We start from the raw sequence: 103867 nt of genomic DNA, 5'->3' as shown, positions 1-103867 counted from the left end.
AATAACCTGTTATGTTGCCCATGTATGTACATTCAGAATTCAACCATAAATCAAGTAAAAAAAAAAATCAAAATAACAACAAATGCAAATACTTCGGCAATTCTTCCACTAAAACAACTAGTTGTCCAAAATGTTCCACACTCCATACTAACTAAACAAAAATACCATGTCAAAGTTCCATAATAAATAACCTAGTAAATTAGATGCCATTTTCAGTTCCATATCAAAAACTAAAACACATAACAGATTAAGATAATAAAAACCCAAAATGATTACATGGCATATCAAATTATCGTTCATGGCAAAATCCAAGTGCCATATCAAAAAGCCTTCAGACATCACTAAGAGACTGGATTAGAAGAGCTGTCTTCCTTGTGCTCATCGTTATTGATCTCCATGCTCTTTTTATCTTCACTGACCTCTTCCAATTGTGGTTGTACAAGGTCTACATCAAATGAATTGAATGAAACATTAAAAACGTATCTATGCATTATAAATCTGAAATTTAAAATCTGTGGGTAATGAAGCAATGGAAGCAATGAATCAATTAAACAAATAAGTCATTTGCATAGTAGTAAGAAAAAAAATGACTGGTAAATTTTTTGTAGTGTCTACTGTGTACCAAGTCTGCCAACAAAATCCAAAAACGATTCTAAAAAATATGCATGAATATAATTTGTATTACATTGGTATCAACCATACCATCATGCATAATTTTTCTTCAGATTATTCCATTTAAATTCTCAGCCAAGATTGTGCACATTCTATATGTTCTATTTTGATAACTCAAATCCTCCGTCCATATAGCAACTTCAATGCCATTTCAACTTTTCTCTACACCACCTCATCATTAATATTTAAAGTAAACATTTTTGTATTTTATGGGAAATCCAGAACCTTTTGGACATATATATTATTTTTTTTTTTTTAAATCATAAACTTATAAGTCATTCAGCCAACATATAAATTAAAAATGCATTACCTGTAGAAACAAGAATGCTCAATGGCACTTCAAATTTCTTTCGACATAACTCCGAATGGCGCTTCAAATTATACTGAACATATGCTCCGGCAGCAATAAATTTCTTTCCACACTGCTTACATTTGCATGAAGGCTGTTCTTTGCCTTTTGTCGGAAGCATCTCAAAGTCACGCCAAACAGTTGAAGTCCTCCTCTTGTAGACTTTGAGCTCAGTCTTTGCCTTCTTTGGCTCGAGAAGGTCAGCCACTTCATCAATTTGGGCATCTAAGTCATTCTGTTTTCCTTTTTTCGTCATGTCAGTACGAATCATCTTATCACTTTCCATCTAGACCAATTTAAAGAAAAATTATTGATAACAAATTTAGTAATTGTAAGAAAAAGTAAGGACTGACAAATTAATTTAAAATCAACAAAAGGAACAAACAAATCTACTATTACTACTAAACAGTCAACATTAAAGTGAGTATGGATCTGAAATTATTTTATCTTAAGATGTCAGAAACAAGAAAAACTTCAGAGGAAATCAGGAGTTCTAAAAAGTCTTATAAGTGTAAGCCCAAGCTCACTCGAAAATGAGCACTCTAATTAATAAGTAATTTGTTATTTTAGTAACAGTGTTTCTTTTATGATAATTTATTTACAGATTTACAGGTGACAAAAGTTGCATCTAATTAAACTTCCAGCTTTTATCAAAAAAAAAAAACAGAAGTAAAATCAACATCATAGCGATTAACAACACAAACGAACGGACCTACAATTATTGTGTTTGAAGATGACAGATACAAAGAAATTTGAAAAGAAATCATAGAGCAAGACCCAATTATTTTAAAATCAACATAAAAAATAAACGAAAAGGTCTGTTATAAGTACTAAAAAATGGACATGATGATAATGATTAACACAGTAAATGAAATCTACAATTTAATGAATCAATTTCATTACTAACTAAACAAAACAAAAATTATGATGACACAAACGAACGGATCTACAATTATTTTGTTTGAAGATGACAAATACAAAGAAATTTGAAAAGAAATCATAGAGCAAGAGCGAGCTAGGACAAGGGGACCATCCCTCCAATTTTATTTTTTAAATATATATTAGTATATATATATATATACAGCAATCCATATATATATCTCATTCTCCAAATTCTTTTTAAATTTAATAGTTGATAAGAGAATTTAAATCCTAAATGACTCATTTGAAAATACTAGAAGGTATTAATTAATTGGGTTACAAAATTCTTAGCTAAATTTGCCAAATTTTTAAGCAGCAGTTTTTCAACAAATACTTATTCCGTAACTACAAGAGTAATTTAATAAAACCTAATAAAACTAACTTTCTTCAAGTCCAATCACCTTTAAGTTAATTGGCATTTTTTTTATTTATCTTTCTTTCTAATGAAGATATTCCTATTTAATAATCTCTTTTCCATTCAAAATGTATTAAGAACAAAAAATAAATAAATAAATAAAATAACATATGGTCATCAGAGTTTTGGTGTTCTTTTTTTTTTTTTTTTTCCTTTAACAATATAAATTATATAATAATGATGCGTGACATCCAAACAGACAACTTTTTTTTTTTTTAATAATATTTTTTAGGTACAAAAATTTGTATGTGCATTTTTTACCTTAAATTAAATTGTGCAAGCAAATCATATGTGAATATATTGGTGTAATATTTATTTGTTTGATTGTACTCCTTGCTTGTGTTCCATAATAGTCTGTTTTTTATTCTTTTAATCTTTCATCTATGAGTTTTTCTTTTTTATCTTAGTCCTTATATTTTAAGGACTTTTAGTTGTATGTAATATTTGTTTTATTGCATACTATATATAGTTGATATAGCATATAAAGAGAAGTAAGAAACTATTTTGTCATTACAATTTTAATTCCACTTCTAAAGAATATTTTGGCTCCGGCAATGAAATGAAAGAGCAGTGGGAGAGGGATGGGGACCATGACTCTCATACCATTTAAAAAATTCCCCTCTCCCTCCTATATTGTTCCATTCGATATATAATTAATTGCAGCACCCTATATATATATTTTTTTAAAATGTACTACATTTATTTAAATGACTCATGGATATATTTTAAATGACTCATGCAAGACCCAATTATTTTAAAATTAACATACAAAATAAACGAAAAAGTCTGCTATAAGTACTAAAAAATGGACATGATGATAATGATTAACATAGTAAACGAAATCTACAATTTAATGAAGCAATTTCATTACTAACTAAACAAAACAAAAATTATGATGGACACAAACGAACGGATCTACAAATATTTTGTTTGAAGATGACAGATACAAAGAAATTTGAAAAGAAATCATACAGCAAGACCCAATTATTTTAAAATCAACATCACAAATCTATGGACATGATGATAATGAGTAACACAATAAACGAAATCTACACTTTAATGAATCAATTTCATTACTAACTAAACAAAACAAAAATTATGATGGACATTATGTCCAGGACATACCTTGCTGGACTGGATTCGGTGGTTGAAAGTTGAAGAAAAATAACAGAGTGCAGCCACGGTTGTGAGGAGAAGATAAATCAGAGGGGTCGCATACAGATTTGAGGGGAATAGCGAGTTTGAAAGACATATTCAGACTAGGGTTTTGATTTTATAGTGGAGAATGAATCTGTAGTGTACTGTACGTCAAAGAAGGGCGGTTGGAGTTTTGAGGAGAAGAAGAAGAAGAGAGACAGAGAGAGTAAATGGTTGACGACGGAAACGAAGAGGCAGTCTTGAGATTCAGAATTTCAGAGAGGCATGAGGGTTCTGTTCTGGGGGGAAGATGAATCTAGACACAGTTATCCTATAAACGAGTAACAATACTCACTATATATATAGCCGAGTACAACGTAATACTCGCAATATAAAAAACTGAGTTCCATAAATGCTAGACCACTCACATACCAATCGCACACCAATCGTTTTGTACAGAGCAGTTTGGGTGGACTCATGCAGTTTTTGGTTTTAAATTACTACTCGCTTACAAAGAGATCGAGTACTAATTAGTGTGGTGGTTGGGAATTTAAACACATAGTACTCGGTTAACGTATAATTGAGTAATAGTACTCGATACCGTCATAGGCGAGGTTCAATATACTCATAATCTCTAAAACCGAGTTGTATAAAAGCTAACTGATCACACACCAATCGTTTTGTACAGAGCAGTTTGGGTGGACTCATGCAGTTTTTGGTTTTAAATTACTACTCACTTACAAAGAGATCGAGGACTAATTATTGTGGTGCTTGGGAATTTAACCACATAGTACTCGGTTAACGTATAATCGAGTAACAGTACTTGATACCAACATAGGCGAGTTCATTTATACTCGCAATCTCTAAAACCGAGTTGTATAAAAGCTAACCGATCACACACCAATCGTTTTATACAGAGAAGTTTGGGTGGACACTTTTTTGATTTTCCGCCAATCAATACTCGACTACTTTGCTGTCGAGTTATGTAAGTAAACACTGAACCAGTTTTTGGTAGGAGATACCAAATTGGTAGGCTTTACTTGCTACCAAGTTCAATCAGTCCGTTGACATATATAGTAACCAAAGAACACGACATGATAAAGGTGGCAATTTTCGCTTGTATAATGTATTATGTATGTGCAACTAGGGGATATAATTATTACTTTCCAACTCAATGAAGCTTGGTTGTAGGCTTTACCTTCACCCTTGACATTGCCAAGTTCAGTCACTTGCATTCTCACAGCCTGGTGCACATACAATGTGTGACTACCAAATGGAGCCAAGACATGAATTTCCTAAGAATTGACCAACCTTTTAATTAAGGGGAATGTTAGCTTTATACAATGGTAAGCTTTATACCCTTTCAAACCTTATGCCTGGGCTCTACTAGGGGCCCTGCCAAATTTTTTTAAAATTTTTTTTTGGGGTGGAGATGACAAAATTAAACTTCCTAGTTTTATGTAATGGTAAAGCATGACCAGGTAGTATAATGTACAACAAAAAACAGGTTCACAAGAACAAAAACAAAGGGCTAGTTTTCCATTAGCAAGTAGTTAGAGCCTCAGCTAAAGTTGCATTCATCTTGAACAAATCTTTAGCTAAATTTACACTAGAGTCTTTTGCTTATAAAAGAGACCCACATAAAAGGAAAATTTCAACAAATCTAATGTATAAATTAAACTTCTTCAGTCGTGGGATCTCCATCCATCATCACTACATTGCATTCGTCTAAAGCTGCCTTTGTTCAAATATGCAGATACATAGATACAAAAATCTAGAAATGAACTTTTCCATTGCACATGAAAATATCCACCCTTTGCAATTATAATTGGTATAATTGGTACCTAACTCGAAGCTAACTCAAATATTCATATAGGACCTAAGATGCTTAAGTAGCTTCATTAGTTACAAAATATGTTTCAAAAGATTCAACATATCCAAAAAATCAGCTGTTAACATATATGCCCTCCAAAAATCTGCTGTCATATATGCTCTCCAAATTGTCATGTATGCTCTCCAAAAATCTGTCAGTCTTTTATGTCCAAAAAATGTTGTCAAAGTTTTGTCCGCTAGCTGTTACATGAACAATAAGACGTCGTCCAACTACTGTGCAAAAAAAAAAAGAAAACAACCAATATGGTGGTTTCCTAACTATATCAATAGTAGGAATCATTGAAGCCTGCAAAATATGCCACCAAATATGAATCAATAAATGAAAAACAAAAACCAACAACTAAATGAAAATATAAGTTTAAATTATAGAAAAATCCTTAACATTTACGCACACCTGACTCATGCCATATATCCCAACATGATCTTGTCCAAGCAAAAATCCACAATCACAAGATTCCTGCACTATTTCCTTGGGTATGGAGGAAATCACTGTCCATTATAGAATTCTTGGGTATGGGGACATAGCTAATGGCCAATCATGGTATTTTTATTAATAAGTTTTCTTTACTTTATGGGTGCTCATTTGTGTGGGTTTTGGTTCAATTCATTGAGGGTTTAGTGTTTAGGTAGATTGTGGAAGGATTTAGTTTATGTTTCCGCTTACTCATACACCATCCTACATCAAGTCTTTTCCTCTTCCCTAAAGCAAGGAAGTTATTTATGGTCTGACTCAAGAACAATTTTTGTACACAAAATGGTTCACCTGCATGCATCTCATCCTCACTCAACATGCTCGTCCCCTAAAATCATTCAAATGATGTTCCCCTCATGAATCTAAAACCACAGACAATACCATTTCGAATTGACCCAATCAACAAAAAGAAATGCCTTGTCTTTGTACCAAGTATGCTGGTCCAGCGACATATGCATGGTCTGAAATTTAACAAGTTGCTGTCTCTAACAGTTGTGTCTAACATGCTATGTCCAAGTTGAAACATAACAGTTGTGTTGTGTTTGTGTCCAAATATCATAGATCTAATTTGATGTCCAGGGCAGATTTTAATAATAATAATGTGATGTGCAGGGCACCTTTTTTCCATCACTTTCTTGCAAATCAAACAAAGCTTAAATCAAGGAAGGAAATTTATAAACAGAAACATAACTAAGCAAATTCAATTTCCAAGCCATGCTGGACTTATGTATATCTAGACAGAGGAGAAGCATAGTTCAGTTGCTTAAAAGTAACATCTTCCTTTTATAGCCAAGATAAATCCCAACTGTCTAATAATGAGGACATTTATTTTTATTTTTTTTTTTTTTGTAATTATATAAAATGAACCTCAAAAACTAAAATAAATTAAAAAGTCCAGATATTGGGCAAGGTTTTACCTCCATATGATCCACATCATCAACGGCTCAACGATCTTTTCGTTTCCTCACAACTGCCTTCGCCGGTCTCGTCTTACCTGAAATTCAAAGGGATCACACATTACTTGAATGCACACATTCCCTATGCTTAATTTAATTATTAGAAAATGTTTGATCTGAGTATGATCATCACTTAAAGCACACAATATCATATGCAAGTCCTGTGACATTCAATTAAGGTAAATGATAAACAGTTTACATAGCATGGAGGTGTACTGCCTAAATAATAAAATCTAATGCAAACTGAGCATAAGATTGTTAATCTGGACATTCTTATGAACATGTAGTAGTTAGGAAAGATGCCTTCCTAGCTGTGCAAATAATTACTTTATCATTATGAAAATAGAAGACTAGGACATATAATGACATAGTAATAATTCCTTTACGAGTTTTATATGTCTTTTATAATTATGCGCAGTCTGTGGATTTCAAAAATGTTTCCATAAATCATGTTATTTACCGTCACCGGTCCCACAACCAGGGGGATGTATGTCAGTGTGGAGTGATCTTTGCAACCCATGTACCGGCACTATATTCTCACCCTATATCTGTTTGATCTGTGCAGCCTATTCGTCAGGGTTAGGAAGTGAAGGGTCCTGGGTGGGCTCAGCTTGAACTACAGGTGGGGTCGGTCGGCCAGGTGTGGGTACAAATATACAGCCATCGTCGTGGCCAGAGTCGGCAGACAATGGGGGAGACAGCCGAGTGGGTGGTGGGGACCGAGGGCCAGCTTGGGCACAGGATGTGTGTTCTGCACTATTGTCATGGCCAGGGGGGTGGGATGGCTGGGCAGCAGCGTCAGACGTGCATCGCGATGACCCGACACCATCCATGTACATGCCCCAGTCGCCCTCCAACGTCTCATCATCTGCAGAAAAAAAGTTGTATTTATTAAGATCACCACAAGGGATTGAGTCAGAAAATGTCTTACTATTTGCAGCCTAGATATGATTCAATGGCATTTGACCTTTTAAACTTGCTTAATTCGGGGAATGAAACCTCTCATTTACACACTCACATGCACACAATGAATCATACAAATTGAAGCCTCATGGTTGCTTTCTTTTCTGGTCCAGTGTTCTTACTCTTTATTCTGATTGAATGCTTTTCCATTTGCAATGGAAGTATCATATTTTGCCCCAAGCTAGAGAAAATGGGCAAATGCCCCTTTCAGAAAAACAATCTAGCATTTTGCCATATTTCCCAAATTAATTAGGGAAATGCCCCTCTTTTTAAACTCGATTTTCTCTAAAACAAAGTTAAGCCCTATAGTGACGTTTTTAAAGATCCTATAGTGACATTTTAAGGACCTATAGTGGCATTTTATAATCCAATCTCCATGAAGTCAAGTTACATGCAATTTTTTTCTCTTTTTGTTACCTATAACTCGACTTCATGGAAATCGGATTACAAAACGCCACTATAGGTCCTTAAAACGTCACTATAGAATCCTTAAAAACGTCACTATAGGGCTTAACTTGATTTTGAGAAAATCAAGTTTAAAAAGAGGGGCATTTCCTAATTAATTTTGGAAAGACAGCAAAATGCTAGATTGTTTTTTTGAAAGGGGCAAAAGCCAATTTTTTCCCAAGAAAATAATGTCTACTATTTGCTATTTTTTTTTTTCATACAATAATTATTTCAACTTTAACAATAACATTTAAGAAAATTCTTGATGTTTTAGGATGGAGAAAATTTTCTGATTGAGACTGGAGAAATATTACTTCCATTATCAATTATTACAAAATGTTCATAAAAATCTCTTTCACTGTTTTTGTTTTTTTGTTTTTTCTTTATTTCAACACTCTATATTCGTTCAACTGAAAATGGAAGACAACAAAGTCCAAAAACAAAGGTAGAGCAGACTTGAAAACACATAGCAGTTACAAAGCTGATTCAATAACAATAAAATATTGTTTTTAACAGAAGATTCAAAATGTGAAGTGTAACCAAGGGCCAAGTGAATATGGTGTAAACCCTATTGTAAAGTGTAAACCCTACAAGACAAGGGCCAAATGCGTAAGCAATCGCTTGACCCGCACCTAGTGCATGTTGTTCATAGAATCCAATAACTATTGTCAAGTGTAAACCCTTCCCAATAAAACTAATACTTAGGCCACCTAGACTACCCCATATAAACCTTGTTTTGTTGGTAAAATCTAATAAAACATTGTTTTTAATTCGTTATTGGCATATTAAATTAACTATAATAATAAAATTTATAAAACAAAACCTTTGAATTACAAAGTCCAGCTTTGTTTACTTGTTTATACTCTATCATTGTTATTATTACTATTTTTTAAACTCTAATTTTATGAACCTCATAGTGTGATCACAACTTTGAATTTCCTCATATAATGCTAATTTTATGTTCATGGTCGCATAGCAATATTTTTAAAAGGAATTACATTGGCATCCATAGTGGTCTATGCTTTATACGATGAAAAAATGAATAGACTTACTTTTGTTTTCATACATAAGCAAAATATATTAGCATTGATGTGTATATGTTAAAAGTGGATAATAGTATTGTGATTGTAGTTTATAAGGAATGAATGAAACAAGTTTGCATGTCTTACATTTCAATACATATATATTTCGCTTGGAAGAAAAAAGTGCTTATTCCCATTGGTTAATATTTAAAGTGCTTAGTCTTAATATTTAAAGTTTGGCAAAACATTGTAACTAACTGATTATACCATAATTATGAGAAGTGAAAATTAACACTAAAAACTTGTTACCAAACAATATATACTTCACTACTATAATATGTCCTCTAAATAAATTACAACTGAAAGTAGTAGAAGTTAAATCAGTAAGAATTGAAGGTATTAGAGTTGGAAGTTACCCAAGACATTGTCATCCTCGTGACCACCTCCATGACCTCCACTGTATGCACAACCTCCACTGCATCCACGCCCTCTAGACCCACAACCTCCCCCACCACAGCCTGTGGCCTGTGTGCTCGCCTCAATCACCGTGGCACGCGCATTCTCCAATGCTGCTCGGCTCATCTCTCCGACAAGATCCAGCGTCCTCTTCAGGTGGTTGTACACTTCGGAGTTTGGTTCGCATTGCAATAGTAATTCCACATTGGACTCAACCTGCGAAATAAAGGAGTCCCGTTAAAACTTCTTTGCTTAGTTTTGTGTTGTGCAACACTAGGCCTTTAAGTCCACAACACTAAATCTTTTTTTTCTTTTTCTTTTTTTAACAAATAATTTATATATATATATATATATATATTATTCTCCCCCAAATAGCTTTTTTTTTTTAGAGTCACCCCCAAATAGCTTGTTGTTGAAATTATATACTATTAATATTTAATGAGACTAACACGAACCAAATTTGGGGTTATGCATACCCGTGAAAAAAGCATTGCGATCTATAAGATATTGAAAGAGCTAATCCTACTTGCAATTATCATTTTTCCAATAGTCCAAGGTATCGCACACTATTGCAATGTCTTTAAAAACTAAATGAAGAAACACGACAAAAGACAATCTTAAGGAACTAGAGAAGGCTTTACTTGTTTGACGATAGCATTAAGATTTTGTTTGCATATTATTGGCAAAGGTTATGTCAATAATTTAGTAAGATACTATATAAGATGGTCTTTCACCAAGAATTATAGTGTTCGATCAAATGCGAGTTTGGATTTGCTTGAGTCTTGAGAGTTGTGTCATCTTATGCTTGCCCCACTAAAATGAGACTATAAAAGTGAATGAAAAGGTTTATGTTAGTTTATTTCAAAATGCAAATCATGCAATGTTATGCGATTATTAAGTATTCTACCAACTGTTGAGTCATACACTGATTAGTATTTTTTATATAACGAATTTGGCATAACCTAATTATATGATATCAGAATCTATAGAAAAAGAATCCCTGAATTACTTTTCTTCTATTTGATGAGCAATATATGAATTGTATAAAATGGGTACCAGACAAGAGAACCCTTCTAGTCTATGGACCTACTAACATAAGTCTTAAAAAGAATATATAATAGGTTGGAGTAAAAGTAGACATTGCAATGGAACCCAATGTTATAAAATGTGCAACAAAGTTTGCAGTATAAAGTATTTGGCTAGTTCCCCCTTTTTTAAATATTTGTCTAGTCTTTTTAAAGAATCAGAGGTACAAACAATATCATTATTACATTTGTTTTCCTAAATAAATGTAAATTAACTAATAATGGGTTGGGCCCTAACTATGAGGAACAGGGCTGGCCATAATCCCAATCGTGTTGCAATATTATATTGTCTTTGTCTATGGTCCAAACCCAAATTTATGATAATCCATAGATGTGCTAAACCCACCCCACATGTTACCTTCAACTTGTTTTCTTTTTAATTTGAAACCCACCATATTGGTTTTTCAAGTGAAGAAAACAAATGAACCAATAATTGGTTGGCCTCCAATCTTGAATATCATGGTTGACAACAATTGTATCACCTTTGGGGCTGGATCCAGATCCTCTCCATTTCCCTTTGAAATGGAGAGTGTCCAGTTCATGGACAGGATCATTTTAAAAACTATCAAGGGTCAAAAACATGCCACGTCAACTAGGCCTTTAAGGGCAAATCGAGTTCTGATTTTTGACTATATCTCATGTTGAGCTTATTCATATATATATGAACATTGAAATGGTACACCAATACATATTACTTGTGGTAGATGCATATCTAATGGGAAGAAATGAAATGTTCTTTAAAATGAATATCAAAATATTGATCCAATGGCTCCATAAAACTTAAATTCTCATAATGCATGCAGCAACACACATATATTGTCAATCCATAAAAGAAGCATCAAATTGTTGCCTTACCAGGATTTCCCAATACGCCGAGTCGTGTGTAATGTACCGTCTCGTCGTCTTTCGGTACAACTCCATGTAAGCAGCAAGGTACGTCGTGTCCCCATCCAATGCCGGTGCGTCAGCAATATGTTCCTCTCTATGGGCCCATCGGTCAATGTAGACAGCATGCTCTTGCACCCAATCCTTATCTAGTTTACCTTGGAGGGAGATTTTGTGGAGATGAACGGATGTATCCACAATATCTGGTGGCACTTGCTTCATCCTGAACTGACGAAAGACACGTTCGGGATGATGATCCTCTACTATCCAAAAATAGATCAATGGCACAACGACCCTCCATATTTGTCGACCGGCAGTGCAATATGGGGGCAACAACTCTAGGACATCGTTGTAGGGCTCCCAGACAACCTGCAGAAATGGTCAACAAAAAAACAAGTCAAATACATACTTATTTGTGTCAATCCTCAATGTGAGCACACATGTATAAGACCATTGAAGAACCATTTTACTAAAAATCGTAAGACATTCTTGACCTATTTCCCCCTCTTATTCTATTTCCCCCTCTTATTGGATTTGACATGGTAAGATGCACCCGAATATTGCTGGTTGCACTAGCTAAAACTGAGGAAGAAAATTTAAGCATACACAACTAAATATATGTGGAATCAAATTAGTGTAAAATTACTAATGAAGGTACTTTATAGTGACTGCCCACCTTTTTCCGGAATTCGTAACTAATGCCTTGTATATCTATGGTCTAATTGACCAAAGTTACATTATTAACTATACACATGCAGTAGTTGACAACCCTAGAAAGTCAAAACCAAAAAAAATAGAGAATTATATCCTTGTGACATGAAGCAGTAGAATACTTGGTGTGCCCGTATACTCGACAGTGACGCACAATACGCAGCTAGCACATGTGTCGCATGCTCTGTCGTGTTCTTCAGCCCTTTCCATCTAGTAAACATATAATTTCAGACAATGCTCATTAGTTAATATCAAACTACAATGATGCCACGAAAATAAATGCGTACCAAAAATGAAGCCATTAATTAGCTTTCATATTTTCGGTGATATGAACATACTTATTAGCCATAGCCACATTATAATATGACATAGCCAGCTAAGTAATACCATCTCTGTGACTAGATTCTAGAACAATTAATTTCTCTAGTTGTTGACACCTATTCCGGATAATTGGTTACTGGGCATCCTTGAATTTTAGTATATGAATGGGCCTTGGAATCTTCTAAGCTGCATTATGTTGTAGTGGGGCTGCCAAAGTTTGGCTAGAACTACCTATAACATTCCATTTGTTGTTGGCATATTTTTAGTCCTCTCTCATAACTACAACCCCATCCCCTATCTCAAACTCTACAGTCATGTAATAACACTAGTTTTTCCAATGTTATTCTTTTCTTGGCTATGCTCCTTGTTTATTAATTATTTTGTTTGTCTTAAGAGTTATTTTCTTTTCGATTGCTAAATAAGTAGTCACTTGTGGATTGAGTTATTCTTCAGGATATATTGGAGAAGATTGCACCTACATGGATGAATTTTTCTTTGAAAATGAAAGATGACCCAGAGACTGATAAAGCTTTTGGATGGGTTTTAGAAATGTAAGCATTGAAAATAAGTGACTGTTTTTTACTTATCGGATTCAAGAGGATAAAAGTGACTGCCATTTTGCAAGTTGATACTACAACTTTTGATATGAAATTATGAATATTGACTTTTTCTATGCTTTTGTTTCTTTCTTTAAACCTAGGTATGCCTATGTTGTAGCTTCTGCTTTGCACGTTGTGCAGTATATTCTTCGCAAAGACTTTCTGCTGCAGATATGTCTTTTTTTGTGAAGGTCTTTTTATTAACTATTAACAGTAGATTTTCATTTTGAATTTGATTTTCAGTAAATACCTTAAACAACATTGCTATATGCATTTATCGAATCTCTTCTTAGAAGCCTGGTGTTTTTTCGTTTGTTTTTTCCCTAGCCCCCATGGGGTATGGAACTTATAGGTACTATTTCTTCCCCAACTTGTCTAGTTATGACAATATGCAATTCCAAGTATGGCTGTTTGCTATTGAACATCTTCCTTTGTGTGTTTTTTCTTTATTTTAGTTTCTAAAACTGGCCTTTTCATCATCATCTTCTTCTCTTAATTTTGCAAGGCTACTAGGCTTGAGCTTACATTTTTATTTATTAGTAGATACTCACTATCTTTATTACAAAATATTTATCTGAAGTAGCTTGATGTTCAGGGTGAGCTAACATATGGGAAATTTGGGGAGTGGCGATTTGAGAAGAGATCATATGTACGTGGACCTCCACCAAAAAACCTCGCCTTGCCCCCTCCAGGGGTACCCGAAACTGTGGTATGTGTTTGTTAATAGTATTCTTCATCTATTGATCTTCCTAGGTTGAAAATGATCTTAAGCAAGCATCTGTTTTCATATTTCCTTCTCTGCTACACTTATATGCTATTAATTTACCATGTAATATGTGTGTCTCTATTTAGTAATAAAATTATTTTGGGCAAATTACAGGGGAGGTTTTACAAAATGACTCTCCCCCCTTGAGGAATATTCCATGTGCAAAGATATTTTTACCCTTCACTAGAGTTTTTACTTTTTAGATCTTTTACTCATCACTAGTGTTTTTAGTTTCTAACGTCAGCATATTTTAACGACCTCAACCCTTCGTTGAGAACTTATTCTTTGAATTTTCTCACTCCTAGATGTCTATTTTAGGCTTTCCCATGTTGATTCGTTTAGGAATGTTATTTTGCCTCAAACTTAGGTCGTTTAGGATTTATGGGCCATATCAAAAGTGGTACATAACCTAAAAATTTCTGACCTCATGTTAACTAAACTAACAGAATCTCTAAACTAATAACAAAAGTGTTGTAAAATAATTTCCTTTATACATGCATTAAATGGTTGTATTATTGTTATCTACCATGTAGGATTTTTATTGGTTGATATTTTTAAAGAACTTTTGCAAACTATGCATCAACAAGGCTGGGACATCAGGTCTGGTTTGCTGGAACATTATAAATGGGGCGACCCTGTTTGGGTTCAATTACAGAGCCTCAAAGTTGAATTATGTCTGTAATTATCTGTGTTATAAGCTGTTGTCCTAATTGGGGCAGGGTAAATTGCCTCCCACATGCACTTCCATCATATTTGCATACAAAGATAAAATATTTTCTCACCTCATACAATTATTTGAACAGAATCTCCCCCCACCCCAGCTCTCTCTCTCTCTCTCAGATCATCAGCAGCCATAGCCACATTATAATATGACATAGCCAGCTACGTAATACCATCTCTGTGACTAGATTCTAGAACAATGAATTTCTCTAGTTGTTGACACCTATTCTGGATAATTGGTTACCGGGTGTCATTGAATTTTAGTATATGAATGGGCCTTGGAATCTTCTAAGCCGCATTATGTTGCAATGGGGCTGCCAAAGTTTGGCTAGAACTACCTATAACATTCCATTTGTTGTTGGCATATTTTTAGTCCTCTCTCATAACTACAACCCCATCCCCTATCTCAAATTCTACACTTACATCACATACATAGACAACTGATCTTCCCACCCTAATGCTCTCAGTTTCTACCCTTTTTAGTCCCTCAAATTCCTTTCTAAACTCAGTTACCTAGGCCTTTGCACAACCACAGCATTAAATTCTCCAAAATATAGTTTTGTCTTAGAAAACACAAAGCTTGAAATTCAGAGGCCTAAACGTCTCAAAAGTTTTGAAAAACAAATAGGATGAAAAGGGATTCCATAAAATAGTGACAATCATAACATACTATCTCAATTGTGACAGTAAAATTGTTATCTAACAATAAAATTCCAAATTTCTGTGTCTCAGCAACCAAACAGAGCATGAAGATTAATAAATAAAAAAATCAAACAATACAAAAGAAGCAACCTTCACTACCTATGTGGATTTTGCATGAAATCAAAGAATCATTCAGAGAGAGAAAGATGAAAGTTCTGATAATAAAAATTAGATGAAACAGAGAGTTTTTTTTACCTTTCTAAATAGCAGAGAGACCGATCATAGTCAATGTTTTCCCGGAGAGTGTGGATAATAAAACATTGAAATCGTATTTTTTTCCTTGTTGAAAATAATTACCAGTTTACATACACTACCAAATGAAATTATTACAGAGGTTTTCTCATGACTTAGCCAAAATTCAAAAACAAACATCTTCAATATTAATATTATACTTAAATATGATCAGATTATATACTATTTACCAATATTTTGTACAACCTATTTTTAGAAATTGTTTGAAAGTTCAAAAACGTGTATAAAACACCTTTGAACGTTTAGACCCCCAAATAACAACTTAATCAATTCAAGCAATATGTCAAACAACTAGTGTGCGGAAACTTAACATATGCTATCATACGAAATTGATTAAATACTATCTAAGCCATAACAAAATAAAATCCACAGCAGATAATTTAAAGGCAAAGATAGAGGAAGGAAGATGCAAACACAAAGACAACACGCGATGTGTTATCGAAGAGGAAACCGAAGTCCTCGGCGAAAAACCTCTCCGCCGCCCTCGAAGCGGTAATCAATCCACTAGAAAATATAATTGGGATACAAGGACAGCAATAGACCCTCCAAGCCTAATCTACCCAGTGCACCTAAGCCCTCCAAGCTTCTTGCTCCAACGAGGTTGCGCCGAACCTTTTTCTTTTCTAGCTTTCCGGATTCCGCTACTAGACCGTAGCATCAACCAATGAAGATTGGTTCCTTCCTAACTGCTTCCCAGAAATCCAAACAGCAGACTCACAAAGATGATGATGGTGAGAACCTGGTTTGGTATAATGCCTCTCAAGGATTTAACAATGGAGAGGAAGAGAGTTGAGGAATTTGAAGAGATTCTAAGGTAGAGATTGTGGGTGAAACAATCTGGTTTTTTCTTTAGGGTTTCTCTCTCAAAATTCTCTCTGGAAGCTCTCTTTCAATCGTGGGTAATAGGGGTATTTATACTGGAGTGGAGAGGAATGTGAAACGTCAGAATTCTTCAAAACAGGGGTGGCTCGCGGCTTGACTAAGTCGCGAGATCCAGTCGCGAGATAACCGTATGGCCAGTTGTCCTGTTTTGTCCTGTAGTGCTCCAGCTAGCAGACTGTTCACCTTCCAGCATGCTTGGCATGTGAGGTTGCTTCTGGCGGCTTGAAGCCGCGAGTCACCCGCGAGACCCAGCCGCGACACTCTGTTTTCTTGCACACTCTTGAGCAAACTTCACTCTATCTCACTCACTACCCTTACATCAAACCCACCTAAATACAAGGTTACTAAATGCTGAATTACAAGCAAATTTGGCACGGAATAAAGCCAATAAGATGGTTGAATAAATTCAACCTTACAATCTCCCCCTTTGGCTATTCCGTGACAAAACCCTAAAACAGACTCTAGACTTAACATGTGAGTTGGGAAAAGTTGAACAAAACTCACTCACGCCTAACTCTAGAAGCTGTGAAGCACTTGAATCATATGAACATAATACTCCTGAAACACAACAATACACCATGATCATTGTAAGCAGAGAATTATAAAATGCATATGAAACAGGCAATAAGTGATCAAGCAAAGATGGAGTTATGAAACAAACCATGGCTTGATCAACCAAGTGAACACCACAAGGTAGTGATCACAGTGCTCATTCACACTTGGAATGAACACAAGGACATACAAGTTAACAAGCACAAGGCAAGACACTTGTATGCACAACACTCAACCAATGCATATCACACAAGGCATATGCATCTAGGAACAATCCTACAAGGGCACAAGAGTGACAGTACATAAACCAAAATGCATACCATTTAGATTAAAGTACTGATTTCAACATAGCATAAAGGTTGCACTAGGCAAGGTACAAACCATAAAGCCTACAAACATGCAAAAGACATAAACCCTAAAAGCTTACATAAGCACATGGGTACAAAACCAAACATCCTGAATAACATCATCAAAATATATTAAACTTTAAACCAAGAGTATAAGTTAAGAGTTAGAAACAATACACCAAAAAACATAGTGTATCAAACCCATAAACCACTAAAAGTACTTAAAACATGACTCCCCCTCAACACATTACTCCCCCTTAAGGGCTGCTCTTCTGCTTCTCAGTCCATCCTTAACAGAAACATCTCCCCCTTTTTGTCAGGAATGGCCAAATGGTCAGTGTTCAGGCTGAGTGGTGAAGTTGTCAAGTTTTGCAGACAAAACATCAATCTGATCCTGCATAGCTTTCATCCTCTCAGAGTGCTCAGTCTGGACTTCTCTGATCCCATCAAGTCTTTCCAGAATGATTTGGAAAGCATCTGGAGGAGTATCTGAAGAAGTTGATGCTCTGGGTCTTTTGCCACTCCTCCTGGGTGTTGAGGTTGATGGATGCCCGACTGCCTCTGCTTCAGTCTCCATTGGGACACCTTCTCCTTCATCACCTTCATCTTCTTTTCCTGGAAGTCTAACACTTATCCTTTTGCAGGTAAGCCTGTTAATTGCAGAAGGTGTGGACATGGGACTGATGTCTTGTGGGATAGGAACACCCTTCCTTCTAAAAATCCTCATAAGCAAACTGGGAAAGATCAGTTTTGGCCTAGAGGTTGTTCTTGTCTCATCCACAATGATGTCATATATGTGGGAACTTATGTCTATGAAGTTCTTTTCTTTGAGATCCATCAGAAAGATTGCTCTAGCACAATTGATGGTAGTCAACTTCTTAATGGGATAGAGGTTAAACATCATGATGATCGTTAGGCACCTCATGTCCACTGGAAAGGCAGTGGTATTCAAACATTTTCCTTCTCTCTGCCCACCTATCCTTTGTTGAACTGTTTCAATGGATACACTCCTATCCTTGTAGTTGATAAACTCCTCATCATCTAATCCTTCAAGTCCTAGTGCCTCATCTATGACATGAGCATCTACAATGAATTCTTTCCCTCTAACCCAGCAGCTTAACTCATTCTCCTTTATCACAGCATTTGAGTAAAATTCCCTAATCAGGGGTTCACAAACTACAGGGAAATCACTCAGAAGTTTTTCCCATCCTCTACCTTCAAAACAACTGGGGATAAAGGTTTGTCTTAAATCCTCCAAATCAACAAATCTCTCTTGAATAATTCCTGCACTCAAGAAGTTATCCCTGTATCTCTCAAAGTGATGAACTAACCTAAAAAGCTTAGAATCCATTTTCAACCTTTTGTCAGCCTTCTTCGCAGTAGTTTTCTTCTTAGGAGGTGAGGGAGCCATCTGTGATCAATCAGAAGAGGCCACAACAATACAGAGCAATATACGTGTAAAACAAGTTAGTCTCATGTAATTATCAAAGAGATATCATCCATACAACTGAACTTGAAGCATTTAAACACAGGCTATTTAGATCAATTACATGGAAAAACAAGCCTAAGATAGGAAATACACATAACAGCATCAGATATAGAAACTAACTTAAAGGCAGTTATATGTCAATGAGACAAAAACTGAAAATGATATGACACATAAACAGTATTGTGAAGCACACATATGCTCCCAAAAGATTAACACAAAAGAGCAGTCATATTTAGCACATTAAACTCACAACCCCAAAAAAAATTGAAACAACTCAACAGCTCAAAGATCAGTGAAAATCAAAGAATCACATAGCTAAGCACAGAATGAAGAGTAATAGTGAAACAACTAAGAACAAATCACTTCTAGCAGCAGCATTCGCAATCTAAGCGTGAACAAGGAGCAAATTCCGAAACATAAACCCATTTCTAAAACACAAATATATACGAAAGATCAAAGGGAAAAACACAAAATCAAGTAGAAAAGAGTGGCAGAACAGAAACCCCATACTTGTGACTTGAAGATTTTGAGCTACAAGTATACAACAATGGAGATTGGAAATGGGAGCACGGAGTGTTTGGGAGGGAGAAGATGAACAGTCACAAATATTCGAGGGAAAACTGAAACAAGTTTTAAAACTGCCCTTATTTCTGCAAAACACGCGATTTTCGCGACTGGATTAAGTCGCCACACAGTCGCCAGCTCAAGCCGCCAAAACACACAAGACCAAAAATTTTAAAAAAAATTTCTAAGTGTTTTTCGCGACTGGAAGGTCTACCCGCGAGTGAGTCGTGAGCTGAGCCGCGAAAATCTCTGAGTAACCTCGTGACTGGACCTTCCACTTGCGAACAAGTCGCCAAAAATTACCCGCAGAGACGCGACTGAGGCTCGCGACTTGACATACCCGCGACTGAGCCGCCACAACAGGGCAAAACAGGTTTTTTGAAATTTTCAGATTTTTCAAACAAAAATACTTTCCAAAAGCACCTAAAACACTCAAAAATCTTTTTGTGCTTGAAAAAACAAAGATTGAGCATGTGAAAACACATTTCATCAAGTACAATCACACAAATGAATATGGCATTTATTGAACATAAACTTGTGTGTTGTGTGTGGATATCAACAATGAGATAGTCCTTCGTCTAATGTGAAGCTTCAATGATCAATTCAACCAAGCCATACACAATTAGCACTAGATCATGTGACCCATCTCAATTATAGAAATATGTATATATGACTTCCCACAAAACTTGATAACATGATTTGGAGCTTTACATTTGACTCCACTTTCAAACATAACAATTGACCTTTTTGATCTTTTGAGTCAATCACCCCTCATTGTGAGAGTGATATAGGATATTTCACTTTAATGAATAAGCCTTTGGCTTTTTGAATAAACATTCACTTCAATATAAAGTCGCTTACCCTTTTTCCTAGTCAAATACTAGAATGTGCGACAGGCTTTTGCAGCTCAATATCTCTTTTCATTTGGAGATTTACATTTGGTGAGCTCTTTTTAGCAAAACAAAAATAAAGAGTGGGAATATATATAGACACAAGTCTATGCAAGTCTCAAGATCAACAAAACCATTCACTAATCATTCATGACAAGTTTGAAGATCTATTTACAACAATCACAAAGATTTCAAGATTTTTCCCACAGTGATATAAGTGCATAAAGACAAGCAATGCTCGAAAATGCACAAAGCCATTAGCACAAAGGTACAAGGCAAAACAAGTTTTGAGACAAAAACTCAACAAAGTCAATCAAGCTTTTTGATTTTCTATTTTTATGTGTTTTTTGGATTTTTGACACAAGAAACAAAAAGATTGATAAAACAAAATTAAAGAAATGTACAAAAAGACAAACAAACAACCAACAGCAAAAATAGCAAGCAAAACAATCAAACATAGTCACAAAGCATAGGAAGTATTGATGCATGGACATGTTGTAATGCTTATGCATGAGTACCCTTATTCACCCTCACGTCACTTGCGTTTGGGGTGATTTCCTTATAGGATTGGGTACGGGAGTTAGGGCTTTCAAACCTTCGTGAGAAGCTTTCCAAGTAGTTGGTGAATGCACCAATCATCTTCATCACGTTCATCATTCCGGGATCACCATTCTGATCTCTAGATTGATCTCCAGCCCAACTTCTTCTCTCATTTCTAGGTCCTCCTGACCTTTGAGGGGTTGCACTATTCTTTGCTCTCAGCTTTTGGCAATTTGGTCGAGTATGCCCTTGAAGTCCGCAGTAGTGGCACACATAAGTTCCTCTAGGACCTCTTTGTGGTCGAGGACGTGACTTGGCACGAGATTCAGATCTGTCTGCAAACTGATTGCGAGGATTTAACATCCGTTGGTTCACCAAATTCTTCTTCTCCTCCACCTCGAGCTTCTCACCAGTAAGGTTAGCTACAACTGGAGCTTCAGCCTTTACAAACTTCACTCCTTTACTAACATTTCCAGACGAACTACCTCCTCCGGTATATCCCAATCCGGATTTGTCTGAGAAGCTCTTTTGAGATGATATAACATCATCTAGCTTCTTGGTGGTAACCCTCTCTACTTTAGCATTAGCTTGCACAACCTCACTCTCAAGAAACCTTACTTTTGTGTAAGCTTCGGACAACTCTCCATTCAGAGTTTCTATCTCACACTTGGCCTCCCTATATCGGATTAGGAGACTTTTGTAGTCCTCCTCAGCCTTCTTCATTTTTCTCACAGCAGCCTTGGCCACCCTTGTGTATTCCCCGGACTTCTCCAAAACTAAGTTATAATTCTCCTGAAGATTCGCGTTGCTTCCATCTACTTCAGCATCCGATTCTTCAACAATTCCTAGTGATTCATCATCACTATGTTCTCCAAGGTCTTGCACAAGCAGATTCAGTTCATCTGACGACTCAACATGAGCAATAGTCATAAAAGCCGAATAGTTCCCCTCTCCATCACAGCTCTCTTCAGACTCTGAGTCAGACGAATCCGAGTCACTCAAGGTCGTGGCATACACTTTACCTTTCGATTTCAAATAATTCGGACATTCCTTTTTGAAGTGTCCATGCCCGTTACATTCGAAACAAGTGACACCTTGTGTAGGTTGGGATTCTTTTCCATCTTTCCTTTTGAATTCCCTTTTCTCCCTTCCAGAACTTTGGAATTTTCTTTTATCATCAAATTTGCCATTATTTTTGAATTTCAAAAACTTTTTGAAATTCTTGACAAGGTATGCAACATCTTTGTCAACCACATCTTCTCCCGATGAGTCTTGATCTTCTACCTTCTCATTAATGGTCTTTAGAGCAAGAGATTTACTCTTCCGTTGATTGGGCAGCGACATCTCATAAGTCTGCAGAGAACCCACCAGCTCTTGCACTTTGATGTCATCGAGGTCCTTGCTCTCTTCTATTGCTGTCACTTTAGCTCGAAAACTTTCCGGTAATGATCGAAGGATCTTTCTTACAATCTTCGAGTCCTCCGTTTTCTCCCCCAAGTTGAACTTGCTGACAACCACTTCATTTAACTTCCCATAGAAAGAGTCAAAAGACTCATCCTCACTCATTTTGAGCTCCTCAAACCGAGTGGTCAGCATTTGTAACTTGGTGTCTTTCACTTTCTTCGTGCCTTCATAGGTAGTTTCCAAGATCTCCCATGCTTCTTTGGCCACGGTAATATGAGAAATCCTGTGAAATTCATCTGGAGACACACCACAGAAAATAGCATTGAGTGCTTTACTGTTAGCATTAGATGCAGCAAGTGCTGCCTTATCCCATGTGGATTTTGCTGCCTCTGGTTTGGTCCAACCAATCTCAACAGCATCCCAAATGGATTCATCATTAGAACACAGAAAAGCTCTCATTCGAACCTTCCAAAAAGCATAATTACTACCATCAAAATATGGAAGTGCATTTAGGGATTGAGACCTATCCATCTCAAAAGGGAGTCAAGGATCACACAATGGTAATGAAACCAATATCAGTGTACCCGCTCTAATACCAAGTGAAAGTTCAAAAAGGTGTAAAAACACCTTTGAACGTTTAGACCCCCAAATAACAACTTAATCAATTCAAGCAATATGTCAAACAACTAGTGTGCGGAAACTTAACATATGCTATCATACGAAATTGATTAAATACTATCTAAGCCATAACAAAATAAAATCCACAGCAGATAATTTAAAGGCAAAGATAGAGGAAGGAAGATGCAAGCACAAAGACAACACGCGATGTGTTATCGAAGAGGAAACCGAAGTCCTCGGCGAAAAACCTCTCCGCCGCCCTCCAAGCGGTAATCAATCCACTAGAAAATATAGTTGGGATACAAGGACAGCAATAGACCCTCCAAGCCTAATCTACCCAGTGCACCTAAGCCCTCCAAGCTTCTTGCTCCAACGAGGTTGCGCCGAACCTTTTTCTTTTCTAGCTTTCCGGATTCCGCTACTAGACCATAGCATCAACCAATGAAGATTGGTTCCTTCCTAACTGCTTCCCAGAAATCCAAACAGCAGACTCACAAAGATGATGATGGTGAGAACCTGGTTTGGTATAATGCCTCTCAAGGATTTAACAATGGAGAGGAAGAGAGTTGAGGAATTTGAAGAGATTCTAAGGTAGAGATTGTGGGTGAAACAATCTGGTTTTTTCTTTAGGGTTTCTCTCTCAAAATTCTCTCTGGAAGCTCTCTTTCAATCGTGGGTAATAGGGGTATTTATACTGGAGTGGAGAGGAATGTGAAACGTCAGAATTCTTCAAAACAGGGGTGGCTCGCGGCTTGACTAAGTCGCGAGATCCAGTCGCGAGATAACCGTATGGCCAGTTGTCCTGTTTTGTCCTGTAGTGCTCCAGCTAGCAGATTGTTCACCTTCCAGCATGCTTGGCACGTGAGGTTGCTTCTGGCGGCTTGAAGCCGCAAGTCACCCGCGAGACCCAGCCGCGACACTCTGTTTTCTTGCACACTCTTGAGCAAACTTCACTCTATCTCACTCACTACCCTTACATCAAACCCACCTAAATACAGGGTTACTAAATGCTGAATTACAAGCAAATTTGGCACGGAATAAAGCCAATTAGATGGTTGAATAAATTCAACCTTACAGTCGCCGAGTACATATTAAGTACTAAATGACGTGTGTGACTGTGATTCCCATTGCACTAATAGATGCAACTAAGTGTTATGTATTAGCATTATCTATTAAAAAAAAGTATATTGTATTTGTAATTTTCTTCTGCATTCATAATAGTGTATATTGGCATGCTATATCTTGTTAAGTAATCCATTAAATTAATGTCAATTGGACTTTTGGTTTGAAACAGGGTTTACTTCTCGACAGCAGTGTCCTTAGTGAATGTATTACAAGTGGGATAAACTACAGACACATGCACGGTGAATGACAAATGACATGGCAATTGTATCAAACTAATCAAATAACATATCGATTGGCAAAGGGACCTGCCTCCACTGGCGGTAGTGGCGACCTCATAACAGGGCATATTAGTGGGAACCTCGAATACGCCCACAGCTGCACCAACATCATTGCTCCTCCAATCTGCATCGCCTTCGACTCCGATGCCTTGCATAAGTGCCTGTACAGCCAGGCTAATACCCCACTACCCCAACTGTACCTCTTCACGTTGCTGATTGGGTTTAGGAACTGTAGAGGCATCACCGACACCCGGTCTGCCAACTTGTCCATAAACAAAATCGTCCCCAACCGATTGAGTATGTGATAGCACGCATGTTGCTGCACTACCTCATCAGTAGCATCCACAGCTAGGGGACCACTAAATTGTGCATCCAGCCAGGTGAATCTGAGCGTCGCCCCAACAAGGATAGAGGTGTTCTCATGGGGATGCGGTATCGGGTCTGGTGGACGATGACCCAATAACTGAAGACACAATGTAGGCCAATCCATTCACAGCCCCAGTAATTGGCAGCCCATCAACACGAACCCCTAGCATCACCTCAATATCTTGTAAGGGGATGCCCATCTCTCCATGCAGTAGGTGGAATGTGGGCGTCTCTAGACGCCAACGCTCAACTAGTGCTGTGATCAACGCATGATCCACTTCCAAGTTTGGAACCTTGAATAACCCTTCAAAACCTGCCTCAGTTATGTACCGAGCAATCCGTGGGTCAAGCCCATGCTCGGGTAACTTGCAACTTCGGCGTCTGCACTTTAGCACACTTGACACTACCTGCACACGAAAAAGCATTGTCTTAGGATAGTGCATACGAAATAACTATAAGAATGCTACATAATAATAATATGCAAGAAACAGTAGGCTAACTAGTTAGTTCCGAACATTTTGCAATACGTTAGTTACAATGTTAATTGCTTATTCGCTCTACCTCAATAGCAGATAGGATCAATTCAACATCAATGACATTGTTTAAAATTAGCACTAAGGTGATGGGCATCATGTTTTGAAATGAATGAACAAAGTGCCTCACTATGTCAAATGGAGTAGGGAATTAGGAATCAAGGTCATCAGTTGTCTTATGTGTAGCCACACGTAATTGTGTGCGCATGTTTGGAAAAAAGAATAGTAGCGGATTCATTTTTTTATTGATTACTATAGCTTCTAAATGAGATCTACTGACTTTGAACATTTCTGCTCCATACAATGTTCTTGATTATTTATGCTTCATGCCATTTTCTCTTTGGATTAAATACAATTCTGCCTAAACCAAAAGATTCTGCCATGTCCAATGTCTATTTGCAAAGAATCAAAGAACCCTACAGAAATAAAATTAAATGATTTCGACATGTCCAAAGTTCAGTACAACTACACACCTGACCAGCTGGCGTCTCCCAAAGTAGCGTGGATCGATGAACCGGCTGCCGCGTCAACTGTGTACCAACCGTCGGTCCAGGATCCACATTTCCCACTTGCTGCATATCTGACACGCATGCAATCATGTTAGACATGTAACTCTATGTTTAATAGTGAAGAAAAGCTTGGCTTTTGCAAGTAAACACAGGCAAGTAATTGAATGTTCTACAACAAATTCACAGAAACAAATACAGAGAGACAGAGTGAAAGAGAGATTTGACAGAAAATTGAAAACATATAATTGCTAAACTAAATTATACATCATGCATCTATATACACTGATTTTCAATCCATTTAATCATATCAAGGAAGAGTTAAAGTAAAACACTAAAATATAAACAACCTAACGTTCATGGCTGCAAGGCATAAACATAAAAGACACATAGTTGCAAATTGTATAAGCAACCTAACCAACCAACCAAGGTGAGATTCAATGTCTAAATCAAACAAAGTAAACCAACAAGGACAAAGTTTAGCTACAAAATTGGTTGTAACTTTAGGCTACAAACTCACTCAATAAAATAAATATTACTGCATATTTTGAAAATCTAACCGTTGAATTACATGTTCTTTACGCTTTTAATACACATGTCAATTTTTGTGTCAATCGGATATTATTTACTATATAATCTATAATTTTATATTTCATGTATAATTTTAAATTACAAAAACTTGCAATTTAAAAATTTATTGATGACATAGCTATTGATCTTTAATTTTCTTGAAATTTTGCAAACATGAAAGATATAAGAAGAAGATATAATCCAATGGTGGATTTGTCAAAATTCACTTCCAATAAAAAGATATTGAGTGAGTTTGTAACCCAAGACTACAATCAATTTTGTAGCTAAACTTTGTTCAACCAACAAATGAACACAGCATAATGCAAACCAAACAATCAATTAAGCACCACAAAAAACACCATTCTAAAACACTAAAACATAGCTCTAAAATTAAAAGGTACCCAATTACCAATTACCCCTAAACAAGCCCTGCCACCCATCAGTACTAGAATTTCCCTTCTTTAATCAAAGTGTAAAGTTCTTTCCTTTTGCTTTTGCTTGTTCCCGTACTTGACATCACACTCTAAAAGAAATCTTATTTAATAAAGCAAGAACTGAAAAGGGTTCATTGTAACTTAGTGGCTACTGAGGTATGTTTTCAATAAAAAAAGGGGGAGACAAACATGGAAATAGGTAAAGGTTCCATTAGAGACTCTAGTGCAATGGACATCTCACTCACAAGCACAACTTTGGAGGCAACTAATAATAGTCAAATTAATATTGAGCTTTATTAAATGGATTAAACAACTGTGAGACCTATACCTTCAAATGATGGTGTGTGCATAGTTATGTGTCAAATGAACACTGAATTGGTGACCATAACAGTCCAAGACCTTTGCTTTCTTCTCTTTTGGGTTTTTTTCCTTCATTTGTTTTTATGAAGTCGATTATTTTTTCTCTTAGAAGTCAATTATATTTTTATTGGTCAAGTCTTGGTCGTAAATTAGGTTATTAGTAATTCATTTCTTTTCTTCAAATCAAGCAGATTTTTTAAAATCAATAGTTGGCTTTCCTAAGTCAACTAGAAATAGGGTCAAGGTAGTTAAAGGTGAAAGGCAACCTTAAGGTGCCAAGGCCTTATATGACCCGACGCCCTAAGGTGTGAGGTGACAAGGCCTTTGGTGCAGCCAAGGCCAGCCCATTCCAGAAGACCTAGAATTTACCAAATTGTCTTTATTTTGGGAGAACTTAATTAAAAGCAATCCAACAGGGAAAAACAAAAACAAACAATCAAATAAGTGTCAAGTCAATTCAACTTTAGATCGACCAACGAAGGTCCCAAGATAACTCTTCATCATCTGAAATTCCCAAATTTTTTTTTAAAAGTCTTTAAAGAAAACTGCAATCAAATAACAGTACATTCAAGTTTAGACTAAGGAAGGTCCCAATAGAACTCTTCATCATTTGAAACATCCCAATAGACTAAGCCAGTTACATTCCCATCACTGACTCGTAGGTTTTTAATTTTTTATCATTTTTCATCTTTGCTTCTTTATTGCAATTTCCATCTGCATCAAAAGCCTAGTGGCAATTCATATTCCATTCTTTTCCATTAATTAAATTATATATCAAACCCCATTCAAAAGCCTACACTTTATAGAGTCAAAAATTAATTCCGACACACAGAAATCAATATCTCCACCAATACCCTTGGGAAATAAGTATAGTAGGCCAAACCACCAAAAAATTAAATAAATAAACAAAGCCCTAGGTCCGTCAGAAGCACCCTAGAAGCACCACAACCTAAAAACAGTTGGCTTTTCAGAGGATGTACTATTTCCATTCCCAAAAGCCACCACAAATCTCAATGCTCCCTAACCTAACCCAACCTATTATGAAAGGATTGGGTGACCCTAAAAGGCCACTAAGGCCACTAAGTTCCCTTTTCAACCCCAAATGTAATAGATGATAATAATAATAATTCGATGTACTTAGTCAACAAACATAACCCACAGAAGCTGCTAATCTGACACAAGACAGGAGCTTGAACGGGCTTTAATACCAAATTTGATGTAGCCTTTTTAGGAATTTCAACACTAAACTAGATTCTTGATAACATATTGATTGTGTTGATGGCTGTTTGGTATTTAAACAATAAAAAGAACATCAAATAAACAAAGATAAAACATTGGGCAATCACACCTAGGCTTTCCTAAGCACTCACATTTAGGTACAAGATAGCAATTGCGATTGAAAAAAGTTGGAATGTTCATTATATAGGCTACTTCTAAATCCTTTCTTAGAAAGACTAGGAATACTAATAACAAAAAAAAAAACTTTAAGAACTTTTAAGACAATTCTAGTCTCTTAAGACAATCAATTATGCATTTGTACACAAAATGTAAGTGACTTTCAACTGATGTGGTAAGTAAGTTTATATGTTCCCATATGATATTACAAGGATAATGACATGAAAAAAAAAATTACAAACCAAAACTTAGCTGTTGAATAAAAACAATATGGCACAGTTAGAGCCCTAAGCAGAGTAAATGGCAGCAAAGGTTTTAGGATGTCCATGGTCTGTGTGTAGATATATGCGTGCATATCCACTATACACACATTATATCTATTATAATAATAACTAAACAGAGTGGAAGCTTGTAAAAGCCAGTAACTTTGAAGCTTGTAAAACCAATAGCTTCTCAATTCAACATCATTCAGCATTGAATTAAAAAGAAATTTTCCCTAATTCAAAATCATGACATAACTTGTAACATAATTTCTGGAAAAAATAGAGATTGATTTGATACACTTTCAAACTATATGAATTACAAACCAATTTCCCCTAACAATGAACACCGTTGTCATGCTAACTGTATTTTACATGAATTTCTGCCCTAGATGTGCATCAAAAAACACTTCAAAACCAAACCCACTTCAAAACCAAACCCAACAAAGCTAAAACAACAACAATAATTATGAATACAGATAGACAAAAATCTAACAGCGAAAAACTTAAGAAGCCACACTCAAATCAGATTACATACAAAGGGAAAAAATTAAAATTTGAACTCAGCATTTACAAATTACCTTAATACGTTTGTAATCCTTTAACTCCGAAGACATATTGGGTTGAGCTTCGGCTGTGGTGAGATTGAAAAAGTGTGGGTATGGGTATGGGTTTCGATTCAACTTCGGAAAGGGTCTACTGAACGGTTTGGTTTGGGTGTGGGTAGAAATAGGAGAATCTGACAGTGGCTACTGACGGTGGCTACTGAACAGACTAGCGGTGGCTACTGATCGGACTGAGGAAGGGAGAGAGACTGTAGACTGCAGAGGAAGGAAGACAAACAGTTTTAGAGACGTTACATTTGAAAACTGGTTCATATTCCGCATATAACACGTTTTCCCCATTGACGAGTTACAAACAGTAACGCGGGAATATTTTATTCCCCAAAAGCCAAGCTGGAACACCAGCGTGGCAAGAACCTGGCCACAACTCGGTTTCTTCATAATCAAGTTACTTAAGTAACTCGCCTTTACGGTGATCGAGTATTTAAATAGGGGCACGCCCCTATATAGTTTCGAAACAGGGGCATTATGCCAAATATGTTTCCCAGAAAGGGCAAAAGGCCAGAATCCTCTTGTTGAACTTGTATACCCCCATAATAGGAAATTTGAAATTAAAAAAAAAAAAATTCTTTTATTTCAAGATTTTTAAATTATATATTTCAATCATCTAGGGAGGTTAGTGTCAATAATTTGTAATTTATGGGAGGTGAGTGTCTAATTAAAAATTAGAGGAGAGGTGAGTGTAACATATATATATATATATATATATATATATAAAAAAAAATAAAAAAACCCTTAGGGAAGGTCAGTGAAAATTTTCCATAATACATATTAATTAAATCTAATTACTATTTGGTTTTCGGCCCATATGACTATAGTGGACCAGGTGGAAATTAGCATCCACTCTCTTTGCTTTCCCACTTATTTTCTACTCATTTAAACAATAGAAAAACTTTTAATCTTGACGCAGTTTTTATTCGTTCTCTCCCTCTCTTTTCTTTCTTACCAAATAAAGTGTAATACAAAATATATAAAATTTGCTAAAAACGTGTTACTATATATCCTTTTGTTAAATTGAGGGGTGGAAACCCTAGATCCTAAATGTTGCTATTGAGATTGTTGGAGATGTGCCAATTGCCGAATGGTCTTTGATAAGAAAAATTATTCACTTCCAGGGGAGTACTCCCATGATAACAAGGAGTCCTTGTAGAAGCAACGTTCTTTTACATCTAATAGCACTACAAGTGATCCAAACTTTGCACATGATACAAATAAAATTGGAAAATGATTGATTGTAGAAATGAAAGACACAGTCCATCCATTAAATGTTGCATGGATTTAAAAACATAGGAACAAGATCATCTCTATTTAATGGTGTACAATTTTCATACGATAAGACTAAATATACTTTTAGATTTATAATATCTAATTTGAACCATAAATTAAATGATTCAATTTCAAATACCATCCAATTGGAAAGCCCTATGCGTCCTTCACATAAACATGTAAATTTCCGTAGGAAGGCAACCAATAAGATTGGTTGTTTCAAATAAAACCAAACACAGTAGGACAATGAAAAATTGAAGACAATTCAAAGGCATGGGGAGATATTTCCACAAATTAATGAGCAGTTAGATGTGCCTTGAATGATCCAAGTTGGTTCGTGTACAACTTGGTTCACGTAGAGTGCTCGGCCAACAAAAATGTAGAATGTGGATATCACTCAAAATAATATGTAGTACAAGCATCCATCTATATCTCTCACTCTATAAAAGGGTAGCTAAACAATGGTATAAGGCAGAGTTGGCTATCTTAGCTTTCTGTTTCCTATTCCTTCCATATATAGTTTTCTCAATGGCTAAATTTGGTCATGTTGGTAAAAGCCCTTCCATCATCTCCACAATAATGCTGGTGCTTGGGCTGCTAACGGCTACCCTAGGCACAACAGGTCTCTCTCTCTCTCTCTCTCTCTCATTGATACATGGTTTTAAAGTCTTTTACAGCCCAAATCAAATGCTTTTGTGTCTTAATTAACCCAAGGTTGAGGAGCTGTGATATTGTCACACACCCACAGTGTACTGCCTAGCCTCTTGCACCCACATGTACATGTGGGTTCCATGTTGTTGTGACAGGATATACGGAATAGTACACTTACTAAGACACCAAATAGTACTATCCATGGAATTATAGGAGTAGAAAGTAGAAACCACCAATGTTAAAGGGCTCCTACATCAGTTAAAGTTGCCCTCTATGCAATAGATATTCCTATGAGCTAAATTTGATTGAACCAACCTTAGTCCAATCTCCACAAATCTGTCTTGGTCGTCATGCCATTTTTGGAATTGAAGCACGTTCACGTTGCATGCTCACCAAAAGTAGCCTGGAATGTTATAATAGCATTTAATTAAGTGCTACTCTATAGTTGTCTTTAGAGTGGGCACCTAATAAAAGGAAGTCACCGAATTACTTCTCTTAAATGAGCCACAATTAGCCTTCTAAGCATTTAAATTAAGAAATAGCCCATAAGTTGTGTTTAGCTCTGTGTTTGTTGGGGGGAGGGGGGGGGGGGGAACTTCTCATGTTTTTGTTGGTTGGCCTCTCTCTCCATATAATGTAGAAAAGCAGAAAAGGGAAGTGAGCCAATAGAATCAGGTGCAAACTTGACTTTACAATGTAAGGACACTATGGTTTATTGTTATCTGTTGTTTTTAATTTTTAATATAATGTCGCTATCTTAGACCGAGATTTATTTCTTGATTCTAGTGTTTTAGGGTTCATATCAAATATATCATTACGAAAAATAAAGTTTCCTTAGCTTTATAGCGTATAAACAAAAATTCAGGTCAGAATTTCATGAATAAGAATTTTTCAAAAATATTTTTCTCCTTTCTTTCCGTTGAATTCTAGTTATTCCTTGTGGATTCAACTGGGAAATTAGAAGACAAAATAGCCAATTCATGGTTATGGCAAGTGGCAACAATTAGCTGAACAAATGAAAATTTCCATGATTACTTAGTCATATAGTATATCTTGTTCAAAATGCTAAGCTAGTCCATATTTTATTACAATAAGTTTACATATTAATGTGATTGGTGGATTTTAGCAACTTAATGAAAGAATATTTGAATTATTATTTTTTTATAATTGGTAACATGTTAGTTTGTAAGTCTTACATGTAATATCTCTAAACTCACTATTATTATCCGACGAATCTTTCACTTTTAATATATTATTATATTATGCCATCCTACAAACCCAATGAATAATCTTCCACTTTCAATATATTTATAACATTCCTGCCCTGAGTCCCAAACTAAGATAAATTGCATAAGCATATTTATGTATGTAAAACCATTGACTTAATGTCTAATCTAATGCAAGTGCCCAAGTTGGTGTTTGTTATGGAATGCTTGGTAACAACCTACCACCACCAAAAGAAGTTGTAGCTCTCTATAGACAAAACAACATCCAAAGAATGAGGCTCTATGATCCAAACCAAGTTGCTCTCCGAGCCCTTGGAGGCTCCAATATTGAGCTCATGCTAGGCCTTCCAAATGACAAGCTTCGAGAGATTGCTTCAAGCCAAAACAATGCAAATGCTTGGGTCCAAAATAATGTGAAAAACTTTGGAAATGTCAAATTCAAATACATTGCAGTTGGAAACGAAGTAAAGCCTTCAGATTCATTTGCATAGTTCCTTGTCCCCGCCATGCAAAACATTCAAAACACAATTTCTGGGGCTGAACTAGGGAACAAAATCAAAGTTTCCACTACCATTGACACTAGAGTCCTTTCATCAGATTCTTTCCCTTCATCTAAAGGCTCATTCAGAGTCGATTATAGGCCAATTCTTGATCTAGTCATTCGCTTCTTAGTGAACAATAGGTCCCCATTACTTGTTAACTTGTACCCATATTTTAGTTACACTGGTAACACCAAAGACATTTGTCTTGACTATGCTCTTTTCACAGCTCCCTCACCTGTTGTGAATGATCACCCACTAAGTTATCGCAACCTTTTTGATGCCATTCTTGACACTGTTTACTCGGCTATAGAGAAGGCCGGCGGGGGATCGTTGGTGATTGTTATATCAGAGAGTGGTTGGCCTTCAACTGGTGGAATAACAACATCACTTGATAATGAAAGAACTTACATTACTAATTTGGTTCAACATGTGAAGGGAGGGACACCAAAGAAGCCCAGAAGGCCTATTGAAACTTATGTGTTTGCCATGTTTGATGAGAACAACAAGACTCTAGATTTAGAGAAACACTGGGGCCTCTTTTCTCCAAACAAACAGCCTAAGTTCCAAGTCAATTTTAGTTACGAAGAGGGCTTTATTAAGTGCATCAAGGAATAAGAGCAACTTATTATGGTGCATAACAATTATTATAATAAGTAAGAGTTTTTGCTAACTAACAATAAATAAGAAGTAATCACCTCGTAAACAATAAATAAAAGAGTGCAATATCTCTGATGTAATATTATTAAGAATCATTTATCTCTAATGTAATGTTTAGGCATGTTTCATTGATGTATTGAATATCTACAAAATATTATTACAGAGCTCGTTGGCTTGACTAGTGTTTTTTTTTTTTTTTGGTTAGGGCTAGAGTTATAAGTATTTTTCATAACATAAGATGAACTATTTGTGTTATTATCATAGCATATGCAAATTGAAAATCTCAAAATCAAAATGTCAATGATACGTGAATTCCAACAATTAACTCAATTAGTAAAACCGTCTATTATTGTATGAGGGATCTGGAATTCTACCTATGCTAAAAAGAAACTTGTTGGCTTCTTAACTTGATGAGAATGAACAATCACCAGAGAGTAAATGTTTTAAATTTAAAATCCTATCACACAAGAACTAATATTGGAGCTTCTGTTACCCATAATGACCTCGTAGAAAGGCAACCAGTTATGATGAGATAGGTCATTTCAATATGTAAACATTCTCAAATCGCAAGGTAGAGAAGCCTAACATTTTCTAGAGGAAAGACAAAGTCCAAAATAACAACCAGTTAGATGAGCTTTAAGTGATGCACCTGGTTGCCATAGATAATTTTGTGTTACTTAATTTCCATGGAGTGCTTGACGGGTTAAATTGTGGTGGCATATAACTATTAAACAATCCATTTCCATGGAGTGCTTGACTAGCTATAGTCACTCAAAAATCTCAATCCCAAGCACAAGCATCTCTCTCTATAAAAATAGTGTTGGAAGCATAATTGCTTTCAATCCAAGCTCTTAGTCTACGTTTCTCTTCTATGTTTTTGTCAGTGGATAAATCTTATTCAACTGGGAATAGCCCTTTAGTGATGTCCTTAATGCTAATGTTTGTGATGCGGATGGCTAGCCTAGACATAATAGGTCCCTCTTTCTCACTTCTTTTGCACGCTATACATTAGGCTCCCAAATCAAAACTAGTCAAAGTAAATAATTCTTCTAGAAGCACGCCATTTGCCACAACTTGATGTGTGGTCGACTATGAGTGGTAATAAATCCACCAACTTTTCTCCACTACTACAGTCAACCACTCAAGAGTCGTGGCAACAGTTGTCTCTAGACCTTTTTATAAAGTAAAACCTCTATAAGATCACTTTATAAATTTTCATAAACCATACATATTCTATGCATTGCTTGAACAATTTTGATAAGTGGAGATCACAAAAATTTCACAATATCTTAAGTGACAGGTAATGATTAATATACAATAAAGTAATGCCAATTATGTTTCTATATGAAATTATACTATTCATAATCTATCACCTCAAAAGTTGTAAAAAAAAATTGTGAAATTATTTGTGTATGCAGCATTATTGGAACATTTAACATGTATGATATGAGAGATAATCTTAGAAAACCAAAAATTGGTAACATGGACTCTCTATTCTTATGTATTGTATGCCAAATGTTACCTTAGTAAAAAAAAATTTAATATCCAATTCTAGTTATGTTTTTAGTTTGTTTATAAAGCATAATAAAACCATGATTTTGAATATTTTATAAACTTATAGAGAAAATAATTTTTAATCATCTTGATATTTGTTTAGCATGATAATGACAGATACAAGGGTAATATATATTAAATGTCTCTCCAATTATAAATTTGGCATAATTGAGTCTACATTATAAATTTGGTAAAAGTGTCTCATAAAAAGCTATAAGGTAGTCTGATACTTTTACACTATGTTTGAAACAGAGAAAGATGGAGGGAGAGAGGAAAGTGTTGAATATACTAAAATTTATTGTATTCTAGTCATCTTCCATTTTCCTCTCTTCTATTCTCCCCTCATCTCCCACAATCCAAACATAGGGTTAAAGTCTAACTATACATGTAAATTTAACCAGAAGTGTATATATGACTGTTAACTTGTAAAAGGCTTCAAAAAAAAAAAAAAAAAAAAAAAAAAAAAAACTTGTAAAAGTCTATGGGTCATAGGCCGACCTTATTTTACTTATATAGCACACATACTTGTATTGCACATTTTACCTTCTATATAAAGGAACCCATGTATATTTTATTACTTATGAAATATAATACAATTCATTTAGTATTTCTAATATGGTATTAGAGTCATTACTCTGACCTTTTCTTATCAGTCTTGTCTCTCTTTGGTATTACTCCAAACTTACAATTGCTTCCGCCATCACAGTCGCTACCGCAGCCATTCGTTGTTGAATCTTCGACGTCTCTCAGTCATTGTCTCTAGTTCTGGACCTATAATTGGCATCGTTGAGGAGTCTCACACCACAAGGACCATTGCCATTATTGTCGCTACTGTGAATCTTGCTTGATTATGCTTTTGCAGGTACCACTGTGAACATCTTGTCCCGATCTACTTAATTGTGGAAGTCTTGCAGCCCTCGGAGCCTTCACGCTCTCTCACACATCGCCCAAGCAATCTGCATGAAAGCATGCACCTCACTCGCCTTCTTCTACTCCAAGCTGACATCACCCGTGATGTTATCAATGCCATGTCAGCCCTAGCTCATGTTAACATCCAGTCGCCTGCTTATGTCAGCCGCTTATGTCATCTTGCTAATGTCACCTCCATTGACTTCTGTTGACAGGCTCTAGTTGACTTTGACCGTTAACTTTTTACATGGTTGCCCGTTGACTTTAATGTCAGAGTTGACTTTTTGTAGTCAAGGTGCTCCTTATCCAGTTTTTCGCATAGATTTCATTTTTGAAGTCTATTTTTGCATATATTGCTTCTAAATGAAGAACAAGGACATATCTTCTTCTTGTTACAATAATCGTCACCAACAATCCAACAAACTGTTTTGCAATTTTTGCAAACATCTTTGCTATATTATTGAGGCTTGCTATCGTTGTCCACAATCCAACAAAAAATTTGATTTTGAATTAATAATTTGATATGTTATAATAAATAAACTTAAATTTCAACACTATATGAATCAGGTAGTTATTGACTGTAGATTTATTATGTACTTTGTGAGCATATGATGGAAATATGATCAAGACACAAAATTTGACATGTTCTATTTTAATCAGCTGCCAAGATAGGTGTTTGCTATGTAATGCTTGGCAACAACTTACGGTCCCTAAGAGAAGTTATAAATATGTACAAACAATATAACATCGAAAGGATCGACTCTATGACCAAAACTATGGTGCTTTCCAAGCCCTTAGAGGCACCAATATTGAGCTCATGCTTGGTGTCCCTAATGAAGAGCTTCAAAGCACTGCTTCAAGCCAAGACTATGCAAACACATGGATCCAAAACAATGTGCAAAACTATGGAGATGTCAATTTTAGATACATTGTAGTTGGCAACGAAATAGAGCCCAACGGTCCATATGCACAATTTCTTTTCTCAGGCATGGAAAACATTTAAACTGCAATTTATAGTGCTGACCTTGGATATAAGAATATTAAAGTCTCAACTCTCATTTATCAAGCTGCCCTTGCAGAGTCCTACCCTCCATCAGTAGGCTTCTTCATGTCTAAATACCGATCACTTCTTGATCCCATCATAGGCTTCTTAGTGAAGCATAAGTACCCATTACTCGTTAACGTGTATCCATACTTTAGCTACATTGGCAATATTCAAAACATTCGTCTTGAGTATGCTCTTTTTACTACTCCCTCAATTGAAGTGCAAGGTGGCGAACATGGATATTGAAACATTTTTTTATGCCTTTTACTCAGCATTAGAGAAGGCCAAATGGGGGGTTTTTGAAAATCATTGTGTCCGAGATTGGTTGGCCCTCTGAAAGGGGATCGGCGACAAGTTTTGAATATGCAAGTACTTACAATTCAAATTTGATTAGGCATGTCAAGGGAGGGACTCCAAAGAGACCCAATGGGCCTATAGAAACTTACATGTTTTCCATGTTTAATGAGAATCTAAAGACTCCTGATTATGAGAAAAACTTGGGCTCTTTTATCCAAACAAACAGCCTAATTCCAAATTAAGTTTAGTTAAGAATAGCACTAGCTAGTTCACTTTGGAATAAGGACAGCTTTTATGTGTATTATAGCTATAAATAAGACTTACTTGTAGTCCCTCTTCGTGGTAGGGAATCAAGTTTATGTACATATCCAAGATGTGAAAATAGTCTTAATAAAATTTTGTTCTTATCAGAATATGATAATCTCTTTTGTATGTTTGCATATTAATTTGATACAATACCGCATTTATTTTATATATTCAAAATTATACGTGAATTAAAGTTCTATCGCCTTAACGTAAAAAAAAAAAAAAAAAAAAAAAAAAAAAAAAAAAAAAAAAAAAAAAAAATGAAGAAAAAGAAAAAAGAGGATTCTGTAAGATTCATAGTTTTACATATAAAGACCAAGGCCTTTGTTTCTTAATCTGTTTGGAAAATTCTATGGCATCCTGCATAGTCTATCAACTCAAATCCATAATGGAAAACTTGAAAACAGCCACAAAGAAATCAGGGTGCTTCTCTTCCATGGTAGAAAATGTTTTCACATGATTTGTCATAAGAACGTTTAAAAAAAAAAAAAAAAGAATTTGATTGGATTTGTTTATTTGAGTTTGTATTGTGCATATGTGTCAAATCCCACATTAGATGTTTATTAGATGAATTATGGGTTTATAAGTGATTACAAGGAATCCTAATTTCAAATTGACTAGTCTTTTGAAAAATATGACTAGATTAAATTGAATTGAAAGTTTCGATTTTATGTTTTTGGAAGTGATTTTTTAAGAGAAGGAGAAGAGGTTTTGAAGGGATTTAAAGAGGGTGAGATATCTTTCAATTCCAAATCCTTCAAATAAGGGAATTTGGAGGAGAGGAGAGGGTTCCACTTATATATATATATATATATATATATATATATATATATATATATATAAGTGTAACTTTAGTAAGAATCTAAAGCTTTACTAGGGAACCAATGCAGTCTTAGCTTTAGGAGAATTATTTTAGTAGTTTTGGCTACTTGTGCCGACAGTGTTAATTTTCTCCATATATATATAAATATATATAAACCCTTTGAGTACGAATAAAATTCATTTAAGTCCTCTAATTTTATTTTTGTTCAACTGAGTCTTTTAAATTTTAAATTTACCCAACTCAAGCGTTTTATCCAATTTTTTTTTTTTTTAATTTCCATTGAAAATTTATTTCTCTCACATGAAAAAAAATCTATAAAATTAATAAAAGTATTTTATAGATTTTTTATGTGAGATTTTTTTTTTAAAATTTTTTTCATTAATTAATTGCATACTTAATCACAATATTTTTAACAAAAATTTGATTAGAAGCCCGAATTTAATAAATTCAAAATTTAAATGACTTAATTTAACGAAAGTAAAATTAGAAAATAAAATGAATTTCATTCAAACTTTGGGATACAATTTACATTTTAATCAACAAAAATTGAATTGTCAATTTTATCTTTATAAATAAATATTTCTTTAAATTGAACAAAAGAAGAAAAAAGAAGTATGTCGATTGTTTAGATGTCTTATTATTTCATCTCCCACTATTTAAAAAACCACTCAACTCTCCTCTCCTCTCCATCCAAGCTTTCAAACACAATTTCTTCCTCTTCATAAACTCAACCCCACACTCCATCCATCAAGAAAGAATGTGAACAAGTATGTGATTCCACCAACAAATGAGGAGCATAGGTTATTGCAAGAACCCAAAGTCATAAATCTTTTAGTCAATTTTCTAATCTTTTGCCTTTGTTTCTTGAGAAAATTTCTAGATTTTTACCCTATGGGGTTTCCGCAATGATGTTGCTTGAAGTTCCTGCTTGTTTTTCTTGTGTTTTCATAGGTTTGCAATGATTTCTTGATGCATGTGACTTGTTCTTGATGGGTCTTGGTTATATTTCAATAAATTTGCACGGAGCATTTAGGTTGCACTACTTGGTTGAACGCATCTGAAAATCTTGTTAGTCTTGGTTGCATTTCACATGCTTGATAAAATGCCACAACGATAGAAAATCATTATTCTTTGAGAATTTATACATGAATTCTTCTTAAAAGTTTGTTTCTTTTCATGAAATAAAATATTATTTTAAATTCAATGATCATTCTTGGCAATATTGGACTTTTAGGTGACAAAGAACGCTCATTACACTTACACGTGACTTTGATGAAACAAGGTATTCCATGAAGTTTGAAAGAAACCTTAACTTGAGCCATCTTCTTATCTTATGAAATTTTTGATAATGTGACTTAATGAAGACACGTAACCTTTTTCAAATGATAAATCTTGCAATGTAGTTGATGTCATTAAGTGCAATACTTTACAATTGAGATTGAGGCATAACATATGCCTGGTTGCATGAGATATGTGTACAAGTCTTGGCATGATTTGAAATTATTTCAAATTGACTCCATGAGTCATGTATTGGTGTGATGTCATTGATGGAATGACATGCTTGCATCAGTTTGCATGATCATGATGTGCATGTGATAGAGGGTGCACTATATTGGAATCTCATACATAATTCACTGTCTTTGTCGTAGTAAGCCCAGACTTGCAAGAATCAAGGGTCCTTGTGCCATTCCTCTTCATGGTGGTCTAGAGCTTGTTTAGAAGTTGAAGCCAAGATTTGTGCAGCAGGTTTTGGATATTTCCTTGATGCTATCACAATGAAAGAAGATCATCATCATGAGTAAGGATTTGATTAAATTTAGTGCTCTAGGAGAATTATTCTGGGAAACCAATTATACCTTTCACTTTTTAAATGTAGGCAAGGTAACTTTGTACCTAATGACTTCAAACTAATCTTTGGCATCAAGATTGGTGGTCAATCTTGCAAAATTAATAGTCCTAGTTTTTTTGGTTTTAGGGTCGCATTTTGTTTTATTGAGTTATATGAATGTTTTATTAGAGAATTGTCAAAGGAGTTGCTAGGACTTACTTAGTGCTGCAAAATTCCATGTGCCAAAATAGGTGCTAATAAGGGTTGTAATCATTGCAAAATAAGTTAGGTCAATTTTAAAATTAGGAATTGCTAAAGATCTCAAGTTTTAGATGGTTCCCTCGAGCTAGCTCGGGACTCACTTTAAAAAAAACTAGGTAGAGGCTTAGCTCGACCTTTGCTCAAGTGAGATTACCAATTTTGCAAATTGATTTAACCTAAACTTTTACCTATCTATAAATATGTACCCTTTGATGAATGGCTTTCAAAAGAGAGGATGCTGTACAAAGAGCATTCTAAGAAGCCTTCTTGCTCTGAGCCTAAATGGAGAAAATACTTCTCCCATTCTTTTCACATTGTGAACCTAAACTGATTTCCATCCAAAGAACAGAAATTCTTAACCGTTGTCAGTGAGTTCACTATCACTCATGGTGGAGATTCTAATCTGCAGTGGGAGACAAATGGGTCATTTGCCAGGTTACACATCAATTCTAAGTTTGCTAAGTTTTGTAAGTATAGGTTTCTTTTAAGAATCTTTATCTTATAGTGAAACTTCATGTGGGATTGGTTATCCGAAGTGGATTTTCTTTTAAAAGTTCTACAAAAGTGTTCCACTCATCATGTTCTTGTGTCATATTTTTGCTTTATTTTATTGCTTTTGGATTGTGGTGATATTCATGTTGGTGTTTTATCATTGTCATTGTTAAATTGTTAATGATTAATTAGGATACAAGTGGCAAAAAATGCGATAATTAGATTACTGGGGTTAATATTGAATTTTTCAGTATATATATCCATGATCCTTGTAATTCGTTTAGTTAATCTTCATAAAAAATTTTATAAGGAAAACTACATGATTTATGTGTTTACTTTGATTTTTTTTTTTTTTTTTTTTATATAGCTTGGAAGAGGTGCAAATAATAAAAGATAAACATAATAAAAGGAGCCCATTGTGTGATAACTTTTTTTTTTTTTTTTGAAAGACCCATTGTGTGATAACTGAAACTGTAATACTAATTACAGTAATTGTTGTGCACTATATAATATAATTTGATGGTTATAATGGGCATAGAAGGATTTGAACCCTGGATGTCTACATTAAAAATATCAGAAGATGTTAATCAATTAAATTACAAGGCTCTTAACAAACAACTGTTAATTACTTTTTTGAAGAAGGAACACATTAATTTTTGACAAGGAGTAAACTTTCCTTCTATACAAAGAAAACTTCAAAAAAGTAATCAAGTTAACTTCTTTTTCATGCCATGAAAAGTCAAACAGGAACCAAGTCCAAATAGGAATTTGTTATAATGGCTTTAATGTCACTACATTATAAGCACCTTGCCCATAACAACACTACTATTAGCCAATTCTTAAAGTAGGTGGCAAACAATGTATCATGCACTCCAGCCACTATAATCATGTATATATAGTATGCCACCTATTCAGTTTTAGTGTATGTGAGAGTGCCGCATCATTGTTTTCTTGTCTTGTGTCATTAGTAAAATTTAAGGCAAACTGTGGGATTTGGGTTTCTTGAGGTAGTTATTGTGCTACTATTGTAATCTGCTTGAATTTTTTCTTGTCTTGTGTCTTTTGTTAAAGTTTAAGGTAAATCTTGGGGATTTAGATTTCTTGAGAAGAAGAGAAGATTATTAAAAGAAGAATTCTCCTAGGAGAAAATTAATTTTAGAAGAAGAGCAATTTGATCATTCTATGGATTTTTTTGATAATCGATCATTCTATAGAGTTAAAAGAATACCCAGATGAGAGTAAGAGAGATCGTGCGTTGTAATTATTATTGAATATAGTGTATTTGATTTCTCTTTCCGTGGAGATAGGCTACTTGTTAAACCACATAATTTCTTGCGTTTTTGTGTGCTTGGTGCTTTATTTGTCTTTTCTGTTATTTGCTTCAATCTATGAGTGTTATTACACAAGAGATACTAGAGCTTCTACTATTTGCACAAATGATATTTCATATTAGAGTTCTCACTATCACACAACAATATCAGAGCTTCTGTTACTCAATGAGGACCTCGTAGAAAGGCAACATGCTATAATGAGAGATCATTTATATAAATAAACATTCTCACAATGCAATGTAGAGAAGCCTAAATTTTCCAGAGGAATGACAAAGTCGAACAAAATAACAACTAGTTAGACGAGCTCTAAGTGACGCACTTGGTTGCCATAGATAATTTTGTATAACTTAATTTCCATGGAGTGCTTGTGATGGCATGACTACTAAGCAATCGATTTCCATGGAGTGCTTGACTAGCTATAGTAACTCAAAAATTGGTCTCAAGCACAATTTCTATGTTTAGGCATGTTTCATTAATTTCTATGTTCATTAATGTATTGAATATCATTAATGTTTAGGTGGGTTCATTGAATGCTTTTCATTCCAAGCTACTGCTTGTGATGCTGATGGCTAGCATAGACATAACAGGTCTCTCTCTCTCTCTCTCCGCCACAGCTTGATGTGTGGTCTAGTGTAAGTGGTGATGAACCCACCTTTTTTTATCCACTATTACAATCAACCACTATTGAGGTGATATATTATGATTGATATACAATAAAAGTAATGCCAATTAATGACCCTTATGAAAGTAATGTCATACTAATCATGACTTGCCATCCCAATATTGTGAAAAAAAAAATGTAAAATTTGTTGTGTACATATAGCATTGTTGGAACTTGGAACAATTAACATGTGTGATATGAGATCATCATATAAAACCAAAAGATTCATTATATGTACTATCTATACTTTGTCTATTGTATGCCAAATGTTACCTTAAAAAGAAATTATTTATCATCCAATTCTATTATCATATTTTTAATTTGTTTTACAAGCATGATAAAACTATAATTTTTAATCTTTTAAAAATTATTTAACTTAGAAAAATAATTTTAAATCATCTTGCATTTGTTTAGCATGATAATAATCGATATGTGTAATATTAAATTATAGCTGGGTTTGGATACGGATGAAAAGCAACGCGTTTTGCATCTGCGTTTTTTTTTTTTTTTTTTTTGAGCCGTGATTTTTGATTTTTCTGTCAATGAACTGTTCACACTAGCAAAATAAGTGGTAGACAATGCACACCAGTGGGTCCCATGCACTGTTTATGGGACTCACAAACCTTACTTTTCAGCAACTTTTTCATTAAAAATGAGTTCCACGGCACTATTCATACATTTAAAAATTATTTTGCTACAGTGTTTTTAGTTTTCAGTTTTCAGCAAAATAAGTTGTATCCAAATGGACCTTATATCTCTCTGCAATTATAATTTTGATAATATTAATCTCTTAAAAAGTGGTTGGAATATCCTAAAATTTATTTCATTCTAATCATCATCCATTCTCCTCTCCTCTACTTTCATCTTCTCCCTCAATCCAAACATAAGATCAAATGCTAACCCTACGTGTATGAAGAAGTAAAACCAAACTAGCTTCTCTAAACCCATAGTTTAACTTTAACCTAATGCTCTCTACACAGTACACACCCAACTTTTGTGCCCAATCTCAAATCCATCATTTGTCAATAACCATTCCATCCATATATATAACTCTTCTTTATATAAATAAACTTAAATTTCAACATTATATGAATCTAGCAATTCTTAACCGTAGATTTATTAAATACTTTGTGAGCATATGATGGGAATATGGATAGAAATTGACATGTTGTTCTATCAAAATCAGCTACAAAGATAGGTGTTTGCTATGGAACGCTTGGCAACAACTTACCATCCCCAGGAGAAGTTATAAATATGTATAAACAATATAACATCAGAAGGATGAGACTCTATGACCCAAACAAAGATGCTCTCCAAGCCCTTAGAGGCACCAATATTGAGCTCATGCTTGGTATCCCTGATAAAGAGCTTAAACAAATTGCTTCAAGCCAAGACTACACAAACACATGGATCCCAAACAATGTACAAAACTATGGAGATGTCACATTCAAATATATTGCAGTTGGCAATAAAATAAAGCTTGATGATCCATATGTACAATTTCTTTTCCCTGCTATGAAAAACATTCAAACTGCAATTTATAATGCTAGCCTTGGAAAAAATATTCAAGTCTCTACTCCCATTAATCAAGCGGCCTTTGCAGAGTCCTACCCTCCATCAAAAGGTTCCTTCACATCTGAATACCAATTTTTTCTTGATCCTATCATTGGCTTCTTAGTGAAGTATAAGTACCCATTACTAGTTAACATGTATCCATACTTAAGTTACATCGGTGATACTAAAGACATTCGGCTCTCTCTCTCTCTCTCTCTCTCTCTCTCTCTCTCTCTCTCTCTCTCTTTATATATATATATATATATCATTTATTCTTTTTTGATAAATCATTGTATTTTTGTATATAATACTATTTTGGGTTGATATGATTTGGTAGTGTGTTTGATTTTTAAAGTTTTCGGTCACAACTCTTCTCTCTCCCTGTTTTAGCTTTTGTTTGATTTTTTTTTTTGACATAATACTTAGTTATTTTGGAAGTGAGATTTTAAATTTATATCAAAATACAATGTTGGCTATGTATTTGAATGTGTCTATCAACTATTAAAATTAACCGCCCAAAATGAATATGTATAGACAATATTTTAATTTTAACGTTTCATTGATTTATTATTTAGTTATAACATCAAAATTAAAGTAAATGAATATGTAAATTTAAAACTGCCTAAGATGAATTGTAAAGTAAATATATTTATATATTTAATATTTTCAAAAAATTAAAAGTAAAAAATAAATAATAAAAAGAATAATGATGTGACCAATGATGTGACGAATGAGAAGGCTCAACAGGAGCGTAATAACAAAAATGTGATATAAAGATCCAGTTAAAGGCAATTAAATCTTAATAAATAAAAGTATATGTAGTAAAAAAAAAAAATTAATCATGTTTTCTTTATGTTTTTATACAGATTATTCTTTCATTTCGATAGGTGAAGTGTTCAATTTTAGACATAAAGTCTACTTTTTTCCTACATATTATTTTAAATATTAAATTTATAATATGGTATATCTCTTCATTTTTCTCCAATTTCAATTCAATATGCTTTTGTCTATTAATAATATTCTATGCAATTTATGCAGACAAATTCTTTGTCATCGACCAGTGCAACAAAAATATATATAAATCTTGAGATCCCTCAGGTTGTTGAAATAATTGAAAGCATATTTCCAAAATTTATAATAACAAAAAAGTCTAATAAATAGCTTATACTATCTCACAAAATGCCATTAACTTAATATTTTCTTTAAAAAAAATTCAATGATAGGAATGGTCAAAAACATGATCCTATACAAGATATACCAAAAATACATGCAAAACAATTTTCATAGGAGGATTTATCTTTAAATAATATGAAGACAATAGTAAAGATAAAATGCATTGAATGAGATCCTATGAAACAGGTTCGTTAATAATTTCAAATTATACTCATCATTTATGTAAAATAATAATAATACATCATATTATTTACATTAAAAAAATAATACATATTAATTTCAAAGTTCATTGCAAGATGTGAATTGCTAGGGTATTGCAATAATAAGTAACATTGATACAACAATGGGTTGGTATTACATTTTGTGCGTACTTTGTGAAAGGAATGTCAAATTACAAGCAGCATCATTTTGGTATGCAAAATGTAAAACAAAAATAAATCTTTCTATCCCAAAGTTAGAGGAACTCACATTAACTACATACTCTCCAAATATTTATAATATATTTATCTCACTATAACTACTATGGGTCTGTTTGGATAGAACTTATTTTGCTGAAATTGAAAACTAAAAACTGAAAATACTGTAGCAAAATAATTTTTAAATATGTGAATAGTACCGTGGGACCTATTTTTAATGAAAAAGTTGCTGAAAAGTGTAATTTGTGGGTCCATGAACAATGCATACGTGCACTGTTCACTGCGGAAAGTCAACATTTGCGGTTACTGTTCAATGAACAGTAACCACAATACTCCAAAACGCGTGAAAACAAAAAAAGAAAAAAAAAAGAAAAAAAAAAGGAAAAAGAAAGAAGAAGAACAAAAACGCAGGAACAAAACGCAACGCAGCTTATAAGCGAACCCAAACACACACTATATATATACAATTGCAAACTACTTCAGATACAAGATTCAAATTGAAGTTTTTAATGCAACTAACAAAACAAAGTTTGTGATATTTGATCGAGATGCCGAGAAAATCTTAAATAAATCTACAAGATCGAGATCTTGCTGAAAAATAAACTAAGGTACAACTTATTTAAATTATTGTAAAAATACTGATATTGGAGAAGGAATCCCACGTGATTTGAAAAAAAAAATTAGGAAAAAAATGGATTTCTCTACTTCATTTGAATGAATTCAATCTAAAAGATGGTTTTGAAAATTATATAGTTGCTAAGATTTTTGATGCGCCTTCAAATGATAAAAAGATATGGAAGAAAAAAAAAAAAAAAAAAAAAAAACACAATTCAACATGCTATATTGATTCTTTTTGCTGCACTATTCCAAAATTAACAAAAATAAAAAATTTATAAAAAACTTTCACATCATTGAAATTTAATATAAATGCAAATACCTACGAAAAATCTTAGCAACAAAGTCCAAACTTTGTAAGATCTAATCAAGAATCTCTCGGTGCCAATTCATTAGTAATTAATACAAATGATGCAACAAAAGGAAAAAATGATGAAAGCTCAAAAATTGAACAAATATGGACGGACTAAATTTCAAATGATGAAGATGGAGAAACTGATGATAACAACAAGCATCACCATACCGCAATAACAAAGCATTGAAGAAGAAAAAATTCGTAATGAAGCTTTATATTACATCACATAATAAAAATCAACAATATAAAATGAATTAATATGCTTTTATCAACTTTTATTATACAAAATTACTCCAAGTTGTTTTCATTATTGCTCATTACTTGAACAAAATAATTATAATAGATATATGTGTGCAATTTATAATTGTTACTTTTTATGATGAACTCATTACTACAAAAGTTTTATAATAAATATGCTATAATATATGTATAATATTTTCCAAAAACAAATTTACATAAAACATTATAACATTATCTGTGCATCGCACCGGAAACTTACTAGTTTGGTATAATACAAATATTTTATTCAAAAATATATACATGAATTAGAGTTCTGACACCATCATAGTTTTACATATTAAGACCAAGGCATTTGCTTCATAATCTGTTTGAAAAATTCTGTGGCATCCTGCGGAGTCTATCAATTCTTAAGTCCATTACAGAAAACTTTTCTTGTATTACACCTTTATCCACTAGAAATCCTAAAAAAAATACCCAAATAATAAAAATATAAAATAAAGGTTTGAAATATGTTTTTCCAATAAAACCAATTGCATCAACTAACGTATATCATTCTTGATACGTGTATGACAATAGTAGGACAGTCACCCCTGTTTTAGAAGCTAACAAGCTCTATTTTCAAAATAATGTAAAAGACAACCAAAGAAAGACAGTGATTAGATAGATGTTGCGGGCTAACTAACACCTATACTAAATCTTGATGATTAGTAGTAACTCCGTGTTTTTTAAAGTAAAAATCTCCCCATGTATATGCGAAATACTTTCAAGAACGCACGTTTTATTCCACATCGCTAGCTTAATGGGAGTCCATCACAAAAGCAAACTGGCCCTCCCACGGAGTCTGGGCATTGACAACTTACTCAAGCTAAGCATGTGAACTCTTGAAATCTTGACTGTTAAGCATTTGATTGTCAACTCAAAGTCAAACCACATGCATGGAAGTGAGAGAAAGACACCCCATGAAAATGGAATCGATCCGAGTATCAATTGTCGATCGGCACTTGATGACAGAAGTAAAGTGTCGATTACGAAGCTTTGACAACCGATTGGCAGTTAAGCTTCTCCAAATGACCGGGTTTCTGCTATCGCAGGACAGAACCAAATGTTGTTACCTAGGCCAACATGTGCCCATGATGACCTCGTAGAAACTAGAAGGCAACAGCTTAGGAATGAGATAGGTAATTTTAGTAAATAAATAAAATACATTCTCACATTGTAATGTTGAGAAGCCTAACATTTTTCAGAGGGACAAAGTCCAAAAAAAAGAACAACCAGTTAGACTTGCTTTAAGTGACGCACTTGGTTGCCATAGATAATTTTTTTATAACTTAATTTCTATGGAGTGCTTGACGGGTTAAATTGTGGTGGCATAACTACTAAAGCAATCGATTTCCATGGAGTGCTCGACCAGCTATAGCCACTCAAAAATCGCAATCTCAAGCACAAGCATCTGTCTCCATAAAAAGACCAGCTATAGTCACTCAAAGAAAAAATCGCAATCTCAAGCACAAGCATCTGTCTCCATAAAAAGACCAGCAATAGTCACTCAAAGAAAAAATCGCAATCTCAAGCACAAGCATCTGTCTCCATATATAAAAAGAGTGTTTCGTGGCATAGTTCTCTTCTATGTGCTTTTTCTCGATGGCCAAGTCTTATTCAACTGGGAAAAGCCCATCAGCAATGTCCTTGATGCTATTGCTTGTGATGCTGATGGCTAGCCTAGTCATAACAGGTCTCTCTCTCTCTCTCTCTTTCTCTCTCTCTCTTATGTTATACATTATGCTCCAAAATCAAAACTAATCAAATAAAACCTCTATATGATCAATTTATAAGTTCTTATAAATAGTACATATTCCATATATCCTGAGAAGGATTTTGATTCTACACATTCAACTCTTTAACATCATGCTTATATTCTTGCACATCATATGTAAAACTACCAGTTACCACCGCACTTGTTGGGCGAGTCAACACCTCTCGAAGCCCTAAGGCCAATTTGAATGGAGGGGGAGGGCTTGGGTTTGAGCTTGGGGTAGCAAGAGAAAAGTTATCTTAGGAGTTCGAGTACTTTTTTTGGGATGGCCATAGGCCTTACACCAATAAGACCTTTATTTACTCTCCTTGGATACATCATGCATGCACAACCTCAAATCAATCATTTTTCAATTACCCTTCCATCCATATATATCGCATTTTCTTTATATAAATAAACTTAAAATTTCAAAACTATATGAATATCCAGGGAGTTCTTGAATGTAGATTTATTAAATATTTGGCAAGAATATATGGTTAGTACATAATTTGACATGTTGTTCTATCTAAATCAGCTGGCCAGATAGGTGTTTGCTACGGAACGGTTGGCAACAACTTACCATCCTCAGGAGAAGTTATAGATATGTACAAACAATACAACATCGGAAGGATGCGACTCTATAACCAAAACCAAGATGCTCTCCAAGCCCTTAGAGGCACCAAAATTGAGCTAATGCTTGGTGTCCCCGATGAAGAGCTTCAAAGCATTGCTTCAAGTCAAGATTACACAAACACATGGATCCAAAACAATGTGCAAAACTATGGAGATGTCACATTCAAATACATTGCAGTTGGCAATGAAATAAAGCCTGACGGTCCATATGCACAATTTCTTTTCCCTGCTATGCAAAACATTCGAACTGCAATATATAATGCTGGCCTTGGATATAAGAATATTAAAGTCTCCACTCCCATTTATCAACCTGCCCTTGCACAGTCCTACCCTCCATCAAAAGGCTCCTTCACGTCTGAATACCGATCACTTCTTGATCCTATCATTGGCTTCTTAGTGAAGCATAAGTACCCATTACTCGTTAACATGTATCCATACTTCAGTTACATTGGCGACACTCAAAACATTCGTCTTGAGTATGCTCTTTTTACTTCTCCATCAGTCGTAGTGCAAGATGACGAACTTGGATACCAAAATATTTTTGATGCCATTTTGGATGCCTTTTACTCAGCATTAGAGAAGGCCAATGGAGGGTCTTTGAAGATCGTTGTGTCTGAGACTGGCTGGCCCACTGAAGGACAGGCAACAAGTTTTGAATATGCAAAGACTTACAACTCAAATTTGATTAGGCATGTGAAGACAGGGACTCCAAAGAGGCCTAACGAGCCTATAGAAACTTACATTTTCGCCATGTTTAATGAGAATCAGAAGACTCCTCCTGGTATTGAGAACAATTGGGGGCTCTTTTATCCGGACAAACAGCCTAAATACCAAATTGAGTTTAATTAGAATGAGCAAGTCTAGCTAGTGCACTTATAAATAAGGAAAGCTTTTTTGTGTATTATCACTATAAATAAGACTTGTAGTCCCTTTGCATGGCAGGGAACCAAGTTTATTGTATTTGTATCTATCCAAGATGTGAAAATAGTCTTAATAAAGTGTTGTTCTTGTCACAATATGATCATCTCTTTTGCATGTTTGCATATTTGGTACAATACCACATTCATTTTGTATTCAAAATTATAAATGAATCGGGAGTTCTGACACCATCATAGTTTTACATATTAGGACCGAGGCCTTTGTTTCTTAATTTGTTTTAAAAATTCCATGGCGTCATGCATGGTCTATCAACTCAAATCCATTACTGAAAACTTTTAAATGGCCATAGAGAATCAGGGTGCTTCTATTCCATGGTAGAAAATCATGTTTGAGAGAAATTTCCCATGATTTGTTCATAAGAACACATTTCTTTAAAATGAAGGATAAGTGGAGATGTAAAGACATTTCAAAATAGGTTCTTCCAAACAAGCTACCATTCATTCCAAGTGTATACCAAGGAACTCTTTGCTAAGCTTAGAATTTAAAAAAAAAAACACCACCAAGAATATAGCAATAACAAGGGTGGAAAAAGGTATTTATCAACTTATGTACCTCAAAGATTAAATGGCTTTAACTAGAAACGAGATGTGGCAAATTCTGAAACCCTGTCACAATTTGTTTTTCAATAAGAGATTTTGAAGGGTTGACAAAAGCATATATGATTACAACAATAAATTTTCTCAAAAACTTGATGTGCATAGTGCGGAAGCTACAAAAAACAAAATACGTCTACTTCAAGAAAAATAACCTCGAATCTCAGAAGGATCTTTGAATTCACAAGGAGAAAGGGTATGGATCATCCACTAGAAAATAGAGAAACAAAATTCTTAATTTTTATTAAACTAAATCTGAATATTTTTAAATAAAAATAAAAAAAGACTTGAAGACCTATTTAACAGCTCTCTAAAACTTGACAAATAAGAAAACATATTCTAAAACTTATCATAATTAATACCCTATTGATGAAACAATTCACTAAACTCACAATTCTAACCAATTTTTATATTATATTACATATGATTTAGATCAAAAAATGGTAAGCACGAGCAGGTATAAAGAAATTCCTTTAAATAACTTTCTAATTTTTTCAGAAATAATTATTTCTATAATCTAATCTTTTATTTTATTATTTATTTTATTAATAAATTTAAGTAATAAATAATAATTATTATAAAGAATAAATAATTAAAATAAATATATAAATAAGTATAAGGGTCTCTTCTCATAACAAGACTCTAATTTGACTTTAAAAACATTAAATGCATCTAAAATCAAGAAAATAATAATCTAAACCTAGCTAAATTTAAAAAATACATAAAAATACCAAAAATAATAAATTACAAAAATTAAATTATATATTTTGTTCAAAACTTCGCAAAGGCAACAGAATAGGATGATATAAAAGCTTTATTGTTATTCATATTGTCCCAACTCCTAACACCTTTATTGTTATTTGTTTAAGGATAAAATTTTGCTACAAACTTAGTTGTGGTCAATAGTTACAACTTCTACTAAAAAAATTAACATGTCTACATATTTTAAAAATACAGTCGTTAGATTGCATGTTATTTATGCATATACATCAAATTTTGTGTCAATCGGTAATATTAGACTACAAAAACTTGATATTTAAACATTTGATTGATAATATAGCTATTGATCTTTGATCTTCTAGAAATTTTGCAAGTATGGAAGATAGAAGAAGAAAATATGATTTAATGATAAATTTGTAAAAATTCACATTTAATAAAAAGACATCGGGTGAAATTATAGCTTTTCACTACAACTAAATTTATAGCCAAATTTTATCATTTGTTTAAATCCTTGAGTGTCACTGCACAACAAGTGAAAGTTTCTACTATTTGAAAAAAATGGTATGATAGTTTTCGCTATGGCACAAGTATACATATCAGAGCTGCTATTATCGCATGACAAGACCAAATGTTGTTACCCAAGTCAACAAACATGTGCACATGATGACCTCGTAGATAGATCATTGTAATAAATAAATAAATAACATTCTCACAACGCAATGTAGAGAAGCCTATAACATTCAAAAGAACAACCAGTTAGACCAAGTGATGCACTTGGTTTAACTTAATTTTCATGGAGTGCTAGACGGGTTAAATTGTGGAGGCATAACCACTAAGCAATCCATTTCCATGGAGTGCTTGACTACCTACAGTCACTCAAAAATCTCAATCTCAAGCACAAGCATCTCTCTCTATAAAAAGAGTATTTGGCAACATAGTTTCTTTCATTCCAAGCTATTAGTCTTCGTTTCTCTTCTATGTTTTTCTCAATGGCCAAGACTTATTCAACTGGGAAAAGCCCTTCAGCAATTTCCTTAATGTTACTGTTTGTGATGCTGATGGCTAGCCTAGACATAACAGCTCTCTCTCTCTCTCTCATTTTATGAGTTCTAATACTCCGTACGTATTCCATGTAACCTAAGAATGCTTGAACAATTACAATAACTGTAGATACATAAAAAAAACTTCACAATTTTTGAAGTTGGTAGGTTGTGATTGGTGTACAAGAAAATTAATGTCACCGGTAATTCTATATGAAAGTGATATTATACTAATCGTAACCAGCCACCTCAAATGTTGCTAAAGAAATTGTCAAATTTGTTATGTAAGTAGCATTGTTGGAACAATTAACATGTAGGACATAAGCTCGCCTTAGAAAACCAAAAGACTAGTTACATGTACTCTCTATACTTGTCTATTGTATGCCAAATATTACCTTAGTTATAAAAATTATTTATTATCCAATTCTATAATCATGTTTTCTGTTTGTTTTAAAAGCATAATAAAACTATAATTTTGAGTATTTTACAAACTTAAAAAGAAAATATCTTTTAACCTTCTTAATATTTGTTTAGCATGATAATGACAGATATATGGGTAATTTCATATGTCTCTTTGGTAAAATTGATCTAATAGAAAGCTATAGGTATGAATGATAGTTTTACACTATGTTTGGAATGGAGGAAGACAGAGGGAGAGGAGATGAGAGTAGAGTAGAAAGTGTTTGGAATATACTATTTAATACATTCTAGTCATCTTCCATTCCCCTCTCCATCTATCAAAACATAGGATTAAACACTAAGAGTATGTGTAAATTTAACTTTGTGTATATAATGAAGTAAATTCTAACTAGCTTCATGACAGATAACTTCTATTAGAGTTTGTATTTCTCTAAACCCATAATTGGACTTTAAGCTGATGCTCTCTAAATAGTACACACCCACCTTTTTGTGTCAAATCTCAAATTCATCATTTGTCAATCACCATTCCATCCATATACATCACATTTTCTTTGTATAAATAAACTTTAAATTTCAATACCATATGAATCAGACAAACTATAACTGTAGATTTATTAAATACTTTGTGATCATGTGATGGGAATATGGATAAAATTTGACATGTTGTTCTATCAGAATCAGCTGCCAAGATAGGTGTTTGCTATGGAATGCGTGGCAACAACTTACCATCCCCAAGAGAAGTTATAAATATGTATAAACAATATAACATCGGAAGGATGAGACTCTATGACCCAAACCTAGATGCTCTCCAAGCCCTTAGAGGCACCAATATTGAGCTCATGCTTAATATCCTTAATAAAGAGCTTAAAAGAATTGCTTCAAGCCAGGACTACGCAAACACATGGTTCTGAAACAATGTGCAAAACTATGGAGATGTCACATTCAGATATATTGCAGTTGGCAATGAAATAAAGCCTCACGGTCCATTTGCACAATATCTTTTCCCTGCCATGCAAAACATTCGAACTGCAGTTTATAAGCTAGCCTTGGAAAAAAGATTCAAGTCTCCACTCCCATTAATCAAGCTGCCTTTGCAGAGTCCTACCCTCCATCAAAAGGCTCCTTCACATCTGAATACTGATCACTTCTTGATCCTATCATTAGCTTCTTAGTGAAGTATAAGTACCCATTACTCGTTAACATGTATCCATATCTTAGTTACATTGGCAATACTCAATATATTCATCTTGAGTATGCTTTTTTTACTTCTCCATCAGCTGAAGTGCATGATGGTGAACTTGGTTACCAAAACATTTTTGATGCTATTTTGGATGCCTTTTACTCAGCATTAGAGAAGGCCAATGGGAGCTCTTTGAAGATCGTTGTGTCCGAGACTGGTTGGCCCTCTGAAGGAGGGCAGGCAACAACTTTTGAATATACAGGCCTTTACAACAAAAACTTGATTAGGCATGTGAAGGAAGGGACTCCAAAGAGGCCTGACGGGCCTCTAGAAACTTACATCGTTTCCATGTTTAATGAGAATAAGCGGACTCCTGCTTACCAAAAAAATTGGGGGCTCTTTTATCCGAACAAAATGCCTAAATACCAATTTAAGTTTTAACAAGAATAGCAAATCTAGCTAGTGCACTTTGGAATAAGGACAGATTTTTATGTTTATTATCACTATAAGTAAGACTTACCTGAAGGCCCTTTACATGGCAGGGCATCAAGTTTATGTATCTATCCAAGATGCTAAAATAGTCTTAATAAAGTATTGTTCTAATCGCAATATGATAATCTCTTTTAGATGTTTGCATATTTGGTACAATACCACATTCATTTTGTATTCAAAAGTATACATGAATCAGAGTTGACACCAACATAGTTTTACATATTAAGACCAAGGCCTTTGTTTCTTAATCTGTTTGAATAATTCTATGGCATGCTGCTTAGTCTGTCAACTCAAATCCATTGCAGTAAACTTTAAAATGGCCACAGAGAAATCAGGGTGCTTCTTGTCCATGGTAGAAAATCGTGTCTGGGAGAATTCCCATGATTTTTCATAAGAACACATTTCTTTAATGATAAATAAGTGGAGATGTAAAGACTTTCCAAAATAAGTTCTTCCAAACAAGCAACCATTCATTGCAAATATATACCAAGGAACTCTTTAGAAAACTTAAGAGTTAAAAAGAACTCCACCAAGAAAATAGCAATATTAAGGGAAAACAATATAGCAACAACAACAACAACAACAACAAAAAAGAGAGAGAGATTAAATGGCTTCTACCAGAAACGACAAATTCTGAAAGCCTGTCAAAGTTCTTTCTTCAATAAGAGATTTGAAGGGTTGACAAAAGCGTAATTACAACAATAAATTTCTTCACAAGCTTCACATAATCTTAACTTGAAGTTTCTTTAGCGTCTTTTTAGAACCAGTGAATGAACCAGCAAAATTCCACCAAAAATAAGGACCTGCTATCACTGATTCAAACTTAGGCGTATTGTGCTATGTCCACTAAATTGAATATCTTCGGGAGACCCCATTGACTGAATTTATTGCTTTATATTGAGGAGAAAAGCTGATGCATATTAAGGTCACTAATTGCTATTCATGCTTAAAGATATCTGCTGAGGAACACCTCTCTTTCTGATGGTACTAATGGGTTCACTATCAAAAGAAGACCAAAAGGATAGCCCATCTTTAAAAGTGTGATCAAAGCAACTGTCCAGGTATCCCATCCGTTGCTTTGGTGTGCTTAAAGACCTTGTTTTTGCCTTGACAGATTCTGTTGCACTCAGGTAAGTAGGAAAAATAGGAGAATTTGGCATCAAACTGTTATTACCAGCTGAATTCTGTTTTGCATGACAGAAAGATCTCCGTGGGAATGACCATTGTGAATCCAGTCCAAGAGAATCTAGCTTTTGTTCATTTCTTGGTTTAAGTTGTGTTCTTCCATGCCTTTCACCCAGAATGAGCACTGTAGGATTAAAAGTATCTAGTCCTTCCCTATTCCAAGCCTCTTTTTCCATCCATTGTTCTAGCTGGCAGCTATTTCTTCCAAATTCCTTGTTGTCATCCGATTCTTCCAGCATATGAGTATTTCTCCTCTCCTGAGAAACACAATTTGTTGCAAAACGCAGATATCAACAGAAGAAATTTAATGCCTCTTTCTTTTCTAGTTTTCAGTGAAACAGGATAAAAGAAATGTGGAAGCAAGCAACATTTAGGAATGAAATGCTTTTCTCTATTTCTAGTCATAACAGATTGAATTACCCTGTGTGAAAATGAATATTTCTTCATGCGCTCTCTTTTGATAATGGCCTCTTGCTTTCTTAACCATATGGCTTCCATGTCTTCCTTTGAAAGTATGCTGTGATCCCAGTTTCTTTCACTGCTGCCTTCAAGCTGTTGATAACAAAATCTTGAGTGAATCTAATAAGAAAACATCTACACATAGTTGATTTACTGCCTCATTAAATAATGACATTTTCACAGAAACTTCAAGGTAAAGACATTCATACACGTTAATTCTTAAACATGCAACTGATTGGAGATCTTTGTCAAAGTCATTTCTCTATACAGATGGTACCACCTACTTCTAGGAGTTTTTTTTTTTTTTTTTTTTTGGGGGGAAAAAAAAAAAAAAAAAATCTCTCTAAAGGTTGAAACTTGAAAGGCACTACGAACACGGAAAAAATATTGCTTTGTGATCCACTGAGTTCTTTCATAAACAATAACATAAAAGGGCCACTAGACTCTTGGTTCTTCAGAGCTCATTCTTCTTAAAAGGGTTTTTTTTTTTTTTTTTTTTAACATTCTTAAAAGTTTCTTTGAGAACACTTCAAAGGCATTCATCAAAATTGAAATATCTCACTACCTTTAAGTCCTCTTCCAATTCCTTTTTTTCCCTGATAGACTGTTTCTTATCACAATCTTTACAGGTTTCATCTGGAGTAGGAATACTCCTTTCCTGGACCTCTGCCTGTCTTTTTGCATTGGGTGGCAAGCACTTTGATGTGACTGCTTGGCGTCTCACAGCACGTCCACGTGCTATGGCTTGAAGTCTTACTAATCCTTTCAATGCTCTGAATGCTTTCCTTGCCTGTTCCGCTCCCATTTGGAATTCAAATTAGGCACAAGAGGCAAACATTTTTCTTTTTCCATTTTTTTTATGTACAAAGTCAACACATGTGAAATCCTGCTTTCAAGTTCAGCTATCAGAAATTCAACTAATTGACATTAATACTAGGGGCCCATACTGTTTTGAACATTAACATCTATAGAGAAATTAGCCTGCCTTATCAGAATTTAGATAAAAAATTTGAAATTTCAGGAATATATAAGAATTTTGGATGCGTAATTCTTTTTTTAAAATCAATTTGGCTAATATTTAGGATGACAAGAAAAACTAAAATGAGTGTCCTTTGTAATATGTGACGGAAAAAAAACACTGTTTCTTACGGTTTGTGATTCTCTAAATCCTCAAATTGTTATTGCTGTTGACATCCCCATGCATTGTAAAAGCCTCTCATTATCTTTAAGGAGCATGTGAACAGCTTGAAATATTTGGAGGTCTTTATAGCGGAGTGACTACCAATTGACACTAGATTTTCCCAAGCTATTTGCTCAAAATATCAGTTAAAGTGATTTAAAGAAAAGGGCAGTTATCAACTGATTTGTAAAAAAGTAAACAAGACCGATTTGAAGGAAAAAGAAATACACTAATAGACATTTAAGCTCTACTGAGATTGAAAACCTTTGCACTTGAGTACCAGAAACCATTCTAGAAGCCTAAACAAACAAAAATTACTTGTGGAGAAAGATAAAGCAAATGTTTAAAGGAGCTCACAAGATGTGCACGGTAAGCACTTTGAATTTTAATGGCAGCCAAGTTTCTATCTTGCTGTATGAAATGCTGGCAAGATTGAGATGTGCTTGTAAGTCGGACAACCTCAGCTGCAGCATGGGCAGCAGCCACTGCAGCCTCAGCTGCAGCTGCTGTTGCTATGGCAACAGTCAAAGCATGCTTTCTCTGCTCTTCTGTTGCTTCAATTAGTGTTCTCTGTGGTGCTGTGAGTGCAGGGTACTGCTTATATTTTACCTTTTCTAAAAGCCATCTCCGCTTCTTTGATTTCTGAAAATGTAAGGAATAGAAAGATTAGCAAAGAGGAGTACTAGAAATGACCATTTCAGACAATGAAAGGAGAAGGATGTAAATCAACTTTTTCTAGTTTCATCTTCACCTCAGAAGTAAAGAGCCTCCTCACCCAACCAAACCAGCACCTGTTCTTTTTAGCCATTGAAGATTTATATGATCATATTGACCAAATTCATCAACATCAGTCTATATTCTTCAAGTAGACCCTATATCTGAGAAGGAAAAACAAAAACAACCATACCACATTAAGTTCAATAGAAGTTTAACAAACCAAGGAAAAAAAAACTTCTAGATGATAAAGATGTTTAATCAATTTTCTAGAGAAAACACACTGGGAAACAAATAATTAACCCTGTTTATGATAGAATTTCAGTTCATCAAAACCATTTTGGCCTGACTGAATTCGGAAGTACAAACATTTAACAATTTCGATACCATAAATGTTTTTTTTTTCTCAGTTGATAATTATGAATGCAAATCTAAAACAATCACTTGCTCATATTCTAAAAAAGTATACTAGTACCTTCCCTTTTGCTTTATCAAGTAAAGAGAATCATTGATTCAACCAGAAAAAGATCACAAATGATAAGAAAGAAAGAAAAAATGCTAAAGCTTCAAAATCAAGAATTGACTCACTTTATACCTTGTTGATGACAAATCCCAAGTGGGATTTTCTCAAGCTTTTGGTCAGTGTTGCTTTTCAAGACCAAAGTGACTCAAGTAATACTATGGTTGAGGAAGTGAGAATGGAAGCAAGAACATTGTAGGAAAAGGGAAACCCATTATTACTCTATGGAGTTTAAAGTGAAGTATGAGGTCTTAGGTGTTCTTATTATGGGTTGTTTATGCAATGTAGGTACTTTGAGATGACTGATGAGGCTTGTCACTTAAGAGTTAGCGTCTTCAATTTCATGAGGGTCCCTTTTGCCTCCCTTTCGCGCTATACCAACTGTCACTTTCACAACTGCCCCTGACCACTTCAAACGTCAGTTTTTGTCAATTTACCTTTTTTAACCTCTGTATTTCCCACCCACCAACCATCTTAAAAAACACCTTATTATAAAAAACAAGTAAAATACACTGGATATTTATGAGGATTGGGCCGGCCAAGCCAAGACATTTCAAAACTGATAAATTTGGACCCTAAATCGTTATTATCTTTCTGCTCTTTGTCACGGTAATTAGGGACCAAATTGATCAATTTTAAAATGTCTTAGACCTAATTGTTATTAGTCCAAACCTCAAGAGTATTGACTATAATTTACCCTAAAAAAAAAGAAGAAATAAGGGCCTTAAAACATAGTTTAGAGTAAGAAAATTACTACCATGAGAGGCTTGTAGCTTATTTGGTTTGCACCTCTTAACCGAGACATCCAGGATTTTAATTCCTCTACTCCAACTATTGAATTATAAAATAAAATAAAATAAAGTAGGAAAATTGCTGAACGATTACCTATTTTTTTGGTCTGGATTTGGTGAATTTATGGTTTCAAATTACATTTTGCTAGATCAATTCACTATTAGGAATATATGTGTTGCATTTCTAAGTTTTGTTTAAAAGGTGAAAACATAGGATTTGTTCGATTAATCTGAGCTTGAGAAATGATTTGGGTGAATTTTCATGAGTTCGTACTACGTCTTGATAGGTCAAGTCATAATTAGAAAATATGTTAAATTTTTAAGGTCGGTTTTTTATGAGTTTCTATGAAGAAACCAATATCAGAGAAAAAGGACAGGAATTATGAAAATTGTTGTTTAAAAGGTGAGAAAAAACATGGGATTTGATCCGTTAATACAAGTGATTGTTTGTGGGAATGAAAGGTTCCTCTATTATTTGACAGGAGACAATCTACCTAAAGTTTTTATGAATTTCTTACCCAATAAATATATAGCTTCTTTCATGTGGAAAGTACAATTTCTTTGTGGACCAGTTTGTAGTGATTATTGATTAGCATAGCAATGACCTGCTCAAGGCTTCATTTAAAGTTTAGAACCTAAGAACATATTATGACACAGAGAAATGTACAAGTTATGGTTTTGCTCCTCTTTTCCTTGCTTTCCTTCCCCTTTTGTTATATAATTTTTGGCTAACCACTATGTTTAGAGTTTTTTGAGCACTTAATATGTAGTTTCATCATTCTACTCACACCAAGTAATTACAAGAACGAGTCCGTTGGGGATGGCCCCAAGAAGCTAGCTAAAGGTTTCAAACACATCCCTTCCTAATTTAGTCCATTTCCATGTTAATTCAAAAATAAAATTTAGGGTAAATTATATTTAAACTTTACCCTTGTGGTTCAAATTAGTGGGAAATGGGCAAAGATGTCAATGTGACTCATTATGCAAGCTATGAATTCAAGGTAGAGGGGTTGCATAATTAAAACCTATAATTTCAAAAGTTTCAAATTAAACCTAGAATTTTAAGACTGTTTCAAATTAAACCATATTGTTGTTGTTTTTTCCAAATAAAAATCTTGTATATTAAAATTTGTATTAATTTAATCCTCTAATAAATCCTTCAAATCAAACCTTAAAGCTTTAGAGTATAAATTGATATGAACTTTTTTTTTTAAGAGATAATTACAATATATTGCTAACCCCGCAGCTCAAACGCTTTTTCCTAATCCCCTAAGCACTTTGTGCATGGGAGGTGCCAGTTCAATTACAAGGCCTTTGGCAATTTGATATGAACTTGAAAGCTAAGGATTTGTTTTGAAACAACAAAACTATAAAGTTTAGGAACTATTTGGTAAGAGTATTTAAATATAGTTTTTTTGTTTTACAATCCATAAAATGGTGCCCGCACTTGAATTTATTGTTTGGCTAATATTTTCTACATATAGTTTTCAAAAAACTGTATCATATTTTCCTTATTTAAAACAGGATTTTGAAAACGGCTTAGGAGGTGCTTTCAGGATACAGAAAATGTTTTTAATGACGTAGTTGTAAATAAATTGAAAATAGTGAACCTCACATATTTGTCCAAACTCTTTTATCTCTTAAATTTAGGAGTTTATCTTTGTCACAAAAAGAATTCTTACACTTCAAATATGAAACTTATCATTAAAAAAAAAAAATGATGAGCTCTATTCTCTTATCATTATCCCCACACACACACACACACACACAAAATTGTAATCTACAGATTTTACATGTTACTTTTTGTAAATATATATATTTTTAAATCTCAAAAATAGAAATGGTCTTCCAAACAATTATTTTTGTTTTTAGTATTTTGAAAATTGTTCTTAAAAGTTGGAGCCAAACACGTAAAATATAAAAATTATTATCTGAAAACTAGTTTCAAGTTCAATTTTTTTAAAATTGTTTTTATAATGTTTTGAAAACAAAAACAAAAATCCTCCTACTGATCACGTCCTTAATTTTTAACAATTGCAAATTTCAACATTTAATTTAAAACTTTTGAAATTACTAAATTTAATTGAAACTACCCCTAAGATATATATTTAAAATGTAATTTACCCAAAAATTTATTTCACAATAGGATTAGAAGCATATTAAGTTGATAATAAATAGCTCAGACTCAACCTTAGTAAAACTTTGTTTATATTTGTCTAATGAAATCCAAATCAACCTTTTCTGTTCACAAACAAACTTGTGAACATGGAGCTTAGATTATTTTATGAAACGTAGATATACCGTTAGAGATTTTTGTGTCTAAGTTTATAGATTAGATTAGAAGATATACAATATCTATGAATTTAACTTAATGATATATATATATATATATATTAGATGAGTAATATAAATTATTTAGTTCATGGTTATATATGTTAGTTGTTAAAATTGATTAATTTTATTTATAGGTTCATAAATGAAAAAACTAATTTCACATCTAAACTATAACTTAAATTAATATAGCTATGAAATTTTAATCATGATATTTTCTTTGTATGAAAAGAACATAAGTTTGTGTGTCACTTGTTGGATGATCTGGAATTGCCGAAATAAACTGTTCTTTTGGATAGGATGTGTTTTTTGGAAGTGGCATGGATTTTGGAGGATATTAAGCTGATTTGTGAACAATTTGTTCGTATATCCTTTGTTTTTTTTTTTTTTTTTCTAAGATACACTTTACTTGTGTTGCTCTAGTTCTTGCTAGAGTTGCAAAAGAGAATGAGGAGACCATTTGGTTAGAAGAATGCTCATCTTTTCTTTTTCTTATTGTATAGCATGATATTGAATGATAAAGTCTACTATCATTTTTTCTAAAATTAAAAAATAAATAAATAACATTTTTTTTTTTTTTGTGAGTAGAGAAGAACATAAGCAAATGTGAACAGGTTCAATTAAAATATAATTGTAGAGATTAATGTCATATTGTTGAAAACACTAGGAAGTGTTACCAATTGAAATACAGGGCCCTTGAATACATTCATATAAAATTAATGTCATGGAAATCCTTACCCCTAATGTTGTGAACATTTTAGGAATTTGGCTTTAATTCCAGTGAGTTTGGGGAAATTTGTTATAGTATTGCTCTTAGAAACTGTTTGTTGCAAGACATTTCAAGGCACAAAGTTTCTTTAAAAATAGTCAAATTTAGCTATATGGTTGTTAAATTTTTAGGTAGATTAGATTAAACATATGACATTATTCAAAGCCAATGGCAAGATTGGTCCCCTTTTCTTTTATCATTAGCCATGTGAACTGGATTTGACTTGTCCAAGAGAATGGAACCTTAGCTCTTTGCCTTCACATTATGGCCCAGCACAGTGAGACCCATATTGGCTTTTTGCTAGTTAATGTTTTGAGACGGAAAGTTATAATGTTGAAATTCCTGTAATTAACATAAAACTCTTTTTTTATGGATGGGGATGGCTTGGAATTTGCTTAACAAATTTGGGCTGACATGAGTAGTCCCAACTGGAAGAGATTAAAGTGCCTTTTGAGCTGTTTAATGGCCCAAGTAAATGACCTCTTCTTCATTTTTTTCTTTATTAATTAATTTTTATTGAAAGACAATAATGGTAGACTACACAATGGGGTAGCCTTCCAAGCCCTACCTAACCTTGAGTTTTTTTTTTCTTGGGTGGCCGATCTCCGAGGCTCTTAAAACAACTGACTAATCTTTTGGTGAATATAGTCGTCTTATCCCACACACATCGGATAATAACGAACATAAAGTACTTAGGTTGGCGTAAAGTATTGGTTAAGAAACTTAAACTCAAGACCTCATTACCTTATTTATCAAATAAGGGGTATGTTTTATTGATCAAAAGAGCTACAGTGATGTAAAGAAAATTGGGGAAATTTTTCTTAACCTATTCAAAATACCATCATAATCAGTGATTTGTAAAGAGAAACTGATTGGTCCAGCTGATCAGAGCAAGAGAACTGGAAAGCAATCTTCTCAGTCATATAGTTATAAAGCCTGATTTAGAGATGAGATACCCAAGATTTAAACCCTTTTCTGATCTAATATCTACAATGATTTAAATCATGCAATTTTTCTAGTTATTAGTGTTGTATGTTTGTAAAATGTCAGTCATAAGATTCTGTAGTTATTGTTTTGTGCCTTTTTTTTTTTTTTAATTTTTTAATGATGTTACCTAACTTGCTGCATTGTTCAACTGGTTCAAAAACAACTAGCCCATAGCTTCCCCTTTTTTTAAAGAAAACAATTTTATCCTTTTAGCTGTGTTTCATATATATTACTAACTCATAAAAGTTAGAATCAACTTTGCTTGATTCCACATAAAGAAGCATTTTGTGAACAATGGGTCAATTTCTTTTCATCACTTGGATTTAAAATAAGTTGACCATCTAAGCATGAACAATATTAAAATCAAATTGCATATGCTTAGTTTGATTACACAAAACTAGAATAGCAACTTGTCATAACAAAGAGCCTCTTATGGATAACCAAAAGGGGAAAAGAAATATTTTCATAGTAATGTACCGTCACTGTCGTTATAATTACACACACATCCCCCCCATTTGCCAACATTAATGCATTGCTTAACTTGATTTTGATATTCATTAGAAAATTGCAGCGTTATTATGATGCTTTCCTCTGGAGTTTTAATCAAGTATTCCTTCTTTTATTAATCTTATCTAAGTATAGAGCGCGGCAGAGCCATAAGAGCTTTGATTCGAGAGGCCATGGTAGGTGCATTAAGATAATTTTACACAGAAACATTGATTACTGAAAGAAACAGAACCCAGGAAAAGTGCTTCTGGGAGTTTCTAGATATGGAAGGAGACCTGTTATGATGTGCCATGAAGCTGTTTTAACTTAAAAACATTTTCATCTACTGATTATCATAAGAGTTTGCCTAGGCAGAGATGAGCCTAGGAAAAAATTCTTAATGATATAGAATTGATCATTGTTCGAATAGAATGAAGAAACTATAAAGCTACTAATTTGAAAAGCTTGAATAAATTTAAAACTTAGATGAGGAAATACATTCCCTGTACCTAGTCATCATATATCTGGCTAAAAAGCTCATCAATATTCCTTGATTTAAAAGATACTATGGAAGCTAATAATGTGTCATGCTGATAAAGAAAAGAAACAAAGGGAAAAAAAATGGTGGCCTCATGTATATAAAACATATACAAACTGATTATAAAATATACACACACATATGTACATCATGTCACATGTTTGATCTTGGGGGGACGAGAGAGAAGAATATGCAATGCATATACTCGCACAGATATTATTGGTCCTTTTTTCTTTTCACAAATGTGATTAATTATATATTCCTTGATGGTACTCAAGGACTCAAGGTAACTCTGCTGTGTACTACACCGTCCTCCATCCTTATCCAAGATTTAATAGAGAAAGGCTGCTGAGTGATTTCTATAATTCTAGCTCCTCTAAGCCAGTTTCCATAGCCACCATAACCAGTATGCCTAGCATAGCAGAGCCAGAGTTTCTTATAGGGGCAGCACCAGTCCAATCCATGGTTATGCCCAACAAATACTGCCTGCAACAATAAAAGAGAGAGAACTCAAAATAATGCCATTCATATCCGTCAAACCCAAGCCACAGATTTAGTTTCTGATATTCAGGAACCCTAAGCACACATATTGCATATTAAATATGTGGTTCCAATTACGAGCTTTTCTCAAGCCAAAACTGATCAGGATTTTTTCAACTTTCTTGCCAATATTAACATATTTGCTTATACTGCTTCCACATTTAAAAGAAATATATAATTACAATTACCAAAACGCAGCTGACCATCCTAAACCACATTTAGATGATTTAGGTGCAAAGTGTGTGATTTAAATGTCATGGGTGCATGAACTCATATTTTCAGGGAAATGTATTGTGATAGAACTGAAAAATGATAACGGTACCATACAAGCATGAAGAACCAATTTAAAAGGGAGCGGTAGAATAACATGATAAATTAGTCATGATGAACAACCAAAAGAAACATAACATGAAAAAATAAAATATAAAAAGAAGAAAAAAAAAAGAAAAGCTCCTTTTGACTGCAACGAAGTTATAAAAGACACAAATACAAGGTACTCAAATGTCAACGTGTCAAAACAAGTTTCATTCTTTTCTTATGTAATTCTTGTCAATAAAACGGAACAATAGCAAAAAAAATTGGTCATTTTGGGCCACAGAAACCCAGTCATACATATCTAGCCAGGCGAAGCCTGGCCAGCTTGTGTATCAAGAAATTCCCTATTTGACTTGGTGTTAGTAATCAATCAATCCAGCTGAAAATGGGGTCATTCAAATTTTAAGGTCAAATCTAGACCCAGTCTGTCTAGGAGCACTGATTTGTATCATATGAGTATGAAGGTATAAGTACTTTTGTATGTACATATGTGCACATGCTTGTTCCTTTGTGTCGTTACCTAGAGAGCAGGTATCTAACATGAATATATGTATGTATGTGCAAATCTATATATTTACATATGAATACGGTTGTGCATTGCTTATTTTTGAAATGAATATAATTGTGTGCCATGCTTGCTTATCTGTGTGCTTACCTTGACAGAAGGCCTTTTAACTAGAAGATCCATGATACCCAATTCAGCTTCTTGAGAAGCAACACTTTCTTTGTTAATTAAGCCTACACAAGGCTGGTGTATTCCAAACCTTGGAGCAATTTTCTTATATGCTTGACTTGGAATATGCCAGAATATTAGCTCAGGCACGCTGTCAGGTAACACTAAATTGGTTAAGAATATGAAGGAAACAGATTTATTTAACAAATTAAATATATATATATATATATATATTCTCCATATCTTATTGGTGCACTTCAAGGAAGAAAACCAAAACCTCAGCATTGTCAATCACAGCTATTTGCCTTAATGGAATTAACCTTTCTTTCCTTTTCACTTTCTGTTTAATCTATCCACATCGGGAGCAATGTTCCAAAGTTTTCTGTTCAGTTTATTCCTTTCTCTTGCAAATCATTTAAATCAATGAACTAGAGTCTGGCTATTTAAACCTTGTTTCCAATTAATTGTAGTCAATGCTAATAAGGTTCCACAAAAAGTAGTTAAAAAAGAAGTATTTCTGTGTTCTAATACCTTGAGTTAGGGTTGATCTCTTCAGATTTTTTCTGGAACCATTCTGCTTGGGCATTTGAGATAACTTCTGGATAGGACCCGCCGCCAGAATCTAAAAAGTACAGGTATACCACAGGTGACTTTGGATCATCTGATGATGAGACTTGGAGAACATAGTTGGATATACTTGGCCAAAGCTCTTTAGGACCATTGCTAGAATAAGATAGCACATCATGCTCAATGTCATGTTTCATCAACTCGATACGCTGTGTGCCTCTGAAGCTGCATGCTTCTTCTCCTGCCAGACATAATGGCCCCATCAGAGAGAAGCTTATATAAAAATCTTTAAAGCATTCCCCCCCCCCCCCCCCCCCCAAAAAAAAAAGTATTTAAATATCTCATAAGAAGAGAATCATATATTATGATACTATTGAGAATTTGCATGTTAGAATGACATCATTTTCTATATTTTCAAATTTTGAAATAGTAATATATTATGGAAGATGAGAAAGGAAGAACGGAAGAGATTAACGTGGTTTCATCACTAAGACCTAAGTACACAACACCAAAAGCCAAATGGCTACATCTTCATCCTCTTGATTGAACATATTACAAGGGAAATCAGACTTATAATGGAATTTACAGAATTTGAAAATAGGTAAACAATCAAATTATTACATACATATTTTGAATGTGATCTTCACATCTTTATAATCGATTCCTCCAATCCCTTGATTTACTCCATGCAATCAATTCCTTGATTGTCAACAATTTGTGCAAAATGCCATTCTTGCCAACATATATTAAACTATTATAAGTGAACAAAAATATATTGTTATGAACTTATGATTACTGATTAATTCGGTATCCCATCGCTAATGCATTATAGACATCATCTAAAAGGCTATCTTATGTTCATTTCAAAATATTGCACGAGGGGGTTTCATTTTATGGTTCACTTGGTTCTGTAATTTCAGTATTCTTCATCATAGTTTGCGTGAATATCTTTTCGACTCTATAACAGCTTACAATAGGCCTAGCTCCAATGAGGCAGCTGTCCAAAACAATGAGAGATCAATCATAATCCTGGGAAACACTGACAAACCCAAGGAGTGTTGCCTGTCACTAGTGATGACTGGATTGTCACCAGCCTTTTTACACCACATTTCATACAACATGCTAACCTGAATATGTCGAGTTGACTGCTGGGCAAATAAGTGGAGGAATTCCAGGGGCTGAAAACCACTCCATCGGCCATTCAAATGGTGCATCATCATGGTTTCCAAACACACTGGCCCAAGGAATATTTCTGGATTTTGTTGGAGAGATTGCCTGATCCCAATACAAGCTGGCATTTGCTATTGGGATATTGTTGGCTGTAATGACATCTCCAAGGTATACAACAAAATCTGCTATCCAATCAGTTCGTTAGAGTATTAAACCGAAAAAACAAGCTATAAATAAATAGATCAAAATATAACTATGCAAAAGGGCTCTATATCAAGCTTTGCACGCTTAACTTTTTGAATTTAACAATCATTGGAGTAATTTATTGAGGTAGACCGATATGTTAAGCAAAAATGTAACCTTTTAAGTCAGCTGAATATCAAACAATTCAAGATATCGGAATAGAGATGAAATTTAAGCTTTTTTAACATAATGCACTAAGCCAGAAAATAATAATGGTCTTGTCTCTACAATGGGTGACAGTCACCAAGTAAGTGACACTGATTCCCAGCATGTTAGTACAGTATAGATAGAACATTAAGACATCATACGAAAATTTCTTTGTGTAGCATTCAGAACTAACCATTTTAACAGAAAATAAAACAACAAACCCAACAAGTTCGTCATGCCTTTGCAATGATCTCTATTTTTTTTTTTTTGGCACAATATCATAATCTATTCCATGGAGAGTACCCATAAAATGGAAATGAAAATCATGTACGTCAAAGTGGTACCAGGCATGCCTTAAGCCCTTAACACCCAACAACACATTGAAGTGTAGCAATTTGAATGTGTGGTCATGTAATTATGAAACAAATGCTATATCTATATGAAACAGTCGACCCAACTAGTGGACATCAATTCATTGAATAGAATCAATAGACTACACTCTATATAAAGTCCTAATTATTCATTATGGCAAGGTCGAACCCACCAAATCTGCTCGTAGCAATTTGTAAGGCACTACACAACTGGTCAACCTTTGTTATTGTTTGATGAGAGCGACACAGTAAGCAAGATGTTAAGCTGCCCATGCTGTTCAATATATGAATGTCTATATATGTGCAGCATAATAACCTAAATGTATAGACAGTTTTGTTTCTTGAAACTAAGCCAAATTGTGGTAATCTTAATATGATTTAATCTAATTTGATCAACTTTGTCAACATTGAAATATTTAGAAGTCTAGATTGTACAAAACAACAACAACCAAGTCTTTGTCTGAAAATATTTAGGGTCGGTTATGGATTCTCAATAGACTAGTCAGCGTTGACCACATGAGATATCCATTTTTAATACTTCTAGTGTCCAAATTTTGGAAACAAAACTAAAATTCTATAGTACTTAAAATTAATAGATAGACCTTTCAAGGTGCAATTCTAAAACTTGTTTCCCCATTTATCCTGACATGACAAAAGAGACAACAAACATGTAGTAGTAAGAGAGTGTAAGGCCCATATCATTGCTATTTTGAGTCACATGTGTAAGACACTTCACAAATGACCCACATGAACAAGTTGCTAAGTTAGTAGCCCCAGATTACTAATCCCAAACTCCCTTCAAGAAATTGGACTTAATACATTACATAAAAAAGTGTGCATTCACAAGTACTAAAGTATTAACAAACTAACCATTAATAAGTTATGGAAAAGGTTTTGCTACCCGCTTGTAAAGGGGTACGTAACAGCAAAAAGAAAGAAAGGGACAAATGTCTAGGGTTTACCTAGTCATGTGTATTGTATATGACCTTTGAATACATGTTTCTTTCTTTTTCCAGCCACATAAGTCTGTATGTAACAATTGCTGCGTACAAGTATACATCAAAACCTTTTGAATGTACATGAGTTGACTTTCTTATGTGAGCCCTCAAAAGTCAAAACAATATTCCCTCCGTCTCACTTTTTTTGTCCTCTATTCCATTTTGAAATGTCTCAAAATATTGTCATGTTTTTAAAAATAAAAGTTATTAATTTACTAATGTTCCTATTATACCCCTATTAATTTACTATTTCAATTTCTTTATAAATTTTTTTAAAAATAATTTTGAAAATTTAAATATTTTTAAAAGATAAACAAAATAATAAATAATATTCCCTTAAAAAGCTTAACTTTTGAAACAGAACAAAAAAAAAAAAAAAAAGTGACTAAAAAGTATTTCTGACTATAAATTTATATACACACACTTCGCTTTAAAATTTTGTAAAACACGAAATACTTTTTTTTTTTTTTTTTTTTTTGAAAAAGCATCACCTTTCCTCTTTCTCAAAAAAAAAAAAAAAAAAAAAATAGTGACATGGCAACTGAAACAACATGGTACAACAACCACGTTATTATCACACAACACAACAAAGCTAGCTAAGCTAAGCTAAGCACGCACATGATTGATTAAAAAAGAAGTGATAACGTCACCTGTAGTAGTTTCATTGTCCAGCACAGTGTTCATGACCTTTACTGAGTTCACGTCCTAGACTGGACCCCAGTCTGTCCACGCGTTCTCCCCAAAATGCAGGTCTGCAAACACCGCTATCTTGAACGCTGCACCCGCCCGCATCTGAACATACCTCTCACCGCCTGAGGCCTTTGTTATTGGTGGTGGTGGTGGTGGTGGTGGTGGTAGTAAGGCCAGCACTTGGTCATCTAATCCGACGGCCAGGATGAAGAGAGAGAAGCAGGTGAAGGATAAGATCGCTATTTGGGTCTGAGTTTGTGGCCTCTTCAACTCCATTGAGAAGAGAATTTGGGTGCAAATATATTTGTTTTTTTTTTTTTTTTTTTTTTTTTTTTTTTTTGGTATCAAGAAGGTGATACTTTGGGTGGGTATGGTGGTGGTGGGAGTGAGTTTTGGTGGGAAAGAGGATGAAATGACGAAATTGTCCCTGGTCTGATTGAGATGGTTTTGTTTCTTATGATGCCCCTGTTTTTTAGCATAATTTTTATTAGGCCCCCCATGGATTTTGTCATTTGCAATTTGTCTTGAAGGAACATAACTCAAGTATTCTAGTCTTGGCAAAAATTTTATGTGGGATCTTTAATGTGTAAATATTAATTAAATAAAATTATTTAATATTAATCAAATCAAGGTTAATTTAATTCTCAAAAAAATAAACCAAGGTTAATTTGATACATTAAATACATAATTTAATAAATAATAGCAATTAAACTAATGTTAATTTCATATAAAGAATTGAATATTATAGTTGAACTATAAATATTAATAAAAAGAAATAAAAATATATTACGATTAAAAAAGATACTTTATTTTAGGGATATGATGATACATATTTAAGTAAAGTTGTAATCTAATTTTTATTTTTATATCTGGTTTTTAAGAGAGAGAGAGAGAGAGAGATTATTTGATATGTAGCTTTGTAGGATATCAATTTACAAAAACTAAGGTCTCAAACTATTAGGGGAGCTTAATTTATAATTGATGATTTAACACATTTGCAACATCTTTTTGAAACATTTTAGAATTTCAATTGGGTTAAGGTTTTATTGGTCTTGTACTTTGAGAATCCTAATAGAAATGAAAAAGAAAAATGTGCAAATTAAAAGCACTATAAAATTTTCAAAATATAATGTGACTTTGACTCTCATTGATGAATTTCATCAATTTAACTAATGAATTTTTATATCATTTTTTGTGATTAATAACATGGCAATTTGTAAACCAATAGTAAAATTTATAGTATCCTTAACATTACTAATAATAATAATAAAATGTACAAAGTACCTTTAAAATATATATAATTTTATAAAAATTTGAACCTTTAACCATAGGAAGTGGGGTCTTTTTCCCTAAGGGAAATTTTTTTTTTATTTTTGGTGGGGCCTTAAGCCTAGGTCTAACTTGCCTAAGCATTGGCCAGCCTTGATTCTAGAATTTTTCAACAAAAATGTTCAAGATTTAGTGTTAGTTTGGATACAAACGCATTTGCGTTTAGGCTAGTATTGCATTTTTTGTATGGGTCTCGTGCACTGTTCAAGGGAGTCGTAAGTATGGATTTCAGTAAATTTTTCTTTAAAACTGGGTCTCACAGCACTATTCACATATTTAAAAATTATTTTGCTGTAATATTTTCAGTTTTCAGTTTTTAGTTTTCAGCAATAAGCGGTATTCAAACAGACCTTTAAGATGATAATTTTCGACATGGCCTACAAACACATACAAAGTTAACAAGATAGGGTTGAGCCTTAACAGGTTCGTGTAATATTCAGGTCGACACAAAAAAGCAAACACATGAAATTCATTTTCAGTTGTTTAACCCCTTTAACTGAGCATCATTTTACCAATTTACCCTTTAAAACTTGAGCTATATAAACATATTTTTTCATCTAATTTCATCTTCTCTAGGCCACCTTTAAATTTATGGTTGTGATTATATTTTTGTTGTTGGAGATTTTGTTTAGAATTTAGTTGTAATGTATACATGGTATAAAACACGAGAATTGCTATTAACAAGTTATTTGTATTAGGTAAACATGTCAAGTCATGTCAACTGTAGCATGTTATGTTTATTAAACAAGTCATACGAGTCGTGTCATGTTATTAGTTTAATAAACATGTTTTGTTAAGGTAGGGATCCTGTCACAATTAATAACGTGTATGTTGTTTATGTTGACATATATAATTGAATACTCATGAATTGATAAGACATGAACCCAACACGTAAACATCAATTGTCACTCACTGCTTATCTAGTATTCCAATCCTCCCTCTCCCAACTATCAAATTATCCAAGAAAAAACAAAAACAAAACATAGAGTAATGCTAAAGACAAAATATTTTTCACAACAAATGTAACAACCATTATTGATTTTTATTTGGGTCTACCATTAACATCATTTTATTATTTAGTATTTATAGCTTGACAATTTATCCATTGTGAAAATAATTTTTTGTATCCACTAAAAGAATTTGTTTTTAGTCTATCATTTACAATTATAAAAGATTTTTTTTATTTTTTTAATCTTGAAAAAATATTGAGTTTTTTCCATAGGGAACCATTAGACCAAAATCCCTAATGGTATTAAACAACCACATTAAAATTTTAGTCTTATGGGACAAGTCATGAGTTCAATTTAAATTCAATCACACTTCCACTTATATGTATTTTATATTTACATGATTTCTTTACGGGTTGTATGTGTATCCACTAATTATCACTTTGAGGCAATGGGGTGCCTATCGTCATACTGAAATCTACATTCAAATTAAAATTGAATCTACTCAAACACTAAAGTAGTAACAACAGTATAGCTTGTCTAAATTCTAATCCAATCCAACTCCAACTATTTAATTCCAACAAATCCTAATTGTTTTTGTTGGAGTTCTTATTTTGGTAGTTAAATGCTACCTTTCCTTGCATTATGATTTCTGGCTCTTTTATGATGGTTTTTGACTTCAAGAAGTAGCAACATAAAATAGCAGTAACAAAAGCTAAACATTAATCTAATGAGTGCTTCGCAAACCAACTTTGACAATATACAAAAATTGAGATGGGTGTATCATATATTGATACACCACACTTTTCTCAAAAAATATATGTGTATATATATATATATATATATTTTATACACTAATATCATAAATTGAAAATTATTAAGCACTTTCAGTATAGATACGAAAGTTTTCCAAATTAAATAAATAAATAAAAACTACATATATAAAAGTTAATTTTTTGCATGACTTTTTAAGTCTTTTATTTTATATAAACATGATTTTATTATGTAACTATTTTTTATTTATGTGAAGTACGAGGTTATCGTATAGTACAATTTTTTTTTTTTTTTTTTTTGCTGACGTATAGTACAATATATGTTGTCTTTTTAAGTAAAATGAATCTTTTTTTATTAGTCAACTTGAGATAGTTTAACATCTTCTACCCCAAACTTATTGCCATTTTGACCCGATTACTTTCTAGCCAATGCCTCAGGCCCTCGGCTATGATAGAATTGAAATTATGAAACTGTCTATTCATTTTTTAAGGATTAAGACAGCTTAATCTTCATTGACAGAGATATTAAAACCAGTTTAGCTCTTAATCTGTTTGTGCCTTTGTGGCAAAGCAACTTGAGTTTTTTTTTTTTTAATTTAATTTCTTATTATAGTTAGTACGTATACATACAAGTGATGATGACAAAGGAAGATAATGTAGGATATAAGATAATGACAGAAAAGATAGATGTTCAAATGAAATAAATTATAAGTATGAGAGCTTAACTGAGAAACTAAAACTTCCCCAAAAAAACAATTAATTAAAGAACTTATTGGTCATTTCACCCAACCAAGTCGATGCAACACACAACCTATATTCCTTGGTATATTCTCTGGCATATAGATCCTCTAAATGTGACCTTTTTTACTTTTCTTTCTTTTTTTTCTTAGGAAGAGTTGTGAAATTGAAGAACAAGATGATGACAGTGATAACCAAATCAATAACTCATCAATCCAACAAAACAAGGTAATCTTATTACCTAGTTGGAGTGTTGGACTCAACTTGTTTTGCAAGTAAATAAATAGCTTTTTTTAATAAAAAATATGAAAAATGATTGAAGATTCTCTTGATTTTTTAAAATCACTCTACCCAAAATTCTTTAAACCATAATCATTCATGATTAATCATCATATTTTGCCACATCATCAATATATTAAATAAAAAATCAAATTTATGTTAGTTAATACTCATTTAAATATTAATATCGTGATAATAATATAACTTGATATCGATCTATAAAAAAACAGCTTGATTGATTGGAAACATGAAAGTTTATAATTTCAAAACAACTTTGTGGAGTGATGTCATATAGCACAAAATCCATAAGATTGACCAAAGCCAAAATCTAGCCATTAGCATAGTTGCTAGATTAGCCTCTCTGCAAAAATGTCAAATTTTGTAACGAGGGAGTTGGGTCATGAACCACCTACAATCCTTAATAATAGAGGCAAAGAAAACACCAAAATTGAATTTTTCATGAGTCATAGCAGCAACTAACTCACATACCTAAAAATTTAGCCAGCTCAACCTCGAAACGAGTAAATTGATCGTTAGGTTCACAAATAATGTCTCAGTGATGCACGTATATACATAGTTGTCAGTATCGTACGATATGCGATACGTATCGTACGATACGTATTGTATCATGTGTAAAAAGTTTTGTATCGTATCGGCGTATCGTAAGTGCTCATGAATCGTACGATACAATGTGCGTATCGTATGAATCGTATCGTATCGTAAAATCATACGTATCGTACGATACATGGACAAATGCTTTAAAATGAGATTTTTTTTGTTAAAATTTGTATTTTTATTTAAATCTAACAAGTTGTTAGACTTGTTTTTAACATAAAATTATTAGTTTACTTAGTTTACCCTACTAAAATAACATATTCATAAATTTTTTTTTCCTCTCTCTCTCTCTTACAATTGGACCACACAGTACACACTTACACTTTACTTTAATATTTACAAATTTATTTTATACACTATGAATAAAATATTAATTGACAATATAATTTTTTTTTTTTTATCATTATTGTTATAAGTCCAAGAAACTAGAATGCCAAAAAAAAAAGAACAAGAAGAGATAGTAAATGTTAATGACGAATGATGATGAAGAAAATTTTATTGAAGAAACAAGTTTGCAAAATTATAAACATAATGATAAATTTTTTTATTTTTATCGCTATTGTTATAAGTCCAACAAACTAGAAATCCAAAAAATAAATTCTCAAAAAATTATTAAATAAAAAGAAGAAGAAGAGATAGTAAATGTTAATGACAAATTACGATGAAGAAAATTTTAATGAAGAAATAAATTTGCAAAATTATAAATATGATGATAACATTGACTTAGATGGGGTTAATTAGGCAATTTAATGAATATGATGAAAATAAATTATTATTTTTGGGTTATTTGTTATATATTATCAATTTCAAATTTAAGTAATTTGAATGTGTATGTTATATACACATGCTAGTTTGATTTATTTAATTAGCTTGTTAAATATTATTACATAAGTGATGAATAAATTAGTCATTAGTTGAAATATTCAAAATTTATAATAAATATACCCTTTATATATGTATATTTATAATTTTTTATAAATTTTATTTAGTTTTTGTGTATCTTACGATACACGATACGATACACGATACGGAAAAATTAAAAATCGATTCACAATACGATTCACATTTTGACAACTATGCGTATATATACTTAATAGTAAATGCAAACAAAAAGAGCATTCTTTTGGAGTTTAGTTTTTTCTTTTCTTTTTTGGCATGAAGAAAAGAATGCAAACTATAGAGACAACAAACCAAATCTAAAGTCAAAACAGACATAAAATTAAGCAATAGATACTAATTAAGGAGGTCTCGTTACGGCACCAGATGTCATAATTTAGAGTAAAGAAAGAGGATGAAGATGAAGACTCAATTCAAAGAACATGGACTCCTTATTGTTGGAAATGGCAAAATTGGACTTGACCCGAACCTAAATTTTTTGAGCCGAAGCAAAAATGCATGAAACCGTAACCTGACCAGGCTAACTCGTGATCTGGCCCATTTGTTAATAACTTTTTTTTTTTTTTAAATTAAGACATTGTTGGTTTACTTATATATTTTGAGCTTTATAATACAAAATTCAAACTCGATTTTTTTTTTTTTTTAGAGCAATTCAAACTCAATTTCAATTGATAACTATTTCTCAAAAAAAAAAAAATCAATTGATAACTATAATACTGCCATGTGATTGTTATTTTAAAAAAAAAAAAATATATATATATATATATAGGGATAATTACACATAACCCACCTGTGGTTTGGGCGAAAATCACGTTGCCTACCCGTGGTTTGAAAAGTGTCACTTAACCCACCTGAGGTATGTTCCGTTTGTTTTCCGTAACCCACCTCTGTTAAAATCAAGGGTAAATAGATATTTTTGCTCATATTTTATATCTCTCTCCTCCCAAAACAAAAAAAAGACACTAAAACAAGAGAAAATAAGATCAAAAGATGCTATTTGTAAGAATTTAGAAACTTGTCTCAAGAACTCCAATAAATCACAAACTATATTTTTGTAACACACTCAAAAGAAAATAACACAAGGAAAATTTTACTTATCACGTTAACTTATTTTCTTTTCAATACATTAATTTATTCCTCACGCAGACACACAAACAGAGAGAAAGAGAAAGAGTGAGAATATCACAGTGAGACGCGAAAGGAGAGAACCCAACCCCTGAGCTTGAAATCGACCTCACCAACCTCACTCTGTTGTACGGTCTTTCACTCTCCGAGAAGACACAAAAATTTATTCCTCACGCTCTTTCTGCCCCTCTCTCTCTCTCTATTCTGTCCATGTCTCTCATCTCTCACACTCCAGTTTAGATCGTCGGTAGCTTTGGGTCGTGGTGGCTTGGGTGATGACTGTGGAGGAGCACAAGTTGGCTGTGTTGGTTGGGTATGGGTTTTGAGGAGGAGCACAGTGTTGGATTGGGTCTGGTTTTGAGGAGGAGCATGACGTTGGGTTGGATCTGGGTTTTGCCAAACGTCGTCGTAATCAACTCTCCCATGTCAGCCAAGTCTATCTCGGTGGCAATGGCAACGGCAAAGGCGACGGCAGAGGCTAGAAGACTAACGGCGATGGCTTGAAGATCGGTCGTTTCTGGGTTTATATCGCGTGGGTCTTGGGTTTAGATCGATGTTTCTATGGTTTCTTGGTTTGATCGATGGTTTTATCATGTAGGTTGTGGGTCTTGGGTTTGATCGATGTTTCTGGGTTTTGAAGATTGGTCTTGGGTCATGGTGTTTGATTGGCAGTGGTGGCTGGTGATTCAGCGGTGGGTTTGGCAGTGGCAATGGGTGTGGATCTTGGTGGTTGTTTGTGGTTCTGTGGGTTGGAAATTTTGTTGGAATTTTTTGGGTTTGTGATGTGTTAATGCTGTAGTAGTGGTGGCAGGTGATTTGTGGGTGGTTGTGGTTCGATGGTGGTGGCCGGTGTTGTGGTGTTTTTTTTTTTTTTTGGATTCTGTGGTGTTTCAGTGGTAGTGGTGGTGATGGCTTTGGTGGGTTCTTCATGTTCAAAATTTGTGTGAAGGGAGAGACAAACAAATTCCAATTTTTGATCTTGTTCACTTTGCATTTTTGTTCTATTTTTTGTTTTGGGAGGAGAGAGATATAAAATGTGAGCAAAAATATCCATTTACCCCTAATTTTAACAGAGGTGGGTTACGGAAAACAAACGGAACATACCTCAGGTGGGTTAAGTGACACTTTTCAAACCACGGGTAGGCAACGTGATTTTCACCCAAACCACAGGTGGGTTATGTGTAATTATCCCTTATATATATATATATATATATATATATATATATATATATATATATATTGTTAATGTTTCTGGATAACGGCTTGGTGCTAGATTAATTTGACTCATTTATATTTGGTAATTAAAATAGACTCCGAGGGTCACAAAAGTAATTTTCCCAAATGTGCCTCGGAATCACAAACGGGGTCTTTGTTGTCGCCTAGGTTGTGACTTTCCGAAAATTACCACACTTTAACCGACAAGGTGTACAGTGACGGAATTAAATTAATTGACGTAGGTTATTTTCGTCAATTTGGTGTGGTTTGTAACATATTGCAACAAAAAAAGATTTTGTAGTATTCTTTTTAATTTAATTTGTCTAAATTAAAGGATTGAGTCCTATTATATTTACCCAATAAATTTTTTTGATATATCTAGGATTTTTAATTTTTAATTTCACCTAGATTTATTTTTAAAAAATTAAAATTGTTAGTATATACATTAGCCTAGCCTACTAGGTTTGGGCCTAATGTACTGCACTTGTCATACACATATATTACTTGTACTTTACTCATTACTTGTAGTCATCTCAGGAAGGACTCAGCTTCTGTCTAGCCTAATGTACTGCACTTGTCATACACATATATTACTTGTACTTTACTCATTACTTGTAGTCATCTCAGGAAGGACTCAGCTTCTGTCTAGTAGCCACTGGCCACTAGACATGTTGGATACGCGACACGTGTCCATTCTTGGACACGTGTCGCATATCCAACGGGTCCAATGGCACTGGCCACTAGACAGAAATCTTACCCTCTCAAGAAAAGCTATCTCTAATTGTACTCCATCTCCTCCGCCAACTAATATATTCACTAAAAGTCCGTTTGGATACAGTTTATTTTGCTGAAAACTAAAAACACTGTAACAAAATAATTTTAAAATGTGTAAATAGTGTCATGGGACCTATTTTTAATAAAAAAAATTGATGAAAAGTGAAATTTGTGGGTCCCGTGAACAGTGCACGGGACCCACTGACAATGCCATTTCAAACCAATGTGTGACATTCAAAGTGCTAGTGGGTCCCGCGCACAGTGCACGAGACCCATTAGCAGGTTTGTGTCCCACGTGAAACCAACTTCTGGTTAAAAATAAAAAATAAAAAATAAAGGCCAAAAACGCAAACGCAGAACGCAGAACGCGAACACGCAAACCAAACACACACTAAGACTCACCCACTTGGTCGTCATTGAGATCTTATCCAAACTCCAGTTGACTTCCTCCTTGCCACCTTGAATTTGAGGGGGGTGTTTGTGTATATGTTAGTGTAGTCCATTGGACATGGACCCAAAGTATTGTACTTGCAATACACTCATATTACTTATATTTCACGCATACTATGTTTGTACAAAACTCTTTATTGTACAATGTTATACACACAAAATATACATCAATATACAGACAAATCTCACTTCTTAGTCTCTCTCTTTATATTTTTAACAAAAATTAAAAAATTAAAGACATAAAATAACATAACAAAATAACTATCATTTGGTCAAAAGTTTTGTAACTCAATTGATTGGCACTTCCATGCACAACTTTGCTGTGTACTATATTGTCCTCCATCCTTATCCAAGTTCTAAAGGAGAAAGGCTGCTGAGTGATTTCTATAATTCTAGCTCCTCTAGGCCAGTCTCCATAGCCACCATAACCAGTATGCCTAGCAAAACAGAGCCAGAGTTTCTCATAGGGGCAGCACCAATCCAATCCATGGTTATGTCCAACAAATATTGCCTGCCACAATAAAGAGAAAAACAACTCAACATGATCATATTCATATCCATCAAACTCAAGCCATAGATTCATTTAGTTTCTGACTTTCAAGAACCATAAGCACACACATTGTATATTAAATATATGTGGTTCCAATTCAGAGCTTTTCTTAAGACAAAACTGATCGGGCTTATTCAACCTTCTTGCCAACACAGTAACATTTTGGTTAAACTTCTTCCACATATAAAAGAGAGATATAATTACAATAAACAAAACTCAGCTGACCATCCTAAACCACATTTAGATGATTAGGTGCGAGTGTGTGACTCATATGTCACAGGTGCTTGAACTCATATTTTCCTGTAAATGGATTGTGAATCTGTGATAGAACTGAAAAATGATAATTGTACCATCCAAGTATGAAGAACGAATTTAAGGGGAAGCAGTAGAACAACATGGTAAATTAATCATGGTGAATAACCAAAAGAAACACAACATGAAAAACAATAATAATAATAATACCATAGCTCCATTTGACAGCAAAGAAAGCTATAAAAGACAAAAATAAAAGGTACTCAAATCCCAACATGACAAAAGATTTCAAGTTTTCATTCTTTTCTTATGTAATTCCTGTCGATCAAATGGAACAATAACAAAAACAAAAACAAAAAAAAACAAAAAAATGGTCGTTTTGGGCCATAGAAGCCAAGCCATAAATTTCAAGCCAGGCAAAGCCTGGCCAGCTTGTGTATCAAGAAATTCCAACCTTACTATTTGACTTGGCATTGGTAATCAATCAATCCAGCTGAAAATGGGATCATTCGAATTTCAAGTTCAAATCTAAACCCAGTCTATCCAGGAGCACTAATATCTCATGTGTATTGAGGTATATGTACTTTTTTATGTGTGTGTATGCATATGCTTATTTCTTTGTGTCATTTACCTAGAAAGCAGGCATCTTACATGAATTTATGTTATGTATGTGTGAATCTATATATATACAGATGAATATGGTTGTGCGTAAGCATGATTATCTTTGAAATGAATATATTTATGTGTTTACATGCATGCTTATCTGTGTACTTACCTTGACAGAAGTCCTTTTAACAATAAGTTCCATGATACCCAATTCAGCTGCTTGAGAAGAAACATTTTCTTTGTTAATTGAGCCTACACAGGGCTTGTGAATTCCAAACTGTGGAGCAACTTTATTATATGCTTGACTTGGGATATGCCAGAATATTAGCTCGGGCACACTGTCAGGTAACACTAAACTGGATAAGAAAATGCAGGAAACAGATTTATTTAACCAAAAAATATATATATATTCACCATATCTTATTGGTGTACATCAAAAAAGAAAACCAAAACCTCAGCATTGTCAATTACAACTATTTGCCTCAGTAGAATAAACCTTCTGTCTTTTTCACTTTCTAATTAATCAAACCATGCCGGGAGCAATGTTTCAAAGTTTTCTGTTCATTTTTTTCTCTCTCTTACAAACCATTAAAATAAAATAAAAAACAGAGTCTATATATTTAAACCTTGTTACCTATTAATTCTAGTCAATGCTAATAAGGTGCCATGAAAAGTAGTTTAAAAAAAAAAAAAAAAAAGCGGTAATTCTTTGTTCTTACACCTTGAGTTAGGGTTGATCTCTTCAGATTTGTTCTGGAACCATTCCGCTTGAGCATTTGAGATAACTTGTGGATAGGACCCGCCGCCAGAATCTAAAAAGTACAGGTATACCACGGGTGACTTTGGATCATCTGATGATGAGACTTGGATAACATAGTTGGATATACTTGGCCAAAGCGCTTTTGGACCGTTGCTAGAATAAGACAGCACATTATGCTCAATCTCGTGTTTCATCAACTCGATACGCTGTGTGCCTCTGAAGCTAAAGGCTTCTTCTCCTGCCAGTTATGGAACATAAAAAGCAGATGAGAAAATGTCAATCAATTCCTTGATTTTGTCAACAATTTGTGCAAAATGTCATTCTTTCCAACATATATTGTTATGAACTTATGATTATTGGTTAATCTAACAACAGAAGAAGTGTTATCCTATCATAAATGCTATCTTCAAATTACAAAATTATAAATATCATTAGAAGGGGTATATTGTGTTCATATTTTATATAAAGGGGGAGGGGGGGGGGGGGGGGGGGATTTATTACATGGTTCATTTGGTTCTGTAATTTCAGTATTCTCCATTATTGTTTGCATGAATTTCTCTACGACTCCATCCCAACTTATAATAGTTCAGTTCCAAAGAGGCAGCTGTCTGAAACAATGAGAGGTCAATCATAATTCTGGAAAACACTCAGAAACCCAAGGCCTGTTGCCTGTCACTAGTGATGGCTGGTTGTCACCAGCTTATGTATACCACATTTCAAACATCATGCTAACCTGAATGTGTTGAGTTGACTGCTGGGCAAATAAGTTGAGGAATTCCAGGGGCTGGAAACCACTCCTTCGGCCAATCAAATGGTGCATCATCATGGTTTCCAAACACACTGGCAAACGGAATACCTCTTGATTTTGTTGGAGAGATTGCCTGATCCCAGTACAAGCTGGCATTTGCAATTGGTATATTGTTGGCCGTAATGACATCTCCAAGGTATATAACAAAATCTGCTATACAATCAGTTAGTTATTAGAGTTTTAAACCAAAAAAACCAAAATATTAACTATGTGAAGGTGCTCGATCTATGTCAAGCTTTGAGCGCTTCACTTTTTGAATTGAGCAGTCATTGCAGACTTGTAGTAATCAGGGAAATTTGTCAGGGTAGACCAAAACATGGGCAGAAATGCAGCCTATTAAGTTGCTGAATATTAAACAATTCAGAAGAATCCAACTAGAGATCAAATTTAAGGTTGTTTAGTGCAAAACAATAATAATCTTGTCATCTACAACAAGTGATACTTATTCCCAGCACATTAGTTCAGTAGATGGAACATTTAAACAGCACATGAAGATTTCTTAAGGTAGCATTCAGAGACAATAAACATGTAGTAGTAAGGCCCATATGGCCATATCATTGTCATTTCGAGTCATCTGTGAAAGGCACTTGACAAATGATCGACAAGAACAAGTTGCTAAGTTACTAATCCCAGGTTACTAATCCCAAACTCCCTTCAAGAAAATTGGACATAATACTTTACATAGAGAATGTGCATCGACAGCCTACAGGTACTAAGTACTAACAAACTAACCATTAACAAGTAATATGTTACCATGAGTTGACCTTTCTTTTGTGAACAAAGCTTAGATTTCGGTGTCTAGTTACATTAGACACGTTAGGATGATGACACGTATAACGTTGGATCCAAGCCAAGTCTTTTTTACTTGAGCTCTCAAATCGAATCCAAGCCAAGGCTTTTTTACTTGAGCTCTCAAATCGAATTTCAAAATAATGAATTTATATACACACATTCATTAGGGTCTTTTATTTTTTTATACTGAAATTCATTAGGGTTGGGTGCAATTATTTTGAAAAAAGAAATTTTTTTAAAAAAAATTAGACGAAAAGGTGTTTTTTGAAAAAGCATTATCCTTTCCTCTTTCTAAAAAAATTACTTTTTAGTCTAAAATTTAAAATAAAAAACAAAAAACAAAAACAAAGGTACTTTTGGGATTTAGATACAAAAATCCAATAATAATAATAAAAATAAAGGCTTTCTGATTTTACTTTTTATCTTTTACATCAAAAAATAAAAACCTAATTACAGTGTATCTTTTGTAAATGATAATAAAAAAGAAAAAACACACACAAACAAAGGCCGATTTTTATAACTTTACCTCTAAATCTCACAAATCACAGCATATATGAACATTTTGCAACGAAAAAAAAAATGGGATTATTCTTTATTCTATAGTAGGACAATATATAATAATAACATGGGACATGTACTTCACCAAAGTTTTAATAACGTGGGACTTTCTTTCTTTCTTTCACGGTACAAATACAACGACAACAGACACACACAGTGACACAGCTAGCACATGATAAAAAGAGGTACTAACAAAATAGACAATTAGCTCGTATCCTGTATTTTCACACACATTTTGGCGACAAATATCACTGTGATTGGTTATATATTACTGTTACATAAATCTGCTTTTTTTTTTTTTTTTTTCTCTACCGCTTACTGTCTATCATGTAAGACAATTATGGGAGTACTAGCATTATCGATAAATGGAAGTGATACCGTTACCTGGAGTTTCATCGTCAAGTACAGTGTTCATAACTCTTGTTGAGTTCACGTCCTGGAGTGGACCCCAGTCAGTCGACGTGGCCTCCCCAAAATGCAGGTCAGCAAACAGCGCTATCTTGAACGGTGCACCCGCCCGCATCTGAACATACCTCTCACCTGAGGCCTTTGTTGTTGTTGCTGTTGTTAAGCCGAGCACTTGGTAATCTAATCCGACGGTCAGGGTGAAGAGAGAGAAGAAGGTGAAGGATAAGATAGTCATTTTGGGTCTGAGTTTGTGGCCATTCTGACTCCATTAACGGAGAGCAGAGCAAAGATATGGTTTTTTTTTTTTGGTATCAACGAAGGTGAAGGTTGGTGGAGGTGGGGTGAGTTTTGGTGGGAAAGAGGATGAAATGACGGAATTGTCCCTGGTTTGATTAAGATGGTTTTTGGGTTTGTGATGAATGTCCCTATTTTTAAGCATAATTTTGATTAGGTCCCCAATGATTTGTGAATTTGCAGTGTACCAAGAAAAACATGATTTTGTTCATAGTGGAAAATACAAAAAGTCAAAAACAACTCATGAGGTTGGGCTAAGCATATATATTATCAATATTTTTCAAAAAATATCTAATTTACTCTTTAAATTTTTTTTTTTTTTTTTTTATAGAGAGTTTCAACTTATAACGTCCGTTCGAAACTTTATCAGTTGAGTTAATTGAAATTCACTACTTTTTCTAACCTTAGAAAAACAATATTTAATGTTGTTTAAAAGTGCATTGTTCCCCTAAGAGCATTCGCATTAGGAAATTCTACTCTATCCTATTTTACCCTCTCAAAAAGTCACTTTATTAATTATACAATACCATTTTACAATACATCCAGCATCCTAACTTTTATTTTCCTATTCTATTTATTAAAATAATATATTTACACATTAAAATATATAACCAATACTCCTCTCAGAAAAACCCAGAAACCTTGTTCCAAAAAAGAAAAACCTAGAAACCCACCTTGCCACCATCACGCCATCGGCCAGCAACCACCACCAGAACCAAACTCATCACTAACAACAACCACAAGCAGAGCCGGCTGAATGTTAGAGCAAAAAATGCGGTCGCCTAAGACCCCAAGTAAAAAAAAGGCCCCCAAATTTTAACCAATAGGGTTATTTATAATTAATAAATAAAATAATATTTTTTTACCAAATGAAAAATAAATAAAAAAGAGAGAAAAATGTAACGTCCACAATATTTTTCACAATACTTTTACAACTAATGTTAAGTAGTAGGTTGTTATTGATGGCAAAAAAATAATTATACTGATATTTTCAAATAGAAAACAAAAAACAACTTAAAACCTAGGATTTGTTGTAAAAAAATATTGTAAATGTTGCACTTCTAAAAAAAAAGGAATAATAATAAGAGTTGAGTTAGCAAATTTTTACTAGTTCTCATCTAAGTCTACCAATAATCAATTTTCGCCTTAGGCCCCCAAATGCATCAAGCCACCCTTGACCACAAGAAACAAACCACCTTAGGAGACAACAGAAGCTTGAAGACTGAAGGCGACAACAGTAGCGGCTTAAAGATTGGTTGTTCTAGGTTTTGCTCACTTGGGTATTGGATTTAGATCGGTGCTTCTATGCTTGTTCTGGGTTATTTTGGGTTTTGAAAACCGATGCTTGAAGATTGGTTGTTCTGGGTTTTGAACCAATGCTTCGTTGTTGTTGCTCCGCCACCGCCGCCGCTCAACCCAGCACTTTAACCCCTTTACCCATTTTTCCCTTCACGCTTTCTCTCTCACGAACCTAGATTTGCTCTCTCTTTTTCAACCGAACCCAGCCAAGACAAAGAAAAATAAAAAACAATGAAAATCCATAACAATATCCACGAACCCAAATTTGCTAACAATATTCATCAGCTCTAATGAAATTATTTTTCTTGTCTTTTATTATTATTTTTTGCTGTCTTTGGGTCTAGATCTGAGCTATTGACATGTTTTTTTTTTTTTTTTTTGGAGTGATTTTCATTGTAAGATGTCTGGGGATTGCGTTGATGAGAAAACAGAAAGAAAGAGTTGAGAAAGAAAGAAGACGTCTCAACTCCAATCGCTTGTCTTTTTTTCGTTTTCTTTTTTTGAGAAGATCCAATCGCTTGTCTTTTTTTCGTTTTCTTTTTTTGAGAAGATCCAATCGCTTGTTGTGATTGCATAGGTTTCATAGTAACTATGACCTCATTTGGTAGAGTGGTTAAACAACATGTTTTCAGTTTTTAAATAATATTACACGTATTTTCACACACTTTTTTACCCACACGTATGTCAAAAAAATACAAATAACGTTACTAGAATAACATTATCAAACGGCTACTATATCATGAAAATCATATGTGTAAGCCAATAATAAATAAATAACAGTTAGAGATTAAAAAATAATAATAATAAGTGGGAAGAAGTACAAGAACTTTTAAATTGGGGGTTTTTGTACTTTAGGAACAAATTAGATTTTTTGAAAAAGATATATTGTAGTATATAAACCCAAAGCTGAAGAATAGTCTTTGTATTTTACCTTTTTTTCGAATTTTGTTTTTTCAACTTGCCGCCAAGGCCAAACTTTTGAAAAATAAGATACTTGCTAGTAATGGCAATATTGTAATTCTGAAATGAGGCTTGGCCCATTTTTTTATTAAAAAAATAAATTGTTTTTAATCTTCGAAAAGGTGTTGTATATATTTTTTAAGAAGATTTCAAAAACCGCTACCAAACAAAAAGCCAAGTAACCAAGTACAAGTAGCATGTGCAGAAATTGGATTATTAAAGATTGGAATTGGACCCATTTTGGCCCAATTGGGTGGCCTATTTAGTGGACTCAAGTGCAACTTGAACAGCTAAAAACTGGTCAAAATAGCATGTTTAAAAGCTGGGTCCCTTTCTCTCCTCAATCTGTGTGGACCGTGTGGAGGTGACCAAATAGAAAATAATCTCTCTTTCAATTCTCTCTCTAAAAGTTAGGCCCAGTTTGGTACGCAAGTTCAAATATATATTTTCAGTTTTTAAATAATATTATACATATTTTTACACATTTTTCAAAAAAACAAAAAACTATTATTTAAATACACGTACCAAACGGGTCTTAAGGGTTTCTAGGTTGTGGAGTTGTGTGTTTTGCTCTAATATCAAGTGCCACCACCTAAGAGCGTAAGGGTAACAATCTATGATATAATATGGGTATTTTTATGGGTATTTATATTGTCCAGTCCCACATCCTATACATATCATATATAAAGGAATCTCGTGTTGCTTATGCCAAATCACCTAAAATGAGGGTTTAAGAATTTTTAACTCATAACTTTGAGATGTGGGAACCATTAGACCAATCCCTAGTATTTGAAACAAACACATTAAAATTTTAGTCTCATGGAACTAGTCACAAGGCAAATTCAAATTCAATCAGACTGCCATTTATACAGGGACGGAGGGAGACTTGGACTAGGGGGGGCAATGGCCCCCCCCTAATTTTTTTTTAATTAATATATACATAGTCACCAATTTTAGTAATTTTGTTCTATAAAATTACATTTTGCTCCCCTTAATATTATCATTGATTCTTTTAGGAGTACTACTCTAGCCACAAAATTTTCTATAACATATTTACAAACTGTTGTGGTAGTAAACTTTTATTGGTTTGCATTTGGGCTCATCACTTAAATCGCACTTTTACTTACTAATAACCACTCACTAAATTAATAATTTGTAAAAAAAAGTTTGTAATTCTAGCATTTTCCTCCCTTTAAAGGCCAGATCTAAAATCTAAGCAAAATAAACAAGCCCAAAAAAATTATTCAACAACAAAAATTACCAATAGTAAAGCTAATTTTATCTAAAACAAACAATTTGACCCTTTAAAAAATTTTAAACAAAATAATTTTGTCCATACTTGGATGCACACATAAAAAACACAAAAAAAAAAAAAAAAAAAAAAACCTCATTAGCTATTAAGCAATTGACCCAGAAGTTAGCCACTGCATGCAACTAACAGTAAAACTGCCTCCTTAACTTCAAGTTTTGACTCAGTCCTTGCATTTACATGTGTTTGATATATACATGATTTGTTTTGTGGGTCGTATGTGTATCCACTAAATATAGTTTGACAAAATATGTAATATTGGAGCTTTGAGGTGCCCACCTACTGAAATATATATTCAAAATAAAATTAAACCTGCTCAAACACTAAAATAGTAGCAAGTAACAAAAGCATAGCTTGTCTACTCCAATCCAACTATTTAATTCTAACAAAATCCTAATTGTTTATTGGATTTTACTAATGTGTGCCCTTAGGACATACATTAATTTTCATTTTTGGAAAAAAATTTCTTGAGAATTGAAAAAATAATGACAGTTTTTTCAATTTTCAAAAAAATGTTTCCAAAAATAAAAAGTTTAATATACATTAACCGGATCCTTATTTATTTGGGGTTTTTCTTTTGGTAGTTAAGTGGTGCTGAGTTAGTACATGTGTAAAATGCTACCTTTCTTGGCATTATGATTTCTCTATCTCTTATTATGATGGTTTTTGACCTCAAGAAGTATCAACATAAAAAATAACAATAACAAAAGCTAAACATCAAAACTGAACGCTAAAATCTAATGAGTGCTTGGCAAATCAACTTTGACAGTATTCAAAAATAGAGAGGATGGATGAGCTCAGCCAAATAAATGGGTATATATCTTATCATCAAACGAGCTTTTGTGGTTACCCCCAATCAGCTATTTCATTGGTTGAACGGTGAACTAAATTGAGTTTTCAAACAATCAAACTTTTAAAATATCATTATCTAGTCAAAACACAAAATAATTAATGCGAAGATTTTCCAAATGAAAAATAAAAAAACAAAACCAAAAAATAAAAAACTCTATACAAAAGTTAATTCTTGGCATGACTTTTTAAGTCTTTTAACTTTATACAAACATGTTTCTCATAAAAACAAAACAAAACAAAACACTTTATATAAACATTATTTTATTAGGCAATTTGTTTTTATTAGTGTGAAGTACGAGGTTATCATATAGAATATATGCTGTCCTTAAAGTAAAATAAATCCTTTTGACCGGTCATCTTGAGAAAGTTTGGTGTGAATCTACTGGTAAGTCCAGTGCCATAAATATTTTTAGAATTTTATCACGACTTTGCAACAGGACAAGTTATAAATAATAAAATTAAAATAGTGGATTCATGTGGATTTATAATTTTACTATTCACAAGTTATTACGTAGTAAAATTATGATAAAATTGTAGAAAAGTTTGTGATATTAAATTTACCTGCAAATCTATCTCCAATATAACATTTTCTACCCCAAGCTTATTGCCATTTCAACCCGTCCTTTCTAGCCAATATATGCCTCAGCTAATTAAATAGCCGCTTCTTTCAATTATTTCTTGATAGAATTGAATTTCTGAAACTTCATTTTTTTTTTTTTTTTTAAGGATTAAGACAACGTAATCTTCATTGATAGAGATATTAAAGCCAGTTTATAGTTATTAATCTGTTTTTGGCAAAGCATTTTGGGTTTATTTATTTCTTATTATAGTTAATTATAGTGCTTATACATGTGATGAGAAATGAAGATAATGTAGGCTATAAAATGTAATGCTGGAAAAGATGGAGGTTAAAATGAAATAAATTATAACTTTGAGAGCTTAATTGAGAATCTAAACTTGCCCCAAAAAATAACAATTAGTTAAAGAACTCATTGGTCATTTCGCTCAAGTCGATGTAACACACAACCTTTTATTATGAATGGTTCCTTGGTATATTCTCTGGCATATAGCTCCTCTGTCTTTTGCATTTTGTTTTTTGTTTTTGTTTTTATTTTCTTTGTGAGAGTTGTGAAATTAATTATCAAAACGATGACAGTGATAACCAAATCAATAGCTCATCAATCCAACACAAAACACAAGGTAATCTAAAATACCTAGTTGGACTCAACATGACAACATGTTTTACGAGTAAATTAATCCTTTTTTTGTAAATAAAAAATTATATAGAGACCAATTATAAGAGGCTGAAACTAAATGAAAAATAAATTACCATTCTCTAGATTTTCTAAAATAACTCTATCATGGAATTTATCAAATAAAAAGCAAAATATTTTTAGCTAATATTTATTTAGGCAAAAATTGTCAAATTTTGTAATGGGGAAATTGAGTAATGAGCCACCTACAATCATTAATAATAATAGAGGCAAAAAAAAAAAAAAAAAAAAAAAAAAAGAACACCAAAATTGACTTTTTCATGAATCATACTAGCAACTAATTAACTCACATACCTAAAAATTTAGTTAGCTACCTCAACCTCAAAATGAGCAAATTGGTGGTTAGGTTTCACAAATAATATATTTTCAACAAAATTTAGTTACAAAATTGGTTGTAGCCTAAACCTACAACCTTGCTTAGTATCTTTTTATTAGATATAAATTTTTACAAATCTACCATTGGATTACTTATTCTTCTTATATTACTCATCATGCTTACAAAACTTCTAGAAAATTAAAAATCATCAATAAATTGTTTAAATTGCAAGATTTTGTAGTTTAAAATTATGCATAAAATATAAGGTTATAGATCATATAGTAAATAATATCCGATTGACACAAAAGTTGACATGTATATTAAGAGTATAAAGAATATGCAACTCAACGATTAGATTTTTAAAATATGCAGTAATGTTTATTTTATTGAGTAAGGTTGTAACCTTATATTACAACCAACTTTATAACTAAACTTTATTTATATATTATAAATTTACATAAGGCATTTTGCGTGTATTATTTACGTAATTAATGCATGTACTTAGTAGTAAATGCAAGCTTTCTTTTTTTCTTTTTTTTCTTTTTTGGCATGAAGAAAAGATTGCAGAGACAACAAACCAAAGAAATTTTCTTTGGTTTGTTTTCTCTACAGTCTTTTCTTCATGCCAAAAAAGAAAAAAGAAAAATAAATATCCAAAGTCAAACCAAACATAAAATTAAGCAAGTGTGGCATTAATTAAGAAGGTCCCTGTGAGCCACCAAATGTTATAATATGGAGTAAAGAAGGAGGATGAAGATGAAGACACCCAATTCAAAGAACCTAGACTCTTCATTGTATTGATATGGATACCTAATTTGGAGTTTTGTTAGTTAATTTTCAACCTAAATTGATTATGATTGCTACAAAACTAATCGTTTCTTTCATAAAAGTTATAATATACCTACAAACAAGTAATGCTACAGCTATAAATTATTTTACAATATTTTTATAAACTGTTGATATGGTAAATTTTTACTGTGTCTAAAAATTTATAAACTCCTAATTCTTTGACCATCTCAGATTTAGTCCATGCGATGTGAAGATAGAGGTTACGGCTGAAGTTATACTAAAGAATTAAGAGACTTGGTGTAAGTAAGAAGACGTTTTATTATTAATTAGCTAAAGAGTTTTTCTAATAATTTGATACATTTTTATTTTTTGATATAAGATAGAAATTTTACTTTAACTTAATTTAAGTGTATATATGTGTGAAACTTCTTTCTAAAGACTTGAACCTCAGTCCTTACCCCACACCTCACAATCACTTATACTTTTGGATTGACCACCACACCAAGAGTGTGCATTGTGCGATGATAAATACGTCTTTATTGAAAATAGTGAGAAGTGTTAATTGATTTATAAAACTCTTGACTACTCACCAAAGAGTTTTGAGTCTTGCCATTTTAAATATGCTAGAAGGGAATCTAATCTTGTAGCTCAGTTACCCTATATGGCTGATATGGTTTTTTTTTTTGGCCTTAGTCAATGGAGAGGGAAATGTCTACTGTCTACTAATGTTCCAGTTTAATAAAATTCTTCTTTTTCTAGAAAAAATAAAAACCTGCAAAAAAAATTTTTTTATTTATTTATTATAATTTCTTTTCTTTTAAGAAAAATTTATTATAATTTCAAAGAAGTAATTTTGACCTTCAAGATAATCTTTATTGATGAGTCCATAAAAATTATTAAGGTCATCCATCTTAATGGACGGTCATTGCATCATTAGTAGGCCATCAAAGATAGATGAGTAACCGCCCAACACATTTAATAACGATCATCAAATGCCTTAAACCCTCTCATCAAGACAAAGAACGTTACAATTAGGGTAATAATCACCCTTATTTATGTCCAACAGCTACCTAAGTCACCTATAAAAGGAACAATTTGTCTCACTTGCTAAGGTATGTCAAAAGCTACAACAAAACACTATCTAAATATGAGAAATATGGGTTGATACTAACTTAAGCATTGGAGGCTCTCCCACTAGGCACAACCTGGTGGTCTCTTTGATCTATCTCTCTTTATCTTGCAGGTTCTACAAGATCGTCTAAAGCTTCGGATTGGACGAGTGACCCAATTGACGATTTGGCTTCATCAGTTTGGCACCGTCTATAGGGATCGATTAGCCATTAAGCTCTTCCTACGACAAAGGGTCATTCAGTTCAAATTCATAGACAACAATGCAAGGGCCCATATCCAAGGTCTAAGAGATCACCAAGATGTTGTTGACGACGAAATCAAAGCTAAGTGCGACTTGTGGCTGCAAGACCCACCTAGGTTAGTCAATGGTGTAAGAGCCTCATAATCCAATCCATTACCTTCAAGGTACAAGACATAGGATCATTTGAGGGTCTACACCACATATTGACACAAAGAAACAAATCATGTAATTGGATTTGCACTAAAGGGGTAATCAAAAGGCTTAGTCTTCTTTAATTGAAGATCCAATAAAGAAGATCCATTTGTCAATTTGGTTTTCAAAGACCAGCACCTCAGTATTTCCACACAAAATCACCCAAAGGTGGCTTGCTATATGGCACAGACTGAACATAAGACAGTCACAGACTTTGAAAGACCACGACAGACCTTAACGGTATGGCCCAGCTCCTAGGTCTTAAGGTAAGATGAGTTGCCTCTCATCTTGTTGAGTGGTTTATCCACTTTTACCCTTCATATATCTGCAAAAATGCTCTAGTGATTGTTCATTTCAGCATGAGATATTTATTTTGTTATTGCAAAAAATAAATAAATAAATGGGTCTAGAAGACTAAAAGTCTAGAACATGATAGTCTTGTCGAGAGCTTAGATAAAGCTACCTGGTGGAAACAAACAAAGAAGTTACTTTGTTAAGTCTCCCTTTGATGGGTGAGATTTTAGAAGGTGATTGTATATGACCATATAAGCTCTGGCCACCTAAATGAAATGCTATGATGAAATTACCATTATAGTAAATTCATAGGCATTTATAAACCTTCCTTCCTTAGTTGCCCCGGATCCCTATTGTTAAAATTTGCATAAAATATTTATTACCTTACCAAAAATATAATTTTGAGCATTAAAGATGGTAAAGTCAAATTTAATTGCTTTGCCAAATATCAAAATCTCAATCTGGACATTTAATAGCATGGAACCAGATTTTATTAGGATTGAAATCCATTTAACAAGAGATTCTTGCTCCCTTTAAATTTGGAACGTAACATGCCTAAATTATTTCTCTGAATTTTAGCAAATGCACGTGCATAGCTAAATTAGTTACATGTGTGAGAAATTATTTTCTTTTTGATCAACGATATCACATATGTTATACACTAGTGGATGCAAATAGTGGAACTATGGAAGGAATAATTCTCAACAGAATTGTTTTTAGGAGAAATCCTATAAGCGCATAAATGATTACCAAATTCATGCATAATGATCATGAGCATCTACATGCTACTTTGACTTTGAGAGTGAACTTGTTTCGAATTGTCATCATACAATCTACTCTCAAAATAGTATCAGATTATATCTATATGAATTCTTTAAATGAGAAAGATATCAATAGTAAGAGACAGCATTGTTCACATAGCTCATGATATAATATGTTGTACCAAAATCTTTGGCTATGTATGCATTTGGGGTTTTGAGTTTTCCTCTTGTCCAACACGCTTTTACAATTGATGCATAAATCCTATCACATACGGTTTCTTGAAAACTTTAGTGGTCTTTATATGTTTGAGTATCATGCTTTCATAAACTGAGCTATTATTTCAATGCTTGGTATGAATTAGACACACGGATTGTAAATTACATTTCCTTTATATTATACACATATAAATAATTGCATGACGTAAGCATGCTAAGGGATACTATGCTAAATACTATCATGGACACATCAACATATACCGCCCATAAGCCACAACAAATTTTATACATTTGTGGTTAATAATATTTGTGAATTTCTTACTTGACAATGCTACTCCAAGTCTAACACTTTGCACAGTAAAAGTACTAGATTATTTAATGTACCTATATTCTTAAGTTCATAAGCTTTAGAATGAGAACTTGTCAAAAAGAAACAGCCAAGAAAGAGATCAAAAAATCTTAAGTGGAAAAAGGAATACAACCAAAGATTGTGAAAATTCCTTTGACATCACAAATGGCGAATCAGGCCCCAGTAGCTTTGAAGCCAATACCAACCCAACAAAGAAAAGCTCGTTGAAAAGGAATCAACTTGAAAGGATACCAAAAATCCAGTACACACATCCAAGTCACTTGTCATATGCGCAAAGTGGTTCCAAGCCAAGCATGAATCTTCTAACATCCTTGCAAAGGTGGGTTCGAATTTTCAATTTCTAAAAAAGTCTCCAAGGCCGACAAGTAATTAAAACCTTACTCTTCCTCCTATTAACTTTCTAAAACTTAATTGTCAAGTGTAACGTATATAGTTTATATTTAAGACATTGCATAATCTTTGGCATCATCACTCTAAATACCATAATAATATATGGATGTCAAGAAAGAGAATCCAAATCCTAAGATGACTATTGGTTGTGCTTAAAAGTGGAAAGTGATGGATTGCGTTATTTAATAATTCATCCTATTTTTACTTTTAATATTTGCAATGTTGTGTTATTTTGAAAGTTAAATACCCATTGAACAAGGTAAAAAAGGAGTATATATATCTACCCTCCCTTATATAGATTCAAACAGAACGTGCATAAGGGGTTCAACCAATTGATTGAATTACCTGAAACACCAGTGGACTACCAAGTTTAATAGTAATCTTATGACAAAGGTCAACTACATGGAAAATAGTCTTATAAGTATTGCTAAATGTGAACCTACCAAAGAAATAAAAAAATTGTAAAAACAAAGAGAAACCTGTCGAGAATAGGAGTATCCAAAATAACCAACAATCTCTATTGTAGTCTGAACACTTTAAAGAAGCATATAGTATAGCTTCATTCTTTATACATCATATAATGCTTCTCTGTGATTTAAATAGAGTACGCTTTGTCGAATGACAGCAATTATTGTGCAACATGTAATTACCTATTTGTATATTGTCATTCCTAACGAAATGCAGCTAGCTCTATCGAAGTGAGTCGTCTTAAATGTCCATGGTCAAAGCACTCCCATCAAAAATAAGATTAAGCTCAAAGAAAGGAAAATACAAGTTCAAACCATGATAGGCGATTCCTCTGGTCGTTGTCAGATAAGAATTGCACCTTTCATGTCTGAACAAGGGGCAAACCCTCTGGATATATCTACATCTTCAAACAGCTGGAACAAAATATAGCAACGACGTTGCCCAGTTCTTGGGTCTTAAGGTCAGATTTAAAATTTTCTTTTCCTTTTAGTTCATTTGCAACAACGTTTGAAGTCAAGTTTTAGGCATAATGACAAATATCATTATTGCCAAATAAAAACCTAGCTATAAATTTAAAATAAGATTATAACTATTTACCATAATAAATATGATGACTGTTTATCATAATGGCAAATATCATTAAGCACACTGAATTCCAACACTCTTTAAGAAGTTTAAACACTTTGCCAAGTGTTATTTAGTTGCACGAGAATAGGATAATAGTTATGAAAACGATTGTTGGAAAGGCAAATTACTAAATTACAAGATTAGTACAAACATGCACAATTGACACAAAAGGCTAGATAATTTCTTGCTAAAGTTAAAAGGCTTGATTAGTAATATCTACTCTAGATAGTGTGACATATTTTAGACTTTTGATCTCTAACCGATCAAATGATCTTAAGTTCATCAATTTCTTTTGCTATTTTACTATCGTCAAAACAAAGAAGAAAGTGGAAATGGTTGAATTGCCTATAGAGCATGTGCTTCATACATAAAATAAGACAATTCGGTTTGATCGCATGGCATTAAGTGTGGCTTTAATCCTCACTAAGTTTTCATCCTCTTACATGAGATGATATTGTTTGGACGTAAGCTATATCAATTCACCCAAAATTTTATATAATATGTAAATCTATAAGAGGTTTGCTAGATTACTAGCTTCAGATATGCAAAAAACAGATATTCCAAATTTTCTAAGGGGATGTCATAATTTGATGAAGAAAAACCCTTAAGAAGAAAAAAAAGATACAGCTAAAAGTTGTGAAAATTCCACCTACATCACAATTGCCGAGTTTAACTCTTGTAAATTATGGAGTTGTACAAATCCAACGAGGGAGAGCTTTATAAGTAAGAGTTCAATGACAAAGAGTTCGTCAAGAAGACTACAACAATGAAAAGATCGAGGTATGTACAAAATAGTATCGAGATTTAAGGTCTTCTATTAAGGTAATTCGTTTCTTTCTTTCTTTTTAGTTATCCATGAGATTATTTTATTGAAACTAAATAATATCAAGCTTGCATGATTATTACAAATGTGTATGTGGAACATGTTGAAAATATTGCTATAAAATTGTTACAATTATCACAATCAATATGACTATATTATTAGTAGCATATGTTTCATCGCCATGAATCTAAGAAGTTCTATTAAGTTTCCTAAACTTAAAATGCTAGATGATTGTGTTCACAATATGCTCATGAGTTCAAGTCTCAATAAATTTCCGCTCACCAAAATTTTTTTAAATTGCTTTAAAAATCATATACAGTGCAAGCATCTAACAAAGACCAGTTTAAAGAAGCATATAGTCAGATAGCTTCAATTTTATACTTCTCTTTGATTCGTATAGAATGCACTTCGTCTTGTATAGCATACAATTGCACATTTGTACATTGTCATGTAGCTAGCACTATTGAAGTGACTTAAGCGTACAATTAAAGAAGAAGGAAGAGGAAATTGCTATTACAAATGGCAATGCCCATAGTCATCAAAGCACGCCCAAAAAAAAAAAGTTCCAATCGTGAAAGACCATTCCTCTAGTCGTCAACAAATGAGAATTGTACTTTTCACGTTTGAACGGGGGCAAAAACGTGGCCTAGTTTTTACGCCTTCAAAAAATTGAAGCAAAAGAGATCTAGGCTTTAGACATGAAGTATCATGTTGAGCTTTAAAAAAAAAAAAAAATCTTGAAAAGAGAAAAGCTTGTCATCTTAAAAAGGGAAGAGCCTGTCAAGAAGAAGATTGAGGTATGTGACAAAATAATATCGTCATGCATTTATCTTTGTCTCTTTTATATTCGTCTATAAAAATCTACACCTAGTAAAGTTAAATGCAAAAATGTATGCATTACTAAACAGATTACAAAAGAGGTAAAACTCTAGGATTACAAGGAAATAAGAAAAAGGTTCACCTAGGCTATTGGTAACTTATTATTTATATATGAATTGTTCTAAAATTCTTGTTTAACTAAGTCTTGTCAAGTGCATGTGATACTTAATGCAGATATTAACATGGCCTTAAGAAGGTCCAAAATGACATAGTGTCAAGGAATCTTTCCAGCAACAAGTGACAAGATGCCTTAAATGGATGTAAGTCACCAAAAAATGGCTAAGTGATAAGATTCCGCCAAGACGGATATAAATCATTGACGAAGCTTAAGTGACAAGATTCCTTAAATGGATGTAAGTCACCAAAAAATGGCTAAGTGGTAAGATTTCACCAAGACGGATGTAAATCACTGACGAAGCCTAAGTGACAAGATTCCTTAAATGGATGTAAGTCACCAAAAAAAAAAATTTGGACAAGATTCCACTAGACCGATGTAAATCGCTGAAGAAGTCTAAATGAAGAAGCTTCGTAACTTGATGTAAGTCACCTAAAAGTGGCTAAGTGACTAAATACCCTCAGACGAGTGTAAGCAAATAAGGATTCTCACACAAACGCAAGTCACACGCAAATCAAGAATATCAAATGTGACAACCAGAAAATGAATGAAAGAAGAAGCTTCAGAAGTGATAAAAAATGGTCATCCAAAGAAATCACCTCGCTTCTCAGCAATAATAAAAAATGGTTGTTCAAAGAAATTACCTTACTCTTCAGCAATGATAAAAAATGATCATCAAAAGCTCACTTTCAAGATCAAGCTATGATCCCTCGAACGTCCAAAAAGACCTTCAAAAGGCAGATACTAAGAAGCCGTCGCAAAAATACTACCATTCTTGAAGAAGAAAATATTTGAAGATAAAGAAGCCTGAATCTAAACAAGTCAAGAATATTCCCAAAACCTGACTAGCACAAAACAAAATAAGACTTGGGAATGGGGGCAATTGATGAGTCCATAAAAATTATTAAGGTCATCCATCTTAATGGACGGTTATTGCATCATTAGTAGGCCATCAAAGATAGATGAGTAGCCGCCCAACACATTTAATAACGATCATCAAATGCCTTAAACCCTCTCATCAAGACAAAGAACGCTACAATTAGGGTAACAATCACTCTTGTTTATGTCCAACAGCTACCTAAGTCACCTATAAAAGGGACAATCTGTCTCACTTGCTAAGGTATGTCAAAGGCTACAACAAAACACTATCTAAATACTAGAAATACGGGTTGATGCTAACTTAAGCACCAGAGGCTCTCCCACTAGGCACAACGCGGTGGTCTCTTTGATCTATCTCTCTTTATCTTGTAGGTCCTACAAGATCATCTAAAGCTCCGGATTACCCAACTGACGATTTTGGCTTCATCATTTATATTTTACTACCTTTTTTATGAAATTATATTTTACTACTTACATTACAACGTTGACATCACTCAGTACTTCATAAATGAAGTAAACGTATAATATCAATTATCAAAGGGGGTGGATGCTCTCTCGTCACATGGCCTTGATCATGCAATTTTTGAAGGAGTTTTGGAAGTGGTCTTCAAGGCTCTCTCAGAGGGAGTGGATGCTCTATCGCCACTTGGTCGACATTAAGTTTATTGCGGGTTCACTAAGAGCCTATTTTTTCTCTCATATTAGAAAGCATGGCAATTTTGTCGCCCATGCTTTGGTAAGGAGAACTAGATCTTTTTTTCCATTATTAGTCTGGATGAAATTTGTTCCTCTAGATCTTTTCAATTTGTAATTTATGATCTTTTTTAGTATTTGAATAATGTGGCGAGGTACTTTTTCACTAAAAAAAAGTACACGTATAATTAGGGTTGTCCAACCCACCCGACCACCCGTCCAACCCGCCCGAGTTCGACCCGCCGCCACCCGATCCGACGTCTCCGGCGGTCGGACGCGGGTCCGAAATCTCTAACCCGACCCCACGCGGGTCGGTTGCCAGTTTTACATTTCAAAACCCGTGACATCCGACCCGAACCGAAACAATCATCCTCTCCGGCGAATATTACGAATTTTGGACCAAATCCAGCGAGATCCTTCGAGAGCCGGTGACGTTCTGGTGTTCCTCAGCTCCGATCCGGCCATCCTTGGTCTTTCTTCGCTCAGATCCGGTGTTATTTGCTCAGATTCACTCAAATCCGGCAAGATCTACTCTAATCTTTAGCTCCGATTTGCTCAAATCCGGTGGTATTGGGTTAGATTTGACTTAGATCTACACAAATCCGGCTATTCCTGGTTAGATTGGGCTCCGATTTACTCAAATCCGGCGATAATCCTTTAGATCCGGTCGGCTTCAACTTAGATTGACGAAGAGAGATCTTCTCCTCCGCTTGCCATCGCTCATCATCAGACTCGACCGACCCGACCGTTCGCTCCCCTGAGCCCGACCGACTCGACCCGTGGTGGTCGACGGTCGGTTGCAGGTCTATTTTTGTTCCACCCGACCTGAGCGGGTCGAGTCCGGGTTGAGGCCAAAACCGACCCGGACCGACCCGTGGACAGCCCTACGTATAATATATCAAAGCAAAATTAATGCTCCATCAAGTACAAGCTCAACACTTACATATGTTCAACTGTTGTTATTTTTTTTTTAATGATTTATGCTTTCTTTTTAGGAAAAATGAGAGTAAAGTATTCCTTAAATTTGGGGTTGCTTCTAAATCGGTTTCTTAAATTTTAAAACTCACATTTACACCATTGAATATTAAAATGATGTCATTATACACCATCAAATTCTGTCAAATTATTAATGTTGACCCACAGAAAAAATAACATCATTCATCACAATGATTTTATTTAAATAGTAAAATCATAAATAAAAAATGAGAAATTATAAATTTTCACAATTTCAATTTTTTTTAAAATATAAGTGGGACCATTCTCTCTCTTATAAATTTTTAAGGTAGTGATAGTTACGTATGCAAACACGATTTCAACTTGACTATGTACAAAAATGTGTAATTTAATTTGTGCAATAATAATTAGCAATTTTATATATATACATCTCAAGTGGGAGAAATTTTTATGTTTGGTGGAATTTCCCCAAAAAAAAATCTAGAACTATAACTTTTTGTGTCATAATTCTGAAGTGGAACACAAATAGTTATAGAAAAAGAAAATTTATGTAAATATGATAGAAAGTTATTAATAATTTACTATATAAAATAGTCGTGGAAATGGTATATAACAATGTTGTGGTCCTAGAATTAGCAAATTATTATTCATTCTCCCCATTTGATAAGGAGTGTGGACCCTACTCATGGTCCCCACACGCAGGTGCCACCCCCTTTGCTGAGAGGTTCCTTTCCACTTCCTTAATAGTAAATTATAAATTAGCACGTGCCGAAATTGACTTGTTGATTTTGGTAATATTTATTTTAATTTTAATATAAATTTACATACTATACACCATGCTTGTGCCAAGTGTTTTAATATAAATTTACACACCATATGGACCATAAATTGGCCTTAATCAAAGGATTTTTTTAAAAGGATATGGCTTTTGTCTAGTATTCTGTGACACTAGATTCACTGCAATCATAATATGTATTTGAAAATGTACACATGTCATAATCGTAACAAGTGCAATGCACTAGAGGCATTGGACAAAAGCCGTGCCTCCTTTTTTTTAATCATGGAATTTGATAAATATATATTTATATAGTTTGTAGGTTTTTATAATAATAGTATTATGTGTGGTGTTTGGGTCTGGTTTCTTAAATAAATTGAAAAAAAAAAAGGTCACGAAGGTAATTCTACCCCAAATGTGCCTCACAATCACAAGTAAACAAACGGGGTCTTTGTTATCGCCTAGGTTGTGACTTTCTAGAATGTTACCCCATTTCAACCGACAGGGTCCACAGTCACAGAATTATATTAATTGACGGAAGGGTATTTTCGTCCATTTGTTGCATTCACAGTCTTGTTTGCACATTCGAGATTTCACACTTAAAAATAATTTATTTATTTATTATTATTTTAAAAAAAGGTCTTTCGGTTTCGCGGTTTCGGTCTTTTACTCTTTTCTCACCTGCGCCTAAAATTCCCCCATGCGCGTGCTTTTGCCGCGGACAATATATAATTATATATATATTGACTTATAATTTTTTTTTAATTTGATTATTTTCTATTTATATTTTGGGTAAATTACAAATTACACTTCTAAAGTTTGGAAGTGTTTGAATTTTATACCCTAAAATTTTAGAATTTGAATTTTACTTGCTAAAGTTTGAGAGTGTTTGAATTTCACACCCTGACGTTTCAGAATTTGGATTTTATCTCCTAAATTTTATAGGTATTTGGATTTTACTTCTTAAATTTTAAGAATGTTTGGTTTTTACACCTTAAAATTTCAAAATTTTGGGGTGTAAAATCCAATCACTCTCAAATGTCAGAGTGTAAAATTCAAACACCCCCAAACTTTAAGAGCTAAATTTCAAATTTTAAAACTTTAGGGTGTAAAATCCAAATAGCCCCAAACTTTAGGGGTGTAATTTTCAATTTACTCTTATATTTTTCTTAAAAGTAGTATCAAAACTTTCATTAAATGATCCATTAACAAATATTCTAAAGATATTTGTTAACTAGACTCAATATATATATGTGTGTGTATATATATATCGATGATGCAAAATTTTTCATTAGGTTGCTCGTCCAAATTTTGAGTTTTGAAAGATCTCCTAGAATTTGCAAGGAAAAAAAATTTAATCAAAATGACCACCGGGATGTATCCTAGTAGAGAAGACTTTGATGCTTAAGTCAGTATGTGTTATCTTTTTATGAAATTTTTTTTTCTTATAGTTTTTTCTCTACCTAATTTTTAGTTTTAATTCTCATATTATAGGCATTGTTTTTAAAAAACCAGATCGGTTCAACTAGGTACCGAACTGGGAATCAATCTGATCAAAACTGGGAAAGAACGGGTAGAAACCAAAAATCTATTTCTTTTTGGTTTTTTAACAGTTCTAATTTTTAAAATCATGATTATAGACCTAAAATTGTAGCAGTTATGCTCATAAATGTCTTCATTTGTCATAATTGAAAAGGGTTATTATTCTGAACGTAACAATCATTTTTTTAATGAGAGTTATGGCCGTTAGCTATCGCCGTTTAATGAATTTAATGACCTAGACGATTATGTCTCGATTTTCTTTATGGTTATATAGAGGTACAAGGTAGTCCATTAGGGTGGATAACCTCACCAACAATTATTTACCCATAAGAAGTGTTCATTTATTTAATTAGACTAAATTAAAGGACTAATTCTTATTATTT

General features: G+C 33.6%; 6 protein-coding genes and 3 pseudogenes across 10 annotated transcripts; 5 read left to right on the top strand and 4 right to left on the bottom strand.

Moving 5' to 3' along the window:
• Positions 1-24431: 24431 nt before the first annotated feature.
• LOC115951434 (serine/threonine-protein phosphatase 7 long form homolog) lies at positions 24432-25931 on the bottom strand. Its single transcript, XM_031068643.1, has 3 exons — positions 25806-25931; positions 24973-25206; positions 24432-24896 (listed from the first exon to the last, which is right to left on the bottom strand). The coding sequence occupies exons 1-3, from the start codon at positions 25929-25931 to the stop codon at positions 24432-24434; spliced, it is 825 nt and encodes a 274-aa protein (XP_030924503.1).
• A 5343-nt stretch (positions 25932-31274) lies between these two features.
• On the top strand, positions 31275-33780 carry LOC115951433 (annotated as a pseudogene).
• Positions 33781-34913: 1133 nt separating this feature from the next.
• Positions 34914-37895, top strand: LOC115951432 (annotated as a pseudogene).
• Positions 37896-42569: 4674 nt separating this feature from the next.
• LOC115951431 (glucan endo-1,3-beta-glucosidase, basic isoform-like) lies at positions 42570-45774 on the top strand. The gene is made up of 4 exons (XM_031068641.1): positions 42570-42575; positions 43186-43255; positions 44516-45080; positions 45771-45774. The coding sequence occupies exons 1-4, from the start codon at positions 42570-42572 to the stop codon at positions 45772-45774; spliced, it is 645 nt and encodes a 214-aa protein (XP_030924501.1).
• A 3549-nt stretch (positions 45775-49323) lies between these two features.
• On the top strand, positions 49324-50956 carry LOC115954064 (glucan endo-1,3-beta-glucosidase, basic isoform-like). Its single transcript, XM_031071919.1, has 2 exons — positions 49324-49414; positions 50010-50956. The coding sequence occupies exons 1-2, from the start codon at positions 49324-49326 to the stop codon at positions 50954-50956; spliced, it is 1038 nt and encodes a 345-aa protein (XP_030927779.1).
• A 2392-nt stretch (positions 50957-53348) lies between these two features.
• Positions 53349-55440, top strand: LOC115951311 (annotated as a pseudogene).
• A 652-nt stretch (positions 55441-56092) lies between these two features.
• On the bottom strand, positions 56093-59820 carry LOC115953493 (protein IQ-DOMAIN 14-like). 4 transcript variants are annotated; one of them, XM_031071174.1, is made up of 6 exons: positions 59618-59820; positions 59046-59193; positions 58673-58957; positions 57701-57925; positions 57097-57228; positions 56093-56933 (listed from the first exon to the last, which is right to left on the bottom strand). In XM_031071174.1, exons 2-6 carry the CDS (start codon positions 59121-59123, stop codon positions 56421-56423), a joined length of 1233 nt encoding a protein of 410 aa, XP_030927034.1. In that variant the 5' UTR covers positions 59124-59193; positions 59618-59820; the 3' UTR covers positions 56093-56420. The 4 variants fall into 4 exon arrangements, with proteins under 4 accessions (XP_030927034.1, XP_030927038.1, XP_030927036.1 ...); XM_031071178.1 differs by having other exon boundaries at positions 59067-59193; XM_031071176.1 differs by having other exon boundaries at positions 59625-59820.
• A 5702-nt stretch (positions 59821-65522) lies between these two features.
• On the bottom strand, positions 65523-71447 carry LOC115951370 (probable inactive purple acid phosphatase 16). Its single transcript, XM_031068589.1, has 5 exons — positions 71126-71447; positions 68674-68898; positions 67511-67787; positions 66962-67130; positions 65523-65937 (listed from the first exon to the last, which is right to left on the bottom strand). The coding sequence occupies exons 1-5, from the start codon at positions 71157-71159 to the stop codon at positions 65725-65727; spliced, it is 918 nt and encodes a 305-aa protein (XP_030924449.1). The 5' UTR covers positions 71160-71447; the 3' UTR covers positions 65523-65724.
• Positions 71448-80450: 9003 nt separating this feature from the next.
• LOC115951369 (probable inactive purple acid phosphatase 16) lies at positions 80451-85336 on the bottom strand. 2 transcript variants are annotated; one of them, XM_031068587.1, is made up of 5 exons: positions 85018-85336; positions 83209-83433; positions 82437-82713; positions 81885-82071; positions 80451-80818 (listed from the first exon to the last, which is right to left on the bottom strand). In XM_031068587.1, exons 1-5 carry the CDS (start codon positions 85274-85276, stop codon positions 80531-80533), a joined length of 1236 nt encoding a protein of 411 aa, XP_030924447.1. In that variant the 5' UTR covers positions 85277-85336; the 3' UTR covers positions 80451-80530. The 2 variants fall into 2 exon arrangements, with proteins under 2 accessions (XP_030924447.1, XP_030924448.1); XM_031068588.1 differs by having other exon boundaries at positions 80453-80818; positions 81885-82053.
• Between the last annotated feature and the right edge of the window lie 18531 nt (positions 85337-103867).

Source organism: Quercus lobata, chromosome 7, assembly GCF_001633185.2.
Source record: "Quercus lobata isolate SW786 chromosome 7, ValleyOak3.0 Primary Assembly, whole genome shotgun sequence".
NCBI classification, from domain to species: Eukaryota; Viridiplantae; Streptophyta; class Magnoliopsida; order Fagales; family Fagaceae; genus Quercus; species Quercus lobata.
Note: the sequence above shows the minus strand (reverse complement) of the source record. Positions and strands in the feature narration are given on the sequence as shown.

Coding starts and splice junctions, on each gene's coding strand:
- LOC115951434 (XM_031068643.1), bottom strand. CDS start 25,931: ATGATTGCATGCGTGTCAGATATGCAGCAAGTGGGAAATGTGGATCCT. Junction 25,207..25,805: donor GGGAGACGCCAGCTGGTCAG/GTGTGTAGTTGT, acceptor TTTCGTGTGCAG/GTAGTGTCAAGTGTGCTAAA. Junction 24,897..24,972: donor TCCCCTTACAAGATATTGAG/GTGATGCTAGGG, acceptor TTGTGTCTTCAG/TTATTGGGTCATCGTCCACC.
- LOC115951431 (XM_031068641.1), top strand. Junction 43,256..44,515: donor GGCTAGCATAGACATAACAG/GTCTCTCTCTCT, acceptor TATCAAAATCAG/CTACAAAGATAGGTGTTTGC.
- LOC115954064 (XM_031071919.1), top strand. CDS start 49,324: ATGGCCAAGTCTTATTCAACTGGGAAAAGCCCATCAGCAATGTCCTTG. Junction 49,415..50,009: donor GGCTAGCCTAGTCATAACAG/GTCTCTCTCTCT, acceptor TATCTAAATCAG/CTGGCCAGATAGGTGTTTGC.
- LOC115953493 (XM_031071174.1), bottom strand. CDS start 59,123: ATGGCTAAAAAGAACAGGTGCTGGTTTGGTTGGGTGAGGAGGCTCTTT. Junction 57,926..58,672: donor GTGCTTACCGTGCACATCTT/GTGAGCTCCTTT, acceptor GGAGCGGAACAG/GCAAGGAAAGCATTCAGAGC. Junction 56,934..57,096: donor AATATTCATTTTCACACAGG/GTAATTCAATCT, acceptor TGTGTTTCTCAG/GAGAGGAGAAATACTCATAT.
- LOC115951370 (XM_031068589.1), bottom strand. CDS start 71,159: ATGAACACTGTGCTGGACAATGAAACTACTACAG. Junction 67,131..67,510: donor GAGATCAACCCTAACTCAAG/GTATTAGAACAC, acceptor GTTACCTGACAG/CGTGCCTGAGCTAATATTCT. Junction 65,938..66,961: donor TTAAAAGGCCTTCTGTCAAG/GTAAGCACACAG, acceptor TTATTGTTGCAG/GCAGTATTTGTTGGGCATAA.
- LOC115951369 (XM_031068587.1), bottom strand. CDS start 85,276: ATGACTATCTTATCCTTCACCTTCTTCTCTCTCTTCACCCTGACCGTC. Junction 82,072..82,436: donor GAGATCAACCCTAACTCAAG/GTGTAAGAACAA, acceptor TTTCTTATCCAG/TTTAGTGTTACCTGACAGTG. Junction 80,819..81,884: donor TTAAAAGGACTTCTGTCAAG/GTAAGTACACAG, acceptor TTATTGTGGCAG/GCAATATTTGTTGGACATAA.